Source organism: Triturus cristatus, chromosome 5_1 (assembly GCF_964204655.1).
Source record: "Triturus cristatus chromosome 5_1, aTriCri1.1, whole genome shotgun sequence".
In the NCBI taxonomy this organism is placed as follows: Eukaryota; Metazoa; Chordata; class Amphibia; order Caudata; family Salamandridae; genus Triturus; species Triturus cristatus.
In genome coordinates this window covers 65,640,958-65,785,136 of record NC_140587.1, presented here as the reverse complement: position 1 = coordinate 65,785,136, position 144,179 = coordinate 65,640,958, and the positions used below count along the sequence as shown (strand labels likewise).

Here is a 144,179-nt window from a genome sequence, read left to right as displayed (position 1 = left end):
GCACACAGACACTCAGACACGCACTCACCTACTCAGGAACTCACATACCCACTGAGAGATGCACTCAGACACTCATGCATTCATGCACCAATTCACAGACCCATACAGCCACTCACACAACCACTCAGATATATTTAGACACTCATGCACCCACTCACAAACCTACTCGGACATGTACACCCACTCACAGACTCACTCAGACACTCATGCACCCAGTCATAGACCTGTACAGCCACTCATAAAGCTACTCACAGACCCACTCAGACACACACACTCCCACGGACAGATACACTCACACATTCATATATGCATGCACCCACTCACAGATCCATAAAACTACTCACACAGCCACTTAGATATATGCAGACACTCATGCACCCACTCACAAACCTACTCAGACACACACCCACTCACAGACTCACTAAGACACTCATGCACCCACTCACAGAACTGTACAGCCACTCACACAGCTACTCACAGACCCACTCAGTATTTCAGACACCCACTCAAAGACCCACTCAGAGACTAACACAACAACTCACAGACATACTCACACTAATGCACTTACCCACAGATTGACTAACACACTCATGTAGGCACTCGCAAACCTACACAGATACTATCATACCTATTCACAAACCAACCGAGACTCGTGCTCAGACACTTATGCACCCACTCATACACCTAGTCAGACACTCACACACTCACTCAATATCCAGTGAGACTCGTATGCAGCCACTCCCAGACCCATATTCCTACTCACACACCCATTGGCACACACACTCCCCCATACACCTATTGAGACACTCATGCGCTCACTCTCAAAAGTTATAAGTTACAGTTAGGAAATAAAACTTTAAAAAACCTTAGAAATTCACTTAAAAATGAAAGATTACATGATGGTTTTGTTAGTAAACAACATAGAAAAAACTTGGAAATTCACTGAAAATAACATAGCTTACAGGGACGTTATAGTTAGGAAATGGGTTAAAAAAGCCTTAGAAATTCATAGAAGAAACAAAAGTTACCACAACATTATAAATAGGCTGACATTTCACTTGTACAAAACCAGCTAAATTCAGCAGTTATAATTAGCTGAGATATCTATAACTTACGCCCCCGCAATGCACTGCTTATGACCTCACATATTACATCACTTATGACATGGTCAGTGACATCACTGATGACAACCTCTTTGTTCCTAATGAGTGTAAGTGTCTACAAAATGCTTATGCTCCTAATGGGTCATAGGTGTGTAGAGGTATTGAGCACATTATGAATGTTTGTGTACAGGACTGATACTGTGTGCAGGTGACTAGTAAAGATGTTTTTTATTTAAAAAATGTTTGTAACGGTGCAATGATTGTATGTAGTCAATACTAAGTATTGTAAGTACCTTTGATTATTTTAAGGGAATCATTTCAGCATGTTAATGTTTATGTAGGAGGGACATCTGTATGCACCAGGTACTTACCCATGTACATGTGCCTGATAAGCCACCAAAGGTGATCTATCTATAACATTTTCAGCGGTGTATCAAGGGTGTGGGTCACATGACCTTTAGCACCTTCATTCCTTGGGTGTTTAAAGTGAATAGACTGTCTTTGGAGTGAACACTGCTCTTAATAGATACTGTTTAAACTCTGTGGTGTATTCCTCATGAGAGTTTGGCTGTCTGCAAACAGTGTGGTACAGACTGAATTCTCTGCATAGGATACACACTGTTTACAGTACCGACTTTTCTTCTTATGTCCGCTTCAATTTTCAAAAGAGGTACGCTAAATGTCTAGGATTTGATAAACGGTGTCCATATTAGGGCATTAGTTATGTAACAGGGCTTGAATGTCTGGAGAAAGCTGTTTTTCTCCTAACAGTTGTATACTAATTGAACACCATGTGCCCAAGGGGATATACATCTATGTATGGTTGATTGTCATCATAAGCTCGGTAACCTATGAAGTTTATCATATAGTGTTAATGTTGCACATAACGGAGTGCATAAGGGTTTTGTATGTGTAATCACATTGATGACGCTTCATATTATTGTGAGCTACTTTCTACATACTTTCATACATCTAATGCCATACTCCTTTAAAGAGTAATGTGTGCAAAAGTAGCTTGGATGCTGTCATCCGTGATGCCATAAATTATGTCATAGAACATGTAATGAGTGATGTAACGTGAGGTCATAAGCAGTGCATGGTGGGGACACAAGTTATCGTCAGCTCTGCTAAATTTAACTGGTGATTTCTGTGGTTTTTTTGTTCAAAATAACACGTTGCCACTAACATTTTCACCTATCTATAACCTCACTTTAACAGGTTTAAAAAAAAAATCAGATCTTGTTATCACACCTGACTACATCGTCAAGTTAAACTTTGACTTCTTCATTGAATTTCTGAGCTTTATTAAATTAGAATGGAGTTGTAATTATAATTCCTAACTATACCATCACTTTAAACATTGATTGTATTCAGTGAATTTCTGTTTTTTGATGTAAGTTAATATAATACAATACATGAAACCTTTGGCTGTGTGCGGCAGGGGTTTAGCCATAGTTTCTGGCCAATAATAATTGAATAATGAAAGGCTCTGCAGCTAACCACTTGAATATGACCCTCTGCAGGCAGCAAGTCCCTGCCATGCATGGCCTTTATCTGTGCCCTGCGTCTGATTACTCTTAGGGACTGGCCAATGGTCGGGTCCCGCAAACGACCCTCTATCGGCAACCAACCCTTCCATGCATGTCCAACACTTCTCCGTAGGTCGCACAGGCCCCGTACCCAAGCCGTTCTTGGCCCGGGGGACGACATCTCCCATGGCCAAAGCATTTATATTAGAGGAAGGGGTGCACTGACCCCCTTCCTCAGCCTTAAGAGTTGTCCAGGATCCCGTGCTCCAGGGCCAAACATATTTATATTAGGGGAGGGTAGTACGTGATACCCTCATTGAGGCCAAATGTGCCTCTGGGACCACATCCCCTGGGGCGAAAAAACTATAATGATAGGTGAGGGGCAGGAGCCCCCTCTTGAGCCTTAAGAGGCCCCAGAGACCTCATCCCCCGGGCCAAAATAGTTATTTTTCAGGAGGGGTTATGTTGCCCCCTCCTGAGCCCAAATGGGCCCCATCCTCCCAGGGCCAACCACTAACAAAAGGGGAGGGGTGTGCCCCCCTCCCAAGTCTTTACAGGCCCTGGGAGCACACGCTCCTGGGTCCAAATCAGTGCTTAATGTGTGGCGGTGCTTTCCGGTGGTTAGCACCGGCATTTATTGATAAGGGCCGGGTCTGCCCCACACTGCAACTCTGGACATCATATGGCATTGTGGCACTCGTAGGAAGTATATAAAATTACCTCACTCGGCACAAACAGTGTTGTGTTGCCACTGGCAGACTGGCGGTGTTAGTTCGTCTGCTGAGGCCGAGTCCCCGTGAAGCAGTACTGCAGTGAAGTCAGTGTGTTGTGGCAGTGGCTATGAGAGCCATTAAAAATATTCATATCGATCAGCACTATAATGCTATTATATGATTCATCAGACCGTACGACTCGAATCATAATTTATTTATTCTTCCGTTTCCAAATCCAATGGGATTCATTCACAACATTCAACTATTACTGACTGGTGACGATGCACATTGCGAATTTGCCTTAGTTAGGCAGCAGCCATTAGTTCAGTGTAGCACTGTTGCCTTGTGGGTGGGACACTGATTGGGCTCAATTTGGGCTTGATTTGGTTCGGCGGGGTAGGGCTGTGTGGCAGGCAGTGTGCGTAGAATTTGTTTTAACATGCCACGCCCGGCACACTCGCGCCCCGTCACGAGACATCAGCAAACGGTAACTGGTGGTCAGCCTGAAGAGTGACGACGTTGAATAAGTGCAGGCCAGGTAGCAGGCCCATCACAATTATCAATTAAAATGAATAAAGGCAGACAGCCACTGCCCACCACCACCTAACCATAAGTGTAGCAACCAACGCTGCTTTGTTTTTTCTTGAGTGTGGCCGTGGTGGGTGGTGTGTCATATGATGTGATGGTCACGGTAACCATGGTAGCTCCGGCTCCTGCTCTAGATAAAGAATCGATGAATGCACAGGGCCCGGCCTCTGGTATATCTATATGCGGTAGAACATGCGCTGCAGACCTTAGCCGCTGACAAGTGTGGCAGAGTGACTCAAAGTAAAGTGTGTGTGTGCGCAGCAGTACTAGTGTGCAGCACAGCACGGACAAATCGATTCATTTAACTGAATTAAGACAGGGTGGTTGGGAGCAGCCTTTGTCGACATCAGCACAGAGTTAAATTGCCTCAGTGTAGTGAACCACAGCCTAGTCCGCCAAGGGTTCAATCATGTACTTAAAAATGCGCTAAAACAGCAAAGAAAGAAAAAGAGCTTGTAGTCCTCTTCCAGAACATTTATCATGATAGGGCCGGGGTTAAAGCCCTGCCCGGCCCCTGTGCTTCTTGAGTTCCAGCCTTCTCCCAGCCCAAGCAGTCAGTGGCCTTGTACTTGCAGTGCACACGGTGACAGAGTGTTTTGGGGGGAAAGCAGGTGGTGGGCATAGAATTAACATGGGGGCTCACGAGGGTAAACGGGTGACCTGGCTTGGATTGTCACTCCGTGGTTCACTTTACAGTTCACTTCAGTTCATACGTATATGAGTGAACTGTAAAGTGAACCACAGAGTGACGAGTTCAAGGCGAAGGCCTGCCCTGAGCCATCATGCTTCACAGGCCGCATTGCTCTCTCGCCTGTATGCCTCTCAACCCCTCCAGTTCCATATTTCTCGCTTTCTCACCTGTTTGCTTTCCTCCCCCCACATTCCGTGCTCCACTTTGCTCTCCCTCGTTTGCCTCGCAGCCCCTGGCACAAAGCACTGCGTGCAAGTAAAATGCCCTTAATAGCATTGATTTGTTTTTAATTGATGCCATTTTATTAAATGCGGCCATTTCAGAAATGTATTTGAAGCATCATTCAAGAAAGCCCAGCAAACAGAGGGGAAAGTGTTATTTATCTAAAAACCCTCACATTGGGTGACAAAGGCTTCTTTCCCAGGACATCGATATGCCAAGGGCACCCAAGTTTAAATAATGCTTGATAAAATGAAATCTTACTTGGACTGTTTTTAATGATGCATATCTTTTAGTAGACCCTTTATCATTCGGAGTAAGAAGTTTTGGGGCAGATTTATGTTGCCTGGCGCATCCCTGCAAATCAGCAAGGATGCGCCAGGAATGATGCGTCACGCAAGTTTACCCTTGCGCCACGCATCATGGCGCAGGAATAAACAGATGCGTGACGCATCCGATGGCATAAGGTTGGCGCAGTGCTTCAGTTGCGTCGCAAGCGCGACGCAACTCCAGCACTGCTCCAACCTACCCTATCCCTAACATGGTGCGTCAAGCCTTACGCCTGCTTCAAGCAGGCGCAGGGTTTTGGCGCATCAGCGTTGGGAAAGTGACTCAGTCAAATCTTATAGATTTGACTGAGTCACTTTTCAGGGGCGTTCCTGCGACGGAACGCCCCCCCCTCTGTCGACACGCCCACGTGAAACCTGACGCAGGTTTTACGTGGCGCAGGGCTTTACACCGTGACGCATCTCCATAGATGCGTCACGATGTAAATATGGCGCAGCGTGGCGCAGGGTTTACACCGCCGCTGCGTCACAAAAGTGACGCAACGGCGGCGTAAATGTGGCGCATCTCCGATATAGATCTGCCCCTTTATGTTTAGGACTCTGGACCAAGGCACTGAAGGACCTAAGAGTTAATAGGACAGATCGAGGTGCACACTATCATGAAGGAAGGTCTGCAGTGAATACTGAAGAAGGGAAACATGGGAACAAAAAATAGCTGAAGTGGCAATGAACGCTACGAACAAAATTTACTTCATATGTGTTGCAAATCGTCTATTTCGTATTGGCTTCTTATTGACTGCTTGTATTGGCCCAAGGACTGGCTCTGCTGTGGATGGCCACAACAGTTATGTGCCTGAGTTCTGCATCACCCTGTTAAGGAAAATAATAATGGTTGAAGGTGTCATACCAATGTGTTAATATTCCAAAATAGAACCCGACCTGGACGGTTTTAAGCCTTGTTGGGGCTTATAATTGAGGTGCAACTTAAGTCATGTGAGATAGATGTGTCATTATACAGCCTACATCTCTATACAGGCTGGCTATATTATAGACCTGATATATGATTTTGAAATGGAGGGTGACGCTGATCAACCCTGTCTAGTGCTGTGTGTGGATAAATAGGCGCTGTACAGTCAATTGGTCATCCTTGTACTTCAGACAGCTCTGATATAAATCATAGACCGTGGCTACCTACCACAAAATTAGGTGTAGAGTTTTAACTGTCACCCATGTTATTTATGCATAGAGGTAGGACAATCCACGCCACTTTAGCACCTGGTGTTCAGGGCAAGTGCCATCCATCCTGGAGCCCCCTCTGAGCCCAAGGCATTGGTATGTCTGAAAGGTGGCTAATAACAGAATTTAAATTTTAGAGGCTACTTGGTAAACCTTGATGGAAACCCCAACTTTTTGTGTTGCACCACTACTTCTACTGCAGGAGTTACTTAGATCTGCATAGTGACAGCTGAAATCGACCTGTGATGCAAACACAGTGGCATTCAAGCCTGGTAATCAATGTAAAAATGGGTCAAAGTTACCAGGAGAGAATGTATGTTAGGCAGACAATGACCTAAAAGTATTACATTTGCAGAAGTCACAAACCTGTGAGCTGCAAGTATTTCAACGAAGCTATATGGAAAGGAGATTCCCCTGAAGAAAATAAACTTTTAATCTTTTTAATTTTTTCTCTGCACTGTGACTTGATAATTTTAATACTTCTCAAATACAAGCTATGCTCGATTTATCAGAAATTTACACTCTGTAGAACCGATTCACACACTTTGTTGGGTTCATTATTAATGTGCAGAAACTTGCGGTGTGGCTTGGTGAGTCAGCTGACATGTTGGATGTACAGAAGTATGGCAGCAAGAGGGAGGTGAGGTGAAGAATAACTTAAAAGAGGGTAGGGAGGAAGGGTAGGAAGGAAGCAGAGAGAGACAGAGGTAAAGAGGGGTGAGGACGAGGTCAGATACCAAAAGAGAGATGACGGAGAAAGAGGTGGGCGAGGACTCGGAGCTAATAGTGTAAGTGGGTGGAGCCTGTGGAGGAAGTGGGTGGAGCAAGAAAAAAGTAGGTGTGGCCTCCGACAAACATTTGAGGACCTGCACTTCATATTTTACAAATCAAGCACTGGGCCAAATTGTATTATTAAGAGGAGGGGGGCCCCACTCCCCGAGCCTTAATAGGCCCTGTGGACCACATATCCGGGGCCAAATCCTTATATTAAGGGGAAGTGAGCCTTAATAGGCCCTAAAGACCCCAGGCCAAATGCAATAAAAGTGTTCTGGTCCATGTGGCCCAGGTCTTATTAGGCCCTGGGAACCCCATTCCCTGGCACCAATTAGCAATAGCAATGGGAAGGGGTTAGCAGCTCCCCTCCCAGAGCCTTCTTGGGCCCAGGAACCCCATCTCCTAGATCCAGAGGTGGTTGCTCTGGTGCCCACCTGGTGCACCTATAAACCATGTTGGGCGCCAAAGGGTGAGCCCCAGGGACCCCACAGACCTACCCAGCTCGCCACATGGTGCTGGAGACAGCATTGCTCCCACCTGGAAGCAGCTGTTATCTTTGCATGCTCCAGCCGGGTGGGAGTAATATCTGTTTCATTGCCCAAAGCAGGGCGGGCAGAGCTGCCACCAGGTGGGAGCATTTTTTAATCTTTCTCAGACTGGGAGCAGACTTGACATCCCTGCTCGCGCTGGTGCAGACAGGGTAGCCATGTTTGCTCATGCCCAAAGAGAGAATTTAAAAGGCTTCCGGCAGGTGGGAGCAGATGTGTTTCCCTGCCCGTGCTAGTACATTCAGGAAAACTGCTCTGTCTCAGGTTGGGCTCTCCGGGACAGAGTAATAAAGGTGGCCCTGGGGGGTGGGATACCTCTGGCCTTCTAAGGCTTGGGGAGGGTGGCTGTGCAGTCTGGACCCTTCTTTTTTTGATCAATCGGTTCCCACGCCCCCCCCTTTTAATATGCAAATTTGCCTTTCCAGTGGCCTATAAAGGTTCTGGAAGGTGAACCACGCACCCCTCCTCTTTTGTAAAAGATGGTCCCATGGACTGGGTTCTTGGGCCCTGATCTGCTTGGGGGAGATTGGTCCACCACTCACGCCTCCTCGCCAAATATTTAAAAAAATTGGTGGCTGACAATTTAAAAGAAATATTTTGTTGTCATGATCCGTGGAAGTCCTGCAGTGTTGTGGAAAAAATAATGCTGATTTTTTTTCATTTTGGGACCCGGGGTCTCCCAAATGGCCTGGGGGGAATTGTATCCTTTCCCTACCCACTTTTACTTATTTTTACTTCTTAATATGTTGCTGACAGCCAATCAGAGTCTAGTTCCCATTGAAGCAAGAGGGTCCAAAGGTAAAAAAGACCCCAAGGCTCTATTTTTTTAAAAATTGGGTTCAAGTGACTCCTTCGAGAATCCTCCAAACCTAACAGTCCAGGTCTACAACTATTTTTGGAGCTTAATATCTCAAAAACGTCTGAACAGATTTACACCAAATTACAAAAATCATACTTTCTGGACTGAATTCTAGCTTCCTGCCAAATTTGCCTAATTCTGATACACAGTTTTTGTGGTAGCGCTGCCAAAAAAAGAATATGGAAAAAGCATGAGTATTTTGTGTTTCGGTACTACCCCCTTCTTTCTTGATCCCTGCATGGCGGATCACCCAGAATCCTTTCATGCAAAACTAGAAACAAAAGAGAAACCTTTTGGAAAGCATCATGGAGACTCATAAAAAGGCGCCAAAGTTATTAGCAAAAAAAAAGGCATTTCCTAAGAAAACATGATCCTAACTATAAGTACTGAGTGGCGACTGCCATTGGGTAATTTATGTGTGTATATGTGTAGGGGGGGTGGGATTTAACTTCCCTTAACTACACTTGCCTGCATGGTAAATGCAAATGCAAATCTTCACATTCTGCCGTGACTTACTGAGCAAGCAGTGGCCAAAGCAGGAGTCTGGAATAGAGGCTGCTCCTACAAACTTAATCGGAGGTAACAAGCAGCCACTTCTCGCGTTTCCCGCTTCGCGGGAAACGCTCGCACCGGGACCAGCAAGTAGTCTTCACAAACCTGACTACATCTCCCATAAGGCAGAGGGGCACCGCGAACATCGCCGACACCGCCCAGAGCAGACCAGGTGATTTAAATCAGCACCGGAGGATCGTTCTTGGGAAAATCTTCACATTCTGCCGTGACTTACTGAGCAAGCAGTGGCCAAAGCAGGAGTCTGGAATAGAGGCTGCTCCTACAAACTTAATCGGAGGTAACAAGCAGCCACTTCTCGCGTTTCCCGCTTCGCGGGAAACGCTCGCACCGGGACCAGCAAGTAGTCTTCACAAACCTGACTACATCTCCCATAAGGCAGAGGGGCACCGCGAACATCGCCGACACCGCCCAGAGCAGACCAGGTGATTTAAATCAGCACCGGAGGATCGTTCTTGGGAAAATCTTCACATTCTGCCGTGACTTACTGAGCAAGCAGTGGCCAAAGCAGGAGTCTGGAATAGAGGCTGCTCCTACAAACTTAATCGGAGGTAACATGCAGCCACTTCTCGCGTTTCCCGCTTCGCGGGAAACGCTCGCACCGGGACCAGCAAGTAGTCTTCACAAACCTGACTACATCTCCCATAAGGCAGAGGGGCACCGCGAACATCGCCGACACCGCCCAGAGCAGACCAGGTGATTTAAATCAGCACCGGAGGATCGTTCTTGGGAAAATCTTCACATTCTGCCGTGACTTACTGAGCAAGCAGTGGCCAAAGCAGGAGTCTGGAATAGAGGCTGCTCCTACAAACTTAATCGGAGGTAACAAGCAGCCACTTCTCGCGTTTCCCGCTTCGCGGGAAACGCTCGCACCGGGACCAGCAAGTAGTCTTCACAAACCTGACTACATCTCCCATAAGGCAGAGGGGCACCGCGAACATCGCCGACACCGCCCAGAGCAGACCAGGTGATTTAAATCAACACCGGAATCGCGTACCGCGGGACGCGCGCGGGACACGCCGGGCTAAGCCCGGGCAAAGGGCGGGCCCTCTTAGGCCCTCAGAGGCCTGAAGAGACTGGACTGGGCCAGGGACTTTGGTCGTTTCATCATATGAACATCGGACACTGTAAGCACGTTAATGTTAATAGTTTTCATTACAGGATTGTCATACAATAGTGCTATATTTAGATGTGGAAAGAATTATTAGAAGATATTAGATATTGGTGTTCTACTTTCATCCATTTAAAAGGGATCCCATTGCTATTATTATTATTATTATTGCCATAGCTATTAGTTCAAAAGATCTAAAAATCTATTATTTTTTATACATTCGTGTTTTGTTACTTAGATCATATTGATATGACTTCACGCGAAACAAGAAGTAGCAAAGCTGTGGCAGGTAGCTCAAAATTAACTGGAACATTAGATGATTTTATAGTTCGTACCAACACACTAATAGACCAGGGTATTGTCCTTATGGAGAGAAGGGTTTCTCAAGATCTTGCTTTAGCTAAAAGGTCCTCTATGGGCCATATTGCTACAGCTCGAACCCCAGTACGAACCCCTGATAACACTTTAATTAATTCTAACACTTTACATATTAATGCAGAGGTTCATAGTACTACCAGCGCACATTCTGATTTTCAAGATTGTAGTGTTCTTGACTCACAGGGTTTAGTAACCATAGAAAGCACCTTGCTAGCCCCACAGTTAGATAGCCAGATAGATAACAACAATATTATAAGAAGAGGGAAAAGGGAGGGAGCTATCCCCAAAAAAAGAACAAGTAAGCGATTCTATAAAAAGTATCCCGCTACCAAAACTACCAAAGCTGTAAAGATAGGAAAGTGTAATGAAAATAATACAGTCAATGTAAGAGCGACAAGGGAAAGTCAGGGCCAAGAACTTGGGAAAGAAGGGGTCTCCCTAAAACATTACCCTTAAATATTATAGATGACAGTTTTTTAGACAACTCGCTAGCTGATATTCTTTCAGTTAATCCATCGGCTGATAGTACAGGTATAAGTATAGGGAATGAAGATCTACTTATACCTTCCTTGACAAAAATACTTAAGACCCTACTCATTCCTATAGAAGCAAGATTAGCTGGGATAGAAAAACAACTTATAGAATTGAAGAAAGAGAAAAAAGATGATTATACTAGCCAGCAAAAAAAGGTAATTCAGGTACCAGACCCTATTAGTAAAGTACAGGCGTCAAAAACACTTGATAATGAAATTTGAAAAAGGAAGAAATTCAGCCTCTAAGGTCCCTAATTCTAATTTTACCATTATTGACATAGGTAAAAATAGTGCAAAGTCTACTCTGACACATGGAACAGTAGTTAAAAAACCGGCTCTTTGCAGTATACCTACACATAATGATGATAAAACGCACACAGAAAAGCGCAGGAATATTAATCTACCTCCAGAAGCATGTGATTATGTAGTCATCTTAACTGGGGTCCCGGAATTAGGCCCATCAATTTTAGAACCGTACGAGGCGCTTAAAAACAAAGTGTCACATTGGCTAAATATTAATTATCCATTACCACCTACAATAAGAAGTAACATCTTAATGGTAGAGAGGGTCCCCTGGGTAGGTTACAATAGAAAAAGAATACAAGGGGACTGTGTGGTTGTATCTTTTGAAGACCCTCGGTCAGTAGGACATATTTGCTCGGGAGTGCCTAGAAAAAACGGTTCATTGATTGTGGCAAGACCCCGGGCTTATTTTTATACGCCAACGGAACATCCTGATAACACATGGAGCTGGACAAGGGACACAAATCAAGTTAGGGGTGGAATTGGGTGCGAGTTGTTAAGGAACCCAAATCCTAATAGTTGGGAAAGGGAGGGGGATGATGGCTGGACTATAATACAACGTAGGGCCGGGAGGCCTCAACACGCTAATATGCAGTATTGTGGAGAATGGATGGGCTCGCAGTTCGCTCAACCCTTCATCCCCTGTTACAACAGGTTCAGTGGATTGGAGGCCATTGATTGACTCCCAGTACATGGGGAAGAACATAAATTTACACTCTGTCCATCCGTCTCACCTGTCATTTCTGTCGCGTCTGCTACTAGTCCACATAGGTCATCTGATCAACTAAATGGCTTGTCTCGATTGCTATTGATCGGTACACAGGGGGAAAATATCATATCTTTAAAAAAAACCAATGAAGCCCCAGGACCAATACTTGAAGTTGATCGAATAGAGCATCGAGAGTCAAATGAACAGAACAGTACCAGGTCAGGAGTACCTAAGAGATTAAGCAAAACCTCATCGGCCATTAGATGTAGCTTAAATCAAGGCCTCTCTTTAGCCAAGATTGTGTCATGGAATGTTGCAGGAGTGGGCTCAAAAATAAGTGATCCCGAATGGAACCATTACATAAACTCCTTTGATATTTGTGTTTTACAAGAAACATGGGCTACGAAATCCATGCATAGAGTTGGATATAGAACTTATCAGTTGGACGCAGTCCCATCTGTAAGAGGCCGTCCATCAGGAGGGTTAATAATATGGGTTAGTGTGTCTATTAATATAGTCATCCAGCAACTAAGAATTGATTCTTTAGATATACTTGGTCTGGAAATGGTTACCGTTGATAAACGGGTGATCCATCTTTTTAACGTATATAATCGACCGTGCCCATCATACAAGGACCCGGAAACAAGCACGATTATATGTGGGGACATGAACTGTAATTTTGAGCCCATTGTCGGAATGAATAATTTGTATGAGGATGAAGATAATGTTAATGGTATACCATCCTTATCTAGTAATGGGGCGGTTGTTGGTACTACCCTAGCTTTTCAAATCACAAGGGTACTGGTAAGCCATGGACTGAGGGCATGCAATGGGCGTCTCCCATCTGATAGTCCCAAGGCACCTACTTTTTCGAGACGTAATTGTCAAAGTATAATTGACTATGTTATTGTTTCCGTGGACTTGTGGCCATATACAAAAGACCTGATGGTCAAAGTAAGATCTGATAGTGATCATCATTCCCTCGAAATTAGTTTTGTAAAGAGCTTAATAATGGGGCTGGAAGCCAAAGAGGGAGGATATCAACCAGCCCCAGATAATGTCATATTAAGCAATAATCGTCGGTCTGTTAAATGGGCATATATCCTGGAACAAGAAGATTTAGTGGTAAATATCTATAACTGCCTTACTAATATATTTGATACCTATAATCCCTCTAAAAGCGAACCTGGTCAATTTCTTAAACTACATAAAGAGTTCTTTAAAGAATTATTAGAACTTATGACTAAAAGACCAAAAAAAGGAACGGGTGCTGTGAATTTACAGCCTATAGGTAAACCATGGTTTAATAAAGAATGCCGAATAGCAAAATCAGCTCTGATTGATTCGGTTAAAACCAAAAATTCTCTGGCAGTTAAAGAAAGTAGGAAATTATACAATAAGGTGCTGGCCAACGCAAAGTATTTATGGGACGAGGAATTATGGTCCTGTATGCTGATGGCCGCTAAAATGAAGGACCAAAAGTTATTTTGGGAAACAGTGGCCAAGGGTAACCAAAGGGAGAAAGGCTCAAGAGAGGTTTTCCTTGATGAGGCAACTTGGATAGACCATTTTACGAATCTGTATGCCGCTCAAGGGGCTGAAAGTGCAGTGCAGGAAGAGTATGCTTTGTTGCCCGTAGAGGCCGAACTCACACATATAGTTTTTGACCTAGAGGAAACAGAATTAGCTATTAATTCTGTCAAATACGGGAAAGCTCCTGGGCTGGACAAAGTACCAGGTGACCTATTCAAGCATGAATTGGATGTCTGGGTACCATACCTTAATCATTTGTGCAATACTGTTGCGGCTGGGGAAGCAATTCCGGACACATGGAACGGAGCGGAAATTATTACTGTTTTTAAAAAGGGCGATAGAAGCAATCCTGCTAACTATCGCCCTATAAGCCTTTTAGACATAACCCAAAAAATCTATGCTAGGCATATATTAAATCGTATTAATACATGGTTGGAAGAAGAATTAATTTTAACGAAATATCAAGCCGGGTTCAGAGTAAAAACAGGAACCATTGATCAAGTCCTAAGGCTCTGTTGCTTGTATTGGAAATATGTCACCCTCCGCAAAGGGCACTTGTATGTGGCATTTGTTGATTTACGGGCCGCATTTGACCTTATCCCCCGAGAACTTTTGTGGGAATCATTGAAATCTCAGGGACTTCCACTAGATCTATTAAAATTGGTTATTGGATTACATATGGACAATTATGCCAAGGTTAGGTGGGGTCCAACTGGGGAACTTACAAAAGCTATTCCAATAAAAAGGGGAGTACGCCAGGGGTGTGTACTGGCACCGACTTTATTCTCCCTGTTTGTTAATGATATTCCGTCTTATATGGAGTGCAGTGACAATGATTCACCAAGACTAGGGGGCGAACGGGTCTCGTCCCTTCTGTTCGCAGATGATACCATTCTTATTTCCCAAACACCACGGGGCCTTCAAAATTTATTAGATAGGTTTCAGTCCTATTGTTCCTCGAAGGGCTTAGAAATTAATACTAAAAAAACGAAATATATGGCACTGAGCCCACATAGAAATTTTAAGAAAAATCTAATGTTAAACGGACAGAAGCTTGATTATGTGCAGAATTTTATTTATTTAGGTGTCTCTATAGACTCTTCTTTAGCATGGAGATCACAGCTAGAAAGGACCAAGATAGTCTTCAAACAAAACTGTCTCCCAATTCTCAAGAGACATAAAAAATGCTTGAACAAGGCAGTGACCCCTGCCCTAGAGATTTTCAAGTATAAAGTTCAACTAGCGGTATTATATGGGGCAGAACTATGGGGACCCGCATGTAGAAATACATTTGAAAGCCTTGAGAACAAGTTCCTTAGGGGGTTGCTAAAAATATCTACTAATACCCCATTGACACCCCTCCTTCTGGATCTAAACTTGAAACGAACAGATCAACATGCAATATTAAGACCATTATTGCTGTGGGTCAGACTGTGGACGACTCCAGAATTACTTGATTACAAGAAAGGCCTGAAAGAAGTTATGGATCTCGATAGTTGCAACAAAGTTTATTGGTTCAAGCATGTTAGAAATTGGTTGGGCATGATTGGATTAGCCCATTTTTGGAATGATCCTGAGGCTATGAACTCGTGCTCTAGGAAAATTGTTAAATTATCTTTTTGGTCATATGTGAGCTACGAGTCAGTGTATATAAAAATCCATGGACCACTAACTGAAAATTTTTTATTGTTCAAGGATGTAGCATCTTTTGAACCCTTTCTAGACGAGATTCATCCGCCGTTATCAAAAACTTTGTACCTAAAATTTAGATATGGTACACTTAGAACGAAGGCGCTTGAAAAAAGCTGGGCAAAATCAAGAAGTGATCTTTGTATTTCATGTACTCATGATACTAAGGAAGATGATCTACATATACTTCTATTTTGCTCCAGCTATGCAATACCAAGGAAAAAGTGGATAGTGCCGCTTTGTCTTAAAATTGGTTCAAGATCCTATAAGGAGGCTGGCAGAATTTTAAAAACTGATACTAGCCAGGTGATAGTTTTTGGAGTCAGTAGATTTCTTCTCGCTGTTAATTTTATTAGAACAAAGTTGGGCCTACATTTAAAAAAAAAAGAAAAAACATATATATAAATGCACAACTATTGTTCATTAAATATCTCCAAAATGACCAGGACAATCAAATATTTAATTACCCAACCAGGAGGATGTTGTTGTTGTTTTTATAAAAAAAAAAAACTATGTCCTAGCGGTTAGTGACTTAATACTATTTTAATAGTTCTTAAATTGTATTTATTATTAATTGTATTATTAATTATTGTAAAATTTTAGCCCAGGCAAATTGTGTTTGATAAAGAATTTTGTAACTAGATATTGTGTACTCGGACGCAATGGATATATATGAATAGGTTAGCTTAATTGACCCTGTTACTCTTTTTTGAGCTAGAAAATGTTAAATTGTTAGAGAAACAAATGTTTTTTATTGTATCTTTTATGATGCTAATGCGTCGAAATAAAGATTTAAATGAAATGAAATGAAATGCAAATGCATAATGGTGGCAATGTGAGCAAAAAAACGAGGGATTTAACCCAGATATGTGACTGGGGTGACATTTTTCACAATGTCCAGCATTCCATCCATCATTTATTTGTCTTGCTATAGTCTCCCTAAGTGGGAATGGTATGCCCAGACGTGGGTCCCGTGCCCTCTATGCCACTGGATTTAAGCTACCCTGGCTGATGAAGGGTGATACCCGAAACCGGTCCCAGGATACTTGTTTCCTGGTCCAGGGAGGCCTTGGTCTGGCATTTCGGACTTGACTGTTCCAATGGGAGCAGGGTCAAGACTGATTTGCATATGGCTGGGTCCAAACTGCGGTGACATAATGAGCAAAAGAATGATGGATTTAACCCAGATTTGTGACTGGGCATGAATGTTTGACTATTTTCAGCATTCTGTCCAACATATTTTTGTGTTGCGTGGTAAAGGCATGCGTGGTAAAGGCATGAGTGGTAAAGGCATGAGTGGTAACAACGAACAACCCCTACTGGTTTATCCCCCATCTACCCTACCTGGAAAAAGTAATTTAAAAGATGATAAACAGACACCTAGCCGCCCATCTCAAAAACAACAATCTACTCAATCTCTCTCACACTGGATTCAGGCCTAATCACATGTCAGAGGCTGCCCTCATCGCCACCACAGACAACATCCAGATGATTATGCGCAGAGGGGACGTGCTCATTCCACTGGATGTTTCTGCAGCCTTCAACACCGGCTCCCAACCAAAACCTTATCCCACAGCATCACAAAGCTTTATTGAAGAACCTGTACTTTGCTGGATTTGCTGTTTTCTGATGGGTTGAACTCATTTGGGCAGTCTGACTCCATTCATCTCCAAAGACGTCAACCTCAGTTGCAGAGTTCTACAAGGCTCCTCACTCAGTACCACCCTGTTCAGTGCCAACATGACTCACTTACCATCATCATCGCTGCCATGGAATCAAGAGCATATCCTATGCTGATGACACCCAGCTCATACTCTTCCTCTGCGGCAAGATGAAAAAACACCTTGACCAAATTCTCTACCTGCATGGCCAAAGTTGCCAGGTGGATGAAAAACAACTGCCTCTATCTCAATGCAGACAAGGCAGAAGTAGCAATCTTTGGCAAATATACCTTGCTCTGGAAATCCACCTGGTGTCCTACATAACTTAGAATGGTAATAGGCAACTAGCTCACAATGATCGTCCAAGTGAATGCAGTCTCTATTTCCTTCTTCCACACACTTAAGATGCTCAAAAATATCTTCAATTGGCTCCACACTTACACTGGCAGAATCATCACCAAATCTTTAATCACCAGTACGCTCAACTAGGGAAACACACCAGATGACAGAATCAATCCTAAACTGAACAGAAGACTCCCGACCATATAAAACTCAGCAGCCGGGCTCACCCTTAACCTTCTATCCTGCATGCACATCACCCTGCATCTCAAAGAGCCTCATTAACTCCCAATCCACAAACAAGCATGCTACAAGCTCCTCACGCACTTTTGCATAACATTGGCCACACGTACCTCAACAACTGCATAATCTTCCACAAACCTTTCAGAAACATCCGTTCATCTGAACTCCTACTTGCACACTGTAGTAGAGTAGGATCTGCTTCACATGGGTACCCCCACTTTTTGCTGGTATTTCACTGTTTTTCGACCTTAGTCTGGCTGTGGCCCTGCTAATCAGGACCCCAGCCTAGCTGCTTCCTCTCTAAAATGGTTTCCATGTACATTAGGTAAATTTCTAATTGGATTCTGGAGTGCCTTATAAGCCCCTAGAATATGGTATACTATGTACCTAGGGCATAGGTACCTCAGAGGCCTACCAGGGGCTGAAGCATGTATTATGCCACCCCTGGGAAGCACTCCAAAATGACACCACAGGTCTGTTACTGCAGCCTGGGTAAGGTGGTGCTTGCACCCCTTACAGTGATATAGGCTACCTATATCACTACCATTGCACACACATATAAAACCTATAAGTCACTCCTATGGCAGGCCTTAAGAATCCTGAAGGCAGAGTGCTTGGTGTTTATGTGAGAGGGTGCCCCTGCATGAGCAGAGCCCCTCTGCAGAGTTTGGAGTACCTCCTCTGATGCTGTTTGTGGTGCAGCCTGACCATTTACTCTTAAGTGCAATATAACCTCGCGGTAAATGCTAACTTTGGGATGGCTGCACGGAAACATGTTGTGTTTGGTGTCAAACGCTTTGGAATACTACCTCAGCGGGGGTAGAATTCCACCCTTCTAGAGGGAGAGACATGTTCACACTAGTCTAACCCGATAAGACTTTATACAGTACTGGCATCACAAAATGGATGCCTCTGCCACAGACACAGGTCTGGCCTCCTGCTGCTGACCGAAACTCCGGCAGGGGAGGCCTGGACAATAGGTTTCCTGTCCCAGGGAGGTGTAACCACCTCCCCAGACAGGCAGATGTGTATTGGGACTGGGCGGGAGCACTCTCTGGTGCTTTGAAGTGCTGCACTGGGGGCACACTTGGTGCCCCTGTGCATAGTCTTGTTCAAACCGATTGCAGGGGCTACCTGTCCCTGCTCTGGCATGAAACTGGACAAAGGAAATGGGTGTAACCACCCCTCTTTCCAAACCCTCCCATAGGTAGGTCCCTAGAGTATGTCCAACCCCCAAACTTAGTATAACTATAGGAACCCAGTCCTTACAACTTTAGATCACCCTGGACGAAACTCTGCAACATATATCCTGGACCTTCGACTTTTTATTTCGACTAGAAGACGGAAGAAATATCCCTTGGGGTCAAGGAGTGACTCCCCTGCTTGGCAGGCACCAAAGAAGCAACTGACCGGTCTGCATCGCTGAAGCTCCCGCCGGACGCCGAAGTCTTTGCATCACCAGAGTTGGATTTCCAGACTTCCCCCAGGCTACCCTGAGTCCACAGCAAAGCTGAGGCCCGTGGCTATCGTGGGTGACGAGGAACCGTGACCCCTGGACACCGTGAACATTTGCAGCAACACTATCTTCCTGGTCTTCCTCGAAGGTGTGCTTTGGGCTCCGAGTAGCCCTAGCTTTGAGCACCTCATGCACCGAAGATTGCTGGCCTCCACTCCACGAGTGACCCGTAGACCAGTTTCAAGTGCGACCCCTCAAGGCTCCTTTGCGATCGCTAGTCCGTTGGCTAGTAGGTCCCCACGAAGGCAACTCCTCTTCTAATTGGGCTTTCCTGGTTGCTCCAGATGTGCCCCAACTTACCCTTGCTGAGTGAGTCCCTCAGACCTTGCTGGTCTGCACCGCAGTCCTTCCTGTGATTTCCAGTAACTTGCTGTTGCCAAGGCTTGTTGGGTCCAATCTGGTCGCTGACACCGCAGCACATGACAGACTTTGTGGGACAGCTTGAATCCAGCTCCTGGTCATCATCGGCATCTCCTGGACCTCGTGGTTGAAGAGTCAAGACACCCATCAACTCACCTGAAGCACCTGACATCTGTGGGCATTGGTCCATCGTGGCCCTGGTCACTGGCAAGTGACCCAGACTCTGTCCCCTCTGCTTTCAGGTTCCTTCCATCCTAGATCCAGGCTTGGATCGCTTCGGACACTTCTCCTCTTCACGGCAGCAGCACTTCTTCGCCAGCTTCCATTGAAATCGATGACGTGACCCGACACCAAAAGACACCTATGCACCCGACTTTCCTGGGTGAGGTAACACGAGTACTCTGGTGCTCCCATGGGTGCTAGCCCTAGAACTCCCTAAGTCCAAAAGGGTTTGGTCCTAACTCGATTCTAAGTGTCCCTAGTCTTTAAATTTCCAACTGCGACATTGCCCATAGAAGCTTACGGGAACCCGTGGTTGTGTTTACACACTGCACACGGCCCCGTGGGTCCCCTGTGTCACTACCTTGGGTGGTTCCTTGGGGGTCCCAGCTATTCTACAGGCTCTAGGCCTTGTGTCTAGTTCAGTCGTGGTTCTTATATCACTTTTTTGGTATATGGTTTGGTACGCCCCTAGGGCCCAAACGTGTATTTGTGCTTTTACTGTTGATTGCTAACTTGTAAATTAAGTACTTCGAACTCCAGTCTCATAAAGAGACTAGAGGGGTGTGTTTTATCTTAAATACCACTTAAATACATGTATTTTAAATATATACCTGGTGTGGTTGTCCTTTCATTTGGTCATTCAAGAGATTATAGACTGGTAAAACAAGCTCCTTTACATTCCTTCAAGACTTTGCCTGAAGGCTACTCTCCATAGCTACCACTAGGATAGCTTTCAATAAAGGTTGTCTTTAACCTATCACCATAAGGGGTTGTTTGGACTGATACAAGGTGCCCACTATAAGTAGTGGACAGCATATATCAGGCCAACTTCTCACACACACCACTCCACATATGAAGAACCAAATCCAATAGTCATGCCTTTTACTCCCCTTCTCCTAAAGCCTGGAATGGCCTACCCCTGCATATCAGAGCCGCCTACTGAGTTTTTGAATTCTGCAAGGAACTGAAGACCTTGCTCTTCAGCCAGCACGGCTCTGGCTTGGCCCACTTAGCTCCTGCCTCAGCGCCAACAAATACTCTAGGGTGAGTCAGCGCTATACAAATGAATATAACTTAATGTAACGTAACATAACAAAACACAACTCAACACAGAACAAAAACATTACATTATAACAACTCAACACAACATAACAACACAATACAACTTAACAGCACAACCGCACAACATAATATAACAACATAGCATAACAACAATAACATAACAAGACAAGGCAAGACCTTTAAGGTCTCCTGCATCACAGTCTTGAAGGACTGCTCCGTCATCTTCACGGTCTGGTGTAAACTCGTCAAGGACACCACTCCAATGAAGCCAGACTTCTTGTCAAACAGACCCTCAATATTTAGTTGATGTCAAATCAGTAGGATCCAAGCATTAATCAAGAATTTCCAAAGGAGATTAAATTAAATTAAGCCTCTTCAGTGCTTGCTCATAGACTCCAGAACAAAGGGGCTTATTTACGAGCACCTTGTGTTGATGGAGCGCCATTTTTTGAAGCTCCAGCAGTGCAAATCACAATATCGTATCTATGAGGTCATGCAAAGCCACTTATGTGGATTTGAACGTTCTGATAGAAATGGCCAGCGCAAATCGCTACATTGCATTCCTCAGTACTTGGGAGGTGTCCATAGGCATTGCAGTGGGTTTTCCCATGCAACACCCATGGATTTTGTAGTTGCCGAGATTTACAAGATCGTGTAAACCTTTGGAAGTGCCAAATCCTTCCGCCTCCCGAGGTGAGGTGTAACAAGGAGAAATATCTTTATTTTCCTCTTTCTATGTGTGCTGCATTCTGCCATTTCACTTTGGCGTAGGTCAGGGCATCAAGTTGAGTTGCTGCGCTGCCCTACGCCAAATCCCAGTAAATGAGGACCAAGATATCTCTGTTTCGGAGAGCCCCTTACCTTTTGCAATTCTATGATACCAATTTAAACCCATCTGACCATTAAGACGTTCAAGAGCATCCTAAAACTGACTTTCCACCAACACGCACTGAAAAGATAAATACAAGTGAAGATTAAGCTAATGGATTTACCACAACGCTACCTCTTTTCCTAAGCGTGCTACACAATAAATATTTGGCTCTTTTTACAGCAGTCCTGACTACCTCTTACTGTCGCCAAAGTCCTTAAAACACCCAAGATAAAGTAAATACATGACAATGAACTGACGTAGAGATAGTCTCTTGGAGGGTACACTCCGGGTGCGGAGTGGAGACTCCACACTCAGGGCGGAGACTCCTGACCAACTGCCTACGTAAGGATACTACTCATAGCTAACCTTTGTGAATACCAACAATTGTAAACTTAGACTTTTGGTTTAAGTTTACCTTTGTGAATTCCGAAAGTCGTAAACTTAGACTTTTGGTCTCAGTTTACCTTTGTGAATACCGAAAGTTGTAAACTTAGACTTTTGGTCTAAGTTTACCTTTGTGAATACCGAAAGTCATAAGCATACCCTTTTGGTCTCAGTTTACCTTTGTGAATACCGAAAGTCGTAAACTTAGAATTTTGGTCTAAGTTTACCTACCGAAAGTCGTAAGCATAGACTATTGGTCTAAGTTTACCTTTGTGAATACCGAAAGTCGTAAACTTAGACTTTTGGTCTAAGTTTACCTATTGAAAGTCGTAAGCATAGACTATTGCTCTAAGTTTACTTTTGTGAATCGGGCCCCAAGTCTTTTGTTGGCCCTTGTTTAAGATTGAGCAATAAGGGTTATCATTAACATCAAGGACTCTATTCACAAAGGCCCTCTGTATTTATGGTGGAGGCCCCTCAGTCATGAGGGATTCTCTGCACCCTGGGCGGAGTCTCCGCTATGAGAATTCGCATTGCAGAGATTTGGCCCCAAGTGTGGAGACTCCCTCACAACTGCGGGGCCTCAACCATGAGCGTGCGTGTCCTTTGCGAATCAGGTCCTACGTTAGCATAACTGGAATTTTCCACACAAGATATAATTTGTTGAGTGTTTTATATATATATTGACCTGAAATTTAAAGTTGTAACCTGGGTGTAAATTACTCCCTGAAAAGCAGAAACATAGTGATATATGTAGTTTCTGCAAACTTTGAAAGGGAAGTTGTTGCCTTTAAAGTGCAGCACAGCCTCTATCTAAACATACAACAAAACTCCTGTATAAACTTCAGCTGCTACAAAATATTGCGGCCAAATTGCTACGGGCACATCCAAGTTCTCCCCAATTTCCAAAGAGATAAAAAACTTGCACTGGCTCCCGGTGAGGAACCGGGTGAATTTTAAATCACTTTGTATGGTCTTCAAAGGACTTCAAGGCTTGGGACCAGATCATTTAAGACGCCAGTTTTAATGGTATAGACCGACAAGAACTCTCAGATCACTGGAAGCAAAACTGGTCGTAGTCCCACCCACAAAAAAAGCTCAGTGGGGTGGCAGAAGCTTCTCTTCATGCGCAGCAAAAGTCTGGAATGGCTTGCCATTACATCTGAGAAATGCCACCAATCTTCTAGCTTTCAGGAAAGGGCTGAAGACCTGGCTTTTTGATAAATAAACCGTCTTTTTTCTAGCTCTGCGTTAGGGAGAAGTAAGTAGCGCCAGGACACCTCCGGGTAATCGTGTGCTCTAAAAGTTTCCATAACATAATACATTACATTACACTGTGGTTTCAATGTGCCTACTATTTCACAAGGAGTGATGTTCTTAATTCTCAAAAGTTCAAACCACATTATTCAGAAAGAACAGTGTTAGAGCTGTCCAGGGGTGACAACTGTGCACATTGTCCTGTGGGGAACTGTGTTTACAGCCACTTGCACAGCATATCATCCATCATCCACACTTTACGCTATAACATCACACAACCACACTCACTGCTGTGCATCCACTCACCTTTACACTCTTACACTCTGACCATCACATCTATATGACACCAGCACATCAACTGCCCTTGCACTTGCCACATAGCCCTCATTGCCTCACCCTTGCCCCATTTGCACTATCACATTGACTGGCCATGCACTCGCCACATAGCCCTCATCACCTCAGACTTGCTACATTTACCCTATCACATTGACTGAGGTTGCAATCGCCACATAGCCTTCATCACAGCACATTTGGCACATTTGCACTATCACATTGACTGATGTTTTACTCGCCACATAGGCCTCATCACCTCACACTTGCCTCATTTACAATATCACATTGACTGAAGTTGCACTTACCCCATAGCCCTCATCACATCACACTTGCCACATTTACACTACACATTGACTGACGTTGCACTTGCCACACAGCGCTCATCACATCACACCTGCTGCATTCACTAAATCACATTGACTGATGTTGCACTTGCCACATAGCCCTCGTTGCCTCACACTTGCTACATTTACCCATCACATTGACTGAGGTTGCAATCGCACCATAGCCCTCATCACATCACTCTTGCCACAATTACATTATCACATTGACTGACATTGCACTCACCACAGGTGTTAGGGCTGGTGGGCCAATGCTTTGCTTTGGTGATCCTTTTTTCCTTCCATTCTTTATCCTTTTTTATAATATTTTTGGCAACATTATGTTTTCAGGTTATAACAACTCAGATCCATTGTTGGTGCCCATTGAAAACATATTTACCCATGATGTTCATTAAAAATGAAAAGGGTTTCCATACTTGTGCTTAGTACCTGCTAGGAAGATCCATATTGTTCCACTAAACTTGTATGTGATAGTTAATATATTTTCAAAACACTAACTTTATTTTTTCAAGCATTGGCCACCACATTTAGGAAGTGGTTAGTTTTCTTTTTAAAGTGTGCCACATGCATGTAATACAAAATATAAAAACAAAAAAAATGACATTGCACCAGCTTGCCAAGGTCAGACCTACTGGTTTTGCCAATGCTTGTTTCAGGAGAGTCTTCATGAGACCAAGGAGGCAAATCACAGGGATTTTGTTCCTCAGTTCCTAATTGTCACATGGGGAGAACTGTGGATAAGATCCCTAGTCCTAGCAGGATTGACTCAGCCTTTCAACCTTCCCGGGCTGATAAAACGAGTATTTAAAATGCGGCTGTATGAACACTTCTCCCTGGTCACAATTAATTCTTTGGTGTGAGCTATATAAATGGTCATTACTATTTCTATGACTAACTAATCACACCTTGAATGGTAAATACCATGGCCAAGATCACACAGAGAGATTTTGCTGATTTCAAAACTGCACTGATTAATCCAGCACTGTAATAGAAGGAGCAGGGCTGGAACGCTAGGTGTAGTTCCACCGACCTTGAAGTTCAATAAACACCACGCAGCTTGAGAAGTCTTTATATTTATTCATTAATTACAGAATTATAGGACGTTTATGTTTATTGCATAAGAACAAGGGGAGATAGAGACTGTTTTAATATTGATCAAGTGTATGAGGTAGCTAGCATTTTATTTTGACATTTAAAGAGCAGTAAGGGGGTCTTCATTCTGATATCTCATTCTTTCCTGCTCAATTTCTCTTCTTTAATAATGCGAGTGACACAGGTAGTTCGACCTCCTTTGACCTGCGCCATTCCACCTAGGAAAAAAATGAATAGCATTGTCATATTTTGAATGACTAAAATGAAAGTCAATGCTGATTTTTAAGAAACTCTAAATGTTCAATGTTGTATAAAGGCCAGAGCTACCTCTGCTCAAGGATAAACTCTTACACACCATGCTCTGCCCATGGTCTCCTAGACTGGCACAGGCACCCCTTAATGATTTAAGGATTATGTTGAACATGTTCACATTACCTCCATCCTAATGGAACTCCATTGGCTCCCCTAGCCCTCCAATACCATGTTCAAAAGCAGCAGCAGAATTTACAAAGGAATTATGAAAAGAACCCCTGCTTATCTTGCAGACAAGCTCATAATTTCTTGTGGTTTGTGGTATACTTTCAGCCAGGACACCATCAGACTGCAGACAAACAAGTGTAAAACAGTAAACAACAAGACAGTAGGCCTTTTCCATCTACGCACCCAGGATCTGGAACAACATCCCTGTGTTGATCAGGCCCACCCAAACCCTGCTCTGATTTATGAAAGAGCTGAAGATGGGCCTCTTTAAAGAACACTACATCACAGTGCATAAACCGTACACAACCCAGTTCCATCTCCTCTCAGTCATTCATGTTCTTCTTGTCTCTGACCATGTGCAGTACTCCACTGACCTTCTGGCTTGGTCTGTGATATAAAATCGCCACATACATACATAAATACAGATGAAACTGATGAATCTGAAGTGCCTGAATTTGAAACATTTGGTTTTTGGTGTCTTGCAGATTTCTGCAAGGAGTTCCTATCTCATTGTGATCCTATTCTTTCACTACAGATAAGGAAGATTCAATCACACATTGGTTAAAGATCTTTCCAAATCTCCATTTCACAAAAAGACATGTGATATTCCCACTTTGTGTCCATGTTCTTCCCTTTCACACTGACAGACATCAGAGATACTTAACATTAAGTGTAGAGGAAACTTCTTAAAATGGCCCTGGGTAAATGATATACCACTTTACAAGAGACTTAAAAGAAAACTGAATATGTCAATTGCGTATACACCAATTTCATCATGTTAAGGGGAGAAGCCTATGCACTTTAGAAGTGTTAGGCACTGGTAAGGTGCTCAGAGTCCTAAGGTCAACAAAAAGATACAATAAAAAGTAGAGGTAAGTTGGCAAAACGTTTTGGGGGAGACCACATTAAGGATGACAGGTCTAACATTGAGCAACAGCTCCATTATGAATGTTACAAACTGGGCATGTCAAGGATGACATGGGTGTGGTTGACCATTTGAGCATAAACACATTGAGAGGCAATGATTCAATCCTAAATTGGATGTATAGTTTTCTATCTATTGGATCAGTAATATAGTCCAAATAATGTTTAAAGATACTAATGGTCTTAAATTCGGCATGATATTATTAAGCCCATCAATTTGATAAAATCTGTCCTGCTTAGCTATCTCTTGCAGTACTTCAGCATAAGGAGCTAGTTCCAGTGTGGCTCTCAACCTCTCAAGAGCAATAAGGGTCTGATTTTTGCTTCATCTAGAATCAGTTTCCTCCCCATGTCAAGTTTGGGTGGATATATCCGTGTACTGGAGGCAAGAGAGACTACATTTTTCAGAAACATATTTTTTGATCTAGACATGTCTGCTAAATTGTGGAAGTCACAGAGCTCTGCCCCATAAATGGCAGCACCCATGGCCTCCGAATCATAAAGCTGTAGGGCTGGAGCAATTGGCTTACTATGCAATGTGAGGTTTTTTTTAATATAGTGCCCACAATTTGTTTAAGTTTTAGGGAGACTTTTTTAATATGCATTTTCCATGACATTTTATATGATAACCTGTAAAATTAAAGAAGGCTGCTTCTTCTAACTCTGCTTCTCCATGTTTCACCCTCTCTTTGTTCGATTTATGTTGGTTGGTCCTATACTTAATTTTAGGGGTATTTACTAGTAGGCCACGCAAAGACAACATACTAAAAACGATTCAGTAAGTGCTGTATTCCAATTGAGTTTGGGGCAGTAGTAGGGTGTCATCAGTGAAAAATAGAGTTGGTATTTAACTCTAGCCAAAGCTGGAGCATCAGTAGCATGCAATGACAGAAAATGTACTAGAACGTTCAAGTACAGAGAGAACAAGGTGGGAGGCAGAACAGAGCCCTGATGAATGCCCTTGCTAATGCGAGCGGGGTTTGTAAGCTGACCCAGGTCACCCCATCTTACTCTGGTACAGCTGTCCTCATGGAGCTGAATTACAATAGAGAGCATGTTTAAGGGCATCCCCATGTCCCGTAGCACTCGCCACAACTTCTGACTAGAACAAAGGCTGATTTCAAATCGACAAAGGCCAAGTATGAGTGGCCCTTGCCAATTATCACCGTCTTCCATTACAAGATCATAAATCAGAGACCTGATCTTTCTTCCTAGTTTTCCTCCTAAATCCAGCTTGCAGTGTGGAAAGTATTTTGTTGTCTTCAATCCACTCATAGATTTTTGAATAGTGTCAATTAAACTTATTGGCCTAAAATTTATGGGCACATTTCTATCTCTCCTACTATAGATTAGCACAACTTTAACTCCTTTCCAAGAGCTCAGAATGGGGGCTCCCCTTGCAATTGCATTGGTCAGTGCTGGGATATATTTGTGCCAGTTTTCTTTGTCAGGGATAAAATGTCTCCTGGTATACCATTGGGTCTAGGTGTTTTCCCACATGGGATGGCATCAAGCGAGCTTTTTATAACGATGAAGTCAAATACCAGTTCATCCTGGTTCAAAGCTTCAGGCCACTGCGCGTCACGATTGGGGGTTTGAGATTCATCTGTGTATAAAGCCTTCTAAATGATTAAACCAGTCAAGTGGCAAGATATAGTTATCAGGTTTTGATGTACCTCCTCCAACCCCCCACGACACCAAGGACCAGAATTTACGAGGATCTTTATCAGCGCATGATTTAAGCAGATCAGGCCAGGTCTTCTCATCCCAATCCTTAAAAGCCTTATAAGGGTATTTGTTTGTTTGCCTTCCTTGAAATATTTATCGGTCCTAGGCGTTTTGATCCAATCACCAGTGCTAACTGCCTTTTGGCCTGCCTACACTCCATGTTAAACCAGAAGTTATTATTATGAGATTCACTCTTAGTTTGTACGGTAGGAGCTTGAAAGTGCAGGACTATATGGCCAAAGACGTGTGAGTGGATGCATGTGGCTTTGTTTATTTTATGATCCTCAGTCAATACCATGTCTAGGTTGGATGTGTGCTTAGTAGGTCTAAGCAAATGGAAGACAATGTAGCAGGTGATACGGCTAGCTGATGTCATTTAAGTATACGCGTGTTATTGGCTATCTGAACATCCATACTTAACCTCTGCTGCAGGGATTCAGAGTGTTCCATATTTTACCTAAAATGATGACATATAAAGGCATAGAGGGTTGTGGGCACTCTCACTCGTCTTCTTGATTGTCATATCCCCCACTTGGTGCCATATTCTAAGACCAATCAACATGTAATCGATGCAACTCTTGCAATTGGGGTTGGTATATGTAAAGGCCTTTCTGACGACAGGGCCGGTCATTGAAGTGCTACTTGGGTCAATTTTTTAACGGAAGCTAGGGTCCAGATGTAATAATATCAAAATAGCAATCATCTCGTTACGATTCACTGTGAATCCCAATTAGGGATTCGCTAATCCTAATGTATGGAACTCATAGAGTTTCATTTAACGATTCCTAGTGGGTCGCAAATCAACCTTCCTCATGAATTATAATGAGGCAGGTGGCAATTTAAGAACCCATTAGAAGTCGCTAAAATCACAGGTATGTTGGCCGGCTGGGGTCAGCAGACAACCGTCTCTGTGATTGCTTTTAGGCAAAGCAATATTTTTTTATGCGGAGCCTACAGGGTGCATGTGCTGTCTGCAACACCTGCTGTAATCAATAAAACGATGCTTTTCCCGCCTACTACTTACCATGTGTTACCTCCGCTGTCGCTCTTCTTCGCTGCCTCCTAACTCGTTCGCTTTGCTGATATGTCACTTCCGCCCAAGGCTGAGGCACACCGGTAAAGTACAGTTTATTACGCTTTCCTTCTTCAGCTGTTGTGTGGAAGCACTCTTTTTCTTTTGTTACTTTTCACCGCACTTGTTGCTGCCTATATGTACTGTCCTTGTCTCTGTGATTACGTTTTAATTCATAGAGTTTGCCGTTGAAGCATTCCTGCTCTGCCACTGACAGCTGCCCCCCTCTCTATCGTCCTCTTTGTCTCTCTCTTTCTGTCTCTGTGTCGCTCCTTCACAGTTGCTGAAATCTGTGACTTCTAGAAATGGCTGTTACTCTCTCTCCCCTCCCTGTTCCTTCATTTGTTCCCCTCTTTAATGACTCTTGTATTTTGCTCAACTCTTATTAATAACGTGAGATTCTATTTTTATGTTGGAACACCCAGCACACCATGTGGCTGCTCTACAATTAATTAAAAACCTGATTTGACGTGATTGAACTGACGACGGCTCATTGCTGCTCGAAATCGTTTTTTGCACAAAGTAGCTTACGAATAAGGCGAGCAGGAGCAATGGAAACTAGAACTGAAGTAATCCAGGAAATGTCACCGGAAACACTGCTGCAAGCAGGCCAGGCCTGGCCAATGGCTGCCGCAAAAAAAGCTTCAGAAGGAAAGCATTCCTAAAAGCTGGACTTTAATGACAAGGCACTTTTTTATGATGAACAGATCACCCCTCATCCTCCGCAATATTGCTGGTAATGTACATATATTGCCTAATGTGTCTATTTCCGGCTTATGTGTGCTATCTGCAGGACAAAAGTTCAAATGCTGGAGGACTGTCTCCGAGTTTCATCTTTCCTGTGTCGATATTATCTAGACCTGAAAGATTAGCAATCTCCGTTTACAACGAAACATAAGAGCAGCTTTACTGCATCAAGTTTCGTTGACAGAAAATTGCACCTCAAATAAATACTGACTACGGTACTGCCATGGTACAAGGCATCTATAAAAATATGTTATTATTTCCCGTTCCTGTCCACCGCAAGGTCTGGCAGTATATCCAATAAATCAGACATGCTGTCAATTCAACTCAATTCAATTCAATTTCTTGCTTTATTTAAATTTTGGATGCAAATCATAAAAGCGTACAATAAAATAATCATTCATAACAAACATACAATGAGAAATACCAATCTTAAAAACATAATATTTACAAGTTAATAAAAAAAAATGTATACCCCACCTCACCTTTTATGAGGAATCTGAAAGGGCATATACACGGCAATTATTTGATTCTTGGTTAAAACGATTCACAACCAACAAAATACATCCATTAAAGTTAAAATGACATTGGCGGATCTCCGTGTCATGTTAGTCTAAATTCCTACGATAACAGACAATACATTTCAGAAAACTAACTATTATAAATACCAACTGTTCACCCTCCAGCATCTGTAAGAAAAGTAAGGCTGGCCGGCATTGTCTATAACCAATACGCCTTAGAAACGGAATAAGCCATTTTTTTCTTGGTTCTGTATAAAATTTACAAAAAAGAATGGTATGCAGAGTCGATTGTAGAGAGATGTCATCACAGGGACAGGAAGAAAGTACCTTAGCCCAGTTATTACGCACTGGAAATGTAACCATTCGATGAAAGAAATTCATCCTAAATCTTACCAATAGGTAACGCTCGTAACTCGTGATATTTAAAGTAAGGTACGGCTGTATTGTAGGCACCAGTTGTACCATTAAACTGTGGGTAACAGAAGGTTTGGCAATTTCGCTCATCAGTCTCAGCTCCTCCAAATGGGCGAGACCTTTATTTTTTAGAACCTTCCTTGAAACCTCACGTATTGAGGAGGGATTATGATAATATTTATCCCAACCCAGGTCGTGAAAGAAGCTCGCAATGTACCACAGTCACCTGGACCTACGAACATTATCCATGGTTAGACAATCAGACAAAATAGACTGAGAGAGGGTTGCTTTGTCTGAAGACCAAATCCTACGCCATAATAAAAGTGGTTCGACTTTGGCTAGGTCCGTCACATGAACTAGACCCAGCTCTGTATGACAAGCGAAGGTACCTGCACTCCCAGGAACTGCAAGAAGAAACCTCAGAAACGAATTTTCAACTTTCTGAATGGTATCTATACCCACAAAGCCCCAAAGACCCGCCCCGTACAAAGCCACAGATAGACATTTAGCTTTATAGATCACAATAATTTCAGGGGGAGCTCTATTTCCCAACTTCCTGGTGAAATTGGCAAGGGGTGTAGTTGTTCTTAAAAAAAGAAGTTTTCTTGTTTCTACAGCCGATTTCCAGGATAGTTTGTGATCTATTGTTATGCCTTGATAGGAATATTTTTGTGTGGTAGCTATTTTTTCTTGGTTCAGATAAATACCCCTCATTTTACTTGTTCTTTTGTGGCAAGAACTTGCCCTCATGACAAAGGTTTTACTGATATTTATCTTCAGGTCGAGGCTTGCCATAAATGTGGAATATCTATTCAGATTCTTTTGAAGTTCACGGGGGGTACGGGCTAAAATAACGGTGTCGTCTGCATAAAGGAGTGCAGGTATTGGACGGTTGTTCACCATTGGGAGATCCTGAGAGCCCTTCAACATCTCTCTTTCCAGCCCATTAGTATACAGGGTAAAGAGGAAAGGGGCCAGGACACACCCTTGCCTAACCCCTTTTTCTACTGGGAAATCTTCCGTCAACTCCCCCCCCACCCCATAACGCACTCTTGCAGTGGCATTTGCGTAAAGTTCCCTCATAAACTTGACCAAGTTCAGTGGAGCCCCCATATCAGCCAATGCTGTCAATTCAACAAAGTAAAACGTCTGGTTTTTTTTGCCTTTTGACATTTACCTTTAAAGAAACACTTTTACTGGAAATGTCATCTTTTTCTGTCATTTTTCTGTTTGGAAGTGCAGCCTGGACGGAGGGGAAAAAAGTTCACAATACCCAAAAAAAAATAATTAACAAAATAAAGTAAGACGTGATTGCAAAGTGGCCAGATTGGTTTGATTCACACCCAAACACATTAGCGCCACTTTACAGAGTTTGCTACTGAAGCGCTACTTTCGTTTTGTTTGAATTTAGTGATATCAACATAATGTGAAGAGCTGGAACAAGGGCTGCACACAGAGAAGAGAGAGGTCATTTAATTGTCAGCAGAAATTCTTAAAATAAACAGACTTGGGGGCATATCTACAAGCCGGCGATATAAAATGATCGCCGCTTTTGCGGGCGTTTTCGGCCAAAAAGCGGCGATAATTTTATCGCATTGGGGCATATTATCAAGGACGGCGATACAATTATCGCCGCTTTAGCGGCAGAAAACTGCTGCTAAAGCGGCGATAATGGGCTTGATATATGCAGCAGAGAATTCCCATAGAAGCCCATGTTCTCGTGTCAACATGGGCTTCTATGGGAATTCTCTGCGGTATATTATCAAGCCCATTATCGCCGCTTTAGCTGCAGTTTTCTACCGCTAAAGTGGCGATAATTTTAACGCCATGCTTGATAATATGCCCCTATATTAGCAAGGTCACGCTATCGCGTAAAACCTTGCCTTAGCACCTGAATTCCTACCGCCCATCTTTGCATCTCCAATGAGATCCAAAGTGGGCATTCCTCCACAGGATAACGTGAGAAATGTCGCTAAGAGACTTTTCTCCTATTATCAAGCCTCACGCAAAGCAGCATAGCGACAAGAAAAGTAGCGATAAGCTCTGTTATCGCTACTTTCCTTATGCCTGCTTTGAAACTGACTTAGCCATGATATCCTATGGACTGTGGATATCATGGCTAAGTTTGCCTTGCCCTATCAGCAAGCTATCACCAAACTTCGTGGGATTGTCGCTGGGTTTCCAGCGATAATCTCACGTTTGGCAGTTAGTGCTAGGATTTTTATCGCTTTTGAGATAAGCATTGCTTATAGCACGCTATCTCAGCGATAAAAATCCACGCTAGCCGGCGATAACTATCCTAGCGCTAAGTGCGCTTAGCGATAATTATTGCCGGTTGTTGCTGATATGCCCCTTGGACCCTTGTATTTTGCTCAATTCTTATTAATAAAGTGAGATTCTACTTTTATGTTGGAACACCGAGCACACCATGTGGCTGTTCTACGGCTCCTAGAGCAATGAATTAAGAAAAAAACGATTCAACACAATTGAATTAATAATCGCCCCCATCCTCTTCAAATTAATTGGTCATGTGCCTACGGCTATTGCTACTCATGATGTAATTGTTTTTGTTTACCACATTCCTTCATCCCTAACTGCCTTTTCTAACTGGCATTAAATGAATACTGTCAGCCTTGCCCTGGAGGATTGTTGTGATCCATTCAGAACCATTTTAATAGCCAACCAAGAAAACAAATCCACTCCACACCACATCATTCCACCCAGCACATTTTCATAACTAACAATTCCAATCCAACCCAAATAATTCCACTCCACACCACATACATACACTCCACTCCAAACCAAAACACATGGCTACAAGACATCAATAGCTCTAACTCTCGCAAGTGTGAGACCTATTGCATTGCAAATGCTTGTTTTTAAATACAGCCCCTTTTCCTTTAAGGAAAATTTAGTGCATTTAAAAAAGAAAATTGAAAAAAAGAGTTCGAAGTGGTCCATGTTTTTACAAATATTCGCAAAGGAGAAGGGGTCCCTTCTCATTTGCAAATTGGTTACCTCCTACTTGAAGTAGGTGGTAAAGTGTGAATGTTTAGTGACCCCATTTCAGTCGATAAACTTTCTTACATACCACCCTAAACATGCCCCTTCCTGATACCAAATCAGTATGTATTCGCAATTCCAAACTTGCATTCGGTAACATGTTACTGAGTCACAATTTGGGAATGATACATGCCAAAATGCTTTTTTCTGGTCGCAAGCAGCCCGATTCCCTGAATAGGGCTGTTTGCGGCCAGAAAAATAATGGATGCATCTGGCCCTGGATTATTTATTACATTTCACTCTATTTTTCAAAATCGGTGTAAAACTTTTCTCGTGTTGTGTTTCACTTTATTACTGTTTGAAGTGCTGCATAAATTCTTTACACATTGCCTCTAAGTTAAGCATGACTGCTTTTGTGTCAGGCTACCAGAGGATTCAGCACAGGTTAATTTGGGCATGTGACTTTACCCTATCAAGGATTGTGCTTGCTGCTTGAGTAGGGTTTCACACCCCTCAACCAGTAACACAATTTCTTCCAATTATCATTTGTTGACAACATAATTTTATCAGTAAACCAGTGCTTAATTTACAATGGTGGCTTCCAGTGTTCAGCACTGGCACTTAATTGTCAACATTGGTGCTCATGGCAGTCTGCCACAAGGTGGCACTGTCTGGCTAATTTAGAGATGACCACAACAACAGTTAATTATAAATTCACAATAAATTAAAATGACTATTATCTGCTGCCCAAGCCACTCCTATAGCGTTGGGGGCCTGGAATAGTTGGAATTGTCTCACCTGTAGAAGTGTGATGGTTAGTAGTGTGATGGTTAGTAGTGTGATGGTTAGTAGTTGTGTTGTTACTAATATTGGCAGCACGGCAGGGGCAATGTGTGGTGCAAACTGCAGTGGCCTCCTGACAAGAGCCCTGGCACTTATTTATTTTTTTACAAATTAAGCACAGAGTAAACTACATATCATTGCAAATTTAGTAACCATATTGATGTAAAACATGCTCTCTGTGAATGAAAGTGCGGTACCATATAATGCTTTAGTGATATGATGTGACAGTGTGCTCCAAAAAGCACCAAGGGCTACATAACACCTCCCTTACGACTCATTTGCTGCACTTGTTCTTTGTGTGACACTTCTGTCAAATCATATGACTAACATTGATGGCAGCATCCCGACTCTCAACATTATTCCAGCACCACTGAGAGACAGAGAAAGGTGTAATGCTTGATAGTGGGAATCCAGAGTGCACAAGGGTGAACGAAATGGAGTGTCTTTAAAAGTGTTAGGAGGACCAAGGGAAGCCTACATAGAGATAATTGGTGATGTAAAATTCCTCTGGAGGGAATCTAAAGGGTTTACCAAGCGCTGCCATTGCTAATTGGAGATGTGTGTATGTATATGGTATTTCTAATCTTTAAAAGGAAGTGAAGTGCTGGAGATCAGGTAGAGAGAGAATTGAAAGACAAGCTAGTTGACAGTTGAAACAAACAAAAGTTACATGCACCATTACAGTGAGTCTTCATATTTATTTTAGGGGTGGGCGGAAACGTGGAGTTTGATTCGGTGGATTCATGCGGAATTGCATAAAAATTCCACCAGAATCAGGGGAATTCGTGATGGGGTGAATTGGGAATCATGCTCTATTTTCTTACCTCAAAAACAATCTTTGCGTCCAAAAATGGATACAAGGATGCATCTTGCCTAAGAAAACGGCATGTATGTAAGGGCGCTGAATGGTATCTATGTGGTTTGTAAATCTACAGGGACTGTTCAGGGCAGGAAAAGGGAGCCGTCCCTCTTCATTTAGAAACTGCACCCACCAGCGCCCTTCAATCATTGGGGAGAGGAGTTGGGGAGAGGAGTTGGCTTAACGGCTAGGGCGGTTGACCTCGAATCTGGAGAACTGGGTTTGAGACTCGGCAATAACACTGAACATCCTGTGATTCTGGGCAAATCACTTAATCTCCCTGTGCCTAACAAAAATGAATGTGTCTTCATGTAATGCAACTGGTGCTATGTAAAGCACTCCGATACCCGATTCGGGTCAAGTTTGTGCTATATAAAACTCTGTAAAAAAAGAAAGTTGAAAAATCAATCAATCAGGGGTGCACTACTCACCCATTAGTGTCTCAAGGCACTAAGAGGGGGGTAAGTGCAACTTCGTTGGGGTCACCTGAATAGCCAGCTCTTGAGGTCTTTCCTGAACTGGAGCAGAGTAGGGCTTTGCCTGAGGTGGAGGGGGAGGTTGTTCCATGTCTTGGCTGCGTGGTAGGAGAAGGACTTTCCACCCGCTCTGTTCATGTAGATGCGTGGGATGATGGCAAGGGAGAGGTTAGCTGAACTGAGGTTTCTCTTGGGGACGTGGAAGGAGAGATGTTTGTTGAGGTTGTGGAGGGCCTTGTATGCGTGCATGAGCAGCTTGAAGGTTATTTTTTCGACGGGGAGCCGGTGGAGATCGTGGAGGTGTTGGGTGATGTGGTTGTGCTGGGGGATATCAAGGATTAGTCTGGCTGCGGAATTCCGTACGGTCTGGAGCTTGCGGAGGAGTTTTTTGTTGATTCTGGCATAGAGGGCCTTGCCGTTGTCCAGTTTGCAGGTGCTGAGGGCATGTGTGAACGTTTTTCTGTATTTGGGGGGGATCCATCTGAATAGTTAATGGAGTATGTGGAGGGTGTTGAAGCAGGCCGAGGAGACATAGTTGATCTGGCGGGTCATAGCGAGCAATGAGTCCAATATGATGTTGAGGTTACGTGCATGGTCTGTCAGGGTGAGTGGGTTTCCAAGGGAGGGGCCACCAGGTGGTGTTCCAAGCTGAGGGGGTGGCACCGAGGATGAGGACTTCTGTTTTCTCGGAGTTGAGTTCCAGGCAGATGTCCTTCATCCGCGTGGCGACAGCTTTCATCCCTTCTTGAAAGTTGTGCCAAGTGATGTTTGGTTCCTAGGTGAGGGAAAGGGTGAGCTCGGTGTCTTCGGCTTAGGAGACAATTTCGAGCCCGTAGTTTTTGACGATGGTTGTGAGGGAGGCCATATAGATGTTGAAGAGTGTGGGGCTGAGGGAGGATCCCTGGGGTACTCTGCATCTGATCTCTGTCAGTTTTCGGAGGTAGGGTGGCAGTCTAACTCTCTGTGTTCTGCCTGTGAGGAATAAGCATATCCAGTTTAGAGCCTTTCCTGGGATGCCGGCATCGTAGAGTCTGGTGGCTAGTGTGCGGTGAGAGAAGGCTGCAAATAGGTCCAGGAGGATGGCCCTTGTCGAGGAGGGCACGGATGTTGTCAGTGGTGGCAAGGAGGGAGGTGTTGGTGCTGTGGTTCCTGTGGAATCCAGATTGGGAGATGTCTAGGATGTTGTTGGCTTCAATGAGATTTGCTAGCTGGGTGTTGGTGGCCTTTTCGATGACCTTGGCTGTGAATGGAAGCAGCGAGATGGGCCTGAAGTTCTTGGTGGCCATTGGGTCTGTGGAGGGTATCGTCAGAAGGGGGTTGACTTCGGAGTGATTCCAGTCATTGGGAAATGTGGGGTCTTGAGAGAGCAGTTGATCATTTGCCATGGCTCAGGTGTGATGGCTGTGGTGGCCCTGTGTAAGATGTGTGGCGGGCAGGGGTCCTAGGGTGCCCTGGATTTGATCTGGAGGTGAAAGAAGGAGCTGGGACTGTTGCTGAGGTCTTGGGAGGGTGGGACATCTATTGCTTCGCTGTCTGGTTTGGCAAATTCCTGCATGATGGAGTAGAGTTGCTTGGAGTTGTGGGTGTTGGAGAGGATTCTGTCTTGGAGGAAGTTATTTTTTGTGGATTTGATGAGTTGGTGGTGTGCTGTGGTGGCTGTTTTGTAGGCAGTGTGTGCTTCAGGGGTTTTGCTGTTTCTCCATGTCTTTTCAAGTTGTTGGTAGGAGCGCTTGGATTCTTGGAGTGCTGTGGTGAACCAGCTTGCTTTCTTGTTGGGTTGTCCTGTAGCCTTCTGGAGGGGGGCGGGTGTGTTGGCGCAGTTGGTGATCCATTGGTGGAGGTTGCATGCTGCAGTGTTGGCATCTGGCGTCATTTGGAGTGGAGTGCAGGTGAGGGCAGAGGTGAGGTGTTCTTCGTTGACTTCTGCGAGGGAGGCGATGCGCGTGCTTGAGTGCGGTGGATTATCTAAATGAGAAATGGATGCAGTAGTGGTCCGTCCAGAGCAGTTCCGTGGTGTGGCTGAAGAAAATGCGGTTCCCTTCTGAGAAGAAGTGATCGAGTGTGTGTCTTGCTGTGTGGGTGGGGGTATAGACAAGTTGCTTCAATCCCATGTTGGTGAGGTTCTCTAGGAGGGCGGTGGTGTTGGGGGTCGTTGTGGTTGTCCAGGTGGAAGTTTAGGTCTCCGAGTAGTATGTAGTCAGTGGAGGCGAGGGCGTGGGGTGCGATGAGGTCAACACTGGTGTTTGTGAAAGGAGTGCAGGGTCCAGGTGGTCTGCAGAAGAGGGATCCACGGAGCGTTGTTTTGGGGTTGGTCTGGATCTGAAAGTGGAGATGTTCCATGGGGGGTGAGCGTAATCTGGGTCAGTGATTCTCATGCAGAGGGAGCTTTTGCGGATGACAGCAATGCCTCCTCCAGGCGGGTGGGCGGCCTTTCTTTAGGATCTTGTATCAATCTGGGATGACGGCTGTGATGTCGGGTGCGGAGTTGGCATTGGTCCAGGTCTCTGTGAGGAAGGTGACGTCGGGCGCGTGAGTGTTGAGGAGGTCCCAGATTTCTATGGTGTGTCTGTGCAGCGAGCACATGTTGAGGAGGATGCAGTTCAGTGGCTTGTGTTCGCTGGCATCCGGTGTGCTGGGGGCCGCTGCTGGGGTCCTGAGTTTGGTTAAGGTGCTGGGGCAGTGTCGGCAGGAGATCGGGCCTTGGGCGCTGCTCGGTGTCGAGAGCTGCCAGTTGTTGCTGCCTCTGGGGTTGAGAGTGTGGAGTGTGTTGATATCGTAATGGCAGGGTCAAGGGAACTGGTCATGGTCGTGGCCACACAGCAGCTGCCATTAAGTAGGGTTTGGGGTAATGTGGTAAGCTGGGAGGCAGGAGTGGGAGCGACATGCTCAAGCGGGGGGGGGGCACAGGTGCAGTAGCAGTGGGGAGCACCAGAAATGGGACAACCAGAGGTAAAGAGAGAGAATAAGCTAAAACAGAAGGAGTATACGAGAAAGGGCAAAACAGAGGAGCAAAAGAGAAAAGGGCAGACAGAAAGATCAAAAAGAGAAACAAACGGGCACAAAAACCTGAAAACAGAGAAGAGCAGGGTGCTCTTTCACTAGACTACCAGGGATGAGGTGCAGGCAGGAGCCTGTGGGTGGAGGAGAGCCTTGAACATCTACCTGGCACGGAGCTCAGGTTAAAGGGAAGTCCCTCAACGTGGAGCTGCGCGGGGGAGAGCAGTGATACTGACCAGGAAGGTCAGTGGTCTTGCATACTTTTTGAACAGTGCAGGAAGAGGGAGCTGTCCCTCTTTGAATAAAAACCCTGCTCCCTCTCCCTGCCCTAATTATAAATTATTGCAGTGCATACCCCCTCAAATCACTTACATAGTCTGCAGCAATTGCTGCAGAGTATGTAAGGGTGAGGATGAGTATGCACTGCAATGCAGTGGTTTCTAAACAGGGCGAGAACAGGGATCCATTCCTCTATGTTAGGAGACCTCGTGGATTAAACTCTAATCAGCAGTGTTTTTTTCCACACTGTTTAGAAATGAAACCAGATTAATTTCGCTGGCGGAGCAGCAGAATTTATCAGTAATTCCAGGTTATCTGACTAACACGGAATTACCAAATTCCTCTGATTCTGTTGGCAGAATTACATATTCCACCCTGGCTTAAGTTATTCTTGCCAATTTACTGCGTTAAGTGGGTGAGTGCAGGTGGGGGGCACGCCCCCTTGTTTTTGGAGGGTGGGATTGATTTTTCATCCTTAGACTTTGATCTGGAAGAAGAGAGAAGGGTAGAAAATGGGGATAGAGGGAGGAAGAGAAGATGGAATACAGACACAGGATGAAAGAATGGATTAAAAAGAACCTGAAATAATGAAATGAAGAGCAAGGAGTATATGGTGATGGAGGAAAGAGGTATTAGAGAAACTATTTGGAATCAAGACCAGACAGCTTTGGTATTTGGCAGCATGATGTTGTGCAACGCCAGCAGTTGGCTTTTGAGAAACGCTGTGGGCCCCAGAACTGACACTTGCAGAAAAAAATTACATTTTGCTCCTCTATGCTACAAAGGAGTTAGTGAAAGTGAAAAAATGTATTGTTCAGTTAATAAAAACTTACAATAAAACACCTTTATACAATTTTCTTACATTTCATATGTAACCAATCCTGTACCCTTATTTAAAAACCACATAATTAAAAATACTTTTCATCAATTAATAAACGATCAAATCTCTTCATTAACTACTGTTAATCAGTTTCCTCTCTACTATTTCTTTGAACTTCAAAAATCTGCCAGTGAATTGTAAACATTCTCCCTGCAAGCAGGCTTTGAGTGCTTGTCGACATGTTTGGCTATTAAATTCCATCCCCAGCAGTCTTCTACGTTCAACTATTAACCTCTTCAGTGCCCATGACGAGATGGTCTCGTCATGTGCCGCGGTTGCGCTGTGCCCATGACGAGACTATCTCGTCATGAACCCCGCCCGCTAATGCAACGGCCGGCACAGGGCGGGGAAAGGGCGTGGCACTGAAGGGGTTAAAGCTGGGCAGCTACAAATGATATGGCAGATGTCTTCTCTCTTGTAATAACAGAGACGGCACGTCCTTTCACTGCTCAGCTTTATCCAAGCAGGGGTGTCTCCACGAAATTGGCTATTGCCAAATCGGAGTATCATAAACTTCAGCTTAAAGGAGTTAGTGAATACTTTTTTTTTTTCAATGATTTTTCTTGATTTTAACTAGGGAATATCCAGAGCATTAGCATAGTAATCAGGGCATACTTTTGACAGTGCAAATTTAGCAAGAAAATCGAATGGCTTAGGTAGGGGGAGAAGGAAACTCATAATCAATTAACACTTCATGACTACTGGGCAGGGCGTCTCACTGCTTCACTCCGCAGTGCCGCACAGCCGAACATAGGCAAAGTACAACAAGATTATCAAATGGAGACTCAGGCATTGCTCCACAAATCCAGTTCCATGACATATGGCATACCTCTGAAAGAGACAATATGCAATCGGGTACAAAGAACACAGTCAACGAAATAAGGAAAAAAAAAAGAAAAAAGAAAATCCACATGTGACCTGAATAAGAGAACAATACACCAGTGCAACATACAATAGCCGGTCTGGTGTGATAGAAAGTGACATGGATGTAAACATAGGGACATGTTGGGATGTGTGCTGTTGTGTGGTGCAGTCGTGTCGTGCACCTCGGGAGTAGACGTAGGGAGAATGGAATAATGGAATAAATGGGCGAGGGGGAGTGGAGGAGAAAGTAGGCGTGCTGGGGAGGAGACAGTAAGGTAAATGCGGGGTGAGCAACTTTGCGTCTCCAGTAATGCAGCGGGGAAATCAGGGGGGAGGAACGTCCGCAGCAGCCCTAGCCTCGATTGCCGTTAAAAAACTCTGCCATTGCGCAGAGGTGCGCCGCTCTGATTTATGCATTCCAAAACTAGTGCCCTCCGTAGGTCCAGCAGCCACACCATGACCCCGGGGCCCACCTGCGCCTTCCAGGCCATGGCAATCCATCACTTAGTCAAACCTAGAGCAAGATCCAGGAATTTATTCACACCCTTGCGAGTCAAGTTACGTCTCGTAACTCCCAACAGGAAGTGGAGGGGTTCCACCTCCACCCGCGCATCTGTCGCCACTGCAAGCTCAGCAGCCACCTCCAGCCAAAATACGCGCATGGTGGTGCAAGTCCAGACCATGTGGGTAAAAGTAGCTTCCTGATTTCGGCATCCAGGTCAGACATCCCTGGCAGTAGGGTACATGCGTGCCAGTCGATGAGGGGTGAAATACGTATGGTGAAGGTAGTTAAATTTAGTATATTTCACCCTGGCAGTAGTCAAGATAATTTTGGGGTGGGTAAGACATTGTTGCCATTGTTTATTTGACAGGGTAATGGACAGTTCACCGTCCCAATAAGCTCTCAGTGGAAGACATGCAGGAGGATCGTCCAATCTAATGGAGGTATATATGGCTGTCATGGCGTGACACCCGAGCCATGAGCGAGCAGGGTGTGCAGTAAGTGCGAAGTATTAGGTTCCGCCCCGGCAGCATCCCAGGACTGCAAGGACAGGCGAGTCAACAGGGTATGTTGTATAAAGGAGCCCTGTGGCACTCCACACGTTTCCACCAAACCCTCAAATGTCAACAGCTGCGAGTCATTAAACACGTCTCCCCATGGCATACGGGATCTCATCGATCACAATGGGCTGTTCCAGGGCATCTCGGTGGGCTGGGGTGATCTGTGGGAGCTGAACTCCCTCTAAGAATTCCCGGACGCGGACAGGGTCATGTGGGGCCGGGGTTGCCTACAACGTGGTGCAGTACACATGGAAGGAGGAATTAATAGCTGCCTGTGTATTCACCAGGGCCACAGTACCCGTGTATATGGTAGTAATGGGAGGCTGGGTAGCGTCGGATCGAAGGAGCCACGCCAGGAGCTTCCCGGCCATGTCACCCTCTCTGTGCCTGCGCACCAGATACGTTTTGTAATCCAAGGCACACAGGTCATCCATTGTATTCTTATACGCCAATCAAGCCTGGGCGAGGAAGGGGGCAAGTAGGGGATCGTTCGGAATACGCTGCTCATAACTTTGGATCGCAGACTCATGTGTGGCCAGCACCGTAGTCAAGGCTTTACGAGCTCCATATGTGGTCTTGAGGGCATAGCCTTTAAGAACAGACTTGAAGGCATCCCACTCCACCCCTACCGACGAGGCAGTCCCCTCATTCTCCTCAAAGTAGGAGGTGATGAACTCCAGGAGGGTGACCCGATAGGAGGAATCAGCTAGTGCTGCCCCAGGCAAGCGCCAAGTCGAGATCGCAGGACGTTGAGCACTCCAGGTCAGGTTCAGTTGTAAGGGTGAATGGTCAGAGAGCACGCGTGCCAAAAACTCAGCATGTACCACACTGTGCAGAGCACCATCCGAGCAGATCACCATGTTGATCCGCATATACAAGTCATGCAGTGCCGAGTAATGAGAGTATACGCGCGCCTGCGAATGTAGAGTTAGTGAATACTTAAGCATGCCTTGAGGGAAGCATCTGAAATGAATAAATTGATGATGGTTGATACTTTGGCTAGGAAGCAGGAGATAAGATGGGCTGAACAGGGAGAACGTGATGACAGAATTGCAAGCACAGTGGTCAGATTAAAATGGTGAATAAGGAAAGGGATTCCTAATTCATGATAAAAAGAGAGATCTAGGGCATAGTAGAGAGCAGGTGCATATGCTAGATGACAGATTAGGTAGCCCTCCTTCCCAGGATGATGAAGAGGAGTGTGTTAAGGCTGGTTGATATAGACAAGGCAGGGAGATATGCGAACACAGAGAATGTAGTCTTTCCTGGGAATGAGTCAGTGTTTATTTTGTAGAAGAATAAGTGCCTGTGGGCAAAGCTCTGCTCAGAAGCACGAGGCCGAAATAATTAAATGTCAGCTCACTGAATACCAAGGCTGTGAAGTCTTGTACCCACCTCATGCCCCTTTAATCGACTACCAGGTACATTCTGCCTGTCTGATCCCACTCTTGCATGGTCCTCATTTCTCCTTTTGTATCCGCTTTTCTTTCTTCCTCCTTCTTTTGCCTTTGTGCATTTTTTCCTCTCTTTCTCTGGATCAAGGCCCTTGGGGAAAAATAAGTGCAGGTCTCCAAAAATGAGCACCGGTGGGCCCCGCCAGCAACTATTGGCTCAAATTCGGCACTAGAAACAGCACATTGACACTTAAAGAGAACCTGTTCAGTGCACACTGGTGTGGTTAGCAAAGTATTAGCAAAGTTTGTATTGAAAATAGAGTAGGGTATAGCAGAGCCTACTTGTAGAAGACATATCTTATTTTAGAAACCTCACTAGGATACATTTATACATTCTAGGTGTAGTTTCTGGATGAAGAACATTTCAGAAGGGTAATGGTTTGCAGCTTGGACAGGCTGGCAAAGGGTCATGAGACTTATGGAACAGGTCACCCATTGTTGATAGGAAGACGCTTGGATCAGAAGGATGGAGAGAAGTTCAGGTGGTAAGTTCTCAGGACTGAGGCGAGTTTAGGCATGGGAAGAGTCAGTGGTCCCAATGGAGGGGGATCAGTTAGGATAGAAATGAGGAGGGATTTATTGTATGAGTTTGCTTTATGTGAAGTAATGTACCCATATTCAACAATATTTTTAAGCCTTTATCGCATAATTCAAAGCATCCTTTTCCATATGTACCTGTATTTATGTTCTTTTGAGCTACATAAACCAAATATATTTAAATTTGATAACGATGTCAAAACAAATTAATAGCCTCTTTATTAAATGTGGCCATCTGTAAGGCAATGGCTTTTTGCAAGTCCACCCCCACATTATGACTATTAGGTACTGATTTTTCGAGTCTGAGAAACATTGAGACCTAGGCCTCAGTGCTAGCGCTCTGACTCTGAAGAGTTATATGTATGATATTGACTTCACCCAATCGGAATACGTTAACTTACTTATCGATCGCCAATACATGATTCCAGGTGTAGCTTTACCCTTCACTTTAAGTGTCCCTCGTAGACTGAAGTACCATTTGTGCCACCTAAGTTTTGACAATGCAAAGCATGACTCTCAGCCTGCCATTACAGACTGGCAGTTAGTTTTTCTTTCAGGGAGATGCAGGTGAAAGAAGGCTGAGCAGAGTTAAGAGATAAATGATTAATATCAATTTAAGAATTTCATAAGCAAAGGAGAGCTGAGCAGAGACCATAGTTTGAAGGTTTGCGATCCCTGGTCCGTTGACTGGTGGGTTCCTGAAGGAGTAACTTTGTATTTCCTTGGGCTTTCCTGGTTGCTCCAGACGTGCCCCGACTTACTACCAAGTAGTGGGTCCCACAGACCTTGCTGGTCTGCACCGAAGCATCTTTCTCGTTTCTGCGTGGATTGCTGTTGCCAAGGCTTGTTGTGTCCAATCGGGGCACCGACACTGCAGCACTCGACATCCTTTGTGGGACAGCTCAAATCCAGCTCCTGGTTGTCCTCAACACCTCCTGGTCCTCGTGGCTGAAGAGTCAAGCTTCACCTCTTTCACCTGAGATCACCCAACATCGATGGGCATCTGCTCATCGCCTTCCTGGTCACTGGCTAGTGACCCAGACTCTGTCCTCTCTGCTTTCAGGTTCTTCTCATCTTTGATCCAGGCTTGGATCTCTTCGGACACTTCGCATCTTCACAGCAGCAACACTTCTACGCCAGCTCCCATTGAAATCGACGACGCGACCCGACACCAAAAGGCACCTATGCACCCGGCTTCCCTGGGAGACGTAACACGAGTACTTGCCAGTGACCAGGGGCACGATAGACGAATGCCCACCGATGTCTGGTGTTTCATGTGAAAGAGGTGAAGCTTGACTCTTCAGCCACGAGGACAAGGAGGTGTTGAGGACAACCAGGTGCTGGATTCGAGCTGTCTCACGTAGGATGTCGAGTGCTGCAACGTCGGGGCCCGGATTGGACACAACAAGCCTTGGCAACAGCAACCCACGCAGAAAGGAGAAAGATGCTTCGGTGCATACCAGCAAGGTCCGAGGGACTCCACCAGCAAAAAGGGGTGAAGGCACGACTGGAGCAACCAGGGAAGCCCAAAGAAAGTCAAAGTTACCTTCACAGGGATCCACCAGTCGACGGACCAGGGATCGCAAAGGGACCTCGAGAGGAATCACAAAATGGCGGCCCACGGGTCACTCGGAGTTGGTAGGCAGACAATCTTCAGTGGATTCTCTGATTGCGGTCTGGGCTACAAGTAACTCAATGCACAGCCTCAGTGGATGTCGAGAAGCTGATGCACTTGCAAATGTGCACGGTGTCCAGGGGTTCCGGTTCCATGGTACCCACGAGGGCTACGGTTCTCAGCATTGCTGGGGACTCGTTTCAGCCTCTGGGGAGTCCGGAAATCTACCTCTGGTGTTGCAAGGTCTTCGGCGTCCGGCGGGAGCTTCGGAGATGCAGACCGGACAGATGCCTCTTGGCTGCTTGCCAAGCAGGGAAGTAACTCCTTTACTCCAAGTGAGATTTTTCAGTCATCTGGCATTGAACAGATCGTCAAAGTTCCGGGATTCAGTTTCAGAGTTTCGTCCAGGGATATCTAAAATTCTGGTTACAGAGGTTCCTTCTTTACACCCAAGGAAGAGGTTGGACTAACTCAGGGTACCCACCTATGGGAGGGTTTGGAAAGAGGGGTGGCTGCACCCATTTCCTTTGTCCAGTTTCGCACCAGAGCAGGGGCTGGTAACCCCTGAACCGGTTTGAGCTGGACTATGCACAGGGACACCAAATGTGCCCACAGTGCAGAACTTCAAAGCACTCTCAGGGTGCACCCACCCAGCCCCAATACACTAAAGCCTGTTTGGGAGGTGGTAACACCTCCCTGTGACAGGAAACCTATTGTCCAGGCCTCCCCTGCCGTAGTTTCGGTCAGCAGCAGGAGGCCGGACTCGTGTCTGTGGCTGCAGCATCCATTTTGTGATGCCAGGGCTCTGTTAAGTTTGTACTGGGTATACAGGTGCTGTCATGTCTCTCCCTCTAGAAAGGTGGGATCTTACTCCCAGACCAATTACTGGTGTGGGGGTATGATTCCAAGGTGTTTGACACCAAGCACGACATGTTTCCGTGCAGCCAGTCCAAAGTTAGCCTTTACCGTTATAGTTATAATGCACTTAAGAGTATATAGTCAGACTGCATCACAGACAACCCCGGAGAAGAGATTCCGAAGGCTGCAGAAGGGCTCTGCTCATGCATGGGCACCCTCCCACCCAAGACCAAGCACCCGGCCTTCTGGATTGATAAGGTCTGCCATAGGTGTGACTGATAGGTTTATATGTGCAGTGATAGGTAGGCGAGATATAGTGAACCTGTATCTCAGTAAGGGGTGCATGCACCCCCATACCCAGGCTGCAGTAGCAGACCTGTGGTGTCATTTTGGAGGACTTCCCAGGGGTGGCATAATACATGCTTCAGCCCCTGGTAGGCCTCTGGGGTATCTATGCCCTGGGTACATAGTATACCATATACCTGGGACTTATAAGGGCACCCCAGAATCCAATCTGTGGTGTACCTAAGGTACTGGGAATCAATTTATAAGAGAAAGCAGATAGGCCGGGCTCCTGAATAGCAGGATCCCAGTCAAACTAAGTCAGCAAGCATAGGCATAGCCAATAGGTCTCGCCTTTGGGACCTTATAAGTGTTTAGCCATGTAACACTTGATGTTGTTGCACCAAGGATATTGTACTGGATAACTAAACACTTATAAGTTCCCAAAAGGCAAGACCTATTGTCTATGCCAATGCTTGTTTTATTTTTAACGGACAAGCAGTGCTGTCAGGCTCCGGCTGCCACTTAGAGGTGTAGAGAGAGAGGTGTGTAGAGAGAGAGAGACACAGAGAGAGGTGTGTAGAGAGATAGAGAGAGGTGTGTAGAGAGAGAGAGAGAGAGAGTGGCACACAACGTCGTAACAGGGGAACTGGAGTCCAAGTTGTCAAGGGCTGTAGCTCCTTGTGAGGACTTACAGAAAACCTGGGTTTCAGCCAAAAGCACTAGTCAGGATGGGACTTGTAGTTTCACCTTTCTCACGAGTCCGAGCATGCTTACTTCTTTTTGCTGAAAAAACAGGACTGGGTGAAAATCACCACTGTGATGGTGACCCGGTAGCAGTTGACAGCCATGTGAAGACGTGAGAGCAATAAACTTACATATCAGATTATTTGTGATTGGTCCCAGTCACAACGTTTCACGATGCAGATTGAGGAGGTGATGTAGGTCCCTGAAGCCTCTTTCATCCATGCCTTCTTCAGATTGCAGTCAAAAGTCTTAGGGGTTACTCTAGAGGGGGTTCACTGCGCTTCTTTAATATACCTACTCACTTGACATGCTTTTTGGCCTTCCTAATTCTGCTCGCAGGATTTACCTGTGAAACTTTGGTCTCATAGAAGCAAACAGGATGTTGGGGACAGTCTACCCATTTCCCGAGCTGCCTTCAGTGCACAAATACAGATATGGTCAACTGTTTTGGGTCTGTTGACATTATGAGAGGCATTGGTCTCATCCTTGTCACAATCTCCGGCTGAAAGAACGATGGCAAACATGTGGTGGTGCTGCTTGGCGGCTGCAGGGCTATGAGCGATAGTGCTGTGCAGTGAGAGCAGGATCGAGTTGGCCCGAAGTCTTTCCACAATCCCCAAATCATTAGGAAAGTATTATCTACCGTGAGTATAAGTCAATAGTGAGTCGCTCCTCCATACCACAAAGCATGCTTGTGACATTACGCTCTCTGATAAGCTACCCCTATTTACTGGCTTCATATCACCTACCCACCTTTCACAAAAAACAAACCTAGCCAGAACAGCGTGGTATAATAGCCGGCGTAATACTGTCCATATCGCCATCTAGGCCTGCCCACACACCAGCTGAGTACTTCACTGCTAATGAAATGGAAACACCGCCTAGTACTCGCTGCAACCTACCAAAGACACTGAATAAAGCGCTATGAAAGGGACAAAAATACTTTTTTACAGTTTTGTGTACAGAGCAAGTGAGGGAATAAGAATGTTGGGACCCGTGTGAACGAAGCACCAGCTGGTGTCCCCTGGGTGATTTCCGGCAGGCCGAGCCAGGTGACTTTAGGGCTAGGGTAGGGAGGGTCGGGGCTAAAAGGCTCGAGCTATCGGCAACAGCTTGATGTAATTAGGCACATCTAGGGAGCGGCTGCAGCGATTTGGGAAACTTCGCTAGGCCCACCCACTCTCCCATTGTCTTATAAGGGTTTGGAAGGTTTGTACTGCTTTAATTTTAAGTGAAGGAATTGCGCTGCAAAAGGTAATGGTTTGCCACGGCTGTTGTGGTTTGGAGGGTCGGGTGCGGGCGGGGGAGAAAGTTCTGGGGCGTCGGAACAACACTAGGGGAGTTTGCTTGTGCAGGACTGCTGAGGACGTGATTGAGAGAGACTGGGGAGTGCAATGAAAAGGCTGTGGGCCCGATTCACAGAATTAACTTAAGACAAAATCCTAAACTTACTACTTTTGGTATTCACAGAATGGATTTACGACTACTAACTTTACGTCCGCACTCGGGCCGGAAATTGCGGCCCGGAGGCAGAGCTTTCGGCCTGGGGGCGGAGCTTCCGGCCCAGAGGCGGAGCTTCCGACCCGGAGGTGGGGATTCCAGTCAGTGGCAGAGATTTAGCCATGGCTGAAATCTCCACCTCCGGGCCGGAAGCTCCGCCTCTGGGCCGGAAGCCCCGCCCCCGGGCCGGAAGCTCCGCCTCCGGGCCGGAATTTCCGGCCCGAGTGCGGACGTAAAGTTAGTAGTCGTAAATCCATTCTGTGAATACCAAAAGTAGTAAGTGCATTCTGTGAATACCAAAAGTAGTAAGTGCATTCTGTGAATACCAAAAGTAGTAAGTTTAGGATTTTGTCTTAAGTTAATTCTGTGAATCGAGCCCTATGAATGGAGGAGGAAGGAAAGAGGTGGAAGAGTGTGAGGCTTGTTGGTGCACTGTTAAAATAACAAGTGGAATGTGTAGTTATTGCAAGAAGCAGCTTTCAAAGATGTTTGCAATTATATTAGTTGCAACCAGTAAGGAAACGTGAAAGTTTGCACCATTTGCAGGGCACTTAATAAAACAAGCATTGGACGCGCGGTCGTGAAAGTGATCGCTTGTGCACGGGATTGATTAAAAAACACAAGTGTGCGCTCCTCGCGCTGCAAGTTAAAAACAAGCGCGTACCTCACGCGGCAGCAGGGGAAGGGGAGAGAGGAGGGGGCCTGCGCCGGTTTCCCTTGCAGGAGCGAGCAGCAAGACGCGATAATTGCTAACATATGGCACCGCTGCTCGCTCCCGTAAGGGAATCGCCAAACGTGCACGCGTTGCCATTGAAAGCAATGCAACGCATGCACGTTTTTGCCTACAAAAGTGTAGCGATGGCTAAAGGTCTTTTTCCAAAGCAGCACATACGCGCTGTGTAGGCGAGACCTAAAAAGAATCCAAACAACGGACAAAAAGAGGGGGCAACCAGGCAGTCAGATTCCACCTTCCTACACAGAGTAGAGCTCTTACAAAGTTTAGTGTTAGAGATCTGAGAGAGCAGGTTATTGTCTCTCGTTAAATATTGGTTTGAACCCAGCGAAACAATTATTTATTAAGATTACCGTAGCATTCAGTGACAATTTACTCATGCATATATGGATTGACAAATGCCCCCACGTGGCCAGGTCCCAAAATGGGCATATATTTCACTATGTAATTTAACAAAGATGATCTATTAATGAAGAAGGCACATGGGAGAAGAAGCAAGACATTGACAAGTAGGTACAGCCACCTACTGCTGGAAGCCCCCTGGGGGCTGCTCTTACCCTATGTTTTAGATGGACCATCTAGAGCCCATGTGAGGCTGTGAAAGGTAAACAGTTCCAAGATACTTACCTCAAAGTACACCTCTGACCATGAGTGCGCTGATGCCCGCTGCCAGGGAGAGCAGCGTGTAGCTGATCTTCGCACTGTTCGCTCCATTGCACAGGTTACAGCTGCAGCAGGTAGTTTTAGCTGTCGCACCATAAGCAGTGACCGTGCCCGCCGAGCAGGAGGACGCACAGCTCTTGGTGATGAATGAAGCCCCTGTGAAGAAATACAAGGATTATTCAAAATGTACTCAAAGTCTGAGGAAATTCGATTTTCGATCTCGCTTGTATTCAGCCACCATTTTGTGTTCCACCGCCATTTTGTGTTGCCCTCACTCAGGCAGCACAATGAACGAAGTTTTTCTGCTGATCTTACTGCAACGTGTCAAATAACCTTCTGCCTCTGTTTACGAGACTGATGTCAGGGACTGGCTGAGTCCACTAATCCTCGTCTGGTTTGACTAAACCCTGTCTCAACTGTCTGTCGGTTCACACCATTCTTTCCTGACTTTATCTTATCTTCTGGCCTTCGCTATTCTCTACTTGTATTCTCTCATTTCACAACTGTCCTCCAAAGCATACAAATATGTCCTGCCACCTGCAAGTTGAGTTGTAGACACTACCACTGATTAACTTGTGGGGAGGGGTGACAAAAACAGTTGGAAGAGAGGTTTATTTGGGTTACTTGATATCTTGTTTTCAAACTTTTCTCATTGGTTATATCTTGTTTTCAAACTCTTCTCATTGGATAACCATGTATGCATTGGGAGTGTTCTTGGTGAATCTATGTGCTATAAAAGATCGGGCGCCACGGAGTAAAGTGGCAGTCTCCTAAGAACATACTGAGTGTCCTTCTGGGACAACTGTACTTAGCTGCAGCTAATAAACCCGATCTTCTACGCTCAACAGAATGTCCTGTGTCTCTGTTCAAAAAAGCAGGTGAACTCAGGAGATTAAGGCGTGCCCTGCGCCACCAGGCCCATAAGGCCCTGGTTCTTCAATTGGTGCCCTCTGTGAGGTGGCTTCAGAGGTAGCAGTTCTGCCTGAGGGTCGTGAGGAGCCCCGCAAGAAAATTCTGGAGGAATCGCGAACCACGTCAAGCGACCCCTGTATGTCGAAGTGGTCCGAAGGTCTTTTTCAGCGCGGTTTCTCCTTCCTGACGGCTGCTGACGACTGCTGCCCTGACTGCCGCCTTGCTTTGGCCCCTTTTGGTGATGTATGGTATCGCGAGACGTTAGACGGGCCTCTGTTGGCGTAAGAAGACACTTAGTTAAGTATTGGTGGGTAGCTCCCACTATTTTTGTTTTGATTTGGGTCTTTGATTTGGCTATTGCAAAAGCCGAAGCCGAGGGGTGAGTACGTTTGTGCTATATTATTTGATTTAACCCCTTGATGTTTGTGAACAGTCCAGTGAAATAACGATGCCTGGTCTGAGTAAGTTTAGAAAGTTTTGTTGTTTTGGTCGTGATAGGGATTCCCGGCTGGAGGACTCTTGTCCAATTCCTCCGGTTGAAACTCCCACTTATGAGCTTTATTCTAAACATGGTATTGGCCCCATTGCCTTTAATGAGGCATGGATCCGATACACAAAGAACGATGGTGTTCTACAGTGGCCACAGAATGGTAGCTTTGAGCCTGACATATTAGATAATTTGGAAGCAATTTTGTTTAAAAGAAAAGCCCGGCCGGCAATGTTTGACTCTTTCCGCCTCTGGCGTAAGGCAATACGAGATAAGAAAACACAAAGTATGACGATTATACAGGCTGCCCAGCAGTTTAAAGATAATGAGATTAATCATGAGATGGAAATTTCAGAGAGACAGCATCGTATGGCGATAGATAAATGCTATCCGGTGTTGCCTATTTCCCCTTCTGATAAAAGTAAGGATCCGGAGGAAGACCCTTTGATGTCTCACTTATTGAGATTGCCTCCTCCCTATGTACAAGGTGCTAATGCACCCCCATTGTTACAACCAGTTCAGCCATTAGTTGAGCCTCCGCCAGCTCCGGCTTTTCCGCATTTGCCCCTTCCGGTAGTGCCACCCCCACCTCTTCCGCCACCGACTTCTTTGCCTCCGTTTCCTGAACATCAATCTCCTTTGCCTTCGGCTCCTCTTATAACTGTTAATTCTTCTGTTAGTTCACCTAATACCTTGTCCCCTGTTCTTATGTCTAATTCTCCTACTGTGCGCAAACGAATCACAGATACTGTCTCTGGGTTTCTGTCTCCTTTCTTTGAGACTTTGAATATGTCTCCGGCTTTTTCTCGAAGACAGTCTCGCAGTCAACTCCCAGGTTCCGACGAACGGGTGGTATTGGACTCTCTCGCTCGCAAATGGATCGAGAAGGGTCCCCTGTATAGTGTGAAAGATATCATGACCACCTTTCATCAGTGGGAGGCGCCCACACAGAGATATGTATTTAATGTTATGTGTGACACTCTCGCTAAAGAATGGGAGGATATGGATTTGGGTTTACTTCCTCAGGGTTTGTTAGATGTTCAGGCTAATTTCGATAAGGGACTCATTGTGGGTTCTAAGGTTGAGGATGCCGTAAGGACACTTGTCACTTTTAGGTCCTTATTTTCCTCACAGACGTTTTTTGATTCCGATCCTGCTGTTAGGCTGACATCCAAACATTATCCCATGAGAGAGGTTCCTCCAGTGTGGAGAGAAGCGGTTGCACAAGCAGGTGCTAATCCAGCTGTTCCCGCGCACTTCCAGCGTATATGGGTACATGTCCCCTGAAAGAGATCTGAAGTTTTGGCTCTTAAACAGTCTCTACCGGATCCCCGTAAAAACCCTGCTGGCTATTATAAGGAGTTGTCCCAGACTGTTGATGCCTGTATTATGAATTTAGCCGATATTGATATGTTGATGGGAAATGTAGTCCCACAAGCATTATGGGCTCGGATTCGTAGAGAGGATCACGCCCAAGCATTGGGTGGCGATTGGGCTGCTATAACTGCCGCGGATGCAGCCCAAGTGGGTGGTGCTAAGCCTGATGTTTTGATTTCAGAACTCCCTGGTAGGATTATTACTTTAATGAAAACGATGATGCCCGCATTGCGAGTTAATTGGGATAAATTAGCTGCGTGTAAGCAGAAGAAAGATGAGAGTGTCTCTGATTTCTTCACTCGTTTTGAGGAGACGTTTATTGATCACAGTGGTCAGGATATGACTACGGAGGGTGGACAGCGATTATTTGTAGATAAATTCGCATTTAATTTGCTTCCCGAACTGTCACATAAGTTGAAAGACTCCGAGAGTTCATGGGCTGTTTCTTCTTCTGCCCAGATATTGGCTACTGCTCAATATTATGAGAACAGGGATAAAGAGGAGAAAGATAAGCAAGAGAAGAAGACGAAAGAATTAAAAACAAGGGTTCTTCTGCAACAAGCTTATCCTCCTCGTTATGCTCAGCGCCAGTTTCAACAGCCTCCACAGTTTCTGAGGGTGTATCAAAAGCCTGAGCCCTTTATTCCGCGACCTTTATTAGGTCCTAACCAATGTGCCTATTGTAGAGAGGAAGGTCATTTTAAGAATAGCTGTCCGGTTTTATTGCAACGTAAGGGAGAACTATCTGCTCCACGAGGCCGTGGTGGTTTCCAGATAATATACAGGGGTAGAGGTCGAGGTGTGATGCCTCAAGAACAGCGTTCCTTACCCCCTCCAAATTCTACGAACTACTTCGATCAGAAGAATACTCAGTCTACACATTATTACAATGATGATTATCATGTTGAAGGTGAAAATGAGCGCCTTCTTGCTAACTAGGACAGCCATAGACAAAGTGAGGGAGTTGTATCGATTCCAGTAAATCAGGATGGGCCTTATGTCAATGTCACTACAATGGGTGTTTCAGAGCCATTTCTTTTAGATACTGGTGTGATGAGAAGTTCTATCATTCACTCTAAACTCCCTGGGGCACCTTTGTCTGGCTTAACAAATGTATCGGTAGGATTTTCTGGCACCCCAGTTCATAACCCGGTCTCCTGTCCTTTGCCTATTTCAATTGGCCCTTATGATATGGAAGCTCCTCTTCTTTTAACGACTGGTTGCGGCGAGAATCTGTTGGGTTTGGATCTATTGAAAAGAATGCATGCAACGATATATTGTTCTCCTTCTGGTGTGCATCTTACTTTAGGGCAGAAATTGAATTCTTCAATGTATTTGTCTAAAGATCAATTCCCACCTGAATTGCTTTCCCTTCCTGCAACGCTCTGGGCTACGGGTCCAAATGATGTTGGTTGTCTTGAGATCCCGCCTTATGTTGTTACTCTCAAGCACAATGCTAAATTGCCACGCATTCCTCAATACAGAATTTCCAATGAAGGTGAAAGAGCGCTTTTGGATATCATTTATGATTTGGTTCAGAAGGGTGTGATTGAGGAAACGAGAGGAAATGTATGTAATAGTCCTATTCTTCCTGTTTTTAAACGCACTGATCCTTCTAAGCCTCCTGTTTATCGTTTTGTGATTGATCTTCGGGAGGTCAATAAAATTGTTGTACCACAGTTTCCTGTTGTTCCCGATATCACTGCCCTGTTAACTATGATACCTGCCTCAGCGGCTTGGTTTTCTGTTATTGATCTGAAAAATGCTTTCTTCAGCATTCCCATTGCCAAAGAGAGTAGGGATATTTTTGGTTTCTCTCTAGGAGGCCGAAGTTTCCGGTTCAAGCGCGCACCCCAAGGCTATTGTGAAAGCCCCTCCATTTATAGTCAAGCTCTGAAATGTCAGCTCGATGTTTTTCCTTTGCCCCCAGGTGCTACTCTTATTCAATACATGGATGATTTGTTGATTGCTGCTGATTCAGAGGATGTCTGCAAGAATGTGACTGTTGCACTGTTACGTCACTTGTCTGATCATAATCATAAGGTTTCGCCTTCTAAACTACAATATGTCTGTGGAGAGGTTACCTATTTGGGTCATCTCTTATCAAGGGAGGGAAGGCGATTAACCCCAGAACGAATTCAAGCAATTGTGCAAATGTCTGTGCCATCTACACAAAGAGAGGTGCGCGCCTTTCTGGGCATCACTTCTGATTGTAGACAATGGATTCCGAATTTTTCTTTGTTGGCCAAACCTTTGTTAGCACTCACTTTGAAAGACACACCCCAACCCCTTCCTTGGACTGACGAATGTCAGAATAGTTTTTCTGATTTACGTACTGCTCTGTGTTCTGCTCCTGTGTTGGGTACTCCAGATTACAGTAAGCCCTTCACGCTCTATGTCCATGAAAGAGAGGGTTGTGCGTTGTCAGTCTTAACACAACGATTTGGAGACAAACAGCGGCCATGTGCCTATTTTTCAGCTACGTTAGACCCAGTAGCCAAGGCATTGCCTAGTTGTCTTAAAGCTACAGCAGCAGCAGCGATTTCTATTCGTCAGTCTGCTGGAGTGGTGCTAGATAATACTCTCATTGTTATGGTACCACATGCAGTGGATACCTTGCTAAATAGGACGAAAACACAACATCTTACAAGTGCTTGATTGTCTGGATATGAGCTGACGCTCTTGGCTAGTCATGTGCACATCAAACGATGTAATATTTTAAATCCAGCCACACTGTTACCTCTTCCAGAAGAGAAAGATATTCGGAAACAACATGATTGTTTTCTCCATACTGAGGAGGAGACAAAAGGCAGGATTGATTTGAAATATACGCTGTTAGTGGACCCAGATGGGATCCTATGGGTGGATGGGTCTAGTTTCAAACTCCCAAATGGTGAGACAACTTCAGCTTATGCTGTTACCACCTTGTATACAATCGTGGAGACAGCACGCATCAGACATAATTCAGCTCAGGCAGCTGAACTGATAGCTTTGACCAGAGCGTGTGTGTTATCTAAAGGAAAGAGAGGGAATGTGTATACCGACAGACAGTATGAGTTCGGTGTGGCGCATAGCTTCCGTCGTTTGTGGAAGGAAAGAGGATTCCTTACCTCCCACGGTACTAAAATACAGCATGGTCAATTGGTAACTAATCTTCTTGAGTCACTTGTTTTGCCTACCCAGATAGCAATTGTGAAATGTAGTGCGCATAAGAAGATTACTGATGATGTTGGTCGCGGAAATGCTTTTGCGGATGAGGTAGCAAAAAGGACAGCCAGAGATGCTACAAGTCGCATGTATGTTGCGGGCCCTGCGAATTGGGTCAGGGAAAGAGGGATGTGTGAGGACACAATAGAAAGTGTGAGATCGATTCAGGGAGATGCTACAGAGAAAGAGTTGAGAAAGTGGAAAGAGAGTACAGGAATGTTAGACGCAACAGGATGTTGGATAGAATTGTCAGAACACCAGCGTTGGCTGTTACCAGACGCCTACGTACTGCCTGTAGTTACTATGGCGCATGGTCCAGCCCACATCAGTGCAAAAGGAATATGTAAACTTCTGGCTCCAGTGTGGCTGAACGAAGGGATTCCAAAATGTGCAGATAATGTGGTGAAGCATTGTATCATTTGCTTGATGTACAATCCGGGAAAGGGAACCCCAACTCCGGCAGGTCATTTTGCTCCCTCAACATATCCTTTTGAGGTGTTGCAAATCGACTACATTCACATGGATCGATGTAACAATCTTAAATATGTTCTGGTCGTGGTATGTGCCTTTTTCAGGTGGATAGAGGCTTACCCCCTGAAAGACAACACTGCTTTGTCCACTGCCAAGGTTCTTCTAAAAGAGTTCTTCCCTAGGTTTGGTTTGCCGCGCATTGTCTGGAGTGACAATGGAAGTGAATTTGTAGGCCAAATTATGCAAAAGGTGTGTACCGGTCTTGGTATAAGGCAGAAGTTTCATGCGGCAAATCATCCTCCGTCCGCGGGTTTGGTAGAGTGCTATAACGGCACTCTCAAACTTAAGCTTGCAAAAGTACAAGCCAGCACAGGTCTTAATTGGCCCGATGTATTACCTTTGGCTCTCCTGTCCACTAGAACAGCTGTACATTCTCGTTTGGGACTCAGCCCATACGAGATTGTTTTCGGGCGCCCAGCTAATGTATGGGGAGTCCCTCGCCCTAGAAAGTATTCTGATATACAGTATCCAATGCTGATTGACTATTTACATGACCTCACCACTAAATTACGTGTTCTTCACCAACAGGTTCAAAACGCTTTACCAGAAGCCTCCACAGACCCAGGTCATTCTATCCAACCTGGAGACTGGGTCTGTGTGAAAAATTTTCAGAGGACAAGGAATTTGGAACCTCGCTGGAGGACGCCTCGACAAGTTCTCCTCACAACTCGCACAGCAGTAAAAGTCGAAGGGGAAAAGAACTGGATCCACATCATGCACTGCAAGAAAGGGCCCTTACCCTTGCCTTTTGATCAGTGGGTTCGTAAGGGTATAGGTGATTCTGAAGGAGAAAAAGTCCCCCGATTCATACCTTTCAGTAGTGCACACCTGGATGGAACTCGATCGGAGAAAGAAGATGACGACATTCTACAAGAAGCCGTATCTTCCCATCTCTGATTAAACACTACAGAGCCACAGACCCTATTTCAAGACCAAACTGTACCAACAAGGACTAGATACAATTTAAGACCTAGATTGGTCAAGGACACCTGAGATTTCCATCTCTTCTGCTACATTTATCATCTGTCCAGGTTGCAGGGTCACGGTAGGAGTCTTGGTTTGTGACCTGTATAGTGGCTAGGCCCCCAGGACTTGCAGTGTCATAGGACGGCTAATAATCACAGCCAAGTGAGTAAGGAAGATTGCCGAGAGCAACAATTTTAGAGGATGGATGTTAAATTAGGAAAGAAGGATAATAAGGAAGAGATGAGAAAGAAATATTGTAAAATATTGTACAGTCGATGTGGTGTAACATTGTGTGTTTCTATATTTTTGTGTATCTTATTGGCTTGTATAGGTTGGGTTATTCATGCTATGCAGCAAAAAGTTGTCCCTAATTCTATCTCCTTGCCTCTTCATTCTACTATCTCCCCCACATCAATTATATACACTTCCCCAACATGAACTAATCAGGAGAACAGAATATTTTAATAATTCATTCATCCAATTGTTGCACCAACACCAATTGGTAGTCAACACAACTGACTGTTGGGTGTGTGGACTTATGCCTCATACCACAGATAAAGGAATGCCATATTTAGTCCTTCCATTTGCTTATGAAGGTTCCGCTTGGGCCTATTTTGTAATATTTTCAAATGCATGTCAGAGCCGATTTAGACGTCCAGTTGGTTCCTATGGGAGTAAGCCAGATTTTGGTCATAATTCTCTGATAAAGGGAATGGTGGCTATGACTAAAATTGTGGAGAATAATAAGGTTCCTGTTGACGAGAGACAAACATATACTAATTGGAACGTGACTCGTTACATTACTAGCCTTACAGATAAAACTAAACAGGGAAAATCTCCACCAATTTGGACTGTCCCTCATCAAGGTAATTTCTGTTTACAAATGAATGGCCAGGCTACTGACACTGGACAAAGAAAAAGCTTTTGTTCCCATACATACATCTACACGTCTCAGAATTCACCGCTGTTAGTGCCATCCCAGGGCACATATTTTGTCTGCCACGATAGAGCTTACACGTGGCTACCAACGAATTTTTCAGGAACATGCTATATAGCTCTTCTTCTCCCTCCTACATACACTGCTCCTTCTGGCCATCATAGAAACAGATATGGCAGAGGGATTATTGATTCTAAAGACACGGCAGGACAAGAGGGAAGTGATTTCCTCAAAGGATTTCTTCCTTTTTGGGGCCCAATGGCCAACAGCAGAAACATGAGACAGCTGGTTCGTGTTGTTGAGACTACCATAGATGTCACTGTGGGAGCCTTGAGTAATCACACAGCTGAACTTCAGGCGGATCGTCTCATGACTTTGCAGAACCGGATTGTACTAGATGTTATTCTTGCAGATCGTGGTGGAGTCTGTAAATTGATCGGATCTAGCTGTTGTATTTATATACCTGATGACGCCCCTACGGTATACCAAGCCATCTTCAAATTACACATGATCTCCGAATCGATTCATCAAGACGAAGGAGATTGGTCTTTATTAGGATGGTTTTGGGGATTACTATCTAAATGGGGATGGAAGGTACTAACCTTCCTTGGAGTGGTTTTGGCCATCATTTTTTCCTGTTGTCTCTGTATGCAGTGTGGCCCCGCCATCTGCGGTCTTTGTGCCACTCTGTGTGTCCCAAGACCTGAGTCACAGAAAACAGAGAACATTAAAATGATGTTGCAGCAACAGTTTGACGACCTCATGGCTATTGACATTTATTCAGATTAACGTGAATCTGTGTGTTTTGCCTGAGTTATGGCAAAAGGAGGGTCTGAGGAAATTCGATTTTCGATCTCGCTTGTATTCAGCCACCATTTTGTGTTCCACCGCCATTTTGTGTTGCCCTCACTCAGGCAGCACAATGAACGAAGTTTTTCTGCTGATCTTACTGCAACGTGTCAAATAACCTTCTGCCTCTGTTTACGAGACTGATGTCAGGGACTGGCTGAGTCCACTAATCCTCGTCTGGTTTGACTAAACCCTGTCTCAACTGTCTGTCAGTTCACACCATTCTTTCCTGACTTTATCTTATCTTCTGGCCTTCGCTATTCTCTACTTGTATTCTCTCATTTCACAACTGTCCTCCAAAGCATACAAATATGTCCTGCCACCTGCAAGTTGAGTTGTAGACACTACCACTGATTAACTTGTGGGGAGGGGTGACAAAAACAGTTGGAAGAGAGGTTTATTTGGGTTACTTGATATCTTGTTTTCAATCTTTTCTCATTGGTTATATCTTGTTTTCAAACTCTTCTCATTGGATAACCATGTATGCATTGGGAGTGTTCTTGGTGAATCTCTGTGCTATTAAAGATTGTGCGCCACGGAGTAAAGTGGCAGTCCCCTAAGAACATACTGAGTGTCCTTCTGGGACAACTGTACTTAGCTGCTGCTAATAAACCTGATCTTCTACGCTCAACAGAATGTCCTGTGTCTCTGTTCAACAAAGCAGGTGAACTCAGGAGATTAATGCGTGCCCTGCGCCGCCAGGCCCATAAGGCCCTGGTTCTTTAAGACCCCTCAGGGTTTCAGTATTGCACAGTCAATGAAGAGAGGAACATCGGAGGTAGGCAGAGTCTGACGACCCACAGGAGATTAACAATGCCACATCTTAACCTCTGGTCATCAGACTGACTCTACTTGGTCTTCAGGGTCACCTTTGTCTCTACATTACCCTCCGCTGTTGTCATTTTCCAAAGCAGCCCTGTTTCAAATTGAAAGGAGCTTTTCTTTTGCACCAATTCTGTGAGCAGTAGCATGCATTTGCTGCACTTTCTACAATAACAAAATCTGATGTCACCCCAGAGTCCTCCGCTGACTGATACCACAGGCTGCAAACCATGAGCCATGATCTAACTGTGCAGCCTTTAATCCTGAATGTGTTTTATCACCTGGACTACCATGACTGAGTTTGTGACCTCTGTGCTCTGATCCAGAGTGTTCTATGACCCAGGTGACTCAACAACAGATGCTCTGGCCCTAACCTTGGAAATTTTCTCTCTTTGTGACCTCTGTCATCTAAGCTTAGGCCATTCTACTTCTTGACGCCCCTCCAGACAGATAAAAGTGTGGACTCAAAGACAGGGTGCATTCTATAAGCTGCGCCCTTCCTCCCTGGGGTGTTCTATCACCCAGGCCACCAGGCAGCTGATACTGAGACTCCCTACCCTGGGATAGTAACCAGCTGAACAGCACCTGGAATGGGCTCCGTTTTTGACCTCTGCCTGACACTCTGTGTGTCTGTAAGTGCTTCCCCTGAGTTTTGGGGGGCTTTAGAAGTGTACACTAGTAGTTGTTTGGGCACCAGCAGAAAGTTAGGCAACTTCTGAAAACAATTCCTCCAGACCAGTGGGACTTGGGAACTTTCTCAAACTTTCTTACTTCCAGACTTCCATTGGGACTAATCCACCAGGTGTATCTGACATGGTCTCCATCGAGGCTGGCCTGAAATTGCACCTTGGATCCGGTTTACCACGACCCTTGACTATCATTGGCACTTTACTTTTTCTCTGTGCGAATTGTACTTAAGGTTCATATAAGCAGTTGGCCCTATTGACTTTATTGCCATTCCGTTAAATACATTTTGCTCTATATTCCTAATTCAGTTTTATTGTTCTACATTTTGAATGTATGACTGATGGTGCACTGCATACATACTTTACACCTGGCCCCTGTCTGCTCCGTGCCATAATGACCAGGGGTTTGAGCCCAAATTAATTTAGTGGCTTGAGGGTTCACCCTGAGCAGGGATGTGATTGTATGTCAAGGCAGTTGCCTTCCCCAAATGATAATCTAATTTCTTACACAGACGTCCGTATTTCTGATTATTAAATATGCTCAGACTTTAAGTAGGCGTGTGAGTCGGATCTTCTTTGACACCCACTGAGTGACAGTTATTCTTGAAGGTTTATGCTGGGCTTCAACATTTAACAATGACCCCATAAGGAGTGTTCCCTCATTATTTAAAAAATCCACCTGTGTTCCATTTCTATTTTTGTATGGAATGTTTAATTCCACCAGTAAGCATATATTGTCACTTTCTTAGCTCCTGACACATTTGGTGTAAGCTTATAATTTTTAGCATGCAATGATTTATAAAATAAATGACAACATTCTATGTATCCCTTTTATGCCCCCAATATCTTCTCAGAATAGTCACGTGTCCCAGGCTGGGACCCGGATGCTCCCTGGTCTGTCACTCATTGCCTAGCAATGGTCAGTGTGACCTCCACTCGCTCCTAGAAAGCGGAAGTACTTGCACACGTCACACAATTACTCACGTGTAGTATGGTCCAGTTTTGCCATGTAGCACCTGTTACATGTTACCTGTATTTCACGTGTACAACGTTGAATAATGCTTGTTGTCGTGTGGTAACAAATGATGCATAATAATTAGTCGTTTTTAAATTCGGTAGATGGGAGCATGAGTGGGATGCATTGAAAGGATAAAGGGGCGGGGCATACTCATAGGATCAGATACTTGAATCTAATCATGCGGGCTGTTGTTCTTGTTTGCTGAATACAGACATACATTGCTGTTTCCGGACTCAGTGTCCACTTAGAACTTCACAGCACTCCTCCTCACAGCCCGTCCATCTCAGTTGAGTACCAAATGTTGCTTGTTGGAAATTCTCTGACTCACACCCCTACTCACAGTATTTAAAAAGATACGCCCTTGCAGACAGTATTACTTTCTGAAATAACACCACATCCAATATTTCCAAATTCCCTGGAAGCTGTGTACAAATACACGGCTAGGCCACGTGCATTGTGGGAAATACCCAAGCGAGGTGGAGGCTTTATATGAGAACAGCGTTTACACCTGAGTGGTCAACCTTCCTTACCGCCGCCTGATGTATAGATACTCTTGCAGTAAGAATCGGAGTAACTGGAACACTCAGTTGCCGTGCACTCAGAGTTGCTCGTGGCTGCTGTACATGTGTAACAATACAAGGCGTGACCTGAGGAAGAAGAAACACATGGTAAGAGGGAAATCCCATTCACTCATCACTTCCTCTCACTCCAAGGCCATGAAACAGTGACTACATATCCTGTATGAACTGTATGTGATATTAACATGTAAGACATGCATGGCGATCTCTGTGGTGCTTCTGCTGTGGCCTCCCTCACCCTGTATGAATTGTATATGATATTCAAGTAGCTTAAATGAACAGTCTCTTTGGGGTCACCGCACATTAAACACTGGGCTTTGTGATCCTTCTCAGGGTGGTCGTTGCCCAATCTGCAGTAAAAGAGCCGAGGGGCAAGGTTCCAAGCCGAAGATGCAAATACAGTCGCCAAGCTAGGGGTGGTTGCATCTCATACAAGAAATTCTCCTTCCTGTTTGAGTCTTTAACAGAGAGAAATGCTTCCATCAGGGGACCAAAGCTCCACTGGAAAAGCAGCACAGAGTCTGTATTTTGCCAAAACACTGACTTGAGCAAAGACCTGGATGTAGCTGATGCTACCTCAGGGGAGCTCCACAGACTCTCAAACCCTATTTGCGTTAGGGTGGCCTTCATATACCTTATCCTACAGAACCAGTTATGGACCAAATATCTTCCAGACCTTTACGAGGTAAGCTCATGGGTAAGCCAGATTCCCCTCCAATAAAGTAAAGGGTGCAACCTGTAGGAGAGTAGGATCTGCTTCACATGTTTACCCCCACTTTTTGCTGGTGTTTCACTATTTTTCGACTTTAGTCTGGCTGGGACCCTGCTATTCAGGGCCCCAGCCTAGCTGCTTCCTCCCTAAATTGATTGCATGTACTTTATGTGCATTACAGGTTGGATCTGGAGTGCCCTTATAAGCCCCTAGTATATGGTATACTGTGTACCCAGGGCATAGGTACCCCAGAGGCCTACCAGGGGCTGAAGCATATATTATGCCACCCCTGGAAGGCCACCCAAAATGACACCACAGGTCTGCTACTGCAGCTTAGGTAGGGTGGTGCATGCACCCCTTACTGAAGTATAGGTTCACTATACCTCACCTATCACTGCACATACAAACCTATCAGTCACTCCTATGGCAGGCCTTATCAATCCTGAAGGCAGAGTGCTTGGTTATATGTGAGAGGGTGCTCAGGCATGAGCTGAGCCCCTCTGCAGCCTTTCAAATCTGTTTTACGGGGTTGTCAGTGGTGCAGCCTGACCATATACTCTTAGGTGCATTATAACCCAAAGGTAAATGCTAACTTTGGACTGGCTGCATGGAAACATGTCGTGTTTGGTGTCAAACACCTTGGAATCATACCCCCACACCAGTAACTGGTGTGGGAGTAGGATCCCGCCCTTCTAGAGGAAGAGACATGACAGCACTGGTCTACCCGGTAGAAATCTAATAGAGCCCTGGCATCACAAAATTGATGCTGCAGCCACAGACACGGGTCTGGCCTCCTGCTGCTGACCGAAACTCCGGCAGGGGAGGCCTGGACAATAGGTTTCCTGTCACAGGGAGGCTTATGTGAATTGGGGCTGTGTGGGAGCACTCTCTCTGAGTGCTTTGATGTCCTGCACTGGGGGCACATTTGGTGTCCCTGTGCATAGTTCAGCTCAAACCGGTTCAGGGGCTTCCAGCCCCTGCTCTGGCATGAAACTGGACAAAGGAAATGGCTGTAGCCACCCCTCTTTTCAAAACCTCCCATATTTGGGTCCCCAGAGCTAGTCCAACCCCTTCCTTAGGTATAAGTATGGAACCTCTGTAACCAGAACTTTAGATATCCCTGGACGAAACTCTGAAGCTAAATCCTGGAACTTCGATGCTCTACTCATGACTAGAGGATTGAAGACAACTCCCTTGGGGTCAAGGAGTGACTCTGCTGCTTGGCAGGCATCAATAAAGCAATTTGACGGTCTGCATTTCCGAAGCTCCTGATGGACTCCGAAGTATTTGCAGCCCAGGAAGAGGATTTCCAGACATCTCACAGGCCGACCCAAGTCCCGAGCAAAGCTGAGACCCGCAGCCCTCGTGAGTAGCATGGAACCGGAACTCCGGGTCACCGTGCACTTTTGCAAGTGCATTAACTTCTTGATGTCTCTTGAAGTCGTGCTTGGGCTTACTTGTAGCCCCCACCTCGAGCACTGAATCCATTGAAGATTGTTGGCTTAGTCACCCCGAGTGACCCGTGGGCCGCCATTTTGTGTTTTGTCCCGAGGTCCCTTCGTGATCCCTGGTCCGTTGATTTGTGGGTCCCTGAGGAGGTAACTTTGAATTTCCTTAGGCTTCCCTGATTGCTCTATATGTGCCCCAACTCCCACCAAGTAGTGAGTCTCCCAGACCTTGCTGGTCTGCAACGAAGCATTTCTTCTCTTTCTGCGTGGGTTGCTGTTGCCAAGGCTTGTTGTGTCCAATCCGGGCACCGACGCTGCAGCACTCGACATCCTTCGTGGGAAAGCTCGAATCCAGCTCCTGGTTGTCCTCGACGCCTCCTGGTCCTCGTGGCTGAGAGTCAAGCTTCACCTCCTTCACCTGAAAACACCCGACATCGGTGGGCATCTGCCTTTCGCCTTCCTGGTCACTGGCTAGTGACCCAGACTCTGTCCGCTCTGCTTTCAGATTCTTATCATCTTCGAACCAGGCTTGGATCTCTTCGGACACTTAGCATCTTCCAGGCAGCAGCTCTTCGCCAGGTTCCAATGAAATCGACGACGCGACCCGACACCATTTGACACCTCCCTGGGTGAGGTAACACGAGTACTCCGGTGCTCCCGTGGGTGTTGACCCTAGAACTTCCTAAGTCCCAAAGGGTTTAGTCCTGACTCAATATTCTAACTGTCCCTAATCTTTAAAAATCTAACCGCGACTTTCCCCATAGAAGCTAACTGGAGCTTGCGGCTGTGTTCTTACACTGCACACGGCCCCCGTGGTTCCCCTTTGTCACTACCTTGGGTGGTTCCTTGGGGTCCCAGCGATTCTACAGGCTCTAGGCCCTGTATCTAGTTACGTGGTTGTTCTTATACCACTATTTTAGTATATGGCTTAGCTCGCCCCTAGGCCCTGACGTGTATTTGTGCTATTTTACTGCAATATTTGAAGTGTAACTTATGTGTTTTGACCTCTAGTCTCATAAAGAAACTATGAGGGTGTGTTTAGTAATAAATACATATATTTTATATATATACCTGGTGTGGATATCTTTTATTTAGGCACTCAAGAGATTATAGACTGGGAAAACAAGCTGCTTTACATTCCTTCAAAACTTAGCCTGAAGGCTGCTCTCCATAGCTACCACTAGGATAGCTTTCAATAAAGGTTGTCTTTAACCTATAACCAATAAGGGGTTGTTTGGACTGGTACAGGGTGCCCACTATAACTAGTGGACAGCATATCAGGCTAACTTCTCACACAACCCTACTCTATCAGCGATTGGTCTCAGCCCAAGGTCCAGCCTGAGCGGAAGAAGGGGCTTGCTTTCAGGGAGCCCAATCAACTGCCGAATAAAGCTGTTTTCCACCGTTGTGAGATGGTTCACCCCAAGATGACCCCACAATTCTGCTCCCTAGCATGCCATCCACAAAGCTTAGGAGTTACAGATTTCTAAGGCAGGCTGGATTGGGCAGAACTGGGATCCTATTAAAATCTTAATAATTTCACCCCACTATACATAAGGTGTGCGTGCCACCCCAAGTCTAGTGTTTGCCCTATTTAGGTGCCCTCAGTTCAAGATCATGTACTTCATCTTGCTCACGTTGATCTCTAAACCCCTCTCTTTGCAGAAGCTATCAAAACGATCCAGCAGCCTCTGTAATACAATTTGAGTTTAGAGAGAAGCAAGGTATCATCCGTGAACATGAGCACAGGGACACTCAGATAGGCCAATCTGGGTGCATCATTATCACACGACCTAAGTCAACAAGGCCAATGAATGTACAATAAGATTAGAGTAGTAGCAAGGCCGAACCCTTACCTATCCCCCTATTCATTGGTAAGAGTTACGTCAGTGTGCTTATGCTACCACATCTCACTTGTGCATAATTATCAGTGTGTAGCCCCACTAAAATGACTAACAAATTGGCCCGGATCACCATTTCAGCAAGGACCTTCCACAAGGTCTTTCTGAGAACTGAATCAAAGGCTGACTGGAGGTCTACGAAAAACACATATAATCGCCTTTGACCAAGCTGATGACTTCACAATACAGCATTCGAAGTCGAAACACCTGGTCAATAGAGCTCACAGACTCAATAAATCCTGCCTGCAATGGGGTTATAAAGTCTCTAGAGGACATCCATTCCAGCAGTCTGCCCAGGACAATCTTACTAAAAAGCTTCGGCGCAGTATCAATAAGGCTAATGGGCTTATGATTGAGAGGGGAATATTGTAAATCCGGAGAATTTCTGCCAAAGCCACATGGATGGGACTGAGGTCCTTTCATAATTACAGAAAAAAATGCTGAGAAGTAACCTCTCCAAACACCTGGTTCATTCAAAAACAGGTCACCCGGGAACTTATCAAGGCCTGGGGCTTTGTTTGGGATGATCCCTCCTATAGCTTTTAGTAGTTTTGGGTTTGCCATCTCAAGGGGATCTCTGCCTCGTATCTGTTTAGCAGTCAGTCGAACACCAACCACAAAGTTTTTTGACCTTCTTTTCTACTGCCACTACAGGCTATTCGTAAGGCCTCAAGTGCTGGATTACTGAGTAGTGGGGTCATCCTGTCCCCACTTTCTGAGTAAATATTAGAAAAGGGGCAGTGTCACCAATGAAACTCAGTGAAGACGAATTAAAGATTTTGTCTCTTGGCCTGTCATACAGTCCCAAATGTGACTTTAATTATCCGCAAACACGAATTGATCTTTACAGGTTTATACGAAAGCTTAAATTACGTAAATATCACCTATTGCAAGGACCAGCTAAACAAAATCAAAGAACAATACCATCCGGTGATATACCTAGACCGTTATTACTAACAGCAGGTGATACAGACCTATTAAATGATCTTATTTGTCTCCAGTGTGATTCTGATGACAATAGTTAAAGAACCAGTCAAGAACAGTCTATGGTTTTAATGACACTGAAAACCCCGTTTAAACCTAAGTCAAAGTTCTGCCCTGTTGCTAAGAGACAATATCGATGTGTTTAATGATAAGGTGACTCAAGAGCTCAAAAGCCTTTATACAAAACAAATGACCATTACCAAGCACTACACAAAGCAAGATAATGTGTATTCTCAACTTATGTCGAAATTGCAGGCCAATGAGGATATTATCATTCGACAGGCAGATAAAGGGGGAAATGTGGTGCTGTGGCCACGCAATCTCTATATGGATGAAGCATTGAAACAACTCAATGACCGGGATTGCTATCGTCGCAGCACCATCAAGTCTTCATGGAACTCACTCTACACTAATGTAGTTGCGTGGAAAAGTGCTGGTCTTCTAACTGATGATGAGTTTAAATTCTTAAAGAACGATCATCCAGTCATGCCGGTGGAATTGTGGTAAATATTTCATTACCGGTACTATTTTTTATGCGGTAAAGTCTAGTAAGAATAACTCAGTAAATATAAGAGGCAGAATCCGTGGTATTAGAGGTTCTAAAAGGCTTTATTCCTCTACAAAGGAATTACAGTTCGAACTGTAGGCTTCAAATTCCATCACCACGAAGGTTCAGGAAGGGAAGGCAATACATTATTGACAAGTAATGATATTTATATGAAAAGTATTACATTAAGACAGATGCAAGAGGCGTAACAGCTGATAATACAGATAATGATACACATACGTAATGAAAAGAGGCGTAAACATAGGCGTAACTAAAAACGTCATTAAACATGATGTCACAAGTGGGTGGATCCATAAGAGAATCCTGCAATGTCAGCAGAAATATTTGGCAGAGATGCGCGCGCAGCCGCATGACGTGTGATTGACGTGCAACTAGAGGGTGAAGGGGACTTGACATTTAGCTCTACATGTGGAGACAGAAGTCTGGGGGGTCATGTCAACCTAATCCCAAATCATATCTAATATCTTATGTTTAAAGAACTGTATTATCCAAAAGGAAAGGTCTCTATGATGGAATCTATTCTATACTGACTGTTAGTGCGTGTACAAGCGTCTAAGTGTCTACATGAGATGCGAGGGGGCAGAAATCTTCCATGGTAACAGGGGCTATGAATTACTTGCATGAGGACAGTGAGGCCTAGCCCTCTGCACGGTAGCTGGAAGAATGTTTACCTAAACTACTAGACAGGAATGCATCGGATGAGGAGCGGAGCAGATAATCTTGAAGGTGAAATACAGTTTTTGGCAGGCAACAGGCTGGATCAGGCACCGTTAGCCGCGCAGGGAGTAGGACAAAGTTCATGGATACAGATGCAGGCTCGGACTGGAGCTTTCAGAAGCAGAAGGCAGGAAAAGGCTTGATGGCAGAATTCAGGGCCTACTCGCCTGAATCTGTAAAATGTGGAAAGTGAACCACATAAAGTCGGTGGCCTTTCATACTTAGGAATGGAATATCTGACCCATTCATGGCGAATCTGAAAGAGGACATGTTGACGGTGGACGCACATGTATTTGCGTCTTCATAACTGGAACTGGAGGGAACATACATGTACTTATAGCATGCACATGGAGCAGTTGGGGTCTACGATAGGGGACATAACTGATCACAAAATTCATATTTCCTCATTCCCTCCTTGTCCCCTACGGACCCTCAGGAAATATCGATCTTCATCAATCCATCGATCTGTTCATATAGCATCATTTGTTCTTCTTTCTTCTTCCGGGATCTTGAACGAAAACTTGGATGTGGGATACACGATGTGGCACACAGACCACAAATCGCTGGCCCAGATTGTAGACATAAGCAGCAACTGAATAGTATGAGAAAGCCAATACCTAGGAAGGATAGGATCCTCCATCCCCAGGCTGACAACACGCTCCAGAACCAACCGGACCAAGTCCAGGTGCCTGGACTCTGGTGTATCTGGCTTATAATCTTATGAAGGCGAGTTATGGCTTTATATACTGACGGCGAGTTTTCTGGTATGAAAACACAGCAACTTGATCCGATGACCCTACAAGCTCCGCCCCTATCGGCCAGGATGACGTCAAGGACAAGACGATTTTGAAGCACAACAATCCGCATCGCAGACTGCTCCTCTGTTAAGTTGCCTAGGGCGGAAGTAGTCTCATTCACTACTGCTTCAAGGGTTCTAGTTAATCTACGTATCAGCTTACTATTAGTGACTGTACCTATATAGGGAAAGAAACCTTTATTGAAATCTGTGTATTGCTCCCATGCCGTTTCAGTGTAATCGACAATCGGGAGATCTCTCTGCTGTCTATTGTGTACTAAATGGGTATTTCTGTGATAATCAGGAGGAGCTAGGAAAACAGGTGGCAGAAGGAATGCTATGTAACAGGTACCATCCCAATCTAGAGGTAGACGTATATATGCGGTCTGGCCACATATGAAGTAGGAATGACGAGAAGCTCTAAATGTAGACTTGCCTTGATCACTGAATTTTATTACAGTGGTGCATTTACTATGGCCCATGTGTATGGAACCATTCTTTCTTACACATAATTCCCCTTTAACTGGGAATACTGACATAGCGGGCAAGATTGGCGTAGCTTCGGATTCAACATTCAGAATCAGGAGGTTAAGTGTAAAATTACCTAATCCATATACTTCATTTTCTAGATCAGTTCCTGTTCTTTTGGGAAGTCCCTCCTTGTTAGGGTAGCAGACTTTAAGCAAAACTAGGTTCAGGTTTCCCCATACCCAGTTGTCTTGATAAACTACGGAATTTGAATCTAGGGAATTAATCAAACTAAACCATGCTCCACAGGAGCCATTGTGTGTGAACGGATACGGAAAGAGGGGCAAAACTCCCTTATAGTTCTGATAGGGAGGGAGTCGGCCACATATCCAACAATTTGTAGCATTGCTGGTCTGATGGGAATGATGTAACATACTAATGAATGTGTTGTTGCGCAGCGCAAATCTATAGGACAACTCATGCGGAGGTAATTCGCTAAAAGAATGTTCTGCAGTAACATTGTAAGCATGCTTAGAAATAGGGTAGTACATGTGTAGCAATACACTAGAAATGATGATCAGAAGACTTAGAAAGAACAAAATTAATAATGTAACTGTGCAGTGACTACGAAGCGGTTTACAGTACGCATGTTTTTTAAGCTTTTTCTGTCTATTTCTCTCTCTATTTCGGTCTAGAGGATACATGTCAGAGACAAATTCAACCGATTCACCTTGGAGAGGACTTAAACAATCAAATTGTCTGACTTGCTAGACCTTAGTTTCAGTTTATAGAGTTCGTTTTTTGTTTCTTCAACCAAGGGGAGCTTTGAGTCTGTCTGTGAGGGAATGCAGGGCTGAGTGTTCACATCGGACGGTAGTCCATAAAATTTCTTGATATGACTCGAGTGCAACCACCCTTTACGTCCCTCAATCTTCACGGCTGTCCTTGTTGTCAGCAAGACGAGTTTGGGTGACTTCCACCTGGGCTCCAACTGGGTCTTCCGGTCGAAGTTCCTCACAAGAACCAGATCACCTGGAACCACGTCATGGGGCTTCACCTCAGTGTTATCGGGAAAAGCGGCAGCTACCTGTGAACGACAAGATTGTAGTGCAGACATCAAGGAAGCCAGGTAATCTGTCAGCATATTACAGTCAACATCAGTGATTTTGCGAGGTATAGGCGTCCCCCACATATTTGGTGGTCTACCGAAGATCACCTCGTACGGGGATAGTCCTGTTCGAGAATGTGCTACCATTCTCATGTAAAAGAGCGCAACTGGTAAGGCTACTATCCAATCGACACCTTTTTCTCTACATATTTTGGACAATCTAATTTTCAGAGTCTGATTATGGCGCTCCACGAGACCTGCTGCCTCGGGATGTCGGACACAGTGGAATTTCCATTGGTAACCTAACAGAAGTGAAACGTGTTTCATTAGTTCGGATGAGAATGGCTGGCCGTTATCTGAGTATACAACACGTGGTAAACCGAATCGTGGGAAGAATTCTCGAACTAGCTGTTTGGCAGTAGTCGGGGCAGTGTAATCTGAAACCGGGTAGGCTTCTGTCCAACGGGAAAGAGCACAGACAACTACGAGAACATATTTGAATCCTCGACATCGTTCCATCTGGATATAATCCATCTGGAGGACTTCAAAAGCATGATCGGGAGGTTGAAATCCACCCTGCTCTACGGGGATGCTTTTACCTGGATTAAACTGACAACATATCATACAGGTACGTACTTTCTGTTTGGCTGCTGCTCGCAAGTGTTTGTTGAACCAAATGTGTTGAATACTGTCTAGCATAGCTTTTTCTCCTAGGTGCGCTGGACTATGTATTGTGTTAATGATGACTTGAACCATGGAGTCGGGAAGAAACCATATAGATTTTTCCTTCGTCATCCATCCTTGATCCGTTTGGATCCCTCCTAATTCAGTCCATTTCTTTATTTCTTCTGGTGTAGCATGTGTCTGTATGTCAATTACATCAAGGGCGGGATCCTTAACTGTCATGCAATGTGTTGGTGTCGGAACTATTGTCTTTGTCGCGTCAGTTGTATGAGTCTGGTTCTGAGCAGTCTGTTTAGCTGTTCTGTCAGCTAGGTCATTACCCTGAGAAATGATATCGGTAACTTTTGTATGGGCTTTGCATTTCATAATCGATATTGCAGTAGGTAGATGAATCGCGTCTAATAGAGCTTGAATGAGGGGTCCGTGTTGGATGTGGGCACCGTGAGAAGTTAAATAACCTCTCTCTCGCCACAGTACGCCGAAGTCATGGACGACTCCGAATGCATAACGTGAATCTGTGTATATGTTGACTTTCTTATTTTTGGCTTGAATACAGGCTTGTGTCAGAGCGATGAGCTCTGCTGCTTGAGCTGACAAAGTGTTAATACAATTTGTTTCAATGACTTCAGTGTCTGTTGTGACTGCGTAAGCGGCCACTAACTCTCCTGTACTTGTTCTCATACATGAACCATCTACATACAATGTCAGGTCCGAATCTGATAAAGGGATATCTGTCAAGTCTTGTCTGGGTTTCGTCGTGATAGTAATGACTTCAATACAATCATGTGCTAATGGATCTGTTCCGTTTACTGGCAACAGTGTGGCAGGATTTAACGTATTACAACGTCTGATTTCTATGTGTGGCTGAAACAATGTCAATTCATAACCGGTGAGCCTCGCTATAGTCAAGTGTTGTGTTTGTGTGCGGTTCAAGAGAACCTCTACTGCGTGTGGTACTTGTACTGTCAATTGATGTCCTAACACTATGGCATTGCTTTGTCTGATTGCTAAAGCTGTTGCTGCCACTGATTTCAGGCACGCAGGAAGAGCCTGAGCTACTGGATCTAATGTACTAGAGAAATAAGCACATGGTTTGTGTGATCCTGCTTGTTCCTGAGTGAGTACTGACAAGGCAGTACCTTCGCGTTCTGTAACAAAGAGTGTAAACTGTTTACTGTAACATGGTGTTGCTAAAACAGGTGCTTGGCATAAAGCTTTCTTTAAGCTTTCAAAGGCATGTGTATGTTCTTGAGTCCAAGGGAGGACAGTCGATGTGGCTGCCTCCTGTGTTGTCAACTGGATGAGTGGTTTTGCTAGAAATGCATATTGAGGGATCCACTGCCTACAGTATGAAGTGAGACCTATAAAAGCCCGCACCTCCTTTTGTGTTTTGGGTGGTGGCATGTTAGCGATTAACTGGATGCGATCAGGTGTAAGCTGTCTTCCCTCCTTGGACAGCGAGTGCCCAAGGTAAACAACTTGCTGGACACAGAATTGCAGCTTAGAAGGGGACACGTTGTGCCCCTTTTCAGCCAGAAATTTTAAAACCGTCAGTGACGCTTTTTCACATTCAGGTTCGCTTCGGGCGGTGATCAGCAGATCATCGACATATTGAAGCAAGGCAGTGTTAACTGGCATGTGGATACTGTCAAGTTCTCGTTTCAGTGCTTGGCTATAGATGCTGGGACTTTCTGTGAATCCTTGAGAAGCGCGTGTGAATTTAAAACTTCGTCCATTTAAACTGAATCCGAACAAATATTGACTTTCCGGATCTATTGGGACGCTAAAGAAAGCATTCTTGAGATCAATTACAGTGAAGAACGTTGCTTCTGAGTCAATAGCTGTTAGTAATGAAGAGATATCTGGGACCACAGGGTATTGTGGTACAATACATTTATTTAATTCGCGCAGATCAATAACTAATCGATATACTGGTGATGCTTTTGGATCCGTTCTTTTAAGAATCGGAATTATCGGGGAATTGCATACATTGGAGTCGGTTTCGACAACCATTCCTTGTGCAATGAGCTCGTCAATGATTTGCAGCAAAGCCACAACAGCATCTGGTGGTAAAATCTATTGTCGCATTCGTGGTAGTACTACTCCTGTTTTTAGTGTGACTCGATATGGTGTAATGTTCATGCAACCAACATCAGTGGGGCCTTGTGCCCATAAATGTGTAGGTAAACTCTGCAGCCGGTGATCCATGTCCCTGGACACGTAGTGACCCTTGAAGTCACGTAAAAATAATCGTACTCCTTCCGGAGAACAACATATTATAGCTCCTAGAGCTTTCAATGTTTTTATACCTAACAAGTTTTCTGGACATGATTTAGTAAGCAATAAATCTGTAGTTCGTGTCAATGGACCAACCGTAAGTGGAAGGGGTTGCGTTACTTCATTAATGATAGGCTTTCCTGAGAATCCAAGGGAAATATTCTGTGAGCCTGAGAGGGGTGCCCCTGGAACTTCACTGCGTCGTATAGTTGTTCTGCTTGCCCCTGTATCAAGTAAAAACTTTTTGTCTTCCCCTAATAGTTCACTATGTACATAAGGTCCCTCTTGATCTACAGGAACCTCGATAAGGGGTAAGCCAACTTCCCTCTCTAGGCTATTTCATGTGTATCGCTGATAATCGGGATAGTCATTTTGTGCATACTGGTACATCTGTTGTGTCGTTGCTTGTGTTGCAGCAATAGGCTGCGCTTGTGGTGGTGCTACAGTTTGTTGTGGAGCTGCCTGTTGCGGAGCTAGTTGTTGCGGAGCTGACCTAGGTTGTGCATGCTGAGGGATTTGTTGTTGATTCTGATCCTGTCTAGGTGGACGTGGTCTTTCCTGTGTTCTACCCGTGGCGATATTATGTTTCAGAACTGGACAATCGTGTATATAATGACCTTGTTGTTTACAATAGTTGCATGTCCCTTTCGCCGGACCTGTGGAATCACCCTTTTTATGACCATCAGCTGGAACTGACTGGGCAACAAGCATTTTCATTTTCGTATCTTTCATACGTCTTTGTTCATGTTCTTGTTCTTCTCTAATTCTATTGTGGTGATATTGTAACATCTGTAACATCTGTGACGGGGTGTTACCTTGCCAGGTACTCTCAAATTTCAATACTCTATTCTTAACTTGCAGCAGAGAATTTTCAACTAATTTTGTCACAAACAGATGTGGATATGACTCGCTACTTGCTTTTATGCCACTATTAATACCAAAACATTTTTCAAATCGGGAATAGAAATCACTAGTGTCTTCATCTTGCTTTTGTTTACAGGCTGAGATTGCACCCCAGTCTTCCTTTTTCGTAGTTAATAAACGTGGCAGTACCTGCACTAGTAATCCTGGTAGTGCTGTAGTCTTTTCCCCAAGCCCTGAACCTGCAGCTCGGGCCTTTTCTTCGTTTTCTAATGCTGTCCAATCTATCTTTTGGTCTCCCACCTCCCATTCCTTTTCTTTGAGTTTCTCGTAAACACCGGCAGGCATTAACACTTTCAATATTTTCATAATGTCGGGGTAGGTATACTCTCCCATGAGTAACATGTCTTTTATCTCACGGTGGAAACCTGCTGGATCCTTGTCATGGCTGGGTACTACTTTCTTCATTTCTAATAATTCAATTTTAGTTATAGGCGTGTACACAAACACGCGTGTAAAGTTATTATCTTCACCTCTGATTGGGTGTACTTCGCGTAAGGGATTCTGTCTATCTATGTGATACATTTTTCTTCCCATAGTGGGAACTGGAACGTGTTCTGGGCATACGAAAACTATATACTGGTTTCGAAATTCTAGAATTTCTTTAATCAAATCAGTACCTGACCCTCTCCATTTATTCGTGAGTAGTTCTGTCAATATGTCAGGTAAGGGTCCAGGATCGGAGTGTTGGCTTTTATATAATATAAGGAGGTGTTGAATCATGTATATACTAGCTAAACGCTGTTCGTCTGGGGCAAGATTCAGAAACGTGTGTGCTAGTGCATCATCACTGTATTTGCTGGGACTGTCAGCCCATTGTACTGCTGACCTAGCTAATTCTTGTTCGTCCATGGAATCAAGCATATGGTACCCCCTTCGATCTCGGAGTAATTTATCAGCGGCTTGGAATAGGTGTTCAGGGGACCTTGTATTTAACATAGGGGTTTGAAAATGTCTGTTACATTCTGGACGTATCGGACGTATCGGATCATTAAAGCCTCTAGTATTATTATGGGGTCTTCCTCTACCTACGTAAGCTATCGTTTCTAATTGTTCTGATTCTTGCTCCTCCTCTCCCTCTGATTCAATTCTGTCTGCTTCGCGTCTTTCTTTATGTATTCGTTCTACTTCCTTGCGGATCTTTCGATACATGGCGATTATACACGCCTGTCTATCATGTTTCTCGTCTGATATGTTCTGACCCCATTTGGCAAGTTTTTGCATGGTATCATGATCTGCCTCAGGCCTGTCTTGGTTCCTGATCACGCAGTTTATGAAAAAACGTAGTAGTTGTCTTTGTACATCCACTTTCTGGTATTCCATAGCTTCGTTAATACTTTCTGGGCCTCGCCCTGTTTGGACAAAGTGATATATATTGTCTAGGTGTTCAACCATTCCTGGTATCGTCATTAAATACAATGTAGCTCGTCGTATACGTAGTGATGATAGTAGCAATCTGTCCTGTTTACCTGGCACTGGATCGTATCTACAATCCACAAGATGTTCTTTAAACATGTCGGATGTCGCTAGTTGGGGTGTACGTTGGAGTGCTAAATCTCTAAGGGTCTGTTTATTTCGCGGCGGTGTGGCAAACATGTCTGTCGTACCTCCTGTAGCACCATCTGAGGTGCTGGGCAAGAAAGGATTTGTTGGATGTAAAATAGAAATTGTAGATGCGGGAAAAACGGTAGAAACGGACGGACCTGTGGGAATGGGGGTAGGAGTTTGTTGTTGCGGGGATACAGACGGATGATCTTGACGTTGAACACCATCGTCATGCGGTGTGTGTGGTGTGGCATTAGCATACTCGGGAGCTACGTCATCTAAATAGGAGGAAAGGAAAACATCTTTTGCTGTTTTAGGATGTGTTTTGGGATGTGCTTTTGTCGGGAGCAATGGAGGTGGCAAGTCTTTTGGTATTTCCGGGGTAGCCTTAGGTAACCCTTCGGCCAGAAGAGGATACATACCATTCATAAGGGTATTTCTTTGTCTATCTACTTGTTCTGATTTTACTCGGGTACCTTCCTCAATTAATAGATTTTCTCGGGCTTTATTTGAATTCTCCTTACTTTTCTCTTCCTGTCTGAGTGCTTTTTCTGTACGTCTATATGATTCTTTACGCCATAATTCAATGGCATCTTTCTGTGACTGTCTGGCTTTCTTTTTCCATAATTCTTCTTCTACTCTCATGATGCAATCTGCATCCCAGGTCCCAGCTGCGGGCCACCTCTGACTTTCTGGTAAATCCTTGGTGTAGTCCACCCATAAATCAAGAAATAATACGGCGTCTAGGCCATGTTTATGATACATGAAGTACCCTGGAGTGTCCCTAGGTGGAATGGGAACAGCTTCTTCGAGTACCCCTTTTCTAGTTTTGATCTGTCTTAATTTCGAAAAGAGCGGCATTTTTAGATCTGGTTACTTAATCTTGAACACACTTAATACAATAAACACAATAATGACCAATCATTCACACCACAATGTATAGAACGTACTTAAAACATTTAACATTTAACATTTAACGAACAATGATAACTAATAGGAAACTGGTTACTGGCATAATACTGAACACTAGATGATACTGAATTATATACAAGACATACTAGATATACTGCTAAACAGTACAGATACACTGCTGAAACAGTGCAGACCGGATTTGTGTACCCAAACCCGTCTTGACCGGCACAGACTATGTGCACGTTTAAATGCCTCCCCGGCAATGGTACTCACCGGGTAGCACGGAACGGAAGGCCTCGGAACTGAACTGGACTGGACCGGACTCGACTCGACTCGACTGGACTCGGAACTTCGGAACCTGGTGGGCCTCTGTATACCTCGGATCTTGCTCTCTCAGCTAGGCTCTGGTCGGGATACTTCGCACTTCTCACCGCCTCGTCTGGGTGTTGATCGCAGCCTCACTCACCCCCGCTTGGCCGGAGGGAGATACAGGAAATCCTGCAGGTACGCGTTTTTGTCCGTTCAGCTGTGGCAGGAGACCGGGCCTGCAACGCACCTCCGGCGCGTGAGATGAGAAAGTGTCCCTGTTCGGGCGCCAATTTATGTGGTAAATATTTCATTACCGGTACTATTTTTTATGCGGTAAAGTCTAGTAAGAATAACTCAGTAAATATAAGAGGCAGAATCCGTGGTATTAGAGGTTCTAAAAGGCTTTATTCCTCTACAAAGGAATTACAGTTCGAACTGTAGGCTTCAAATTCCATCACCACGAAGGTTCAGGAAGGGAAGGCAATACATTATTGACAAGTAATGATATTTATATGAAAAGTATTACATTAAGACAGATGCAAGAGGCGTAACAGCTGATAATACAGATAATGATACACATACGTAATGAAAAGAGGCGTAAACATAGGCGTAACTAAAAACGTCATTAAACATGATGTCACAAGTGGGTGGATCCATAAGAGAATCCTGCAATGTCAGCAGAAATATTTGGCAGAGATGCGCGCGCAGCCGCATGACGTGTGATTGACGTGCAACTAGAGGGTGAAGGGGACTTGACATTTAGCTCTACATGTGGAGACAGAAGTCTGGGGGGTCATGTCAACCTAATCCCAAATCATATCTAATATCTTATGTTTAAAGAACTGTATTATCCAAAAGGAAAGGTCTCTATGATGGAATCTATTCTATACTGACTGTTAGTGCGTGTACAAGCGTCTAAGTGTCTACATGAGATGCGAGGGGGCAGAAATCTTCCATGGTAACAGGGGCTATGAATTACTTGCATGAGGACAGTGAGGCCTAGCCCTCTGCACGGTAGCTGGAAGAATGTTTACCTAAACTACTAGACAGGAATGCATCGGATGAGGAGCGGAGCAGATAATCTTGAAGGTGAAATACAGTTTTTGGCAGGCAACAGGCTGGATCAGGCACCGTTAGCCGCGCAGGGAGTAGGACAAAGTTCATGGATACAGATGCAGGCTCGGACTGGAGCTTTCAGAAGCAGAAGGCAGGAAAAGGCTTGATGGCAGAATTCAGGGCCTACTCGCCTGAATCTGTAAAATGTGGAAAGTGAACCACATAAAGTCGGTGGCCTTTCATACTTAGGAATGGAATATCTGACCCATTCATGGCGAATCTGAAAGAGTACATGTTGACGGTGGACGCACATGTATTTGCGTCTTCATAACTGGAACTGGAGGGAACATACATGTACTTATAGCATGCACATGGAGCCGTTGGGGTCTACGATAGGGGACATAACTGATCACAAAATTCATATTTCCTCAGAATACTTTATACCAAAAATTCATAAAGATGTAAAAACTCCACCAGGAAGGCCAATAATCTCGGCCTATAAAAGCATGCTGGGAAAATGTATCTAAATTTGTTGATTACTACTTGCAGGAACATGTAAAAAGTAATGTGCAAGATACTAGCGACCTACTGAGAAAACTGACAAACATCAAATGGCACCAGGAGTATCTTTTAATTTTGCTTGATGTATCATCTCTATACACAAGTATCAATCACAGAGGCGGTCTGAAGGCGATAAAGCATAATTTAGATACTTGAACATTGCTTTTTCATGAGCATAATAAGATGTTGTTGGCCATGATTGCCATTTGCCTTGAACATAACTATTTTTTTTCCTGAATCAAATTTTTCAACAAGTGAGAGGCGTAGCTATGGGGGCTTGTTTTTCCCCTAGCTACGCCTGTTTACATATGGGTTGCTGGGAAGAGATGGTTTTGAATATCATGTTTGCTGATGTTTTGTCTGATCATGTTATGCACTGGTGTCATTACATTGATGATCTGTTCATAATTTGGAAGGGCACCGAAGCGAGTGCCCTCCATTTTATGGAACAGATCAATGTTAACAGTTTAAATCTACATTTTACCGGGCATCTCAGTAGGGAATAAATAAATAAATAAATATATATATTACCTACTGGCGGTCGCCAGTAGGTAGTTATAGTTAGGACCCCTTTTCCATAGGAAATCCGCAACATTCTATTTTGAATAACTTTGGCGCCGGTCGATGAATCCTCGCGAATTTCTCAAAATAGGTGGGGCGCTAGGCTCTGCTCCTACCCTGAAAGTCTCGGGGGGATTCGTCAAGCGGGGGCTGAGATAAAAGGGGGGTCCCAAAACGCGTTTTTCCCATGCATTTTTCCATAGGACCTTTAGACAGAGCTACAGCCCGAACGGCTGAACAGAATTACTAGAAATTTGGCAGAGAGGTAGTCCCTATGTCAAGGAAGTGCCTTTTGTAGGTTTGGTGTAAATCTGTTCAGTAGATTCTGAGAAAATAGCCTTTAAATCAATATATATATCTGAGCCCGCTTACGGTACGCTTACCGTACGCTTACCGTACGCGTACGGTGGCGTGCGCGAGCGCGATTCTGATTGGCTCTTAGATCTTAGTAAACATTCGAATCGGCCGAAACCAGGAAGCGGCGTCCGCCATTTTGTCTCTCGCACTGAGTGTTATTTATCAAACATGATGCCAAAAAACATGTTACGGGGCTGTTTTGACAACTCCCTCCCACATAGTCATGTTGAGGGAGTCCCCAAACATCCCCCAAGAGCAAAAACGGTTTTATTTTTTTTTCGGCAATTTCGCCGAGTACGCTTACCGTACGCTTACCGTAAGCGTACGGTAAAAAATAGAAATAAAAAAAACACTATCCACACTTACCCCACCCCCATGTGCTTTTGGAGCCCGTAGGCCACCAAATATACAGGGCTTATTACTACAGTAAAAAAACTATATTTTGGCAACATGAAATTATAAAATCGAAATAAAAAAAACACTATCCACATTGACCCCACCCCCTGTGCTTTTGGTGGCCGAAGGCCACCAAATGTACAGGGCTTATTAAAGTTGATAAAAACCGTGCACGGAACGCACTGCGTTAAGTGGGCGCGCACGCCTCGAATGGCGTAAAGTAACTTAGCATTTAAAAAACCGTACAAATTCACTGAAAAAAACATAGGTTTCACACATGTTATAGTTAGCGGAAATTTTACTGATAAAAAACCAATGAAATTGCCCCGTTATAGTTAGTGCTGGCAACTATAACTCACGCGACCGCAATCTTCTGCTGATGACATATGTGTCTTTATAAAAAAAAATATTTGTAATATATGTATAGCTAAAAATGTATGGAAGAAGACATGGGCAAATAAGTGTCTAAATACAGTATTAGCATCAGCAGAGGATTGCGGTCGCGTGAGTTATAGTTGCCAGCACTAACTATAACGGGGCAATTTCATTGGTTTTTTATCAGTAAAATTTCCGCTAACTATAACATGTGTGAAACCTATGGTTTTTTCAGTGAATATATATATATATATTACCTACTGGCGGTCGCCAGTAGGTAATTATAGTTAGGACCACGTTTCCATAGGAAATCCGCAACATTCTATTTTGAATAACTTTGGCGCCGGTCGACGAATCCTCGCGAATTTTTCAAAATAGGTGGGGCGTTGAGCTCCGCTCCTACCCTGAAAGTCTCGGGGGGATTCGTGAAGCGGGGGCTGAGATAAAAGGGGGGTCCCAAAACGCGTTTTTCCCATGCATTTTTCCATAGGACCTTTAGACACAGCTACAGCCCGAACGGCTGAACAGAATTACTTGAAATTTGGCAGAGAGGTAGTCCTCAGGTCAAGGAAGTGCCTTTTGTAGGTTTGGTGTAAATCTGTTCAGTAGATTCTGAGAAAATAGCCTTTAAATCAATATATATATCTGAGCCAGCTTACGGTGCGCTTACGGTGCGCTTACCGTACGCGTACGGTGGCGTGCGCGAGCGCGATTTTGATTGGCTCTTAGCTCTTAGTAAACATTCGAATCGGTCGAAACCAGGAAGCGGCGGCCGCCATTTTCTCTCTCGCTCCCTGAGTTGGGCAGCAAAAATGAACCCCAAAAATGTTTAAAGAGGCAGTTTCATGAGATCCTAACCACCCAGCATTGATACAGGGGTCCCCAAACAACCCCCAAGCCCAAAAAAAAATATTTTTTTTTTTCAGAAAATCACCGATTACGCTTACCGTACGCGTACGGTAAAAATAAAAAAAAATAAAAATTATCCACTTTTTCCCCAACCCCTGTGCATGGCATATTACAGTTATGAATTTAACCAAGAATACATTTCACAAAGATGCGCATAATATGTCCCCCATGTGCGCACGGTGCGCGAAGCGCATCGTGCGTACATGGCCCATCCCGCTTAACGTGGGCACGCGTGACCACCGTGCGTGCACGGCACTAACTGCGTAAAGTGGGCGCGCGGTGCGCGAAGCGCACCGCGTGCTCACTGTGCGCGCACGGTGCACGAAGCGCACCATGCGCGCACGGAACGAACTGCGTTAACTGGCGTAAAGTAACTTAGCATTTAAAAAAACGTACAAATTCACTCAAAAAACCATAGGTTTCACACACGTTATAGTTAGGAATTAGCATTTAAAAAAACGTGCAAATTCACTGAAAAAACCATAGGTTTCACACATGTTATAGTTAGCTGTACATTTCACTCGTAAAAAACCAATGAAATTCCCGCGTTATAGTTAGTGCAGGCAACTATAACTCACGCGACCGCAATCTTCTGCTGATGACATATGTGTCTTTATGAAAAAAAAATATTTGTAATATATGTATAGCTAAAATTTAATGGAAGAAGACATGGGCAAATAAGTGTCGAAATACAGTATTAGCATCAGCAGAGGATTGCGGTCGCGTGAGTTATAGTTGCCTGCACTAACTATAACGCGGGAATTTCATTGGTTTTTTACGAGTGAAATGTACAGCTAACTATAACATGTGTTAAACCTATGGTTTTTTCAGTGAATTTGCAAGGTTTTTTAAATGCTAATTCCTAACTATAACGTGTGTGAAACCTATGGTTTTTTCAGTGAATATATATATATATATATATATATATATATATATATATATATTAACTGAAAAAAACATGGGATTCAAGCACGTTATAGTTAGGAATTAGCATTTAAAAAACCTTAGAAATTCACTGAAAAAACAAAGGGGTTTCAGAGGCGTTATAGTTAGCTGGACTTTTCACTCGTACAAAACCATTGAAATTCCCCCGTTATAGTTAGTTCAGCTAACTATAACTTGCGCGCCCGCAATGCACTGCTGATGACGTCACATATTACATCACTCATGACATGGTCAGTGACATCACTCATGACATCACTGATGACATCTCAAATGACATCACTGATGACATCATCCAGTGAATGTGTGTTTTTCTGAAAATTACACATGTTTTATATATGTATATCTCAAGGTCGATGGAAGAATAAATGGGTATATAAGTGTCTAAATGGATGATTTGTTTTTGAAAAATTGATTGTATAACTGACTGATTAAGTGTATCTTAGTGAATACATGGCTTAGTGAGTAATGTTTAAATATGTAAATATCTGTATCAGTCTCTCACTTTGTGTATAAGTGGCTGCATGGGTTGGTGAGTAACTACATGAGTGTCTATATAGGTTATTAGTTGGTTTTTTGAGTATCAGTATGAGTGTCTGAGTGTCTGTATGGTTCGGTGGGGGGTATTACGTAGTGCATAGGTGCATGAATGAGTGACTCACTGTTTGTATGTGTTGAAGACAGCATGTGTGCAGGACTGTATGGGTGGATGAGTGTGTGCATGGGTGTGTTAGTAAGTGAATGACTGTCTCAATAGTGTCTTTATGAGTAACTACATATGTTTTAAACTAGTATATGTGACTATTGGTGTATATAAGTGAGTATATGTGAGAGTGAGAGATTGCAAGAGTTCCTGTATGAATAAGTATGTGTTTCTATAAGTGATTGTTTAAAAGACTAAGTATGTGTAAGTTTCTGTAGAAGTAAGTGTGGTGGTGTGTGTATAACTGTATATGCAAGTAAATGGATGTTTGATTCTTTATTAGCATGAGTGACTATGTGTGTGAGTAACTCTATGGATGAGTGGCGTTGTGTAACAGGATGTATAGGTGTATGAGTACATATGATGAGTGAGTACATGTATTTGTGACTGTATAGGACTGTTGGTGAATGAGTGGATGTGTATGTGGATCTTAGAATTACTTAATAGGTTGTTGTAACTGGTATTGGTATGTCCATTGTTTTGAAAATGTTAGTTTCTATTTTTGAATGTGTGTATCAAAGGTTATATTGGGGGAGAGGAGGTCTGCCACTCTATCACAAGGATGATGTCATCAGTGATGTCATTTGAGATGTCATCAGTGATGTCATGAGTGATGTCACTGACCATGTCATGAGTGATGTAATATGTGACGTCATCAGCAGTGCATTGCGGGCGCGCGAGTTATAGTTACCTGAACTAACTATAATGGGGGAATTTCAATGGTTTTGTACGAGTGAAAAGTCCAGCTAACTATAACGCCCCTGAAACCTATGGTTTTTTCAGTGAATTTCTAAGGTTTTTTAAATGCTAATTCCTAACTATAACGTGCCTGAAACCTATGGTTTTTTCAGTGAATTTCAAAGGTTTTTTAAATGCTAATTTCTAACTATGCCTACAGAGATAGGACATGTGAAGAAAGAAGAAAAAAACGCACAGAAAGAAAAAAAAGAAATGCAGAAAGAAGCAACAGAAGTCCTCAAAGACGAAGAAAAGTGCAGGAAGAAGGATAACGTGCAGAAAGAACAAACAGAAGAGCAGAAAGAAGCCTTGTTGCAAAATCATCCTGTACCCTCAACTTTTTGAGACGTATACTGGTGGTAACTGAGTCTGACTAACCAGTCCTAGAGCCAGTGCTATGTTAAAAGACACAGAATACAGTGAAAACACCTACATACACTAGGGAACACTATGCGTTGGGGTCCCCCTGTGATCAGCATGACCTCCTCTGTAAGCCCCTAGTATATAATAGGGCAGGGGATTAAAACTACCTCTTAAAAAGCACCACAGGGCATGTTTGCACACGTCACCTCAGGCCCCGTCCCCTCCCTTCCCCACTGTGTAAACACGCCCTGTGGCCGTTTTAAGTTGGGAGATTAAGTCCCCTTGAATCCTGAGGGTCCCTAGGGTCCAACTAGACCACTAGGTACCTCCAGTAAGCGCCACAGAGCTGCGTTGCAGAGAGATGTAAAAAGGGGCACGGCCTAGACCACCTCTCTGCAACGCTGCTCAGTGGCGCTTACTGGAAGCACCTGGTGGGCTAGTTAGCCAGGGTCCCTCAGGATTGAAGGGGAATTATTTCCCCAACTTAAAACGCGCCATAGGGTGTGTTTGCACACGTCACCTCAGGCCCCGTCCCCCTCCCTTCCCCATTGTGTAAACACGCCCTGTGGCCGTTTTTTAAGTTGGGAGATTAAGTCCCCTTGAATCCTGAGGGTCCCTAGGGGCAAAATAGCCCACTAGGTATGTCCAGTAAGCGCCGTTGCAGAGAGGTGTAAAAAGGGGCACGGCCTGCACCACCTCTCTGCAACGCAGAGCTGTGGCGCTTACTGGAAGCACCTGGTGGGCTAGTTGGCCCCCAGGGTCACTCAGGATTGAAAGGGAATTATTTCCCCAACTTAAAATGCGCCACAGGGCGTGTTTGTACACTTCACCTCAGGCTCCGTCCCCTCCCTTCACCACTGTGTAAACGTGCCCTGTGGCCGTTCTAAGTTGAGAGATTAAGTCCCCTTGAATCCTAAGGGTCCCTAGGATCAAACTAGCCCACTAGGTACCTCCAGTAAGCGCCACAGAGCTGCGTTGCATAGAGGTGTAAAAAGGAGCGTGGCCTCAGAACACCTGTCTGCAACGCAGCTCCCTGGCGCATACTGGAGATACCTGTTGGGCTAGTTGGCCCTCAGTATTGAAGGGGAATTAATTCCCCAACTTACAACTGGCAAGGGGGCACGTTTGCAGAGTGCTGCAAGGAGGGGGCGTGGCCTCCGCGCGATGCCGGTCTTTTATTTATTTTATTTTTTTAAGAAGGAGGGCTGTGTGACCCCCCTTCTCTTTCTAATTTATTGGCCCTCGGGACCCCATCCCCCCAGAGCCTGCACCCTAATGTTCTTTGTTGAAAATAATAAATTTGGCCCTCCCAAGGCCTTATTCGGCCCCGGGGACCCCTACCCCCGGGTCATGGCCTTTTTTTTTTTATTCTTTAGGAGGAGGGCTGCGTTGCCCCCCTCCTCATGCCACTAATGGCCCGGGGACCCCATCCCCCGGGGCCGGCCTTTGTTTTTTATTATTTAAAAAAAATATATATTTATAGAAACACCTTGGACATGCTGGACAAACCGTATGTACCTATCACCATGACGATTTGCGTGATATTCATTAAAAGGCCACTATGCATACAATGAATCCACGTGGAATGTATTTACACCGCTAGTGAAGCTCTGACGTGTCTGACGCCCTACCGTGCCTAATCCCGGTGCCCCCGCCGGTGGGTACTCTCCAAGTAGACACCCTTGTCGTTTATTTATACGAACATGGGTAGCTATTGACGGGCACATTTAATACACACACACACCAAGCCATTCAAAGGGGATTCGACAAAAATTCAACCAAACTATGCAAGAAACCCCCCTCACGGTTAATAAAACACACATCCACCGCCGGATGTGTAATACTTTTTATTATACTCTCTGGAAAGGAGACGAACCTCACTTGAGAGTCACAGCGTGCTCCTGGTTGAGCCCAATGCTGTGTTACACCCACCAGTGCCCGCCGAGTGCCACACACCTCTGTGTTGTATTCCACCAGCTAGTGCGTATGGTATGACACTCTCTAGCCCATGAGCACTGTAACACCACCCCGTGAATATGTCATGCCACACTTGCCTTCGCACGGGTTAAATTGCCTCATCTAACGTGCCTTCCTCGATGCCTATGTTATAACGCACAGCGCTATGCCATACATATTACAATCTGGGATCCATATCTTTGTCACAGTGCATATGCAACGTTACACTCCCCAGCACATATTTTATATTACAACTTTAGAGACTAGTTAGGTTACACAACACTGCCCTGTGCATATTACACTCCAAGGCCCATATCGCATAGCACGTGCTAGTGCCTGTGCTATCTCGCGCTCTCCAATGAATCTGTCATTGTGCACAATGTATTGCATATTATATTTCACGCCCCGGTTCATCTTATATCACTCTTTTTGGTGCATAGTTTATACCATATACTATATCTAGTTTCCATTTTCAATCGTGCTCTCAGGACTATGTTCTATATAACACAGCGTCCACCTACCCTTTTCACGGGCATTACATTTTGCGATGGGGGGTGGAGGGTCAGGGGGTGTTTCTGCCAAGTGAACCCGGAGTCACAGTCACAAACGTCCTCTTCTTCCTGAATAAAAGTGAGATTATGCTGCATACTTGTTCATATTTTAAGTAGTTCGCACAGACACACATTTTAAAAACAATAAAGTTCCTAATACCCACCTTCTCTGTACAGTTAGCTTGCTGCCCCATCCACCTCCTCCCTATCCTCTGTTGTCTGAATCCATGGACTAGCCTCCTCCCTCCTGCCATGCATGGTCTGATGTGCGGCCACTGCCATCTTTTTAGCATGATGTACCAGTCCACTCCTCCTGCCCTCCATTGCCCAATTCTATGGCCCATCATTGACCTCCTGCGTAGCCTCTGTGCTTAGCTTGCTGCCCCTATTCTCCTTCCCCCTGCCCTCCGATGTCTTTGTGCATGCCCCTGCTCCATCCTTTTTGCCCACCATGTTCCATGGACCTGCCACTCCTATCTACTCTGAGTGTTCTGTTGAGCTGCCACTCTCCTCCCACCTGCCTAGTATTGTCAGATGACTGTAACCTGTCCCTGCCACCTCCACCCTGTCTGTCCACAGGCCATGCCCCTATCCCCTTCCTCCTGTCCTCCATGGTCCATTTTACTGCCACACCCTTCTGCCCTCCCTGGTCTGTTGTGCTGCAACTTCTCCTCCTGCCTGCCCCGCGCGCTCCCTTGAACTCTCTTGTCTGTGTCCAGGTCCTGACCCTCCTTTCTATCCTCCATGGTCCTTTGTGCATGCCCCTGCACCCTCCTTCTTGCCCATCATAGCCATTGTGCTGAAACTAACCCTCCCGCTTGCCATGCATGGTCTTCTGTGCTGCAATGCCCCCTCCCACCTTCCCTGTGTGGTCAGCTAGCTGCCCCTGACCCCCTCCCACCTTCTCTCCATGTTCTGTGTGTATGCCATCATAGTCTCACTGTTGCTCTCCATGGTGTATCTTGTTTCTAGTGCCCATCCTGCCTGACCTCCATGGTCATCTTGCTGCTCCTGCCCTGCCTCCTTGCCCCAGCCTTCTGTTTCCATGTGCAGACCCCTATTCCCTCCCTCCTGGCTTGTCTGTTCCATTGTAATGCCCCTGATCCGTCCCTCCTGCCCTTTATGGTCTGTTATGCTGCAGCTTTCTCTCCTGTCTGTCCATTATGGTCAGCTAGCTACCATTGCCTCTTTCCCCTCTGTTCTCTGTTGTCCATGTGCATGGTCCTGTCCCCTCCCCATTGCTTTCTATGGATTGTTGTGTTGCACTCCCGTCCCGCATGCCCTGTGTGGTGTATTGTGCTGCTGCAAACCCTGATGCCTGCCCTGTAGGGTCAGTTTGGTGCACCTCTCCATGTCCCTCCTGTCCTCTGTTATCCGAGTCCATGTCCCTACCCCAATTCCTCCTGCCTACCATGATCCAATGTACCATACTTGCAAACATTTTGAACTTGGTAAGAGGGAGATTTTGAAAAAAAACTGGGGTATTGATTTTCCCCAATGAGTTACATTGAAAAAGAGGAGATTGTAGACAGGAGACAGATCAAATAAAGCCCATTTGAGCTTAAAAACATTGGACGTTTCCTGGCTGAAATGGGTCTGTTGGCATGTATGGTTGCACTACCACTGCCTCTTCCTTCTGCCCACAATGGTCTATTATATTGCCAAAGCCTCTCTTGCCAGTCCTGTATTGTTGTTTTTTTGCCCCTGCCCCCCTTTCCACTGTCCTCCATAGTCTGTTGTGCTGCAACTGCCCTTCCTGTCTGCCCAGTGTGGTCAAATTGTTGCCTCTGCACTCTCCTACATGCCTTCAATTTTCAGAGTCCGTGCCCCTGGCCTCTGCCTCTCAACAGTATCTCAATGAACAACTAGATTGCTAACATTCTATTTTTATTACAAAAGTGTGGAACGCCTGACGTCATCTTGATGTAATCAAAACTGTAATACCTAGAGCATTTCCTTTAGAAATTACATATATGAGAGGGTCTTATTTGCAACAAAATTATGGTTAGTGCTCTAAAAAACTAAAATGAGAACATATTTTCTGAGTTTTCAAATAGCGACAAAGAACTTTTAAATTATTTGTAATCTTTATTTTTTTTTATCCAGTTGACCACTTGATTAAATGTTGCACCTAGGGGAGAGGATGTGGTGTTACTTCCAGAGCTGCAGACTTTGCAACTGGGGAACCAGGTTGGAGTTTCTGCTTCAGCTCAACATTCTGTGATTCTGGTCAAATCACTTAATCTCCCCATGTCTACAACCAAAATGAATTTGATCTTGTGTGATGTAACCAATGCTCATGTAAAGCACTCCAATACCTGACAAGTCTGCACTATATAAAACTTCAAATACACAAAAAATAAGTGTTTTGCACACTTCTGTCATTGGGCTACATGTGGTCTACATCTGGGTGATATTTGTGCTGCATTTGGGCTCTTTTGGCTCTGGTGGCCATCTTGGGAGATTTATTTGTTATGAAGTTTCCCAATTTCCTCATTTACTGCAGTCTCCTCAGTAGGAAATGCTTTCAGTTTTTTACTTTGATTCCATCAAGAAGGTATTCAGATATGTCACACATTTGCCATAAATTCTGAATGTTAGCACTCTAGTTGCTCATTAGATCACTGTAGTAAAGCTACTGCTCACCACGGAAGTCTACTCAAAATGTGCCCTAATTTTTCTTTCTTCAGCACTAATCATAATTTCTATGGCAAAATGAACCCCCTCATTGTGTTCCTTTTTAAATTAAATGTTTTAAGTGTTACCAGTTTGTTCCAATCAAGATGGCTTCAGGTGTGCCATACTTTTGTCAGAAGTAAGACAGTAAGCGCTCTAGTTGTTCTTAAGAACACTCTGACACATTCTGTCATTGGGCTATACTTGGGCTACATCTGGGGAAATCAAACCAGAGGCTCGCCTTACCTGTTGGGGGACCTTGCTGCTGTCCTGTCGTGCCTGTCTTGCTGCCGCCGCTCCTGGGCCCCTTACGCTGTGTGTCTCCCCCGCCGCCGCCACTACACCTCGCGGCCGAGAGCGGGGGGAGACTACAGCTCCCAGGCTCCTTAGCGGCCACTGACACCACCCACGCGCCCGGAGGCGCACAAAAGAACGCGGCTCCCTCGGGGGAGCGGGAAATCAAACCAGAGGCTCCCCTTACCTGTTGGGGGACCTTGCTGCTGTCCTGTCGTGCCTGTCTTGCTGCCGCCGCTCCTGGACCCCTTACGCTGTGTGTCTCCCCCGCCGCCGCCACTACACCTCACGGCTGAGAGTGGGGGGAGACTACAGCTCCCAGGCTCCTACGCGGCCACTGACGCCACCCACGCGCCCGGAGGCGCACAAAAGAACGCGGCTCCCTCCGTGTTGCGGGACGCGCGCGGGCGGCGCCGGGCTAAGCCCGGGCAAAGGGCGGGCCGTCTGTGGCCGTCCGGGGCCGGAGGTGGCTGTGCCGGGCCTAAGAGCTTGGTTCGATGACATCAGTCACTGTGTTCAAGTGAGACTATTCTTATTAAGGACCCTGTTTTGAGGATTTGCTAGTGTGTATACTTTAGCTACCTAGTTTTGTATCCTGGTATCAGGACTTTTTTCTACTAGACGTTGGTGGGAAGTTTTTTACTGCTCCTCTACTCCAAGGCATTATCACTTAGTACTGATTATGTCTAATGCCAAACATGATAAACTCATATCTGGGGCAGGCTCAATTGACAATTATTTGGTTAAGATAGTAAACAAAATTAACAATGATCGGAGAGCCTCGCTTGGCAGAGGGAGCCCACCTGCCTTACCCCAAGCTACTCTTAACCCTTTGGTGGAAACTCCAGGCGATGTTACACCTGACCTGGGCAATCGGGCGGTTATAACGGCTGAAGCACAGGTCCACTCTGAGACACAGGAGGAACAACTCGACATATCTATTGTTGATATAGAGGAGGCTCCGCCAACCCCCAGACCAGTGAGAGCCTGTAGAAAACAACAAAGTAAACGCGGGGGGAAGTATAGTAAAAAAAGAGCGGAAGCTCCCCATTCAGCTCAAAACAGCTGTGTTGCTGGAATTGTCCCACAGGAAGGAAGTAGTGCAGCTAGTATTAATTTATCCCCGGAGCAATTCGCCTTACTGGTCTGTACCTTAGAAGCCAAATTTGAGGCCAAGTTAGATGAGTACATCCAACCCCTAGTGCTCAAACTGGACATTGTTACCTCGGAAGTCAAGAGGCTAGGAGGTTTGGTAGCGACACATCTGGCCACGGCCGAAAGAGCAAAGGCTGTTGTAAAGGGCCCTGCTGGAGTAGAGCAGGGAACCTTTTACGATAACCTGCAGCAACCTACCCAGCAAACAACTGCACCCGAAATCGTTCCCCCTGACCGCACACCATTAACTGGTCTAATAAAACAATCCTCTTTAGGGACAGAGGGTTCATCAGGTTTTAGACAGGGAAGAAAAAGTGGCTTTATAAATCTTCCCCCTGATTGTGCACCCTATGTGGTTGTTTTAACCAATGTCCCCCCTCTTGATAATCACTCTGCCCAGTCCCATGAGGAATCGCACGAGTCACTAAAAAACAAAACAGTGTCATGGCTAAATAGAAGATGTGGCTTTCCCATTAAATTTTCTGACCAAATTTTATCAACTAGAAGGGCTCACTGGATTGGCCCGTCCAGAAAGAGTTGTAGTGGGGATTGTATAATTGTAAATTTTAAACACCCCCAACATGTCGCCACAGTCTTGTTAAGGGCAGCCTCTTTGGTCTATGACGCAAACAGCGTTTGTGCGCGTCCTCTGGGTTATTTCTACACGCATTCAATTAAAGCTCCCCCATATTGTGGGAGATTCAGACCATTCACCTTTATTGAGCCTCGGTTCCCTGAAGCACCGCAAATCTATAATGCTGACAATCAATGTCGGATTGGATCTAACATCGTCACACATAATAGATTTGATGTTCTCTCGGGCCTAGAGGCTTGTGATTGACGCAAGGATTGTGAGGGTCAGGGAAGGGATAGATCGGATGAATTGGGATTTATGGAACCTGAACACGTAAGAATGAGTAATGAAAACTCTCAACCCAATTCTGCTAGTATTGTTAATGGTACGGGGGAAAAAGTGAAGATGTTATGCTGGAATATTGCGGGCTTGTGGTCAAAAAGGGACGATAACGGTTGGCTAAATTTTTTAAAACAGTATGATATTGTGGCTTTTCAAGAGACATGGGATAAGGATTGTGATTTCTGGATTGACGGTTTCACTTCCTACTTTGTTCCTGCTTTGAGTTCGATAGCAGGGGGTCTTATGCTTATGGTTTCAGTAAACATTACAGGAAGAGTCAGAGAGGTTGATTGTACTTCCCACAATTGTCTTATATTGGAAGTAAGTTTGGCAAATAATACTAAGTTAATTCTTGTCAATTGTTATAATTCGCAGCAAGGGGAGTTTCCAAATGGGCATCTCCATCTGTTGTCAAACTTTTTAAAAACTCATAAGGAAAATCAAACCACTTTTTGTCATTATATCCTGATGGGAGATTTTAACGTGCATTTATGTAGACTAAACTGCCAATATAGAGATAAAGATGGCCCAGATTTCACATCCCCTCAACATTTTGAACACAGCTCTAAGGGGGAAGCATTGGAGGTTCTCTTGTCTAATAATGAACTGTTTGAGGCAGGGTTCTTCGATAAGTGTAACCGTGTTCCCACGTACATAGCTAGGGATTGTGAATCAATAATAGACTACATTTTTCTATCCCCAGGACTTTTAAGATATGTGATTTTTTATAATGCTATACTTTCTTCCTTCAGTGACCACAACCCGGTGGTGATTATCTTGGATAATGGCTTTTCCCTTCTGGATAAAACAGTCTTGCCGCTTGCTACAGTTGATGTAAAAGTTAAAGACCAGGGGAGGAGATTAAATTGGAGTAAGGTTACCCCCGAAGATTTTCTTCACTCTATTATAACAAAGCTCTCTTCAAAATAACAAATCAGCCTCTGGCTCGACCAATAGTTATCCAACTTCCGGGGAACCGGGAAACAATGTTGAATCTGCTCAAAATTTCCAAAAACCATCTACCAATGAACCTGTACAAATTCAATCTAAAGCCCTCCCTACTGGTTCTGAGCAGTCCCTACCTTGTATTGATCTCCCACCGGAGTGCCTACCACTTGTTGCCATTCTGACTGGAGTCCCGCGCCCTAAAGCCGCCAAGCCAGAATCTTACACTGAATTACATAATAAAACAATCCACTGGCTGAATGCTAATAGGCCGCTTCCAAAACACCTAAATGGGCAGGTTCTTCATGTCAGAAGGGTATCCTGGGTGGGCAAAAAACCGAAAAATACGCCTGGTGACTGTATCATTATAAATTTTAGGGACCCCCGGGTTACAAGATTAATTTGTAATAGTCAACAACCCACTATGAGTGGCATAAGATGTCTAGACCTAAACCACTTTTATTCTGATATCTCCTACCCTCACTACTTATACCCTTCTTTTTTCCAATTACCCTATGATGGTTATTTTAAGGGAGTTGGAAATACCAACGAAAGGGTTCCTCCCATTTTCGCCCCCGGCAGATATCACGATATCTATAGCTGCTATGAGCACTATTGACACGGAATTCCAGCAGTGATAGATACTCCTCCAGTTGCTGGAATTAATGCCATCTCAAGAGATCCTGAAGCAGTTCTTGATCCTGATAAGGTTCCATTTCAAATTGGTTCAAGTCCTCACACCCTACAGCACTGCCCCAATCACATCTCAACTATCCAGGATATTAGTCACACTCCACGGACTTCTTTCTGTATCCCGATCCTGGCTACCACTAATTATTCCACCTCATCCGCATTGCAAGACACATCTACTATCCCTCCTTCTCTCAGGATCCTAAATTGGAATGTAGCTGGTCTTGCTAACAAATTAGACCTCCCGGATTGGAATTCCTTTATAACAACTTACAGTATCTGTATTTTCCAGGAAACCTGGGCAACAGAACCGCACCACATGATTGGTTATACCACCTTTTGCATACCAGCCACTCCCTCCCGGTCGGGAAGAGGACGCCCTTTGGGCGGCCTGCTGATCTGGGTTAGTACTTTACTTGGGTGCACCATTAGGCAGGCCCATATTGCTTCCCCAGATTTATTACGTCTAACCCTCAAGGGAGCCCAGGGGAACAAGTCTCTTGATATATTTAATATTTATGCAAGAGGCCTTAGTGGAGGAGCTTTATCACCCACACTTGTACTCCTAGAGGACGAACTGCGAAAGTGTCATCACGCATCTTACGTCCTGGTAGCAGGAGATCTTAATTGCTCCTTCGAGCCCCTGGCCTCAGTAGATCTTCCTGATCTACTAGAAGATGACGCTAAACGTGGTATTCCGTCACTAACGTTGCCTCCTATCAAGAGATGGACTAAGTCTGTTGTATTTTTGAATACCATGTCCTTGGAATTCAGCCTAAGGGCGGCCAATGGGAGAACACCCTCTGACCCTCAGGGTGCGCACACCTACAACAGGCCTAATCACAGTTCAAGGATCGATTATATATTTCTCGACCTTAAACTTTGGGCATTTATGGAGGACATGGAAATAATCCCTTCTCACGATAGCGACCATAATCAGCTATCTCTTTGTATTAGATCACTATGGGTAGATCAACAAGGGCCTTCGATCCTTCGAGCAGCCAGCTCTCTGCAAACCTCGGAGGTTTACCCTGCCAACTGTGAGCGGCGCCTCAAATGGCACAAAGTCATGTTGAATGATGACAAGGTTGAATTAATTAAGTCAATTTTATATGCCTCACAGGTCGAGTTGGCCCATTCAAATACCCATCAGGTTGCACTCGATAGAGCCCCCTCTGTTTTTCAAGATACTATTTCCAAACTGGGAAATATTTTTTGAATACATAACAAGGGTGGCCCATCGAAGGGAGGGCCTAAACCTATCCTAAAGAATGGCTGGTATACGCAAAGCTGCAGAATTACGAAATCTGCCCTAATAGTGGCTCTAAAAAGTGGGATTGCATCTGCGATCCAAAAAGCCAGGAAAGACTATAAGACTTCCGTCTCTAATGCCAAAAAGTCCTGGGAGGAGCAGTACTGGCAGACCCTAAGAGAGGCCTCCTCCAACCGTAATCCCGGTGTCTTCTGGGACGCTATTAGAACAAAGAACAGACCAGCCCACGATCTCCTGACATATAATATTACTGGTATAGCATGGTACGAGCATTTTCATAAACTATACTCTACTGGTTCTGAGAATGTGGCAAAGTTTCTGTCCGAGGACTTACCCCCCCTCATGGATGCCTCGAATACTGACCCTTTTACGGAAGGAGAGGTACATAGTGCTATCAAGTCCATCATCTCGCAGAAAGCAGCTGGCCCGGACGGCATTCCTGGAGATGTCCTCAAGCTTGATCCTTGGAACTGGGGGAAGCTACTTTCTACCCTCATCAATGCCATCTTAAATGGCGCCCCGGTCCCCGAATCGTGGAAGGGGGCCGAGGTTGTCCCCATTTTCAAAAAGGGTGCTCGTGACGATCCTGCTAATTATCGGCCGATTAGCCTGATCGATTCCTCCCAGAAGGTCATCGGGAAAGTGATACTGGAGAGGATATTAGCTTGGGTAGATGATAATGGCATCCTCTCTGACTATCAAGCAGGTTTTAGGGCCGGAACAGGCACTATCGAACAGGTCTTTAGGCTGTTTCTTATCTATTGGAAGGTTGTCCTTCTTGGAAAGGGCTCTCTCTATCTAGCCTTCATAGATTTAAAAACAGCATTTGACCTTGTTCCTCGAGATAACCTCTGGCGTGTTCTGGCCTCGATGAACATCCCCTCTTATCTATTGGCCCTGCTAATAAAACTCCATGATGGTAATTACGCCCGTGTACGCTGGGGTCCCCAGGGCCAGAAAACTGAGAGAATCCCAGTAAACAGGGGCGTCCGCCAGGGATGCGTTCTCGCTCCCACCCTCTTCTCACTTTATGTGAACGGGGTGGTGGACCATCTGCGGGAAGTTCCGGCAGATGCACCTTCCCTGGCGGGCGAACGTGTCCCAACTCTCCTGTTTGCTGATGATACCCTCCTTCTGTCTAAGACACCTATGGGCTTGCAAACTCTCTTGGACAACTTTCAATCTTTCTGCAATGACAGAGGCCTTATTATTAATACCACCAAAACAAAATACCTAATTTTGAATCCTCCGAAGAAATTAGGTCGGCCTCCAGTCTTAAATGCAGTTCCTCTTGAAAGGGTCAAAGAGTTTGACTATTTGGGCATCCGCATAACAGACACCATGCGTTGGGTATCCCATGTACAGAAGATGCTCCTAACTCATAAAAGGGTCACTGGTGCCCTTCTTAGAGAGCACCGTTCATCCTCAACTAGGCCAATAGCCCCAGCACTAGATATTTACAAGGCAAAGGGCGTGAGCTCAGCGCTCTACGGTGCTGAACTATGGGGCTCAAATAATATCGAGGCACTGGCTAGATCCGACTCCAATTTCTACAAGGAACTGATGGCACTCCCACAGAGTACACCTATAGTGCCTCTATTGTCGGACTTAGGGTGCCATCCACTGTCAGACTTGGCAAAAGTACGCCCCCTACTTCTTTGGGCACGGCTTTGGCGGACTCCGGAGCTAACCAAGTATGCGGAGGGTCTGACTGAAATACTTTCTATGCCTTCCTGGAATAAAATCAAGTGGCTGAAAGATGTCAAGACCCTCCTCTACGATCTTGGTCTTAAAGATGCTTGGACAAACAGAACCTCGCCCCCGAAAGCTGTACTAAAGAAAATCTACTGGAGTTGGGTTATAGGCAAAAGGAACTCTAGCTCCCAACTAGCTAGATGCACCATTGAGTTCCTTCTTCTCAAAGATGTAGTTTGCTTTGAGCCTTACCTTGATTTTATTCAGAAGCCATATGACCGTGCTCTCTACTTCAAATTTAGGGTTGGTACCCTCCCGGTGCGTGAGCTGACCGCCCGCTGGAAATTTCCCTTCCAAACTTCTCCATTCTGTCCTTTCTGTGAAACCAAAATTGAATCTATTGCACACGTGCTTTTCGCATGCCCAGAATATAAATTCCCCAGATCATATTGGCTCAAACCCCTATGTAGAATTCTGGGCACACGTGACCACCTTACAGCGCTGCGTATCCTTAAATCAGACACGAGACCTTTGTACGCTTGCGCACTATCAAAATTCCTAAGGTGGGCCTGGCTCCTAAGATCGAAAGCTCTGGCAGTTCTAGGCTAAAATAGCCTGGCTGTTTCTTTTACTTGTTTGCGCATGTTTTTTAATATTGTCCTATTTATAATGTTTGCATGTTTTTTTTAGAAAATTTCGCAAGATCTTGGGAACATGAAATATGATATGAAGAGTTTATATGTATATGGTTTTTATAATGGTTTCACATGTCTGTATACTTTTATATTTGTATGTGCTTTTTAAGATATCTTTTATCGAAATAAAGCTTATTTCAATTCAAATTCAGGTCGGCCCGGAACTAAACACATGTACAGACCCCCTCTATTATGGGGGGGATGTAATAGCGTCATATGAAGCCATTTGCTCTCAAGTGGCCAATGATCTTACAACTAATAGCCGAGTAGCTAAAACTAAACCCGCATTTGGCTGGTTCGACCACATTGCACTAAAGCCCATAATCTACTTAAAAAGGCTCTTAATGATAGCCAAAGGAACCAACGGCTAGTTGTTCAGCTTAGGAAAGAGTACTCAATAGCAGTACAGGCTCGGAAAAAAGAAATCAAACAAGATGCGTGGGCAGCTTTAATGGATAAAGCTACCCTGAAAGATAGTTCCAAGTTCTGGGCAATCGTCAATACTCCTCTGTTCACTGGCACCCCGAACTCTGCATTAGAACTTAACATCCCAGAGGAGGACTGGTTATGCCATTTTGAAAAAATTTATGGGAGCAATATAGAACTGGAAACCTTTGAGGTACCAATCTCTAATCCTCCTGCGATACCTGTTAGCTTTAACATCGCGGAGGTGGAGAATGCAATAGAGGGAACGGCAGGGCGCAAGGCGCAAGGCCCTGATGGGGTGCCCTCTGATATGTTCAAGGCTAACCCCAAGTATTGGGCTAAAATACTGACGAACGTATTTAATACTTCGGCTGTTACAGTTTTCCCGAAATCATGGTCCCGTTCAATTATAATCCCCGTGTTTAAGAAGGGCCAAAGGGGAGATCCTAGATGCTATAGGCCAATATCCTTGCTGGATTCCTCAATCAAAATCTTAGGGAAGGTTATTCTAGCAAGGATAACGGATTGAGCCACGGAGAAAGATATATTAACCAATGCCCAGTATGGCTTTAGATCCGGGAGAGGCACTGAGGACCAATGTCTTAATTTACATCTAATTGTATCTAAATACACGAAAGCTGTAGGGGGCTCGATCTTTCTGGGTTTCATGGACCTGTCCACGGCCTTTTATCTAGTTAATAGGTCAAGGCTGTGGTCCATGCTCTTGGAACTAGGACTCGACCGGCCCCTTGCGTATTTCCTGGCCGACCTACATAAAGACCTGAGAGCCTCAATAAGGATGACGCAGGAGGGGAAATGTACTGCAAGCTTTAAGTCAGGTAGAGGGGTGCGCCAAGGCTGCATCCTGACACCCATGTTATTTACTCTGTATATAAATTCTTTGGAAGATAACCTGTTAACGGCCACACTTGATATTCCGCGTATGGGAGGAACATCCATTCCTGTACTCCTTTACGCGGACGATGCCGTTCTACTGGCTCGGACTCCTCTCGGTCTACAAAGATTACTAGATTCCTTTGGGGATTTTATGAAATCGCTGGATCTCGTGGTCAATAAGGGCCAATCAAATATTATGTCTTTAGGTAAGGGTAAAAACAATGTTAAAACCTTTTATTGTGGCGGGGAAGAGTGAAAGTATTTACCTATTTGGGAGTTGTTTTTGATGAAAAAGGAACCTGGGTACCACAACTCTCTACAAAGGTAAATGCTGTGAGAAACTCCTCAGCTGCAATATCAGGTTTTGCAAAAAGGTTGGGAGGAAAGCCTTGTGAGGCTATCTTAGCTATATATAAAGCCAAAACTATTTCAATTGCTAGGTATGGGGCTGCAATATGGGGGTACACTAAATCTGATCCCATACAAAGTGCAGAAAATAAATTCCTACGTGCCCTCCTCGGCCTTCCACAATCCACAGCGACCCATTCGGTCCACCTTGAGTTGGGGCTAGGCTATATTTCTGATATAATAAAAATAGCTCCAATCCTGTTATGGATTAGAATTTGGTTAAATTCGAATCTCACGTTAAATCACAAGATTCTGAAGGATTGTATTAAACTAGATAATATGAAGGATATCCAGTGGCTGTCCTACATTAAAATGGCAACTAAGAAATTGGGGCGCCCAGAGATTTTCTCCAATCCTGAAGGTCTATGTAAAGCTGATCTAAAGTGGGTTAAAATAAACCATAATAAGCTCAGCGAGGCTGAGCGAGAAGTAGAAGAGCTAAGTAAACCAACAGTCAGGGCTCACTTCTTGCTTATTTTGTCCATAGCCACGCAACCATATCTGTCTATTGTTACGAATTCCTTTCACAGATGGCTATTGACAAAATTTCGTTTTAACCAGATCCACTTGGTATTAAGTGACTCTCAGGGATGGTTTAGGCCAGAAGATGCGGCGCCTTGTAAATGCGATGAATTCTCCCCCTAAGATACCATGCATTTTATGTTCTTTTGCCCCCTGTATCATGAAGTGAGAAAAAGGTTTATTATCCCAATACTGAAAGAGAAAGCTTTTATACAGACTAAACCTGCACTATTGTTTTTACAATTAATGGAATCCCCTGTAATCATGTTTGGTGTTGCCAGTTTTCTTGTTGCATCTATAAGGAGTAGGAGGAACAGACAGGCAGCCCATCTGGAGTGAATAAATTAGTCATCATAAGTTTATTGACAGTGATTAACTGTTTTTAATAATGAAAATGGCTTTTTATGTCTTTTAACTGTTTTTATATTGTATAGTATACTTTTATGGTTTTAAATAATCGAATAAAGTGGTTTGACTTGACTTGACTACATCTGGGTGATATTTGGACTGCATTTGGGCTCTTTTGTCTCTGGTGGCCATCTTGGGAGATTTATTTGTTATGAAGTTTCCTAATTTCCTCATTTACTGCAGTCTCCTCAGTAGGAAATACTTTCAGTTTTTTACTTTGGTTCCATCAAAAAGGCATTCAGATGTGTCACATATTTGCCATAAATTCTGAATGTTAGCACTCTAGTTGCTCATTAGATCACTGTAGTAAAGCTACTGCTCACCAGGGAAGTCTGCTGCTGGTATTCAAAGTGCATGTTTCAGTCTGCATGTCAGAATTGTTTTATGACATAGAAGAGGATTTGAGAAGTCAAAATGTGCCCTAATTTTTCTTTCTGCAGCACTAATCATTATTTCTATGGCAAAATGAACCCCCTCATTTAATTCCTTTGTAAATTAAATGTTTTAAGTGTTACCACTTTATTCCAATCAAGATGGCTTCAGGTGTACCATACTTTTGTCATAAGTAAGACTGTTAGCGCTCTAGTTGTTCGTTAGAACACTCTGGGACATTCTGTCATTGGGCTATACTTGGGCTACATCTGGGTGATATTTGGGCTACATTTGGGCTCTTTTGTCTCTGGTGGCCATTTTGGGAGACTTATTTGTTATGAAGTTTCCTAAATTCCTCATTTACTACAGTCTCCTCAGTAGGAAATACTTTCAGTTTTTTACTTTGATTCCATCAAGAAGGCATTCAGATGTGTCACACATTTGCCATAAATTCAGAATGTTAGAACTCTAGTTGCTTATTAGATCACTGTAGTAAAGCTACTGCTCACCAGGGAAGTCTGCTGCTGGTATAGAAAGTGCATGTTTCAGTCTGCATGTCAGAATTTTTAATGAAATAGAAGAGGATTTGAGAAGTCACTCAAAATGTGCCCTAATTTTTCTTTCTGCAGCACTACTCATACTTTCTATGGCAAAATGAACCCCCTCATGTTGTTCCTTTTTAAATTAAATGTTTTAAGAGTTACCACTTTATTCCAATCAAGATGGCTTCAGGTGTGCAATACGTTTGTCATAAGTAGGACTGTTAGCGCTCTAGTTGTTCTTTAGAACACTCTGGGAAGCTGCAGTAGAACACAAAGGAATCAACTGACAGTCTCTGCCCTTGTTGGATGTACATGTTTTACTGAGAATGTCAGACTTCATTCTCACATGACTGAGAAAGATAATGTGAATATAAAGAAAATATGCTCTCAGTTTAGCTTATAGATCACCTTCCAAACCTCTGTGGGAAAAGCATGAGAAAATAGTTTTCTCTAAAACATGATTCATGATATCACAGCAGAAGGCTTTTTCACATGGTAAATTCACCTTAGAACACACCACAATTCCTAAAATGAGTATGGTACCATCAACAAATAATTTATAATGTAACTAAAGTCTTAAAACCTTCTATTAACTGCAATGCTTTTTAATGAGGTGCTATCATGTATATTGGTCCCAAGATGGCTGCCAACACTTCTTGGATGAAGTACTGACAGCCAATCAGATCTCATGATGAGATGTGTGGTTAGGCTCTGCCCAGTTATATATCTATCTTTTAACTCTAATTTTCCTAGGAACTACTGAACGGATTTACGCCATTTAAGCAAAAGGCATGAGTCTGAACTGAGGACTACCTCTTTGCCAAATCTGGTCTAATTCCGTTCAGCAGTTCGGGCTGTAGCTGCGTCAACAGGTCCTATGGGAAAATGCATGGGGAAAATGTGTTTTGGGACCCCCCTTTTTTCTCGGCCCCCGCTTGACGAATTACCGTGAAATTTTCAGGATAAGAGCGGACCGGAGCTGGCCAAAAGTTTGGAAAATTTCGCGAAGATTCGTCAATTGGCGCCAACGTTATTCCAAATAGAATGTTGCGGATTTCCTATGGAAAATAGGTCCTAACTATAACTACCTACTGGCGACTGCCAGTAGGTAATTATCTACTGGCGGTCGCCAGTAGATAGTTATAGTTAGGACCGAGTTTCCATAGGAAATCTCAAAATTCTATTTTGAATAACTTTGGCGCCGATTGACGAATCCTCACAAAATTTTCAAAACTAATGGGGCGCTCCGCTCCGCTCCTACCCTGAAAGTCTCGGGGTGATTCGTCAACGGGGGCCGAGAAAAAGGGGGGGTCCCAAAACGTGTTTTCCCCATGGATTTTTCCATAGGGACTTTAGTTGCAGCTACAGCCCGAACGGCTGAACAGAATTACGTGAAATTTGGCAGAGAGGTAGCCATAAGGTCCATGAAGTGCCTTTTGCAGGTTTGGTGTAAATCTGTTCAGTATTTCCAGAGAAAATAGCATTTAAATCAATATATATATCTGTACGCGCGCAGCGTGCGCGCTGGGTGCGCGCACCTTGCCGTGCGCGAGCGCAATTCTGATTGGTTGTTAGAACTTAGTAAACATTCGAATCGGTCGAAACCAGGAAGTGTCGGCCGCCATTTTGTCTCTCGCACTCTGAGGGGGTGAAAAACAAATGTGGAGAACGTGAAAAGGGGGCAGGGTGGACAGTTCCTGACCCCCTAGCCTTGGTCACCAAACGGAAAAAATTCTGCGAAGTTCGCGCAGCGTGCGCGCACTCCGCGATTTATCAAAAAAAAAAATGTATTTGGCCCTTGGGGACGAACCACGAAGAGCTCCGTGCGCGCACGGCACGCACATGCGCGCGTACAAATTCACTGAAAAAACCATAGGTTTCACACACGTTATAGTTAGTAATTAGCATTTAAAAAACCTTGCAAATTCACTTAAAAAAACATAGGTTTCACACATGTTATAGTTAGCTGGGCATTTCCCTCGTAAAAAACCAATGAAATTCCCCTGTTATAGTTAGTGCAGGCAACTATAACTCACGCGACCGCAATCCTCTGCTGATGACGTCAGATATTACATCACTGATGACATATGTGTCTTTCTGAAAAAAAAAAAAATGTAATATATGTATAGCTAAAGATGAATGGAAGAAGACATGGGTAAATAAGTGTCTAAATACAGTGATGTAATATCTGACTTAATATCACTTAATATCACTTAATGTTATCCCTTCCACCAAAGTGATAAAATACATATTTGTCTATCAATGAAATGAATTGTAAAAATATGTAGAGCCAGATGTATGCAAAAAACGAGTTGGCCATGTACTATTCCTATTTTGCGAGTCACAAATTTATTTGCGACTCGCAAAATAGGAATAGCGAGTCGCTATTAGGAAGGGGCGTTCCGAGGGCATCCCTTTCTAATAGTGAGTCTTCCAGGTATATATGACTCTTTCGCGACCGCAATTGCGGTAGCAAAACCAACGCAGTTTACCACTCTTCTCAGAAGGGTGGTAAAGCACTCGCAAATGGGACCCCTTCCCCTTTGTAAATGCAGGGGAAAATATTTTTTAAGGGCAGGCAGTGGTCCCAGGGACCACTACCTGCCCTTAAATAGTTAAAAGAAAACATTTCATTTTTTCTTTTTTAAATGCAGCCCATCTTCCTTTAAGGAAAACGGGCTGCATTTAAAAAATAAAATCTGCTTTATTGAAAAGCAGTCACAGACATGGTGGTCTGCTGACCCCAGCAGGCCACCATCTCTGTGAGACTGGCCATTCCCAATGGGGTCACAAATTGCGAGTGGCTCATGAATATTAATGAGGCATGCAATTTGCGACCCCATGGGAATCACTAACAATGTCTCTGACACTGTTGTTCATTGGATTTAGCGCCTCACAATTTGCGACTTGCAATTTGTCGCAAATTGCGAGGCGCTAAATCCAATGGTCATACATCTGGCCCGTAGTCATTACTTGATTGTGTTTTGCATAACATAGACTCTTAATGGGGGGGCCTGGCCGACAAGATGGCCGAGTAGGACGTGTCTCTTGGAGCTCCGTCCCAACGAGGTGAAATCCATCAGAATCCTGCGGTGCTGTTAGGGCACCGACCTCGCTCTATACATGGGCCCGACAAGGAGCTGAGAATCACTCCCCAGGGTGCAGTAATTTGGGCGTGAGCAGCACCGAAACCTAAGCATTGCCAGGATGAGGCCACCATCTGGGCAAGGAATGCGATGCATATAGGGCGCTGCCATTATGGCAGTCTGGCCAGCCCCTGAGAAGGGAGGGGCAGGGGTCTCGCACCACTGGATGATGCAGCCCTGCCCCACCTCCTCAACAACCTATCCACGCAGGCAATTGGCCGGGGGCATGAACCGGAAGCACTTCAGGTGTTTCCGGTTCTCGCGTCCAGCCAACGTCGGGGGGCAGGCAGGTTTAGACCGGCCTGCCCCCAGCAACCTTTAAAAAGGGGCAGCGGGAGCAAGAGTAGTCTCTTGTCCTCTCCCACTGCATCTAGGGGTACCCAGGCCACCAGTGGCCCCTTAAACTCGTTTTTTCTGTTTTTTATCTTCCAGGTTATCAAAGCCGAGATCAAGAGTTTTTTGCTGTCAGACATCGAGGTGGAGGGGACCGAGCATCGGGTTGTGTGGACCGAAGCATCGAAGGCGGACCGGAAGACTCGCGGCAGAGCCTGCTGTGAGGCGGGAACGTGAGCGTCGACGGGCGGTGCAGCGATAAGTGTGCTGGATCAGCTGTTCGGTGTGCGTAGCGAGGAGGCGCGAGCGGCCCCTGCCCGGACCCAGGTGAGTTCGCGTCTAGGCAGCTGAGTAGGGCGGTGTGTGGTGCGAGGCGTGCACTGGCACACGGGGCGATTGTGACATGTTTGAGTCCACTGCCTCAGGAGTTTCAAGCACACAGGTGCAGCGTGGCTTAGGAGTGAGGGGCAGATGGTGTTCAATTCTCAATGTTTCTGTTCTGTTAGATCTCTTTAAACTTGCACTGCCAAGGTTAAGGGCCCGATTCACAGAACTAACTTAAGATAAAATCCTAAACTTACGACTTTTGGTATTCACAGAAGTTAGGATTTTGTCTTAAGTTTGTCTTAAGACAAACTTAAATCACACTTAAGACAAACTTAGGACAGACTTAAGACAGACTTAAGACAGACTTAAGACAGACTTAAGACAAACTTAAGACAGACTTAAGACAGACTTAAGACAGACTTAAGACAAACTTAAGACAGACTTAAGACAGACTTAAGACAAACTTAAGACAAACTTAAGACAGACTTAAGACAGACTTAAGTTAGGATTTTGTCTTAAGTTTGTCTTAAGTCTGTCTTAAGTCTGTCTTAAGTTTGTCTTAAGTTTGTCTTAAGTCTGTCTTAAGTCTGTCTTAAGTCTGTCCTAAGTTTGTCTTAAGTGTGATTTAAGTTTGTCTTAAGACAAACTTAAGACAAAATCCTAACTTCTGTGAATACCAAAAGTCGTAAGTTTAGGATTTTATCTTAAGTTAGTTCTGTGAATCGGCCCCTTAGTGTTCAATCGTCAGCTATTGTGGTCAAGTGTTTTGAAAGATTTCGTCACCCTGGGTGCGTGTGTTCGAATCCCACTGATGCAGCCATTTATTTTCCTGGTGTGTCAAGATAGATAAAGGCAGCAGTGTTTTGGTGTGCAAGGCATGTAGCAGTGAAGATTCGAATTGTAGTAAGTTGTTGTGAGGATATCAGCAGCGCCTACTGTTTTAAATCAGGTGCGCTTTGTTGTGGGGGCATCAGCTGTTCCTGATCTGAGTTTTAGCCTGTCAGCAATCCATTTTTTCCCAGATTATGCAAATCTGTTGTTCCTTGTTCCCAGTATATCGTGTCCCTGACTAGCGTGATCTACCCCTTTTTTGCACAAGTTTGGAACTACGCTGAATGTAGCATTGGGGGGGGGGCAATTTTGACAGTCAGCAGGGCATTACGTAGTAGTTTTGTGGCTGGTACTGGTCATTTGTGTCTCTTCTGTTTCAGGAATACTCCGAAATACAGCGGGGTCAGAGATTTTGCGAAGGCGCTTAACAACGGCAAACCTGAACTTCTGAGCGTAATTGGTGAAAGTATCTTTGGGTGCAGGGGGTGCTGTGCAACTACTTTCAGTTAAGGGTTTGGGCAGTGTCCCAGATCAGTGGGCAAGGTGGTTGCGCGTCACCTATTACGCAGTGCGCTTAGAGGGGGCACAATGGCACCAAAAGTGAGACGTATGGTAAAGAGATCCTGCACAGATGTTATGTTGGAGGCCTTAATGCAACAAGTGCAGGTTATGGGGCAGGCCCTGACGCGATTACAAGATAAAGTGGATGGTCCAGAGGGGGGGGGGCCAGGCAGCCTATTATACCTCCTAGGCCGTACTCTCCACCTGTGGCAAAAAAGAGTAGGCCCAAGTCAGGCAGTAGCAGGCCCAGGGTGGCACAGGGAATGCCCCTAAAGAAAGTGTACCCCAACCTGCCGTTCCCACACCAGACCCGCTAGATAACAGAGAGACCCCCCCTATCCCTGAGGTGCCGGTAGGGACACAGCCACAGGCCCCGGGGCCCCTCCTGTAGGGACACAGCCACAGGCCCCAGGGGTTCCCCCAGTGGAAGGCACGGGGTGGACTACACCGGTCCAGTCAGATATTCTAGCCAACCTGGCGGTAGTATTGCCATGGCTGGAGACAGTGGGGAACTGGCTGCCGGCAGCGGGGACATCGGGCAGCGGGGGCGATGCCATGGAGAAGGCTAGACAAATAATGTCTCAAATGGGGAAGGCAAAACCGAGTGCAGAGCCAGTAGTACCGGCAGGAGGGACAACGCCGGCAGTGCCAACAGGAGCAGAATTACCGGGGGGGGGCGCAAGACCGGTAACTGGCGGTGGAAGTCCAGCAGCGGACGGCGCACCACCGATCCCAGAAACACAGAAGCCGGCTGACTCTGCTGCAGCAGGTATGATAAAAACCCTGCCACACTAGGTTTGGGAGAACTGCGTTCATCTAGGGAACAGTTGGGGCGGCACTTATCTAAAGAGGCAAGGAAAAAATATGGAAAGGGGTGTACCTTAAAAAAATTTCTTTGTTAATAGATGAGGCAGACAGGGAAGAAGATAGGAAAAGCAAAGAGTGGTTGCTCCCCTGGGAATGGGCGAGTGTGGCCATGAAATACAGAGTTGAGGAACATTTGGCAAATTGGGTGCAGGCATTCAACATTTACACAGCAATTATGCTAGAACGTTTCCCGGAAATGGGGTCAGAATTAGCGTGCTACCAAAACAGAATAACGGTAGCGCAGGCCTCCCAGGTGGGTGATGGGTGGAAACAATATGGTAAAGAATTTAGAAGGGCAAAGGCCCATGAACCAACTCTAAGGTGGAATCAGACAGACATGTTTATCCATTTGAGGCATTTGGTGCAAGGCCAGACATAGGGCCACAAGGGGCCAGTGCCAGAGAATGGTAGGTTTCAGCCCTTTTGCGCAGGCCCCTCAGGCAATGCGGGGGGCACCGCAGGGAGGACGGGAAACGCAGGCAAAAAAGGGGTGTGTTTTGATTTCAATAAAAAGACCTGCAACAGGGCTCCCGGCACGTGCTTGTTCAAACATAATTGTGGTTTCTGTTGAAATGCATCCCACCCAGAGTCCAAGTGTCTCAAAAAGTCCAGGGAGAGGGGTGCCAGGAAGCAGGATTGAAGGTATTTCACTGGACTTAGCCAGCTCCCCCGTAAACATTGCCGCCATGATTCCTTGGTTAAACATTTACAACTGCCCAGAAGCTGCACGAATTATCAGAGAGGGGTTCCTGACCGGTTTTAGGATACCGGCGCAGGGTTACAAAGGGGCGGCGTACTGCAAAAATCAGATATCAGTTAGGGAAAATGGTAATATTGCAGCGCAAAAAACTGAGAAAGAGATCAGACTGGGAAGAGTGGCAGGCCCATTTGATAGCGTCCCAAAGACTGATTTTGTATGTTCACCCTTGGGAGTGGTGCCCAAGAAAGTGCAAGGTGAGTTCCGCCTAATACACAATCTATCAGCACCACGGGGGAATTCAGTGAATGAAGCGATTTCTGACTCATTGTGTAGTGTAAAATATGCATCTTTTGACCAAGCGGTAGATATGCTGAGGCATTTAGGGCAGAGGGCATTGTTAGCAAAATGTGACATTGAATCCGCTTTCCGTTTGTTGCCTGTGCACCCCTTAGACTTTCACCAGCTGGGTTTCCAATTTCAAGGACAGTACTATGTGGACAAATGCATGCCATTGGGTTGCTCAGTGTCTTGTGCCTATTTTGAGAAATTTAGCTCATTCTTGGAATGGGCTTTCAGGCAGGGCTCGGGTCGCCAATGGGTGTTGCATTATCTTGATGACTTTCTTTTCCCGGGGGCACCGGAATCAGAGGAGTGCGGGGATGCATTGACAGGGTTCTGCGCTCTCATGCAAGAGTTTGTGGGTGCCATTGGCATCTGACAAAACGGTGGGCCCTAGCACAAAGATAGAATTCTTGGGAATCAAGTTGGATTCCGTGCAAGGGGTGTCCAGGTTACCTGAGGAGAAGGTTGAAGCTTTCAGGACAAAGCTACAGCAGTGCTTAGCAAGGGAGAAGGTGACTCTGCATCAGCTACAACAAGTAGTGGGTAAATTGAATTTTGCACTTTGCATAATTCCCATGGCACGCCCATTTTCCCGCACCATCGCACATGCCATGTCCGGCCTCAGAGAGAAGCACCACCACACTAGGCTATCCAGCGAGGTCAAGCAGGACATGCTCATTTGGAAGGCATGTCTGCGCGATTTCAATGGTAGAGTGGTGTGGCCTAGCCCACCCAGAGCCAGCGCTGAACTAGGTCTGATGACAGACGCGGTGGGCAGTGAGGGTTTCGGTGCCATTCTGGGGTCTGCTTGGGTTGCACAGAGGGGGCCAGGGTGGTCGAGGGACACAGAACTCACGAGTAACATTAGCTTTCTGGAACTCTTCCCCATACTGGTGGCGTTGGCGGTGTGGCCTGAGCAATTAAGAGATCAATCTATGATATTTTGGTCAGACAACATGGCCGTGGTGGAATGCATTAACAACCAAGCAGCCAAGTGCAGCCTGATCCTGAGACTGTTAAAAGAAATTGTGTTGGAATGTATGAGGTTGAATATACTGTTTAGAGCTAAACACGTACCGGGTGTATTAAATCATGCGGCGGATGTATTGTCTCATTTTAAAATGCAGGCTTTCAGAGGCAGCACTACACCCAACACCTTTCCCGGAACTACTTTGGCAGCTTGGTGCCCCCAGTTATCGGACCTCGTGGCAGCCAGCCTAACACAAAGGACCAGGAGAGCATATGAAGGGGCGTTTTGGTCTTTTTGTCAGTTTTTGGGGGACAGTTGGGAGCAGGAATGGCATGACCTATGTGCGGTGGTCACTTATCTCGGTTTCTTGAGGGAGGAAGGGCGCACAGTAGCGGCGGGTAGACGCCACATCACGGCCATATCCTTTTTTGCAATTGCAAGAGGAGTGAGGGATCCCACAAAGAACTTTGTGGTGCGCCAGGCTTTGAAGGGGTGGCAACGCCTGCAAGGGGCACAGCCAGATGGGCAGAGGCCAATAGATCTGAGCACATTAGCTAAGTTACTGGTCGCTTTGCACCAAGTGTTTATTTCTCCTGGAGAGGTTCAGCTGTTCCAAGTGGCTTTCTGTCTGGCGTTTTATGGCGCCTTCCGGGTGGAGGAACTGATACCAAGAAGCAAGGCGGACTGGCAAGGGGGCCTACAGGTAGAACATGTCAAATTGAGTGGGGATTCCATATGGATCACGTTGCCCAGGTCTAAGATGGATCAGGGAGGAAAGGGCGAAAGCAAAGTGCTTCACAGGGCAAATGGTAGCTCCTGCTGCCCCGTGGCAAGCCTAGTAGTTTTCCTGGCACAGCGGCTGTCGGCCGCCTCAGGGCCACTCCTAATACATCAGGACAGGTCACCCCTCACTATTTTTCAATTCAAAAGAGTCATGGCTTTGGCCATGCAAAGCGCTGGCTTAGATTCAGCTAATTTTGGGACTCACTCCTTTAGGATTGGAGCAGCCACGCAGGCAGTGGCCCTGGGTCTAGGGGGGGAACAAGTAAAAAGGTTCGGCAGGTGGTCCTCCAATTGCTATAAACGCTACGTACGGCTGCACATGCTATAGTATAGCTGCCCCATCACGTGGGGTTCCTCTTGGGCGTCAGGTTAACCGCGTGTTTTCTTTCTGTGACTCAGGAGGAAACTGGCAAAAAATGATACATGGTTGCGTTAGGCAACACGTTTGTGTGGATTTGTTAACAAGTAAATATAGCAGGTGCACTGATTTTTTGTTCAATTTTGTGTTTGCCTACAGTTTCCTCATCCTGTGACTCAGGGGAGAAATCTGCGTCTATCCGCATTTATGATAAGAAGAAGCCACAGGGTTACTCGGACAGACATCAGTCAACAGTGCAGGAACGAACGGCGCAGGTCATGGCCCACATTCACTTTGGGCGCCCGCAACAACGGTAAGTGTGGCTCATTGGCCACGACTATGTGCGTCGTTTACAAACTTACTTTTCAGATGTTCACGAGGCCAGAGCGCGGAAGTTGGGTGCAAAGATAAGCTTATATGGGCAGGGTGGATTGTGCGTGGGACAATTCAGGGACCTGGTGAACCGCTCTTTAATGCAAAGTAAGGGACCACCAGTGATCTGGATCCTGCACCTCGGGGGCAACGACTTGGCACGCATAGTGCGACGACGGTTAGTTGAGGAGCTGCTTAGTGAAGTGGAGTGGTTGGCAAGACAGTGCCCCGAGGCAATCATAGTCTGGTCTCACATGATCCCAAGGTTCCACTGGAGGGGGGGGGATCAGTCCAGGCATTGAACCACGCAGTGAAGCAGGTCAACAACAAATTTGATAAACTTTTCAGGACGGACAAATTAAAATCCATAGGACATGTTTTTTTTCGAGGTGAGCAGTTTTTTCTACAAGACGGGGTTCATCTATCATCCAGGGGGAATGGGGCGTTTATGGAAGACATCTTTTCATGGCTGGAGACCATGGGCCTCAGGGCATGACCTCCTAGATAGCTCAGGGGGAGGCCAGATAGTCGGGCAACTATGCAGGCCTGTGGCGGTAAGGTCATGATTGGTAAGCCTAGTATTAGGCCCTGAGCGGCCAGCATCATGTAAATCCAGGGGCAGTGACAGCCGGTCTGTAGGCTGTCAGTGTGCGGGGGCCAGGAGAGTTACTCTTTCCAGTAGGCCTGTGGCCACCCTCGCACGCGCATGCGCATCAGGGCGCAAGTGCGTAGAACTGCCGCCCCTGTTAGGGAGGTTAAGGAGCTGGGCGTAGGGGGGGCCTGGGGGAAAGTATCCATCCAATAAGCTGTACCCCCTATGCAAGCCTCCTCCGGTAGAGTTGTACCCTTAGCAAGCTCTAGGGGGGCCCGTCATTGACCTTGCCGTAGGATCTAGAGGGGACACGCAGAAAGTAACGTATATGCATTGTTAGATTACGTTAGAAACTGAGATTGTATTAGAACTTGTTAATGTTAGACAAATGAAATTATGTATCTATCAATGTATCTGGACTTTCTGCGTAAAATGTAACAATGTAAATTAATAATTGTTTTGTACGTAATAAATACGGCCAAGGTGTCACTCCCCTTAATCCAAAAAACTTAGTGTGGTTTGAAATGCTTGCATGTGGGAGGGAACACTTTCCCAAACAAGGTATATCAAGAGTTTTTAATCCAAGAAGGTGACTTAGGCAGTTCCAGGCCATATTTCCTGGTTCCCAGAGCAGCCGACATCCCCGGCCCTGATACTGCCAGCCTAGAGCGTAGCTAGTGCCGCAACTGCGATGGTATTCCTGGAAGCCTCTGAGCTGGGGGACTTGTGGACGGAGGAATGGAGGAGCGGAGCCAGAGTGCTGCAGAGAGGAGGTGAGGACGTGACACCACCGCTGGTGAGGTTCGCTCTCACCGGCAGGAGCAGGCCGCCAGTGGGGGAAGCTCCCTGGTGAGAGACAGCACTGAGTTGGGTGTGGAACGGCCGGTCCTGCTCGGCACAGGGACTTGGAGTCCCTGATTCTGGCGACCGGTGGGGCCGGTGGTGGGGCAGGGAAACACACTGACAATGGAGGTCCCCGCTGGACTGGAGAACGCACTGGGACGAGGCTGCCCTTGGGACTTGTGCCCACTAGGCCACAAGTGGGGATTAGCAATAAGTGCATTGACTGCCCTCCAGACTGTGGACGCCTTTCGCCTCTGGGTAGGAGACGGCTGGGTCGCCCCTTATCCTAACTCTGGACCCTCCGGATTCCGGACCCTGAAGGGGAGACGACAAGAGGCTACCAGAGGAACTGTTGGTGGGGGTGCAAGTGGCCCAGTCTCAGGTGATATGAGAGCCTGATGTACCGGTTTGTGGTGACAGAGGAGCACACTGAGGGACCACGCTTGGAGGGGTAAAAGAGCTCCGGGGAGGGTTGCTTACATAGCCTAGACCCGCCGGACATCAGACCCCGGAGATTAAGGGAGGAAAGATACCGGGCCAAGGAGGTGCTGGTGTTGTCTGCTTGGAGGTGGGAAACGACGAGTACACCCTCCTCATCGACGACTGACCCTGGAAGTAGATGGACACTTAGCACTTGCAGGGGAAGAGTAGATTAGCCTGTTGCTGTCTGTGGACCCAATGTGAGGCCTGGAGGTACCTGGCACCTGGAGGGGGCCCGAGTGAAATGTTTGAGCGTGAGTCTGCTGGGATCCTGGGCAGGAGGTGCGCCTGAGTGCTGGAACGGAAGGTGTCGTGGGTGTTGGCCCTGGAAGGTGCTCGCCCTGGTTGCTCCTTAGGCAGCGGACCGCTATTGCTCACCATGGTTAAAGATAAAGGCACCAGGGCCCAATCCAACAAAATAATGAACTATGCGCAGCCTCTTCCCCATGCCCCTAACCAGTAGGACACACACGGTGAAGATGACAGATGCCGCAGGCGAATTTAAGACCACTTACAGACTCCATTCACCTGACCACTTACAGACTCCATTCACCTGTCGGGGAGACGGCGCAGATTGTCCAAAGGCACATGACTAGGAGAGACAGGCGACTTGAGGAGAGTTAGGGTGTGTGAGGACGGTAAATTGCTGGTGGGGAGGGATCACCAGACTCTGACCTGGCCTCATCGGAGGTTATCCCTGACACTAATGTTGCCTGAGTCTCGAGGATGGGATGGGAGAACTGGTTCAGGATTCTGAACACTCAGATAAGTGACGTTAAGGAGCCTCAATACAAACGTCTGTTTTTGCTTTCTCTTTGATATTGGTTGAGGAACACACTGTACATATGTGCTGCGGATGGGAGGGGACACCCCCCTCAATAGCGGCTGGGACCTTTTTGGGGAGCTGGAGGTTCATGGCCTTGCACCCCTTCGGGGGTCCAGTCACTTGCATAGCACCTATGTGGAAGGTCCTGCTCAGCACTTTACTAAGAAGGTTTCAATCGATGTAATGTATTTGTGGGTATTGCTGCAGGGACTGAATGTATTGCTGTAGAAATCAGAGGGGGTAGTTTAGGGCAGAGGATGGAACTGTTAACTCTACGATGGTGGGAGGGATAGACCTGTTACACTGCCCAGTGGGTGGGGGAGGGGGGTATGGGTATTCAAACTGTTTTATTTGTTACAATGGTTTTCAGGGAAGTTCAGGGGATCCATGTCTGGTTTGTGATTTCCCACAGTAAGGTCAGGCTAACACTGCAATGGCAGGATGGGAACGGAAGTGAGAGACCAACTGCATGGTCTTATGGCTCCCTCCCTGACAAAGCCCCTTAGCTGGAATATACTGGGGATGGCAATGCTTGAAAAACGTAGAAGGGTTCACTCTTATCTATGGTGGTACAAAATCGCCTTAGCGGGCCTGCAGGAGACACATGTCTGGGGTGACACATTACCATATATCCAGCGCATGTGGCGTGGGCAGCTTTATGCCACTTCATTTTCTGTGTTTGCACAGGGGGTGCTAATCTCTCCTTTCAACATATGCACCACATGCTTGACCCTGAGGGACGCTATGTGATCCTACACGGCAGGCTTAATGGACATGTGGTATGTCTCATAAATGTGTATGCCCCCAATTCGGATGACCACAACTTTTTCTATGAAGTACTGATGGTGGAGACACCCTAGTTGGATGGCTATATTGTCCCTTTTGGGGATGTTAATTGTGTGATGGACAGGGCGCTTGACCGTGAACCCCCCCCCCCCCGGGCGAATACCAAGTCTGGTATGACTGGGGCTTTGATGAATGTAATGAGGGAGCTGGGACTCATGAACGCATGGAGGATCAGACACCCGGACACTAGGACATTCTGCCATCCCCACGAGACTGGACCAATTCCTTTTGTCACCGACTCTGATGTCCAGTGTCGAAGGCATATCTCGGATTACTCCCCAATCCTCTTAACCTTAGGTACTGGTAGGCCCAGAGTGGCAATCACCACGTGGCGGCTCCCAACTGAGGAACTCACTGAACCGCCCTTGGCCAGGACGCTGGAGGAAGAGAGCTCTAACTATTTCGCGATGAACTGGGGCTCTGCTTCTTTGAGGGGTATGGAGTGGGAGGCAATCACAGTGATGGTCCGGGTGTTGTAAATTGAAACAACGATGTGATTAAGCATTTACTAAAGACATTAATTCCTCTGTTATAGATCGTGTTTTCTCTGTTATGTTGACCGAAGCTTGGACTCCATTTTGTATTGTCATGCTTCCACGTGTTCCCCACGAGAAGAGTCCAACCTCTGTGTTAATTGCTCTTGTAATCTGCCCAGTAACAGTCTATAAATAGCTCCTTTGTCCATCTGGCGCATGCCCAGACTTGACCACATCTGTTATCAGTTAGCCTTGCTTGACCATGTTTTCGCGGGCTCAAGGAGTGCGTTAGCTCCGCCCACATATTGATTCAGTATCGAAAATGACCATAAATGGTAATGTTCTTCGTCTTCATGTTGTATCCACCCACTTATGAGCCCCTCTACTGTGTATAAAAGGGGACCATGTACGAAGGTTCTTTGTGCTACTCTATGCAATACTGAAGAGTGTTGTGTGGATTGTAGGACCACCCTTAAGGGTTAATAAATGCTGTCTTTGTACTTTGCAGTTTCCGTGCCAACTTCCTTATAGATTCCATTACAGGAGAGCGAACCCTTGTGTCTTGCGGGCCTAGCTGGGGCCTGTATTCATCAATTGGCGCCCGTCACGTGGGGCTCATCGGCGACTCGGATGCTCGAAGGACTGGTCGCGACGAAGGTGAGGAATTGGGCCGGGGACGTGATCACTGCCAGTGGCGTCTTAGCCCTGGCATCCCAAGGTTTTTCTTCCTTCCTTTCCGAGCTGACCGTCTGGGTGGCGCCGGTCCTCGACTGAGACCTCTTCTGTCGGTCTTGCCGTGAAAGCCGTTTGGGCGATTGTGGAGCTTGGCAGTTGGAATCTGGACTCTTGATTGGTAAGAACCGGTGTACGGTACTTGCTCCGAGTTTTTGAAGCCTGATCTGGCTATTTGAGTTTGATTTGTGATGACTAGTCATATTTTGAATTTGTCTTTGTGAAAATATATATGCGTTGCAACACATATAGGCAGGTAATGTGGAGAGATTTCTCCAGAGCTGTGTAACTTTGAACGGCGCAACGATTAAGTGCCATTTTTCTATAATATTGCATATTTTGCATTATTTCTGAGCATGCCTGCTTTCAGCGCACTCCGTAAGTGGTGCTGCTGTTTCGGAAACCGGTTGAACCTCGAGGAATCTGCTCCAGCTCCCCCAGAGGGGACTCCTAATAGGGATATGTATGTGAAGCATGGTCTTTCTTCCATAATGTACAGCACAGTATGGAGGAAATATACAAAAAAAGATCCTGAGTTGCGATGGCCTTTGTATGGATCGTTTGATATACGTAAGATTGAGTATGTGGAACAGTGTATGTGTAAGCGGCGTGCTCGTCAGGATATGTTTGAGTGTGTGCGGTTGTGGGTGAAGGAGGTGCGTGAGCGAGAGAAGCGTGAGAAAGCGTTGTTTGATAAAGAACAACGGAAGAATGATCATGTGCGAGCACAGGAAGCGAAGCGTCGGGAGGACAGAGAGCAGACGGACAGGCAAGAGAAGGAGCGTAGGCTACAAGTTTCGGGTCAATACGTTGTTCGGCAGCCACTTTATCCTGTCCTTAATAATCTCGATGATGATTTTTCTTTACTAGATCGCCCTCCGCCCCCATATGTCGGCGCATCTGCTCCGAGGCCGCAAGATTCTGTCCCGGGTACGGGTAAGGTTGATACGCGGTCCATGTTATCAGCCGACCAAATGGCTGAGCTTCGGCAAATTTCCTTCCGTGCACTTAACGGCAAGATATCTATAGAGGAATTATTTCATACTTGGGGGTCGTGGCAGGAGAGAGATAAATTGTATTTTCTGGGTCATTTCGCGGATGAAGTGATTGATGCTTTCCGGAAACGTTCTGGTGTTTTTGAGCCCGACGAAGTATCATCGGATGCTAAAGCATTGCGTAATGGTGTTTTCTCTTTTTCTAAGGCTCCAGATACGGTTCGGCGGCTGTTCGCCTTGCGGGACGAGGTGCTGGTCTATAAAGAGAAAGCGCGCCAGCGAGCAGGGAAGGAGAAGCAGTCGGATTCGTGCACATCAGAGGGCCACTCATCCACCTCCCAGTCAGATAAGGATGACATAGTGCATGTTAAACCAATGCGAGAGGCGGCGCCTTTGTATGTTCCTCCTAAAGGAGCGGGGACTAGCTCGGACATTACCTCTGCCGATGCTAAGGGATATTTCGTGTATAATTGGGTTTACACTCCGTGGCATAGGGCTGATGTTATGGCATTGAAGAATGCGCTGCCCGACCCCCGCAAGAATCCAGCGGCCTTCTATGAAGAAGTCGAGGGGGCCTTGAATTCTTGCGTCATGACTTTAGCAGACATAGATTTGTTCTTTGGGCTTATTCTACCACCAGACATGTAGCGATCTGTGCGGAAGGTAGATGATGTTGCCACTTTTAAGGCTCGATGGTCTGAACTGGAGGATGAGGATAGGGAGAGGAAGCCTGCGCAGAAACCGCCCCAGTATATTTTAGATCTCCCTGCTGCTATTGTGGCTAAGTTGAAGACAATTATTCCCCCTAAAAAGATTGACTGGAATATGTTAGCTGCATGTAAACAGAAAGTTGATGAGTCAGTTGCGGACTTCTTTACGCGCTTTGAGGAGACGTTTCATGATTTTAGTGGACAGTCGCTTACCGACGATACGGGACGCCACCTTTTTGCGGATAAATATGTAGCTAATCTGCTGCCGGCAGTTGCGGCCCGTCTGAAAGCGAGTGAAAGTTCTTGGTCCTCCGCTACACCGACGGCCCTCCTGACTATCGCTCAGTATTATGAGCGTCAGGAGCAAGAAGCAAAGGGGCAGGAGGAAAAGAAATCGAAAGATTTGAAAACAAAGGTGATGTTGGCGCAAGTCTATGGCCCGCCTCGGCGGGGTAGTAATAGAGGTAGGGGAGGATCTTATGGTCCTCCCTCGGGCCGGTCTGATTTGAATAGGAATCAATGTGCGTATTGTAAGCAAGCGGGTCATTGGGCTAGGGACTGCCCGGTGTTGCATGCATCGCGCCAGGGGCACACCCACGGTGGCCCGCGAGGTAGAGGGGGTTTCTCGAACTTTCGAGGGAATTCTAACGAACAGGCTCGTCTTGAGTCTGCTGGGCAGCACCGAGATAGATCAAATGTTTTCGATCGCCAGCATCAGTATCAAGCATCAGGAATTGACCGGTCAGGGTACCATGACTCTCAGCATGCATAGGATTGCGTTGGATGGGGGTTAGAATCAGTTGAGGTGCCGGTCGATCAGAAGGGCCCTTATGTATCGGCTGAGGTTTTGGGCTCTACTGATCAGTTCCTAGTGGATACTGGAGCGACACGTAGTGCGCTATCTAAGCAATTGGTTCCGGGGGCTCCCCCATCCGGCTTAATGGTCACATCGGTAGGGTTTGATGGTACACTCTCCCGAAGCCCTCTTTCACAGCCCCTCATGTTTAAGGTTGATTCTTTTTCTGCACCCTGTCCGTTTCTGCTTGCCCCGTACACACCGGACAATATTATGGGTCTTGATATGTTAAAGCACTTTAGGGCTACTATCCGCTGCTCCCCTGCTGGTGTGCGGGTTATATTGAATGACAATTACCCCCGATCTGAACGGATGTGTACGATGTCAGAGGATGCGCTGTTAGCTACCCTCCCTCATGCTTTGTGGGCAACTTCGGATACTGATGTGGGACAAATGGTGATTCCGCCGGTCCACATTAGCGTCCAGGAGGGGGCGGTGTTACCACGCCTCCCACAGTACCGTATTTCCCAGGAGGGCGAGGAGGCTCTCATACAGATAGTGCAGGATTTGATAACGGTTGGGGTAGTCGAGGAAGTCCCCTACAACATTTGTAACAGTCCGATTCTTCCCATACTGAAAAAGGATACGGATGCCAGAGTTTATCGGTTTATAATTGATTTGAGGGAAGTGAACAAGATCGTGATACCTCAATACCCAGTGGTTTCCGATATCACGACGTTGCTTACCTTGGTCCCGCCTACGGCGACCATGTTCTCAGTGATTGATTTGAAAAATGCCTTCTTTTCCATTCCCATTCACCCTGATAGCCGATATCTTTTTGGGTTTACACTGAATAATAGATCTTATCGTTTCTGTAGGATTCCCCAGGGCTATACAGAAAGCCCTAGTATTTACAGTCAGGCTTTGAAACGACAATTGGATTCCTTTGTCCTGCTCGAGGGTGTCGCCCTCATTCAATATGTCGATGATATCTTACTGGCGGCTGACACCCTGGAGTTATGTGAAAAAAGTACGTTATCCTTACTTTCCTTTCTAGCGTCCCGCAATCATAAGGTATCTAGGAAGAAATTGCAATTCTGTAGACCAAAGGTGACTTATCTGGGTCACCTTTTGTCTAAGGAGGGACGTGCACTCACACCGGATCGTATCCAAGTAATTTTGGATACACCAAGACCATCCACACAGAAGGATGTGCGTGCATTTTTGGGCCTTGTTTCTTTTTGTAGACAGTGGATATTGGGGTTTTCGCACATAGCCAAGCCATTGTTAGCCCTCTTGACAAAGGACACGCCTATTCCAATCCCTTGGTCAGATGAGTGTGATACTGCTTTTCAGCAACTACGACAGGCCCTTTGTTCAGCACCAGTGTTAGGGACCCCTGATTATGCAAAACCCTTTTCGTTGTATGTGCATGAGAAAGATGGATGTGCATTGTCAGTTTTAGTGCAGATGCACGGCGATAAGCAGCGCCCATGTGCATATTTTTCGGCTGTACTTGATCCTGTCGCCCGAGCATTACCAGGGTGTTTTCGCTCGGTTGCGGCGACAGCTGTGTCAATACGCCAAAGCGAGGGAATTGTGTTATCTCATAAGCTGTTGGTATTAGTCCCCCATGCTGTCGATGCCCTGCTTAATCAAACAAAGACGCAGCATTTGACCAGTGCCCGTTTAACGGGATATGAGTTGACGCTTTTGGCTCCTCATATTACGTTGAAAAGGTGCGTAACGTTAAACCCGGCAACATTGTTGCCATACCCCGAAACCCAGCCTGAGGCGCGGAAAGCGCATGATTGTATTCTCGTGACTGAGGAACAAACAAAGGGTCGTATTGATCTCCAGGATACGCCCTTTCCAGATGTAGATGGAGAACTGTGGGTGGATGGATCCTGTCTGAAACTACCAGATGGTACGGCTTCAGCAGCATATGCAATTACCACATTACAAACGATAGTGGAGACAGCACGCATACCACAGAAATCAGCTCAAGCAGCGGAACTGATAGCATTAACACGGGCATGTGAGCTCAGTACAGGATTATGTGTGAATGTTTATACAGATAGCCGCTATGCCTTCGGAGTAGCGCATGACTTTGGCCTACTCTGGAAGGAGAGAGGGTTTTTAACGTCACATGGAGTACAGATAATGCATGGAGAGTTAGTTCATAATCTTTTAACTGCATTGACATACCCAAAGAAAATTGCCATTGTTAAGTGTAGCGCCCATAGGAAAGTGGTTGATAAAGTTGGAGAAGGGAATGCGTTAGCGGATCGAGTAGCACGGGGGACTGCGATGCAGCCCGGTACTACTGCCATGTATGTAGTGAAGTCACAAGTGGAGAGATGGCATGATGCGAAGGAGGAAGTGCGAGAAATGCAAAGGACCGCTTCTGACAAAGAGCGGGAACAATGGGCTAGCGAGGGAGAACTGGATGACGAGGGTTGCTGGAGAAATAAGCAGATGGATAGATGGAAATTACCCACAGCCTTTGTACAACCTATGGTTCAGATGGCACATGGGCTAGCACATGTTGGAGCTTCCGCAATTGTGAAATTGCTTACCCAAGTCTGGGAGCATCCAGAGATTGCTAGCACGGCAAAGAGGGTGGTGCAGACCTGTATGATCTGCCTGAGGTACAACCCAGGAAAGGGTACTCGAACTCCAGCAGGAGGATTTGTGACACCCACTGCACCCTTTGAGGTTCTGCAGATGGATTACATCCAATTGGAGCGCTGTAATAATCTGAAGTATGTTCTAGTAGTGGTCTGCGCTTTCAGCAAATGGGTAAAAGCGTACCCTACGAAAGACAATACTGCGATGACTACTGCGAAGCTGCTGCTGAAGGAGTTTTTCCCCCGATATGGCGTTTGTAGACTTCTGTGGAGTGATAATGGCCCTCACTTTGTAGCGGATGTTGTAAAGTATGTCTTGAAGGGTCTAGGCATCACTCAGAAGTTCCACGCCGTGTTTCACCCACAGTCTGCAGGCCTAGTTGAGAAGTATAATGGTACACTGAAGCTTAAGATCGCCAAAATTCAAGCTTCGACGTCTTTGACTTGGCCAGACGCTCTGCCACTGGCGTTATTGTCAACGAGGTCGTCTTTGGACGCCCAATGAATATTTGGGGTCCACCAAGACCTAAGGCTGTGTATGATGTACCTTGTGTAATGATGAGCGATTATCTGGCACAGTTAACGGATAATTTGGTTTCTATCCATCAACAGGTCTGAGAGGCGCTCCCTGATCGGTCTTCCGGCGAAGGACATGGTCTCCGGCCTGGTGACCATGTCATGGTGAAAGTCTTCGACAGAACGAACAGTTTGGAACCGAGATGGGTGGGCCCTGAGCAGGTCCTCCTCGCAACGAGGACGGCTGTGCGAGTCTCCAACCGAAAGAATTGGATCCACTCTCTGCACTGTAGGAAGGTGCCGCCCGGATTGGTGGAACCTGCCGTGCTGACCGATCAACGAGACATTTTGGCTGCAGAGACAGGCCGTGCTGCGGAGCCAAACGCCACTGAGGAGCTCTTTCCGGACCACGCGACTCCTGGAGGAAGGCGATATCATCTTCGACCAAGGAAGTGAGTTTTCCAGTAGCGGGACATACTGTCAGAACGGCCCTTGGGTTAGTGAAACGGAGAGCCGATGAGGCAAGGGGGGGGATCAGCCCTGCATTAGTGTAGCGACACCCGTCTTGGCCCGCTGGTGAAGAAATCAACCGCTGCCCAAGGGGAAGAGTTCTGACAGACTTTTAGTTTCAGGAAGATATTGGGTCTTACTTTTGCTTTGATATGGAGAAAAAGAAAATCCTTTGTGCATTAGGGTTCATGTTGACAGTAGCCATTGTTGGGATAGCCACATGGTTCGTGGAGGATGTAACTCCCGCTCGGAAGATTCTTGTGTTGACAACTCCGGTGCCTGAGGAGCACTATTTTTATACATTACCGTATCAAGAGTTGAAGCATCGACAATCTTACTTGAACAACACTTTCATCCAGATGCTGCATCATACCCACGTTGCTACGAATGCTACGAACTGTTGGATATGTGGGATGATGCCAGCTCATCAGAAGAAAGGAGGAACGCCATTTATACCACTTCCTTTCTCTCATAATGGCTCTTGTAGAGCATGGTATACTTTGCTTTTTTGCCACTCGGAAACCGACAGTGGGACGATTGCTTTTTAGACTTAATAAAGAATGCCATCAAGACAAGAATCGGTATCCACAAGCGAATGGGACAATTTGGGAGTGGGAAGAGTACCGACCAGACAATGAATCCATTCCCTACATCTTTACGAACACAAGAGACACTGTGGGAAGAGATAAATTTGTGATTCAAGTAGCACAAGCTCAAGCGGACCTGTGTGTCCAGAGTGTGGGTTTCATCCCTGTTGGTGTCAGTGATTGCATTACTGTTTTGAATATTGATGGGTTGAACAATAGTACCTTTTTAGCCTCCCATAATACGTACTTTGTGTGTGGAAATAAAGGTTATTACCGTCTGCCGGCTGGGTGGTCTGGGGTATGCTATGTATCATTTCTATTACCTCCAGTATTCTTAGCACCCGCATCTTATCATAAGGATTTGAAATTATTCAATAATGTGACTGTAAATAGGTATAAACGTACTTTATCAATTGATGATATAGATCAGACTGACACCAGTCTGCAACAGTATATTGATTTTAACTTAGGCCTGTTTTTCTTTGTTGGAGCCGCCCTGAACAGTAGGAAGATCCGAAGATTAACAAGAGTGGTAGAAGCTGTGACAAATCAGACTGCTGCTGCTCTTGGGAATCTTACGGAGGAATTACAGATCACTAGAATTGTTGCATTGCAGAATCGTATGGTATTAGACGTTATGTTAGCTGACAGAGGAGGAGCATGTAAAATTATTGGAAGTAGCTGTTGTGTGGTCATTCCTGATCATACGCCATCAGTTTATAATGCTATCAATAAACTGCATAAAATTGCAGCTGAGATCCATACAGAAAACGGCACTTGGTCTTTTTCTGGATGGTTTTGGGCGTTAATTACCGCCTGGGGATGGAAGGTTCTAACTGGTCTCTGCATTATTGTAGCGGTTCTGTTTTCATGCTGTATTTGTATCCAATGTGGTCCCTTGCTCTGCTCATTATGTGTATCATTCTGTATCCCTGATAAGAAAGCTATTGCCGATGTTGCCCACCAAAAACGTTTAGCTAAAGAAGTTGAAGAAATGATGACAATTGATATATATGATGATTATCCTAACAAACCGGATGTCTTCAGTAAATGCTGAAAGGGTCGTCTGTTGTAAATTGAAACAACGATGTGATTAAGCATTTACTAAAGACATTAATTCCTCTGTTATAGATCGTGTTTTCTCTGTTATGTTGACCGAAGCTTGGACTCCATTTTGTATTGTCATGCTTCCACGTGTTCCCCACGAGAAGAGTCCAACCTCTGTGTTAATTGCTCTTGTAATCTGCCCAGTAACAGTCTATAAATAGCTCCTTTGTCCATCTGGCGCATGCCCAGACTTGACCACATCTGTTATCAGTTAGCCTTGCTTGACCATGTTTTCGTGGGCTCAAGGAGTGCGTTAGCTCCGCCCACATATTGATTCAGTATCGAAAATGACCATAAATGGTAATGTTCTTCGTCTTCATGTTGTATCCACCCACTTATGAGCCCCCTACTGTGTATAAAAGGGGACCATGTACGAAGGTTCTTTGTGCTACTCTATGCAATACTGAAGAGTGTTGTGTGGATTGTAGGACCACCCTTAAGGGTTAATAAATGCTGTCTTTGTACTTTGCAGTTTCCGTGCCAACTTCCTTATAGATTCCATTACAGGAGAGCGAACCCTTGTGTCCTGCGGGCCTAGCTGGGGCCTGTATTCATCACGGGTGTTCTGCCTTAGTACAGCTTATGGGGTCCGACAAAAGCTGGAGAGGGGCAATAAGGTCCTAGAGAGGTAGATAGCTGAGTTGTAAGCGGTGTTACCCACAACTCCCAACTGCTTGAATGAGTGGCAGGAGGCACGGGAGGAATTGTTGGCGGCGCTGGGCAGGCTTGAAAAATTCCACTACTCCACGTATCGACAGTGACTGCATGCAGAGGGTGATCGTTCTGGGTGCTACTTGCCAGGTTGATTCATTATGAGATGCTTGTGTCTTCTATTGTGCAGATGAAGACCGTTGATGGCCGCATGGTGTACAGCCAGAACAAAATCTTGGACACCCTAGTGGATCACTTGGCCAGAGTATATACACAGAGCGTCCCACCATGGTCCTAGACAAAATGGCAGGGCTCCTCACTGCACTGAATTTACCTTGGTTAGCCAGTGAGACCAGGCAATGGCTAGAAATCCCGATCTCCAAAGAGGAAATCCTAGAGGGTATTCAGTCCCTGAAATCCGCGGAGAGCCCGAGGAGTGATGGCCTACCTGCCGAGTTCTATAAATTTGCACCCATTCTGGCAGACCCCCTTCTCGAGGTATACAATGAGGCATTCCAAAACCGATTATTCCACCATCCATGAGCGAGGCCATGGTAGGTATGATACCCAAGGCGGATAGGGACGCCCAGCTCCCGGGGTCATATAGACCCATTTCCATGATGAACATCAACATGAAAGTTCTTAGCGGCTCGATTGCAACCGCATATGCATCACCTAATTCACCCCGACCAAGCAGGTTTTATCCCCAAACGCAGTATAGCTCACAATTTACAGTGGCTGGCCCACGTATGGCACTCACCTTTACCAAAAAAGGAGGAGTGTGCCCTGGTGCTGTTAGATATCAAACAGGCGTTCGACTCAGTTGAATGGGTGTATCTTTGGAAAGTATTGCGGCCAATGTGCGTGGGGACACAGTTCCTAAAAAGGGTGCAGCTATTACATTTGGAACCCAGTGCCAGAATCAGAGTGGGGAGGTTAGTATCGCTGGCCTTTCGGTTGCAACGCAGCACTAGACAAGGATGCCCATTGTCGCTGCTGCTTTTTGCCATGGCAATGGAACCTCTAGTGGCAGGCCTGCGGAAGGATATGGAGGCCTTTGGGATCCTGCTAAGAGAGATCAACCATGTAGTGTCCATGGATGCGGACGACACCTTGGTGTATCTCCAAAATCCTGCCCAGGCGATGCCGATCTTTCTTGAGACCCTGGAAAAGTTTGGACCCATCTCAGGGCTGGGGATTAACTCAGGGAAGTTTAAACTGATCCCAATAGGGAGACTGGCTTTGCTCCCAAACGAGGGAATGCCGGAGGTGGAGCTCCCATGGGTGAGGGCCGCACCCTGATACCTCGGGGTCAGGCTGGCAGAGACGGCCGCACAATACCTGGCGCTTAACAATGGAAAAGTAATTGATGGACTGCGAGGGTCCCTTATAGGGAGGATTGCTCTGACCAAGTTGGTTGTTCTACCCAGAAGTCTGTACGCGATACAGCATTCTTTCTTCCGTATCCCCCCACATTTCTTTATAATGTTGGATAGGTTACTGCTGGATTTATTATGGGAACCCAAGCTCAGATGGGTCAGTCTGGCCACTCTTTAGAGAACCTGGCAGAACGGAGGACTGGTAGTTCCATGTCTTGAATTTTATTATGCAGCTTCACAGCTGCAACAAGCGGTACACTGGTTAGACGGGGATGAGAATTGGGAGAAGGCCCTGCTGGCGGGAACCTTAGGAGACAGAACGTTGCCTGAGCTGCTAATACTGGAAGCACAGGAACCCTTGGCTGACCCATATATTGTTCGACATGTGGCAGATATATGGGAACTGGAATTCCGGAGAGTGCTAAAAAGAGCTCCCTACACTCCGGACATGCCTTTGTGGGTTGTTCGACCCTTTCACCAGATTTCCGCATCTATGTCTGTGCGCAGATGGCGGGAGGGAGGGTGCCTGGCTATGGGGGACCTCTACGACAACAAGCAGCATGTTAAACCCGAGCAGGCGATCGAAACCTATGCGCTAGGCCCAGGACAGTTCCTACAGTATGGGAAAATAGACCAAGTTGCTAGGGAGCTGTGGTCCATGTTCCCTGACGAACCCCCTGTCTCTAATGTACTACAGACCCTGATAATGATGGCCAAATGGTGCAGATTGATCTCACACCTATACCGGGCAATCCGGGATGACGGGCGGTCAGGGCACTACCAATCCAGGCACAGACGGGGGACCCCATCACAGAAAGGGACTGGACAAAAATCCACTAAGGGGTTAAGCAGGTGAGCGCGAATACAAGTCTCAAGCCAATTCAATATAATTACATACACCAGACATACCTGACTCCCAAGATGTTACATAGGATTTCTCTGGAGCGATCGGGGCAATGTCCTAGATGTGGGGAGGCCTAGGCTATATTTATTCACATAGTCTGGTCCTGCCCAGAGCTTTAATTATACTGGGCTGACATCCTGACTGCATTGTGAGGGTGACGGGGTGGGAGATATTAAGGGAGATCCGGGTGGTGTTGCTTGGTTTACTCCCCGACTGAAGAACAAGTGTCTTAGTAGGAATTTTGTCCTTCTGGGACCGATGCTGGCGAAATGCCGGATAGCCATTTCGTGGCTGAGCCGCCAGCCGCCCACAGTGCTGCAATGGGTGCGAGACATGAAGAAATGGGCGACAGCCAAGGTGATCTGAATGCAACAGACCAGACGCGATGAAAAGCTAGAGGATGACCTGCAGGTGTGGAGGGCGATGTTAGGGGAGCTGACAAGCGAGGCGGTAGACAATGAAGCATGAGGGGAGGCCATGGGGAGTGCACAGATGGGTAGTGGCCAGAGAGTACCTAGGAGAAAGGGAAGATCATTAATCGAGGATATATTAGAGAGCGTACTGATGTGGAATAACAGAGTAGAAACAAGGGTTTACAGAACAGGGACGCACACCAGACATGGCGGGGGTATGTTCTAGTTATGGGTGGGGGGGTTGGTAGTTGGGATTATTTGACATAGGTTTACTTTCAAAATTTCAGTGACACAAACCATGGGACAAAACCCCTTGGAGATGGAGGCCGGTAAAGGAAGAATTTATGCTGATGGGACTAAGTTCTTACCGGTTGGGTTAATGCACATGCATCGAATGTATCTAGTCCGCATAACCTTGTGCCCACAAGACTTGATGATCCTCATTGTTTGACTCTGAGATTATACATGCCGATTTTGTAATGTTTGTTTCCAAATGTCGAAAAAGCTATATTAAAAAAAAACATAGACTCCTAATAAATAATGGATATTAAAAAAAAGCTTGAATCATAATGGGTCGAAATCCAATCTAGCTCATTAATATTAATGAGGTAAGTCACAAATTGCAACTCACTATGACCGCCATGTCTTTGACTGCATTTCAATAAAGAAATCCTTTTTAAATTTAGCTTATTTTCCTTAAAGGACTTCGGGTTGAGTTTAAAAAGAAACGTTTTTTTTTTAAATTTGAGAGTTTGCAGTGGTGCCAGTTGTCCCAGGCAAACTTTTTTTAACATGCACAAATGGGGGAAGGGTGGGATCCCCTTCCGTTTTGTGAGTGGGTGGCCAAACAAATTTTGGGGAGGTAACGTTTCAATGGTTTACAACTGCTGTTTGAGTCTTTAAGCATTGTTATGTATGGATAGAAATCTCTTTTTGGAAAGACCAGCTATACACTCCTTCAAAATAGCAACTCCTTATCCATTTCTAATCGCATTTTATGAGTTTGAAAAAAGTTAAAGACACCTAGAATGGGTTTAGTACATCACTAAAAGCAGTTTTTCAGTTGCCAAGCCCAATCGAAGTATTTGCGACTGAACAACTGCTTTTTACGTTAGGCCGTAACTACATGTAGATTGCAAAAACATTACTTCTGATGATAAAAGTGTTTTACTGAGGGTCAGATGTACATATTTTGTGTTTGTGATGACGTATTAGCAAATGTTTACAATCTGCTATTAGGTCATTACAATCAGCGATGTATTACAGTGTGCTTTACATTGTTTGCAATTCCCAGTGGGTCGCTAATAGAGCTACCTTACTAATATTCAAGAGCTAGGTCACAATGTGCAACGCATTGGGAATCGCTGAAATCACGGGGATGGTGGCCTGCTGGGGTCATCAGACCACCATGTCTGTGATTGCTTTTAAATAAAGCAATGTTTTTGTTTTCTTAATTGCAGCCCTTTTTCCTTAAAGGAACATGGGATGTGTTAGACTTGGGGGTCTCTAGATGGCACAGGTATGCACTTGTGACAAATAGGGACCCTCGCCTCTAGTCAGGGTAAGGGTGTGCACTCCTAAAATAACCCCTGCTCACCCCCTTGGTAGCTTGGCACGAGCAGACAGGCTTATCTCAGAGGCAGTGTGTAAAGCATTTGTGAACACATACAGTAACCAAGTGACAACACTACAAATGGACACCACACAGGTTTTATATCAAAAATAAGTATTCTTTATATAGATTTACCACAAGACCATTAAACGACAAAAACACACAATACTGTTACTTTAGATAGTAGAATTTTGCTTAGTTCTCTTAAGTTCTTATATGCGACACTTGAAGTCAATGTACAATTTAGATGCGACACGCAGGGCAACAAAAGGGTTGCAACGATGTTGATGCGATGAAGTTTTTGGTGCAAAGAAATAAAGACGTGAAGATCTTCCAGATGCGGTACGCTTCTCCGATGTTGCGAGAAGACTCGACTCGAAGCTTCAGCTGCAGCGGCGACACCCTTTACGCGATGCAACGACAGCGGCCTTGGCAGCGACACTCTTCTCCGACTTTTGCGAGACATTTCCGCTCGATGCGATGTTGCAGCGGCGACACCCCTTTACACGATGCGACGACAGCAGCTCCGACGGCAGCCGCTTCTCCGTGGATGCGAGGCGCTTTTCTTGATGCGGTGCAATGCGGCAACTACGATGCCTGCGATGGCGACGCGCTTCTTCCTCAATGCGAGACTCTTCTCTTGATGCGGTGCAATGCGTCAGCTACGATGGCTGCGATGGCGACACGCTTCTTCGGCGTTGCGAGACACTTCCTGGATGATGCGAGACGCTTCCGCTCGATGCGATGCTGTAGCGGCAACACGCTTTACAAGATGCGACGACAACAGCTCCGACGGCGGCACGCTTCTCCTTCTTGAGTCGCGCTTCCCGCTCCTTGAGACACGCAGTCCCTCAGAAGGCCCAACAACAGCAGCAGGCACTTCCAAAGAACTCTGGGGAGCTGGGGGGTGAAGTTTGTTGTTCCTGAGACTTCAGCAGGAGGCAAGCTCTTTTCCAAGCCCTTGGAGATCCTTCGCAAGTTGAGCAAAAGTACACACAAAGTTCCTTTCTCCTCTCTTTGGCAGTAGGCAACCCCTGCAGGCCAATCCCCCAGTTTTGGGGATAGTCTCTCCTCAGTTTCTTCTTGGTTCCTCTCCTCAGCAGAGTTTCTTCTTGTTTCCCAAAGTGATCTAAATTCTTGGGATCAGGGTCCCAATACTTATACTCCAGAGGGGCCTTTGCCCAGTCCAAACCAGTTCCTGAGCACTCTGTTTACCAGACTTCTCCTTTCCTTTCACAGTGTAGGGCAGAAACATTAGACGCCCCATAGGAGGTGGAGCCAGCATTGTGGAAGGCAAGTACAGCCCTGGAGCACTTTGTTGACAGGATTCCTTCTCTTCATTCACTGTGCAGGGCAGAGACATCAGCTGCTCCCCAGGAGGTGGAGCCAGCATTGTGGAAGGCAGGCACAGCCCTATTCAGGTCCTAGGTGCAACTCCTCCCAACCATCTAGATGCAGATCTCTCTATTCACCACTGGGCTGACTCATCCTGTCTCTTGGAATTCCCCAGCCCTGTCACTCACAGAAACCAGACAAAGGAATACACAGCCTAGCAGAGGCAGGTTTGAATGGTTAGACAAGAAAATGCCTACTTTCTAAAAGTGGTATTTTCAAACACAGAATGTTAAAACCAACTTCACTAAAAGATGTATTTTATCATCCTGAGTTCAGGCATACTAAATTCGGATTTCTACCATGTTCTCTGAGTCAGTTAAGATTATAAGATGTAATAATCAAACTGCCCATTCTGGCCTATGGAGAACAGGTAGCCTTGCAATAGTGAAAAACGGAAATGGCTGTAATTCACTATTAGAACATGCCACACACACCAGGGCATGTCCTACCTTATCCTTACAATGTACCCTGCCCTTGGGCCTACCATAGGGGTGGCTGATATGAAGAAAAGGGAAAGTTTAGGGACTGGCAAGTGGGTTTACTTGCCCAGTCAGCATGACAGTACCAGACTGCACACAGGCTCTGCAATGGCAGGCCTTAGACATATGTTTACAGGCTGCTTCTGTGGGTGGCACAACCAGTGCTGCAAGCCCACCAGCAGCATTTGGATTTACAAGCCCTGGGCACTCCTGGTGCACTGTACTAGGGTCTGACAGGTAAACCAAACCAACCAATCATGGAATCACAAATCATACATTAATTTACAATAGGGAGCACTTGCACTGTGGCACTGGACAGCAGTGGCACAGTGCCCTGAGCAACTAACACCAGCAAAAACATATGAGTCAACAGCGAAAAATGGAAGGGAGACCCACGCCAATGTGCCAGGTCTAACAGGATGCAATTAAAAAATAAAAAGCTTTCTTTTCATTTTTTAAAAGTAGTCAGTGGTCTGAGGGACCACTGCCTGCACTTGAAAAATGTTTTTACTACCATTCACAAAAGGCAAGGGGTCTCTTGGGGACCCTTTTTCATTGGTGAATGGGTCACTACCTACTTGAAGTAGGCAGTAAAATGACAGTAAAATGCGAACGTTTTGCAACTGCATTTCAGTCACAAAACATTCACACATACCTTAACACGCACATTCCTAATACTGAATTACAAACCCATTTTCCAATTCGGTAATAGGTAACTGAATCACAAAATAGGGTTCTGTATATTTTTAAATGCTTTTTACAGTCGCAAACGGCCTGATTCTGGGAATGAAAATAGCTCAAATAAGCTTTGTTTATCTGCCAGTAATAATGGAGGAGTATAGGTTTTTCAAACTATACATTTCAAACTTTTCACAACAATTGATGTAATATTCCTTCAAATTGCTGTACCAGCAGGGCGGTAAACTAGCCCTAGGTGTTCCGCTCCACCCAACCTTTAAGATGTTTCTCTCTATCTTCAGCCATCTGGCACTGCCTCGTCCAGATCTCCAAGTGCCCCACCACAGCTCCCCACTTCCTGTCTCAGCCCCTGCTCTCATGCCCCCTCATCCTAAGCAAAGTATATGATTCTCAACCAATGAGCCACATCTACGTCCTAAGATGGCGGCTGATGAACTCCTGACCATAGGGTGACCCAGTCTAGACTCCCCACTCTAGCTCTGTCAAAGCCTCATCAACGCACTGTTGCTGACATGAGTAATACTTAAAGTGAAAGAAAACCATCCAAGTACAGCCTCACTCAGGTAGATTTGGAAATGACGAGGTGTACACAGTGCCCTCTACACAGGTACATTCAGATGTAAACATCATGCACAGTCTCACACAGGTATATGACTAGTTGTATACAGCTCCCGCTACACAGGTACATTCAGATGTACCCAGACATCCACAGTCTCACGCAGGTAGATTTGGAAATGACTATGTGTACTCAGTTTCCCCTACAAAGGTAAATTCAGATGTAACCAGACATCCACAGTCTCAAACAGGTAGATTTGGAAATGACTAGGTGTGCACAGCTCCCCCTACACAGATACATTCAGATGTAACCAGACGTGCATAGCCTCACACAGGTAGATTCGAAAAAGACTAGGTGTACACAGCTCCCCCTACACAGCTACATTCAGATGTAACCAGACATGCACAGTGTGACGCAAATAGATGACAAGGCATACACAGTGCCCCTACACAGGTACATTCAGATGTAACCAGATATGCACAGTCTCACGCAGGTAGATTTGGAAATGACCAGTTGTACAAAGCCCCCCTAGACAGGTACATTCAGATTTAATAAGACATGCACAGCCTCTCACAGGTAGATTTGGAAATGACGAGGTGAAATTAGCACCCCCTACATAGGAGCATTCAGATGTAACCAGACATGCACAGTCTCACGCAGGTAGATTCGGAAATGACTAGGTGTACAGAGCTCCCATTACATTGGTACATTCAGATGTAATCAGGCATGCACAGTGTCACACAGGTAGATGACTAGGTGTACTCAGCTCCCCCTACACTGGTACATAAAGATGTAACCAGACATGCACAGTTTCACGCAGGTAGATGATTAGGTGTACACAGCGGCCCCTACACAGGTACATTCAGATGTAACCACAAATGCACAGCCTCACACAGGTAGATCTATAAGTGACGAGGTGTTCACAGCTCAACCTACACAGGTACATTCAGATGTAACCAGACATGCAGAGCCTCACACACGTAGATTTGGAAATGACTAGGTGTACGCAGCACCCCCTAGACAGGTAAATTCAGATGTAACCAGACATATACAGTCTCATGCAGGTAGATTTGGAAATAAGGTGTGCAGAGTTCCACCTACAAATGTACATTCAGATGTAACCAGACATGTACAGTCTCACACAGGTAGATTTGTAAATGACTAGGTGTACACACACCCCCTACACAGGTACATTCAGATCTAACCACACATGCACAGTCTGGCGCAGGTAGATGACAAGGTGTACACAGCTCCACCTAAACAGGTACATTCAGATGTAACCAGAAATGTACAGCCTCAAGCAGGTAGTTTTGGAAATGACTAGGTGTACACAGCTCTCCCTACACATGTACATTCAGATGTAACCAGACATGCAGAGCCTCACACACGTAGATTTGGAAATGACTAGGTGTACGCAGCACCCCCTACACAGGTAAATTCAGATGTAACCAGACATATACAGTCTCATGCAGGTAGATTTGGAAATAAGGTGTGCAGAGTTCCACCTACAAATGTACATTCAGATGTAACCAGACATGTACAGTCTCACGCAGGTAGATTTGGAAATGACCAGTTGTACACAGCTCCTGTAGACAGGTACATTCAGATGTAACCACCCAAGTACAGCCTCACTCAGGTAGATCAGGAAATAACGAGGTGTACACAGCTCCCTCTTCACAGGTACATTCAGATGTAAACAGACATGCACAGTCTCACACAGGTAGATGACTAGGTGTATACAGCTCCCCCTACACAGGTACATTCAGATGTAACCAGACATGTGCAGCCTCACACAGGTAGATGATTAGATTTACACAGCGCCCCCTACACAGGTACACTCAGATGTAACCAGACATGCACATTCTCACGCAGGTAGATTCAGAAATGACTAGGTGTACACAACGCCCCTACACAGATACATTCAGATGTAATAAGACATGCACAGTCTCACGCAGGTAGATTAGGAAATGACCAGTTGTACACAGCTCCCCTTACACAGGTACATTCAGATGTAACCAGACATGCACAATATCACACAGGTAGATGACTTGATGTACACAGCTCCTTCTACACAGGTACATTCAGATGTAACCAGACATCCACAGTCTCACGCAGGTAGATTTGGAAGTGACCAGCTGTAACCAGCTCCCCTAGACAGGTACATTCAGATACAACCAGACATGCACAGCCTCACGCAGGTAGTTTTGGAAATGACTACGTGTACACAGCTCCCCCTAGACATGTACATTCAGATGTAACCAGAAATCCACAGTCTCACGCAGGTAGATTTGGAAATGACCAGTTGTACACAGCTCCCCTAGACAGATACATTCAGATGCAACCAGACAATTACAGTCTCATGCAGGTAGATTTGGAAATTAGGTGTACAGAGTTCCACCTACACAGGTACATTCAGATGTCACCAGACAAGTACAGTCTCACACAGGTAGATTTGTAAATGACTAGGTGTACATACACCCCCTACAAAGGTACATTCAGATGTAATCAGACATGCACATTCTCAGGCAGGTAGATTCAGAAATGACCAGGTGTGCAGAGCGCTCTCTACAGAGGTACATTCAGATGTAACCAGAAATGTACAGTCTCACACAGGTAGATTTGGAAATGACTAGGTGTACACAGCTCCCCCTTTCTCAGGTACATTCAGATGTAACCAGACATCCACAGTCTCAAACAGGTAGATTTGGAAATTACTAGGTCTGCACAGCTCCCTCTACACAGGTACATTGAGATGTAACCAGACAAGCACAGTCTGCCGCAGGTAGATGACAAGGTGTACACAGCTCCCCCTAAATAGATACATTCAGATGTAACCAGACATGCACAGCGTCACACAGGTAGATGACATGATGTACACAGCTCCCCCTACACAGGTACACTCAGATGTAACCACACATGCACAGTCTCACATAGGTAGCTGACTAGGTTTACACAGTGCCCCCTACACAGGCACATTCAGATCTAACCAGACATGCACAGTCTGACGCAGGTAGGTGACAAGGTGTACACAGCGCCCCTTCACAGGTACATTCAGATGTAACCAGACATGTACAGTCTCACACAGGTAGATTTGGAAATGACAGGGTGTACACAGCACCCAATACACAGGTACATTCAGATGTAACCAGGCATTTACAGCCTCACACAGGTAGATTTGGAAATGACCAGTTGTACACAGCTCCTCTAGACAGGTACATTCAGATGTAATAAGACATGCACAGCCTCTCACAGGTAGATTTGGAAATGACGAGGTGTACACAGCGCCCCCTACACAGGTGCATTCAAATGTAACCAGACATGTACAGTCTCACACAGGTAGATTTGGAAATGACAGGATGTACACAGCACCCCCTATACATGTACATTCAGATGTAACCAGACATGTACAGTCTCACACAGGTAGATTTGGAAATGACTGGGTGTACACACCCCCCTACACAGGTACATATAGATATAACCAGACATCCACAGTCTCACGCAGGTAGATTTGGAAATGACCAGTTGTACACAGCTCCTCTAGACAGGTACATTCAGATGTAATAAGACATGCACAGCCTCTCACAGGTAGATTTGGAAATGACGAGGTGTACACAGCGCCCCCTACACAGGTGCATTCAAATGTAACCAGACATGCACTGTCTCACACAGGTAGATTCGGAAATGACTAGGTGTACACAGCTCCCCTTACACAGGTACATTCAGATGTAACCAGAAATGCACAGCCTCACACAGGTAGATCCACAGGTGACGAGGTGTACACAGCTCAGACCTACACAGGTACATTCATAATGTATACAAGGCAAAGTTCCCTCTCCAGTGGAAGGTATATCCCAATCTGCACTCATCTGAATTTCACACTTTAATAACACGTAATCCAGTGTGTATCTGCAATCATAACTGTTTTAATTTCACAGTAGAGTGTTCAATATGTTGATTCAACAATTATTATCGTTTTGTACAGTTAGTACTGTTCCATATTGAAAACATCGTTCTCGGGTCACGAGTATTGATCCTAGGTACTCGGGTCACAGGGTTTTAATCCCAATGCATTTCGGGGTTCACCCTTCCTCAGGGGATACTCCCTATGAACAAAAATGTGTTCTCTTAGTGGTTTCTGCGCCAGAATGTAAACGAAATTTCCAAAAAACAAAAGAAAAAAGTAAAAAGTGTGTAAGTCATGCCGTAGATAGATTGCGCCATGCAACGTGTAAAATCTGTACTGTTATATTAGCTGTGCGGGGTTCGTAAGTGACACTGTGAGTGGCTCACCCAGAAAGACTGTGGTATTTGGGGTAGTGGCTGACATAACATGTGTGAATGTGCTTTAAACGGGGTTACTTGATAGAAAAGACGCAGTGCTCAGTTAACCGTGAACAACCCCGTGCTTAAAATTTCAATTCCCCGTCGATCGCTACTGCCTTAAACCGGTGCAAAGTCTATAACTTCAGTGGTATCAGTCAAGCTAAGGTGCATACCTGCTCAAACCCGCCATTCGGCCATAACTCCTTCGCGTTCGGTGTTCGTTAGAATCGGAACTGTTACTAGTGTGTCCCGGAAGTAAATAGAGAGACGTGCGTGGGCTTTGCTGGTAACAATGGAAGAAAGACTATAACCCGTCGAATCAGATTATAACAAGTGTCGGCCTAAAGTGGAATTCAGCTCTATTTCTACAATTAATAATAGTCATACAATACGTACATGTTACATGAAAATACATGACTGAAAAAACCAAAAACAAGTCTTGAAATATTGTTTAGAAGAAAGCCTCAAAACATTTTTTTTTAAAAGTATTCACTAAATCATTAAATCTTGGTCGCTGTACAAGCACAATGATACTGAATAATTTCAAAGTCAGTTTACAGGTAACAATTATACTCCACCCGGTCATTCAGCCCTTTTGGGTGTAAAGAGTCCAATTTGAAAATCCAGTACAATTCTCTTTGTAAAAGGAATTTTTTATTATCCCTCCCATTTTGTTGTTGGATTTGTTCAAGGATGACAAATCGGAGTTGGCTGATGTTGTGTGAAAATTTGTTAAAGTGTGTGGCAATAACAGATTTAGGATTGTTTATTCTTATGTTGCTCTTATGTTCTGTTATTCGAATTTTTATCTTGCGTTCCGTTTTGCCCACATAAGTGAGGCCGCATGGGCACTTGAGGAGATACACCACGAAGCTGGAATCACAGGTCGCTGTTACTCGTAATTTCATTGGGGTGCCCTGGGTAGGGTGTGTCAGTGTAGTACCTTTCATAATGTTGTTACAGCTTCTGCAATTAAGGCAGGGGATGGTACCCTTATATGTCTCAGTTGAGACATTCTTATTTTGTTTCAACAGTTGTAGCAAATTCGTTGTGCGTTGGTATGCAAATATAGGATTTTGATTGAAAATGCCGTTGAACTCCGTTTCAGCTTGTAACATTGGCCAATATTTTTTGATAGTTTGTTTGATCTTTTGGCTTTTTGTTGAGTATTTTGATACAAAAACATTGTGTTCATGTCTTACTCCCAAGTTTTTCACCGTTAATAGTTCCTGTCTGCTTTTTGTATCTGCTCTTTCATTGGCTTGGTGTAACACGGACTCAGGGTATGCTCTTTGTTTGAATTTCATCATCATCTTGTCTTTGTTTGCCTGGTACAATTCTTCTGTCGATAATATTCTTTTAATTCTGAGCAGTTGAGAGTATGGTAAATGCTGTTTCAGACTCATTTGGTGGAAACTTGAGAAATGTAACAGGTTGTTTCTGTCTGTGCTTTTGATATGTAATGAAGTCACCAATTCATGGTCCTTTATCATAACTTCAACATCTAGAAAAGAGATTTTCTGTTTATCAATAGTGTGTGTAAATTGGATTCGGTTGTCGATTCAGCTTTTGTATTGCATTCAGTAAATTCACTTCTACGCCTTTCCAGATAAGAAAGATGTCATCAATGTAGCGGATAAATAAGATGGTATTGTCCATCCATTGTTTTTGCGATAGAATATGGTTGATTTCAAAATGGTGCATAAACAAATTTGCATACGCAGGAGCTGCGCAATTGCCCATTGAAGTGCCGTTCAACTGAGTGTAGTATTGATCTTTCCATGTGAAGTAGCTATGGTATAGCGTAAAGTGCATTAGCTCCAATAAAAAAACACTGAGGTTGTTATCTTTTTTCTTTTGTTTTTTGGAAATTTCGTTTACATTCTGGCGCAGAAACCACTAAGAGAACACATTTTTGTTCATAGGGAGCATCCCCTGAGGAAGGGTGAACCCCGAAATGCATTGGGATTAAAACCCTGTGACCCAAGTACCTAGGATCAATACTCGTGACCCGAGAACGATGTTTTCAATATGGAACAGTACTAACTGTACAAAACGATAATAATTGTTGAATCAACATATTGAACACTCTACTGTGAAATTAAAACAGTTATGATTGCAGATACACACTGGATTACGTGTTATTAAAGTGTGAAATTCAGATGAGTGCAGATTGGGATTTACCTTCCACTGGAGAGGGAACTTTGCCTTGTATATACGTCACATCCCTTTGGACAAGGGATAAGATCCCACAGCACCCAAAGCAAGCTAAAAGGATTACTTTCTGATTTATAAGAGAAACTAGGAGTGCGACCGACACCTTACCTCACATTGATAATGTAACCAGAAATACAGAGCCTCACACACGTAGATTTGGAAATGACTAGGTGTACACAATGCCCCCTACACAGGTACAATCAGATGTAATAAGACATGCACAGCCTCTCACAGAGAGATTTGGAAATCTCATGCAGGATGCAGGATGATTCTTAAATGACTAGGTGTACCCAGATCCCCTTACACAGGTACATTCACATGTAACCAGACATGCACAGCATCATACAGGTAGATGACTTGGTGTGCACAGCTCCTCCTACATAGGTACATTCAGATGTAACCAGACATGGACAGTCTCACACAGGTAGATGACCAGGTGTCCATAGCGCCCAATACACTGGTCCATTAAGATGTACCCAGACATGCACAGTCTCACGCAGGTAGATGACTAGGTGTACACAGCGGCGCCTACACAGGTAAATTCAGATGTAACCAGACATGTACAGTCTCATGCAGGTAGATTTGGGAATTAGGTTTACAGAGTTCCACCTACACAGGTACATTCAGATGTACCTAGACATGTACAGTCTCACACAGGTAGATTTGTAAATGACTAGGTGTACACACACCCCCTACACAGGTACATTCAGACGTAATCAGACATACACAGTCTGGCACAGGTAGATGACAAGGTGTACACAGCTCCCCCAAAACAGGTACATTCAGATGTAACCATACAAGCACAGCCTCACGCAGGTAGTTTTGGAAATGACCAGTTGTACACAGCTCCCCTAGATAGGTACATTCAGATGTAACCAGACATGTACAGTCTCATGCAGGTAGATTTGGAAACTAGGTGAACAGAGTTCCACATACACATGTAAATTTAGTTGTAACCAGACATGTACAGTCTCACACAGGTAGATTTGTAAATGACTAGGTGTACACACACCCCCTACACAGGTGCATTCAGATGTAACCGGACATGCACAGTCTGGCACAGGTAGATGACAAGGTGTACACAGCTCCCCCTAAACAGGTACATTCAGATGTAACCAGACATACACAGCCTCACACAGGTAGATGATTAGATTAAGACAGCACCCCCTACACAGGAACATTCAGATGTAACCAGACATGCACAGTCTCACGCAGGTAGTTTTGCAAATGACTAGGTGTACACAGCTCCCCTAGACAGGTACTTTCAGATGTAACCAGGCACGTACAGTCTCATGCAGGTAGATTTGGAAATGACTAGGTGTAAACAACTCCCATTACATTGGTACATTCAGATGTAACCACACACGCAGAGCGTCACACAGGTAGATGACTAAGTGTACACAGCTCCCCCTACACAGGTACATTCCGATGTAACCACACATACACAGTCTCACACAGGTAGATTTGTAAATGACTAGGTGTACACACACTCCCTACACAGGTACATTCAGATGTAATCAGACATGCACAGTCTCACACAGATAGATGACCAGGTATACACAGCTTCCCCTACAAAGGTACATTCAGATGTAACCAGACATGCACAGCCTCTCACATGTAGATTCGAAAAAGACTAGGTGTACACAGCTCCCCCCTACACAGGTACATTCAGATGTAACCAGACATGCACAGTGTGACGCAGCTAGATGAAAAGGCATACACAGTGCCCCTACACAGATACATTCAGATGTAACCAGACATGCACAGTGTGACGCAGATAAATGACAAGGCAGACACGGTGCCCCTACACAGATACATTCAGATGTAACCAGATATGCACAGTCTCATGCAGGTAGATTTGGAAATGACCAGTTGTACAACGCTCCCCTAGACAGGTACATTCAGATGTAATAATACATGCACAGCCTCTCACAGGTAGATTTGAAAATGACGAGGTGAAATTAGAGCCCCCTACATAGGTGCATTCAGATGTAACCAGACATGCACAATCTCACGCAGGTAGATTTGGAATTGACTAGGTGTACAGAGCTCCCATTACATTGGTACATTCAGATGTAACCAGGCATGCACAGTGTCACACAGGTAGATGACTAGGTGTACACAGCTCCCTTACACAGGTACATTCAGATGTAACCAGACATGCACAGCCTCACACAGGTAGATGACGAGGTGTACACAGCGGCCCCTACACAGGTACATTCAGATGTAACCAGACATGTACAGTCTGGCGCAGGTAGATGACAAGGTGTACACTGCTCCCCCTACACAGGTACATTCGGATGTAAGCAGACATCCACAGTCTCATGCAGATAGATTTGGAAATGACCAGTTGTACACAACTCTCCTAGACAGGTACATTCAGATGTAATAAGACATGCACAGCCTCTCACAGGTAGATTTGGAAATGGAGAGGTGTACACAGCGCCCCCTACATCGGTGCATTTAGATGTAACCAGACATGCACAGTCTCACGCAGGATGATTAGGAAATGACTAGGTGTACAGAGCTCCCATTACATTGGTACCTTCAGATGTAATAAGACATGCACAGCCTCACACAGGAAGATGACTAGGTGTACACAGCGGCCCCTACACAGGTACATTCAGATTTAACCAGACATGTACAGCCTCACACGGGTAGATCTACAGGTGACAAGGTGTACACAGCTATGACCTACATAGGTACATTTAGATGTAACCAGAAATGCACAGCCTCACACAGGTAGATCTACAGGTGACGAGGTGTACACAGCTCAACCTACACAGGTACATTCAGATGTAACCAGACATGCACAGCCTCACACGGGTAGATCTACAGGTGACAAGGTGTACACAGCTGTGACCTACACAGGTACATTTAGATGTAACCAGACATGCACAGCCTCACACAGGTAGATGACTAGGTGTATACAGCTCCCCCTACTCAGGTATATTCAGATGTAACCAGACATGCACAGTCTCACACAGGTAGCTCTACAGGTGACCAGGCATGTACTGTCCTACACAGGTTTACATCCATAGTGTATCATTTATTTGAAGTCTTACCTGGGCCCACAAGGAGGGCAGCAGCCAGAAGAGAGCCCAAGACAGCCTTCATCCTTCAAAGGGATGGAGCAGTGATTGGGAAAAAGGGATGCTGGTGGTGTCTGTGTATGTTACCTGTGCTTGATGTTTCTGTTTGAGGTCTGAGTGTGATGTCAATGCGTGGGATCTGGGTGTGGGTTATGTGTGTTTAACATGTGTGAGTTCTGGGCGTCGGATCTGCGTGTGGATAGGTCTGAGCTCTGTGAGGGATGTCGGTGTTTGAGGACCGTATTTGATGTCTTTGTCATATGGGGTCTCTGTCCGATACAGATCTGTGCTGCCTTCATATAGCATCACAGTGTTGTGTAAATGCAGCTCTTAGCAACACGTGTTCGAAAACACACTCTTTTCTTGTTTTGACACTATTGTTCACATTTTCAATTGAATGCTTCCCCGCGGCAATGTTTATATTACCAAGCTCCAAAGATACTAATTACAAAAGTTGCATTTATTCGTCACTGTCACTGCCACTAAATACAAAAACATTCAGGCACGCGAGGCAGGTGTGGGGACACAATCAACAATAGGAACATGACGAGGGGACGCCGTTCCACTAATAGTTTCGCTTTTCTTTGACAAATAGGGAGAGATTCAGGCCTGTAATTAATGAAAGCTTCTTCTTTGCAGTCCCTCGGTTGCTATGGTTTCTGGCGCGAGTCCTTAGGAACATCACTTTGTGCACATGTCCCCGGGCTCGAGCCTGTCCTCGCTAGGGAGGGCGGGGTCAGGGTGGGGTATGTGATCTGAGGTGAGTGAGCACAAAGGACTATGGGTGAGTGTCGGGGCCCCCAGGAGCCTGGACCTGGCAGGGCCCTTGTAGTAATGTCCCTGTGTGATGTCGGGGGTACATAGTATCATGAATTCACTGAGTGGTGTCAGCGACTGCCCAGTGTGAGCAGCCCCCAGGGAGGGAGGGAGGGGTGTGTAAATAAAGAGAACCATTCCTGGCCTCCTCCAGACCCTGCCCCCAGTGCCCCTGCGCCTCAGCCATGGGGACACGTGTGCCATCATGGACATTAATACACTGAGTGGTGTCACCAACTGCCCAGTGTGAGCAGCCCCCAGGAAGGGAGGGGAGGGGTTTCTAAGTAGAGGGATCCATGACTCACCTCCTCCAGACCCTGTCTCAGTGCCCGCGCGCCTCAGCCAAGGGGACTCGTGTGGAAAGTGTCTCCCACAGTACTTCCTGCACGTGGCATGTCCTATGCCAGGTTCCTGCCTCTCGCCCCATCAGACATTTCCAGCAGGTACTGTGCACATGGGCACCGGGCACAATGGTTCAACTTGGATTCAACTTCTCTTAAAAGCATTTTACTGAGTTTTCTTTGCTTCCACTGACTGGTTCTTGCCAATCTCACATACCTTTTGTTGCTTCTATATTTCTCCATTGGATATTTACACTCACTCGAAAAACAGGGGTTCAGATGACTTTATAGTTAGGTCGCGTAAACAAATCTCTAGAAATTCACAGAATTAAAACTTAGGTTAAAGTGACGTTACAGCTAGGTGTAGAAATATACAATCAATGTTTAAAAATCCAACGAGCACTGAAATTTACCAGATTAACTTTACTGAGCTAACTATAATTTCAACTCGCCATGTACTGCTTATGACCTCACATATTCCATCACTCATAAATGGCATAATTGATGACATCATCCAGGCTACTGCTCTTCAAACTGCTCTGTAAACCACTTGATCATTAAAAAAAGGGAAGGTATTAAAGGGCCCCTAAACATATACAGCAAGTATTGTCTTTATCTCACATGTACATGTATGACATAGAAACAGTGTAGCACCAGAAACAAGTGTGATCCACTGTGGTAAATGATAAACACCGTAGCTACCAGTGACGGTGTAAGTACAAACAGTACTTCAGTTAAACCCAGTAATTGTAAACAGGTTGTGGCCTCATTCAAATGCCTGTTGTGAAAACGAAAGCTTCTCCCTACAATAAATGAATCACCTGTGGATCTCTGTGCACATACTAATATTAAGGAGTTCTTGTGTAGTGCTTTTTACGTTTGAAAAAGTTTATTGAAAAAATGCAACTTAGCATACATATTTAACAAAAACAACAATATGTTCAAATAATCTTAAATGGTATGATGGCATAATTAATAAACAGTAAAAATCAAAACAGTTGCAGAGATAAAAAGGGGGTACAATAATTAGAAATAGAGGGAAAAAGGCAAAAAAGGGGGGGAGAAGAGGATAAATAATCTGATTGTATGCTAATGAGGGAAAAAAGAGAGCTTAATACAATGTAGAGTGATTCGAAAAACAATTGGGAAATGAATAGCTGTATATTAAATATACATATTATATTCTTAAAATGCTTTTATAGTTGTTCATTATACACTGAATAAAACTAATTTGATTTGATGTAACATATAATATACATCATTGTAAAGTAAGAGAAAAAACAAATAATGCAAGAAATACAATATACAAAAAAGGAAAATAGGTTTATGGAGGTTTGGGAACTTCTTCCAACAATGGACGGTGTTGGTTGGATGT

General features: G+C 45.3%; 1 protein-coding gene across 1 annotated transcript; it reads right to left on the bottom strand.

Moving 5' to 3' along the window:
- Positions 1-25,019: 25,019 nt before the first annotated feature.
- LOC146830192 (lymphocyte antigen 6E-like) lies at positions 25,020-141,927 on the bottom strand. Its single transcript, XM_085604026.1, has 4 exons — positions 141,621-141,927; positions 62,912-63,028; positions 50,554-50,745; positions 25,020-25,272 (listed from the first exon to the last, which is right to left on the bottom strand). Exons 1-3 carry the CDS (start codon positions 141,670-141,672, stop codon positions 50,555-50,557), a joined length of 360 nt encoding a protein of 119 aa, XP_085460152.1. The 5' UTR covers positions 141,673-141,927; the 3' UTR covers positions 25,020-25,272; position 50,554.
- Between the last annotated feature and the right edge of the window lie 2,252 nt (positions 141,928-144,179).

Excerpts from the sequence above, each read along its gene's own strand:
- LOC146830192 (XM_085604026.1), bottom strand. The coding sequence starts at position 141,672 with ATGAAGGCTGTCTTGGGCTCTCTTCTGGCTGCTGCCCTCCTTGTGGGC. Across the intron at positions 63,029-141,620 it reads TGCCCTCCTTGTGGGCCCAG|GTCACGCCTTGTATTGTTAC; the intron begins GTAAGACTTCAA and ends CTTCTTCCTCAG. Across the intron at positions 50,746-62,911 it reads TATCTATACATCAGGCGGCG|GGGCTTCATTCATCACCAAG; the intron begins GTAAGGAAGGTT and ends ATTTCTTCACAG.